Source organism: Somniosus microcephalus, chromosome 8 (assembly GCF_052327205.1).
Source record: "Somniosus microcephalus isolate GS21.2 chromosome 8, FLI_Smic_1.0, whole genome shotgun sequence".
NCBI classification, from domain to species: Eukaryota; Metazoa; Chordata; class Chondrichthyes; order Squaliformes; family Somniosidae; genus Somniosus; species Somniosus microcephalus.
In genome coordinates this window covers 33,505,038-33,649,216 of record NC_140994.1, presented here as the reverse complement: position 1 = coordinate 33,649,216, position 144,179 = coordinate 33,505,038, and positions in this window count along the sequence as shown.

Sequence of the window (144,179 nt, the reverse complement as noted above, 5' to 3'; positions counted from 1 at the left end):
GACGTCGCGCGAGCATTCGTCTCGACATGGGTGGCCCGGTTCGGCGTGCCGACCGACATATCCTCGGACAGAGGCCCCCAGTTCACCTCCCACTTGTGGAATGCCATCATCGCCGGCCTCGGCACCAAGTTGCACAGGACAACAGCCTACCACCCGCAGGCCAACGGGCTCTGCGAGCGCTTTCATCGTTCTTTGAAAGCCTCCCTCCGCGCCAGCCTGGTCGACACCAGCTGGATCGACAAACTACCCTGGGTTCTCCTGGGATTGCGTACCGCGCCCAAAGAGGACCTCCGCGCCTCTGCGGCCGAGATGGTCTACGGCCAACCGCTCAGAGTACCAGGCGACTTCCTCCCCCGGACAATGGAGCCGTGGTCAGCCGCCAGACAGCTTTCCCTACACCAGGACGCGGCCCAGCAATTCCGTCCAGTGCCCACTTCGCAACACGGCCTGCAGCCGTCCTACGTGCCTCGAGACTTACGACATGCGGAGTTCATCTTCGTGCACCGGGACACGCACAGAGGCCCGCTGCAGGCACCATACACCGGCCCCTTCCCAGTATTGGAGACGGGGGACAAAGCTTTTCTTATCGATGTCGGCGGGAAGCCGGACCTTATTTCAGTAGACCGCCTCAAACTGGCGCACCTGGACCTCAGCTTCCCGTTTCAGCCGGCTTTTCCCCCATGGCGGGGCAGACCACCCGCGTTGGCGGCGGCCCCACAAGAGGACCAAGACACACCAGAACCTTACTTTCCGGCCGCTGCCCCACCTTCGCCGGCAGCCCGTCCAGCCAGCCCACTGGCAGACCAGCCGCCAGACCAGCCGACGAACCAACCGGCCGACCTCCCAGACAGCCCTCCTCACACGCCAGATGGCTACTACAGCCGCTACGGCCGCTTGGTCAAACCTCCACAGAGACTGACTTTTACAGTTAACGAGGATTCTGGGGGGGGGGGGCGTATGTGGTTGCCACATTGGGGAAACACTGTGTGTATGTAGAGAAACCTGTATAATCCCCTTTTAACTGCTGTATTCCCCTCCCCCCGCAAGACAGTTGCAAGCTGAGAGGAATAAGGCACGTTCAGACTTGCCTGCTGCTGATAGAAGGAAAACCAATCAGGTTCCAGCAGGTGACCAATCCGTGAGTCATCACAGGTTCGCGGGCTTCACGAATTCAGTGCTGTATTGTGAGAGTTGGAGTAAAGACCTATTTCTTGTAGCTCGCTGTGTTGCCTATTTCTTTACGCGGGAGACCGTAGTCCCCCACAATACAAAACCTGTGTCTCTCTATTGTTGTTGATATAAAAACTCTGTCTCCCTATTGTTTTTGATTATATAAAACCTGTGCCTCCCTATTGTTTTTGTTGATAAAAAACTGTGTCTCTCCTTTGTTGTTGATATAAAACCTGTGTCTCTCTATTGTTGTTGATATAAAATCTGTGTCTCTCTATTGTTGATATAAAACCTGTGTCTCTCTATTGTTGTTGATATAAAATCTGTGTCTCCCTATTGTTGATATAAAACCTGTGTCTCCCTATTGATTTTGTTGATATAAAACCTGTGTCTCTATTGTTGTTGATATAAAACCTGTGTCTTTTTATTGTTGTTGATATAAAACCTGTGTCTCTATTGTTGTTGATATAAAACCTGTGCCTCTCCCTATTGTTGATATAAAACCTGTCTCCCTATGGTTGTTGATATAAAACCTGTGTCTCTCTATTGTTGTTGATATGAAACCTGTGTCTCTCTATTGTTGTTGATATAAAACCTGTGTCTCTCTTGTTGTTGATATAAAACCTGTCTCCCTATGGTTGTTGATATAAAACCTGTGTCTCCCTATTGTTGTTGATATAAAACCTGTGGCTCTCTACTGTTGTTGTTGTTGACATAAAATCTGTTTGTCTCTATTGTTGATATAAACCCTGTGTCTTCCTATTGTTGTTGATATAAACCCTGTGTCTCTTTATTGTTGTTGATATAAAACCCGTGTCTCTTTATTATTGTTATTGATATAAATCCTGTGTCTCTCTAATGTTGTTGTTGATATAAAACCCGTGTCTCTTTATTATTGTTGTTGATATAAATCCTGTGTCTCCCTGTTGTTGTTGATATAAAACCTGTGTCTCCCTATTGTTGTTGATATAAAACCTGTGTCTCCCTATTGTTGTTGATATAAAACCTGTGTCTCTCTATTGCTGTTGATATAAAACCTGTGTCTCCCTATTGTTGTTGATATAAAACCCGTGTCTCTCTATTGCTGTTGATATAAAAACTGTGTCTCTCTATTGTTGTTGATATATATCCTGAGTCTCTCTATTGGTGTTGATATAAAACCTGTGTCTCTTTATGGTTGTTGTTATAAAACCTGTGTCTCTATTGTTTATGTTGATATAAAACCTGTGTCTCTTTATTGTTGTTGATATAAAACCTGTGTCTCTATTGTTTATGTTGATATAAAACCTGTGTCTTTTTATTGTTGTTGATATAAAACTTGTGTCTCTCTATTTTTGAAGATATAAAACCTGTTTGTCTCACTACTGTTGTTGATATAAAAACTGTCTCCCTATTGTTTTTGTTGATATAAAACCTGTGTCTCTCTGTTGTTGTTGATATAAAACCTGTGTCTCTTTATTGTTGTTGATATAAAACCTGTGTCTCTTTATTGTTGTTGATATAAAACCTGTGTCTCTCTTTGTTGTTGATATAAAACCTGTGTCTCTTTATTGTTGTTGATATAAAACCTGTGTCTCTCTATTGTTGTTGATATAAAACCTGTGTCTCTCTATTGTTGTTGATATAAAACCTGTGACTCCCTATTGTTGTTGATATTAAACCTGTGTCTCTTTATTGTTGTTGATATAAAACCTGTGTCTCTCTATTGTTGTTGATATAAAACCTGTGACTCCCTATTGTTGTTGATATTAAACCTGTGTCTCTCTATTGTTGTTGATATAAAACCTGTGTCTCTCTATTGTTGTTGATATAAAACCTGTGACTCCCTATTGTTGTTGATATTAAACCTGTGTCTCTTTATTGTTGTTGATATAAAACCTGTGTCTCTCTATTGTTGTTGATATAAAACCTGTGACTCCCTATTGTTGTTGATATTAAACCTGTGTCTCTCTATTGTTGTTGATATAAAACCTGTGTCTCTCTATTGTTGTTGATATAAAACCTGTGACTCCCTATTGTTGTTGATATTAAACCTGTGTCTCTTTATTGTTGTTGATATAAAACCTGTGTCTCCCTATTGTTGGTGATATAAAACCTGTGTCTCTCTATTGTTGTTGATATAAAACCTGTGTCTCTCTATTGTTGTTGATATAAAACCTGTGACTCCCTATTGTTGTTGATATTAAACCTGTGTCTCTCTATTTTTGGTGCTCATATAAAACCTGTGTCTCCCTATTGATGTTGATATAAAACCTGTGTCTTTTTATTGTTGTTGATATAAAACCTGTGTCTCTCTGTTGTTGTTGATATAAAGCCTGTGTCTCTTTATTGTTGTTGATATAAAACCCGTGTCTCCCTATTGTTGTTGTTGATATAAAACCTGTGTCCCTCTATTGTTGTTGATATAACCTGTGACTCCCTATTGTTGTTGATATAAAACCTGTGACTCTCTATTGTTGTTGATATAAAACCTGTGTCTCTCTATTGTTGTTGATATAAAACCTGTGACTCCCTATTGTTGTTGATATTAAACCTGTGTCTCTCTATTTATGGTGCTCATATAAAACCTGTGTCTCCCTATTGATGTTGATATAAAACCTGTGTCTTTTTATTGTTGTTGATATAAAACCTGTGTCTCTCTATTGTTGTTGATATAAAACCTGTGACTCCCTATTGTTGTTGATATTAAACCTGTGTCTCTCTATTTATGGTGCTCATATAAAACCTGTGTCTCCCTATTGTTGTTGATATAAAACCTGTGACTCTCTATTGTTGTTGATATAAAACCTGTGTCTCTCTATTGTTGTTGATATAAAACCTGTGACTCCCTATTGTTGTTGATATTAAACCTGTGTCTCTCTATTTTTGGTGCTCATATAAAACCTGTGTCTCCCTATTGATGTTGATATAAAACCTGTGTCTTTTTATTGTTGTTGATATAAAACCTGTGTCTCTCTGTTGTTGTTGATATAAAGCCTGTGTCTCTTTATTGTTGTTGATATAAAACCCGTGTCTCCCTATTGTTGTTGTTGATATAAAACCTGTGTCCCTCTATTGTTGTTGATATAACCTGTGACTCCCTATTGTTGTTGATATAAAACCTGTGACTCTCTATTGTTGTTGATATAAAACCTGTGTCTCTCTATTGTTGTTGATATAAAACCTGTGACTCCCTATTGTTGTTGATATTAAACCTGTGTCTCTCTATTTATGGTGCTCATATAAAACCTGTGTCTCCCTATTGATGTTGATATAAAACCTGTGTCTTTTTATTGTTGTTGATATAAAACCTGTGTCTCTCTATTGTTGTTGATATAAAACCTGTGACTCCCTATTGTTGTTGATATTAAACCTGTGTCTCTCTATTTATGGTGCTCATATAAAACCTGTGTCTCCCTATTGTTGTTGATATAAAACCTGTGACTCTCTATTGTTGTTGATATAAAACCTGTGTCTCTCTATTGTTGTTGATATAAAACCTGTGACTCCCTATTGTTGTTGATATTAAACCTGTGTCTCTCTATTTATGGTGCTCATATAAAACCTGTGTCTCCCTATTGATGTTGATATAAAACCTGTGTCTTTTTATTGTTGTTGATATAAAACCTGTGTCTCTCTGTTGTTGTTGATATAAAGCCTGTGTCTCTTTATTGTTGTTGATATAAAACCCGTGTCTCCCTATTGTTGCTGTTGATATAAAACCTGTGTCCCTCTATTGTTGTTGATATAACCTGTGACTCCCTATTGTTGTTGATATAAAACCTGTGACTCCCTATTGTTGTTGATATAAAACCTGTGTCTCCCTATTGTTGTTGGTATTGAACCTGTGTCTCTCTATTTTTGGTGCTCATATAAACCCTGTGACTCGCTATTATTGTTGATATAAAACCTGTGTCTCTCTATTGTTGTTGATATAAAACCCGTGTCTCCCTATTGTTGTTGTTGATATAAAACCTGTGTCTCCCTATTGTTGTTGATATAAAACCTGTGTCTCCCTATTGTTGTTGGTATTAAACCTGTGTCTCTCTATTTTTGGTGCTCATATAAACCCTGTGACTCGCTATTATTGTTGATATAAAACCTGTGTCTCTCTATTGTTGTTGATATAAAACCCGTGTCTCCCTATTGTTGTTGTTGATATAAAACCTATGTCTTCCTATTGTTGTTGATATAAACCTGTGTCTCTCTATTGTTGGTGCTGATATAAAACCTGTGTCTCCCTATTGTTGTTGATATAAAACCCGTGTCTCTCTATTGTTGTTGATATAAATCCTGTGTCTCTCTAAAGTTGTTGTTGATATAAAACCCGTGTCACTTTATTGTTGTTGATGATATAAATCCTGTGTCTCTCTAATGTTGTTGTTGATATAAAACCCGTGTCACTTTATTGTTGTTGATGATAGAAATCCTGTGTGTCTCTGTTGTTGTTGATATAAAACCTGTTTCTTGCTATTGTTGTTGATATAAAACCTGTGTCTCTCTATTGGTGTTGATATCAAGCCTGTGTCTCTCTATTGTTGATATAAAATCTCTGTGTCTCTATTGTTGTTGATATAAAACCAGTGTCTCTCTATTGCTGTTGATATAAAACCTGTGTGTCTCACTACTGTTGTTGATATAAAAACTGTCTCCCTATTATTTTTGTCGATATATAACCTGTATCTCTCTATTGTTGTTGATATAAACCTGTGTTTCTCTATTGTAGTTATAAAACCTGTGTCTCTCTCTTGTAGGTATAAAACCTGTGTCTCTCTATTGTTGTTGATATAAAACCTGTGTCTCTCTCTTGTAGGTATAAAACCTGTGTCTCTCTATTGTTGTTGATATAAAACCTGTGTCTCTCTATTGTAGGTATAAAACCTGTGTCTCTCTATTGTTGTTGATATAAAACCTGTGTCTCTCTATTTTTGTTGATATAAAACCTGTGCCTCCCTATTGCTGTTGATATAAAACCTGTGTCTCTCTATTGTAGGTATAAAACTCGTGTCTCTCTATTGTTGTTGATATAAAACCTGTGTGTCTCTTGTTGTTGATATAAAACCTGTGTCTCTCTATTGTTGTTGAAGATATAAATCCTGTGTGTGTCTATTGTTGTTGATATATAACCTGTGTCTCACTATTGTTGTGGATATAAAACCTGTGTCTCTCTATTGTTGTGGATATAAAACCTGTGTCTCTCTATTGTTGTTGATATAAAACCTGTGTGTCTCTATTGTTGATATAAAATCTGTGTCTCTCTTGTTGTTGATATAAAAGCTGTGTCTCTCTTGCTGTTGATACAAAACCTGTGTCTCCGTATTGTTGTTGTTGATATAAAACCTGTGTCTCTCTATTGTTGTTGATATAAATCCTGTGTCTGTTTATTGTTGTTGATGATATAAATCCTGTGGTACTCTATTGTTGATGCTGATATAAAACCTGTGTCTCTCTATTGTTGTTGATATAAAACCTGTCTCCCTATTGATGATATAAAACCTGTATTTCTGTATTGTTGTTGATACAAAACCTGTGTCTCTCCAATGTTGTTGATATAAAATCTGTCTCCATATTGTTGATCTAAATCCTGTGCCTCTCTATTGTTGTTGATATAAAACCTGTGCCTCTTCCTATTGTTGTTGATATAAAACCTGTGCCTCTCCCTATTGTTGATATAAAACCACTGTGTCTCTCTTGTTGTTGATATAAAACCTGTGTCTCACTATTTTTGTTGATATAAAACCTGTTTCTCCCTATTGTTGTTGTTGATATAAAACCTGTGTCTCTCTATTTTTGGTGATCAAAAAACTGTGTCTCTCTATTGTTGTTGATATATAACCTGTCTCCCTATTGCTGTTGATATAAAACCTGTGTCTCCCTATTTCTGTTGATATAAAACCTGTGTCTCCCTATTGCTGTTGATATAAAACCTGTGTCTCTCTACACTTGTTGATATAAAACCTGTGTGTCACTTGTTGTTGATATAAAACCTGTGTCTCTCTATTGTTGTTGAAGATATAAATCCTGTGTGTGTCTATTGTTATTGATATAAAACCTGTCTTGCTATTGTTGTTGATATAAAACCTGTGTGTCTCTTGTTGTTGATATAAAACCTGTGTCTCTCTACTGTTGTTGAAGATATAAATCCTGTGTGTGTCTATTGTTGTTGATATAAAACCTGTGTCTTGCTATTGTTGTTGATATAAAACCTGTGTGCCTCTGTTGTTGTTGTTGATATAAAACCCGTGTCTCTCTATTGTTGTTGATATAAAACCTGTGTCTCCCTATTGTTGTTGTTGATATAAAACCAGTGTCTCTCTATTGTTGTTGATATAAAACCAGTGTCTTCTCTATTGTTGTTGATATAAAACCTGTCTCCCTATTGTTGTTGATATTAAACCTGTGTCTCGCTATTGTTGTTGATATAAAACCTGTGTCTCTCTATTGTTGTTGATATAAAACCCGTGTCTCCCTATTGTTGTTGTTGATATAAAACCAGTGTCTCTCTATTGTTGTTGATATAAAACCTGTGTCTCTCTATTGTTGTTGATATAAATCCTGTGTCTCTTTATTGTTGTTGATGATATAAAACCTGTGTGCCTCTATTGTTGATATAAAATCTGTGTCTCTCTTGTTGATACAAAACCTGTGTCTCCGTATTGTTGTTGTTGATATAAAACCTGTGTCTCTCTATTGTTGTTGATATAAAACCTGTGTCTCCCTATAGTTGTTGATATAAAACCTGTGTTTCTGTATTGTTGTTGATACAAAACCTATGTCTCTCCATTGTTGTTGATATAAAACCTGTGTCTCCCTATTGTTGTTGACGTCGGCGGGAATCTCGAGCGGCAGAGCGGGGCTATAAAAGGCCCCAGAGACCAGGTAAGGCCTCAGAGCGTTGGCGGGCATCTCGAGCGGCAGAGCGGGGCTATAAAAGGCCCGGAGACCAGGTAAGGCCTCAGAGCGTCGGCGGGAATCTTGAGCGGCAGAGCGGGGCTATAAAAGTCCCAGAGACCAGGTAAGGCGTACCAGTCTCCAGTCTGGGAACTCGGAGGGAAGGAGAGAGGTAAAAAGTAATCCAAGTGTGACGTCACCAGAAAGCGGGTGATTGGTTGGTGAGTATTTCTCCCTTTTTAAGCTTAAATCTCTTTGGTTTATAGTTTCTAAGGTGTGATATTCACCATCTAGAATTGGGGCAGAGGGTATTTAAGAATAATATTAATAAATTTAATTAATTACTTAGAATGGGAGATCAGGTGATGTGTTGCTGCTGCAATATATGGGAGCTGATGGACACCATTGATGCTCACGGTGATCACATTTGCAGTAAGTGTTGGCTGCTCGAGGAACTCCGGCTCCATGTTGAAGAGCTGGATTCTGAGCTTCAATCACTGAGACACATCAGGGAGGGGGAGAGTTACCTGGACTCTGTGTATCACGAGGTATTCACACCAATTAGATTAATTAATTCAGATGTAGTCCGTGGCCAGGGTCAGGATGGTGTGACTAGAAGTGGGGCAGGTACGGGGATCCAGGAGGTAGTGTTGGAGGAGCCGCAGCCCTTGCACTTGTCCAACAGGTTCGAGGCTCTTACTCCCTGTGAGGATGGGAACAGGGACTGTGGGGAGGATGAGCAACCTGACCACAGCACCGTGGAGCAGGGGGCCATTCAAGTGGGGGGAGTTAAAAGAAATGTTGTAGTGGTAGGGGATAGTATCGTTAGGGGGATAGATAGATTTCTTTGCAGCCAAGAGCGAGAGTCCTGAAGGCTGTGTTGCCTGCCCGGTGCCAGGGTTAAGGACATCTCCTCTGGACTGGAGAGAAACTTGGAGTGGGAGGGGGAGGATCCAGTTGTCGTGGTCCATGTTGGTACCAACGACATAGATAGGACAAGGAAGGAGGTTCTGCTGAGGGAGTTTGAGCAGCTAGGGGCCAAATTAAAAAGCAGAACCACAAGGGTAATAATCTCTGGATTATTACCTGAGCCACGAGCGAATTTGGCTAGGACAAATAAAATTAGAGAGTTAAATGCGTGGCTCAAAGACTGGTGTGGGAGAAATGGGTTTTGCTTCCTGGGACACTGGCACCAGTACTGGGGCAGGAGGGAGCTGTTCCGTTGGGACGGGCTTCACTTGGCCAGTGCTGGGACTAGAGTCCTGGCGGATCATATAACTAGGGCTGTGGAGAGGGCTTTAAATTAACTAGTGGGGGGGAGGTTCCAAGAGAGCAAATAATAAAAATGACAACAGAGAAGGTCATAGACTCAGGTAGCAGTGGGGAAATTAAAAACCAGAGCGTGTCAGGAAGGGGCAGAAGGTATGGAGTAAAAGGTAAAGTAATAAAAAGGGCAAAAGCAGGAACTAAGGGCTAGATTTTCAGTTGCTTGCGCCAGCAGTTAGCGCCTTAAGAGAAGTGATTTCCGGGCGCTATGCGTGTAGCGCCCGGGCGCAGCGCAGTTTGCGCCCCGCCCCAAATTAAGTTGCCCGTTAGCGCCGGCGCAAAGTTTAGCGCCCGCCCGGATGCGCGCGCAGAAAATGACGTCACATCCTCGTGCAACGCCCTTTGGCCGCCCCGATTGCAAACTTCAGTCGGACCGCCCCATTGTGCGGCGGGCGGCCGGAGCGTTTGGAAAAAGGAACGCAACACAACCAGCGCGGGCCCCGGGGGGCGCTAATTAAAGGGAACGTCCTCTCCAGTATAAAGGCCATCCTTTTTTCAGAAAACAGTCTTGTGCAACGCATTTCTGGAGACACAACAAGGAGGATAGCTAACTGGTTTCAAGCAGCAAGAGCCAGGTATTTTTGGACTCAGGCAACAGCGCTGCAAGTGGCCATTTGGAAATTAGAGTGTTTGCCAGGATTTGATGGGGGTTGCATGGGGTGCCAACGCGGAGCTGCAGCTCCATGTCCGTAGGGCTCGCAGACGCATTGTGAGAGGGGCAGCCCTGGCTAGAGGCAGAGGGGGCTACAGGCGTCGGCCACGTAGGCCTTACCCAGTCAGGCTATACCGCCAGCAGCGCTCCTACCTAAACATGAGTGCCGCGCGATGTGTTAAAAGGCTCCGATTCCGAAAGGGGGTGATTGCAGAGATCTGCCACCTGCTTCGCCGAGATCTGCGGCCAAAGCTCAGGTGCAGGACGTCTCTGTCGGTGGAAGTGAAGGTGACAGTGGCATTGAACTTCTATGCCACCGGCTCCTTCCAATACGCTGCTGGGGACATAGCAAACATCTCCCAGTACGGCGCACATCGCTGCATCCGCCAGGTGACCGAAGCACTGTTCAGAAGGAGAAGCCAATTCATCTCCTTCCCCATGGCCCTGGAGAGCCAGCATCAGCGCGCATTGGGATTTTCCAGACTCGGGGAATTCCCCTTGGTGCAGGGCGCCATTGACTGTACGCATGTGGCTTTGCGGGCCCCTCTGGAGCATGGCGAGCAGTATCGCAACAGGAAGGGCTACCATTCTCTGAATGTGCAGCTGGTCTGTGACCACAAGCAGCGCATCATGGCAGTCAATGCCAGCTTCCCAGGCAGCAGCCACGATGCCTTTATCCTGCGGCAGAGTACTGTGCATGACATGTTCCAGGCACAGCCTCCCCCAAGAGGATGGCTACTCGGGGACAAAGGCTATCCTTTGTGCACCTGGCTCATGACCCCGCTCCGCGCGCCCAGGACCGCTGCTGAAGAGGCCTACAACGAGAGCCATCAAACCACCCGCAACATCATCGAGCTAACTATTGGGGTCCTCAAGCAGCGGTTCCGCTGCCTTGATCGCTCCGGAGGAGCTCTCCAGTATTCGCCGGACCGGGTCTCCCAATTTGTGGTGGTTTGCTGCATGCTACACAACCTGGCTATCCGCAGGACTCAGGCACTGCCACCTGACGTTGGACCAGCACCTCAGGAGGAGGAGCAGGAGGAGCATGAGGAGGAGGAGGAGGAGGAGGAGGAGGAGCAGGAGTACGTTCCCAGGAGGGAGCGACCAGGGCCAAGGGCCGCACGACGCCACCTTATTACACGGTACTTCTAAGCCCCCTGTCAGGGAATGGCCAGGGGCCATGAGGGAAGATGAATGCAGCCGCTCCGCAAGCCCTCAGCCGGCGAAGCCAACAAACACTAAGAAGAACAACCATGGAGACTGCATGAATAAAGATAATTTTTTATTAAACAAAAATGAAAAGCCCTTCCCACATGAATCCCCAAAAACAATAAACGGGCCCCACAAAAAGCCCAACAAACGACTCACTCCCACAAACTGGGGAGGAGCCACTCCACCTTTATTGAAACCGGGCCTCAACGTCGGCCTAACGCAAAAAAAAAGCCCTCCAAAAGCACAACCATGGGCAAAATAAAGATGGCCACCGCCATATTAAAGGAAAGCTGGCCACACCCTCTACTGAGTGGCCCGCGAGGGCGAGACCTTGGCCAGCATTTTGCCTCCCCTGCCCTGCCTGCTGCTCCTTCGCAAGCTCTGCCCAGTGGCTGCTGCGAGGCTGGGGGAAGGCGCCTGAGGCTCAGATGCCCTTCCGCCAGATGCCGCTGGGTGGCGGCCTACACGGCGTTTGGGCCTCGAGGGGCCGTCTCCTGAGTGGCGCACCTGAGCCTGGCCACCATCAGCTGCAGCCGCTTGCCCTTGACGGCCCAGAGGGGGAATGGCGGCGACGGATGGCGCAATGTGGGCCAGCTGGCGTCTGGGATGCGCTGGCTGGTGCTGTGGCGCGGTGGCACTCGGCCGGGCCCGCACTGCAGGATCCGCAGCAATCAGCCGACGGCCGGCTTGCTGGGATGGTCCAGCGCGGCGCCTGCCCTGGCGATGCCTGCCTGAGACAGCGCGTGTGGCAGCAGTGAGTGGCCCTGTGGTCCTGGTGTGCGCGCGCATCACATCCGCCAGGGTCTTGACGGCATCAGTTAGCATGCGGCCAGTCGCGGCAGTTGCTGCCCCGAACTCGCGCACACTGGTCGCCAGCGACTCGATGGCCTCAGGCATGCGCCCCACCACGCTCATGAGCTCCGTGTGGCGCCGGTCCGAGTCGTCGGCCATCTGATCGAGCTTCCGCACCTCCTCCGAAGTGAAGGTGTCCGGACTGGAGTCGCGACTCTCCCGCTGGGGAGGAGGGGGCCGAACTAGGGGACCCTTGCCGCGTTGGTGACGGCGAGTGTGCCGAGCAGCAGCACTCCCCTCTGATCCTTCCCCCCTTTGGGGGGAAGGCCGCGGGCCACGCGCACGGCTGCTGGGTGGCTGGACGCCACTGGTCCCAGAAGCTGCATTGCCCTGCGACAGTTCCTCCAGGCACTCGTCCAGTGAGGAGGTGTCGAGCATTTCCTCCTCTCCTGCGGGACGTGACTGTTCCCCCGAAGGTCCGGCTTGCTCCTCCTCCTCCTCCTGGTTGGAGGTGCTGTCACTGGCAGCCTCAGGGTCCTGGTCGTCACCAGCTGAAAGCAGGAATGCACAAGAGTAGCTTCAGAGTGAGGAGACGGCGTCAGCGAGGGAGTTAGGACTGGTGGGATTCAGCGCATTGGTGGGACAGTGGCAAAGGAGGTAGCTCGGATGGGCCAGTGCGACGCGAGAGGGCCAAAAGGCGAGGTCCTTACCATTGCCGGGCAGTGGAGGGTCGGATACACCGCACGCTGTGGGGACAATCACACGTGCTCCCATGAGCACACACACGCGCTCCTCCAGCCGAGTGAGCTTCTGCAGCTTGGCGCGGCCACTCCTGGCACGGGCCTGGCGATTAAACGCTACTTTAGCCTGCAAGAGAAAGGACGGGCTGTAAGTGCGCAGTGAAGCCCTGATGTAGTGTGCACTGCCTCCCATGGTGGAATAGCTTGGCCAAAGTGTAGAGTGCCGAATGGCCATTTGATGCTCATGACTGTCCCAATGCTGCTGGCTGAGGGCTGGCCAAAAGGACTTTCAGGTCCCTTTGCCCATCATGTCAGGTGTACATGCAAGAATGAGGAGGAGACTGGAAAGGCTACTCACCCTCACAATCCTGGTCAGATCGTTGTATTTCTTACGGCATTGTGTGTGGGTCCTGGGGGCCTCGCCGGTGAACGTCACCCTCTGGGCGATCTGCTTCCAGGCTTTGGTGTAGTCGTGGTGGGTTGGATTCCTCCCACTCTCTGGAAACAAGATCTTGCGCCTCACCTCCAGAGCTGTGACCATTATGTCCAGATCACCCTCTGAGAAGCGCAGGGCACGCTGACGGGCCTTCTCTGGCGTTGCCATGACTCCCTGGGGCTGAGCAGTAGTGTTGAGGCCTCTTTGCAAGGCTGCAGTGTGCAGGGCGTGGCAGCAGACCAATTCGTCCCTTCCCCCTTTAAGAGCTGGTCGGCACCACGGGGTCTGCTGTCAGTGCAAAAATGACCGCACCCGTGCTGCGCCCCGCCTGGGCGCTATCCCTCTGGACCGCCGGCTTAGCGCCTAAAGAGAGTAGTGGAACGCCTCTTTTAGCGCTCCACCAACCTCTTAGGGCGAAGCCACTGAATTCCCGGCAACGGGGCGCTACTTTGGGGCGGGCGCTAACTTCGGGCGGGCGCTAAGGTTAGCGCCCCAAAACTGCCTATACTGAAAATCTAGCCCTGTGTGTCATAAAACATATTTGAAAGTTCTCTATCTGAATGCACGTAGCATCCGTAACAAAATAGACGAGTTAATGGCACAAATAACTACATATGGGTATGATCTTGTGGCCATTACAGAAACATGGCTGCGGGGTGACAATGCCTGGGAATTAAACATACCAGGTTATTTAACGATCAGGAAGGACAGGCAGGAAGGAAGGGGAGGTGGGGTGGCTATGTTAATAAAGGAAGTAATCACTGTAACACAGAGAAATGATATTGGGTCAAAAGATCAGGATAATGAAACAGTTTGGGTGGAGATAAGGAATAGTAAGGGGAAAAAAACACTAGTGGGCGTAGTCTATAGGCCTCCGAACAGTTGCAACTCTGTTGGACGGAGTATCAATCAGGAAATAGTTGAGGCTTGTAATAAGGGAGCATCTATAATTATGGGGGATTTTAACTATCATATTAATTGGACAAATCAAATTGGGCAGGGCTGCCTTGAGGCTGAGTTCATTGAGTGTATTAGGGACGGGTTTCTTGAGCAGTATGTAACTGAACCGACCAGGGGGCAAGCAACCTTAGATCTGGTCCTGTGTAACGAGACAGGATTAATTAAAAATGTCCTAGTAAAGGATGCCCTTGGAATGAGTGACCATAACATGGTTGAATTCCATATTCAATTAGAGGGTGAGAAGGTTGGATCTCAAACAAGCGTGCTAAGCTTGAATAAAGGAGACTATGAAGGTATGAGAGCGGAATTGAGTAGAGTGGATTGGGAAAATAGATTAAAGGGTAAGACGATACATGATCAGTGGTGTACATTTAAGGAGTTATTTTACAACTTCCAAAAAATATATATTCCACTGAGAAGAAAAGGGTGTAAAAGAAAAGACAGCCATCTGTGGCTAAGTAAAGAAATTAAGGATAGTATTCGACTAAAAACAAGGACATATAATGTAGCCAAATCTAGTGGGAGGATAGAGGATTGGGAAAACTTTAAAAGACAGCAAAAAATAACAAAAAGATTGATTAAGAAAGGGAAGATAGATTATGAAAGTAAATTAGCAAAAAATATAAAAACAGATAGTAAGAGTTTTTATAGTTATATATTAAGAAAAAGGGTGGCTAAAGTAAATGTTGGTCCTTTAGAAGATGAGACCGGGAAATTAATGGTGGGAAATATGGAGATGGCAAAAACACTGAATGAATATTTTGTATCAGTCTTTACAGTAGAGGACACTAAGAATATCCCAACACTGGACAAACAGGGGGCTAAAGGGGGGGAGGAGCTAAACACGATCAAAATCACTAAGGAAGTGGTACTCGGTAAAATAATGGGACTCAAGGCGGATAAATCACCTGGACCTGATGGCTTACATCCTAGGGTCTTGAGGGAAGTGGCGGTAGGGATTGTGGATGCATTGGTAATAATTTTCCAAAACTCCCTGGACTCGGCAAAGGTCCCGGCAGACTGGAAAACTGCTAATGTAACAACCTTATTTAAAAAGGGCAGTAGACAGAAGGCTGGAAACTATAGACCGGTTAGCCTAACATCTGTGGTAGGTAAAATTTTGGAGTCCATTATTAAAGAGACAGTAACAGGACATTTGGATAATCATAATTTAATAGGACAAAGTCAGCATGGTTTTATGAAGGGGAAGTCATGTTTGACAAATTTGCTGGAGTTCTTTGAGGAAGTAACGTATAGGGTGGATAAAGGGGAACCAGTGGACGTAGTGTATTTAGACTTCCAAAAGGCATTTGACAAGGTGCCACACAAAAGATTATTGCCTAAGATAAAAAATCACGGGATTGGGTGTAATATTCTGGCATGGATAGAGGATTGGCTATCTAACAGAAGGCAGAGAGTTGGGATAAATGGTTCATTCTCAGACTGGCAATCAGTAACTAGTGGTGTTCCGCAGGGGTCGGTGCTGGGTCCCCAACTTTTTACAATCTATATTAACGATTTGGAGGAGGGGACCGAGTGTAACATATCAAAGTTTGCAGATGATACTAAGATGGGAGGGAAAGTAGTGAGTGAGGAGGACATAAAAAACCTGCAAGGGGACATCGACAGGCTAAGTAAGTGGGCAGAGATTTGGCAGATGGAATACAATACTGGAAAGTGTGAGGTTATGCACTTTGGCAGGAAAAATCGTAGAGCAAGTTATTATCTTAATGGCAAGAAATTGGAAATTACTGAAGTACAAAGGGATCTGGGGGTCCTGGTGCACGAAACTCAAAAGGTTAGTATGCAGGTGCAGCAAGTGATTAAGAAGGCCAATGGAATGTTGGCTTTCATTGCTAGGGGGATAGAATATAAAAATAGGGAGGTATTGCTTCAGTTGTACAAGGTATTGGTGAGACCGCACCTGGAATACTGCGTACAGTTTTGGTGTCCATACTTAAGAAAGGACATACTTGTTCTCGAGTCAGTACAAAGAAGGTTCACTCGGTTAATCCCGGGGATGAGGGGATGGACATATGAGGAGAGGTTGAGTAGATTGGGATTCTACTCATTGGAGTTCAGAAGAATGAGAGGCGATCTAATTGAAACATATAAGATTGTGAAGGGGTTGGATCGGGTGGATGCGGGGAAGATTTTCCTGATGATGGGTGAAACTAGAACTAGGGGGCATAGTCTTAGAATAAGGGGCTGCTCTTTCAAAACTGAGATGAGGAGGAACTACTTCACTCAGAGGGTGGTAGGTCCATGGAATATGCTGCCCCAAAAAGCTGTAGAAGCTACATCATTACATAAATTTAAAACAGAAATAGACAGTTTCCTAGAAGCAAAGGGAATTAAAGGTTACGGGGAGCGGGCAGGAATTTGGACATGAGTCTAGGTTTGGATCGGTCATGGCCCTGTGGGTAGTGGAGCGGGCCCAGGGGCCGTGTAGCCTGATCCTGCTCCTATTTCGTGTGTCTAATTCTGTTAGATTCAGGAGATGGTTCTGTGATAGTAGATTGGTGGTTAGGATCAGATCAGCCATGATCTTATTGAATGGCGGAGCAGGCACGAGGGGCCGATTGGCCTACTCCTGCTCCTATTTCTTATGTTCTTATGTTCTTATATAAAACCTGTGTCTCGCTATTGTTCTTGATATAAAACCTGTATCTCTGTATTGTTGAAATAAAACCTGTGTCTTTTTATTGTTGTTGATATAAAACCTGTGTCTCTCTATTGTTGTTGATAAAAAATCTGTCTCCATATTGTTCATATAAATTCTGTGTCTCTCGAATGTTGTTGATATAAAACCTGTGTCTCTCTATTTTTGATGATAAAAAACCTGTGTCTCTCTATTGTTGTTGATATAAAACCTGTGTCTCTCTATTGTTGTTGATATAAAACCTGTGCCTCTCCCTATTGTTGATATAAAGCCACTGTGTCTCTCTTGTTGTTGATATAAACCTGTGTTTCACTATTTTTGTTGATATAAAACCTGTTTCTCCCTATTGTTGTTGTTGAAATAAAACCTGTGTCTCTCTATTTTTGGTGATCAAAAAACGGTGTCTCTCTATTGTTGTTGATATATAACCTGTCTCCCTATTGTTGTTGATATAAAACCTGTGTCTCTCTATTGTTGTTGAAATAAAACCTGTGTCTCTCTATTTTTGGTGAATAAAAAACTGTGTCTCTCTATTGTTGTTGATATAAAACCTGTGTCTCTATTGCTGATGATATAAAACCTTTGTCTCTCTATTGTTGTTGATATAAAACCTGTGTCTCTCTATTGTTGTTGATATAAAAGCTGTGTCTCTCTCTATTGTTGTTGATATAAAACCTGTGTGTCTCTATTGTTGTTGATATAAAACCTGTGTCTCTCTATTGTTGTTGATATAAAAGCTGTGTCTCTCTCTATTGTTGTTGAAATAAAACCTGTGTCTCTCTATTGTTGATGATATAAAACCTGCGTCTCTCTCTATCGTTGTTGATATAAAACCTGTGTCTCCCTATTGTTGATGATATAAAACCTGTGTCTCTCTATTGTTGTTGATATAAAACCTGTGTCTCTATTGCTGATGATATAAAACCTGTGTCTCTCTATTGTTGATATAAAACCTGTGTCTCTCTATTGTTGTTGATATAAAACCTGTGTCTTTCTATTGTTGTTGATATAAAAGCTGTGTCTCTCTCTATTGTTGTTGATATAAAACCTGTGTGTCTCTATTGCTGATGATATAAAACCTGTGTCTCTCTATTGTTGTTGATATAAAAGCTGTGTCTCTCTATTGTTGTTGATATAAAAGCTGTGTCTCTCTCTATTGTTGTTGATATAAAACCTGTGTGTCTCTATTGTTGTTGATATAAAACCTGTGTCTCTCTATTGTTGTTGATATAAAACCTGTGTCTCTCTATTGTTGTTGATATAAAACCTGTGTCTCTCTCTATTGTTGTTGATATAAAACCTGTGTCTCCCTATTGTTGATGATATAAAACCTGTGTCTCTCTATTGTTGTTGATATAAAACCTGTGTCTCTATTGCTGATGATATAAAACCTGTGTCTCTCTATTGTTGTTGATATAAAACCTGTGTCTCTCTATTGTTGTTGATATAAAAGCTGTGTCTCTCTCTATTGTTGTTGAAATAAAACCTGTGTCGCTCTATTGTTGTTGATATAAAACCTGTGTCTCTCTCTATTGTTGTTGATATAAAACCTGTGTCTCCCTATTGTTGATGATATAAAACCTGTGTCTCTCTATTGTTGTTGATATAAAACCTGTGTCTCTATTGCTGATGATATAAAACCTGTGTCTCTCTATTGTTGTTGATATAAAACCTGTGTCTCTCTATTGTTGTTGATATAAAACCTGTGTCTCTATTGCTGATGATATAAAACCTGTGTCTCTCTATTGTTGTTGATATAAAAACTGTGTCTCTCTCTATTGTTTTAGATATAAAACCTGTGTCTCTCTATTGTTGTTGATATAAAACCTGTGTCTCTATTGCTGATGATATAAAACCTGTGTCTCTCTATTGTTGTTGATATAAAACCTGTGTCTCTCTATTGTTGTTGATATAAAAGCTGTGTCTCTCTCTATTGTTGTTGATATAAAACCTGTGTGTCTCTATTGTTGTTGATATAAAACCTGTGTCTCTCTATTGTTGTTGATATAAAACCTGTGTCTCTCTATTGTTGTTGATATAAAAGCTGTGTCTCTCTCTATTGTTGTTGAAATAAAACCTGTGTCTCTCTATTGTTGATGATATAAAACCTGCGTCTCTCTCTATTGTTGTTGATATAAAACCTGTGTCTCCCTATTGTTGATGATATAAAACCTGTGTCTCTCTATTGTTGTTGATATAAAACCTGTGTCTCTATTGCTGATGATATAAAACCTGTGTCTCTCTATTGTTGATATAAAACCTGTGTCTCTCTATTGTTGTTGATATAAAACCTGTGTCTTTCTATTGTTGTTGATATAAAAGCTGTGTCTCTCTCTATTGTTGTTGATATAAAACCTGTGTGTCTCTATTGCTGATGATATAAAACCTGTGTCTCTCTATTGTTGTTGATATAAAAGCTGTGTCTCTCTATTGTTGTTGATATAAAAGCTGTGTCTCTCTCTATTGTTGTTGATATAAAACCTGTGTGTCTCTATTGTTGTTGATATAAAACCTGTGTCTCTCTATTGTTGTTGATATAAAACCTGTGTCTCTCTATTGTTGTTGATATAAAACCTGTGTCTCTCTCTATTGTTGTTGATATAAAACCTGTGTCTCCCTATTGTTGATGATATAAAACCTGTGTCTCTCTATTGTTGTTGATATAAAACCTGTGTCTCTATTGCTGATGATATAAAACCTGTGTCTCTCTATTGTTGTTGATATAAAACCTGTGTCTCTCTATTGTTGTTGATATAAAAGCTGTGTCTCTCTCTATTGTTGTTGAAATAAAACCTGTGTCGCTCTATTGTTGTTGATATAAAACCTGTGTCTCTCTCTATTGTTGTTGATATAAAACCTGTGTCTCCCTATTGTTGATGATATAAAACCTGTGTCTCTCTATTGTTGTTGATATAAAACCTGTGTCTCTATTGCTGATGATATAAAACCTGTGTCTCTCTATTGTTGTTGATATAAAACCTGTGTCTCTCTATTGTTGTTGATATAAAACCTGTGTCTCTATTGCTGATGATATAAAACCTGTGTCTCTCTATTGTTGTTGATATAAAAACTGTGTCTCTCTCTATTGTTGTAGATATAAAACCTGTGTCTCTCTATTGTTGTTGATATAAAACCTGTGTCTCTATTGCTGATGATATAAAACCTGTGTCTCTCTATTGTTGTTGATATAAAACCTGTGTCTCTCTATTGTTGTTGATATAAAAGCTGTGTCTCTCTCTATTGTTGTTGATATAAAACCTGTGTGTCTCTATTGTTGTTGATATAAAACCTGTGTCTCTCTATTGTTGTTGATATAAAACCTGTGTCTCTCTATTGTTGTTGATATAAAAGCTGTGTCTCTCTCTATTGTTGTTGAAATAAAACCTGTGTCTCTCTATTGTTGATGATATAAAACCTGCGTCTCTCTCTATTGTTGTTGATATAAAACCTGTGTCTCCCTATTGTTGATGATATAAAACCTGTGTCTCTCTATTGTTGTTGATATAAAACCTGTGTCTCTATTGCTGATGATATAAAACCTGTGTCTCTCTATTGTTGATATAAAACCTGTGTCTCTCTATTGTTGTTGATATAAAACCTGTGTCTTTCTATTGTTGTTGATATAAAAGCTGTGTCTCTCTCTATTGTTGTTGATATAAAACCTGTGTGTCTCTATTGCTGATGATATAAAACCTGTGTCTCTCTATTGTTGTTGATATAAAAGCTGTGTCTCTCTATTGTTGTTGATATAAAAGCTGTGTCTCTCTCTATTGTTGTTGATATAAAACCTGTGTGTCTCTATTGTTGTTGATATAAAACCTGTGTCTCTCTATTGTTGTTGATATAAAACCTGTGTCTCTCTATTGTTGTTGATATAAAACCTGTGTCTCTCTCTATTGTTGTTGATATAAAACCTGTGTCTCCCTATTGTTGATGATATAAAACCTGTGTCTCTCTATTGTTGTTGATATAAAACCTGTGTCTCTATTGCTGATGATATAAAACCTGTGTCTCTCTATTGTTGTTGATATAAAACCTGTGTCTCTCTATTGTTGTTGATATAAAAGCTGTGTCTCTCTCTATTGTTGTTGAAATAAAACCTGTGTCGCTCTATTGTTGTTGATATAAAACCTGTGTCTCTCTCTATTGTTGTTGATATAAAACCTGTGTCTCCCTATTGTTGATGATATAAAACCTGTGTCTCTCTATTGTTGTTGATATAAAACCTGTGTCTCTATTGCTGATGATATAAAACCTGTGTCTCTCTATTGTTGTTGATATAAAACCTGTGTCTCTCTATTGTTGTTGATATAAAACCTGTGTCTCTATTGCTGATGATATAAAACCTGTGTCTCTCTATTGTTGTTGATATAAAAACTGTGTCTCTCTCTATTGTTGTAGATATAAAACCTGTGTCTCTCTATTGTTGTTGATATAAAACCTGTGTGCCTCTGTTGTTGTTGTTGATATAAAACATGTTTCTCTATTGTTCTTGATATAAAACCCGTGTCTCCCTATTGTTGTTGATATTAAACCTGTGTCTCGCTATTGTTGTTGATATAAAACCTGTGTTTCTGTATTGTTGCTGATATAAAACCTGTGTCTCTTTATTGTTGTTGATACAAAATCTGTGTCTCTCCATTGTTGCTGATATAAAACCAGTCTCTCTCTATTGTTGATATAAAACCTGTGTCTCTCTATTGTTGTTGTTGTAAAACCTGTGTGTCTCTATTGTTTAAGTTGATATAAAACCTGTGTCACACTATTGTTGTTGATATAAAACCTGTGTCTCTCTATTGTTGTTGATATAAAACCTGTGTCTCTCTATTGTTGTTGATATAAAACCTGTGTCTCTCTATTGTTGTTGATATAAAACCTGTGTCTCTCTATTGTTGTTGATATAAAACCTGTGTCTCTCTATTTTTGTTGAAATAAAACCTGTGTCTCTCTATTGTTGATGATATAAAACCTGTGTCTCTCTCTATTGTTGCTGAAATAAAACCTGTGTCTTCCTATTGTTGTTGATATAAAACCTGTGTCTCTCTATTGTTGTTGAAATAAAACCTGTGTCTCTCTATTGTTGTTGATATAAAACCTGTGTCTCCCTATTGTTGTTGATATAAAATCTGTGTCTCTCTATTTTTGTTGATATAAAACCTGTGTCTCTCTATTTCTGTTGATATAAAACCTGTGTCTCCCTATTGTTGATTATATAAAACCTGTGTCTCTCCATTGTTGTTGAAATAAAGCCTGTCTCTCCCTATTGTTGTTGATATAAAACCTGTGTCTCTCTCTGTTGTTGGTGATATAAAACCTGTGTCTCCCTATTGTAGTTGGCATAAAATCTGTGTCTCTCTATTTTTGTTGAAATAAAACCTGTCTCTCTCTATTGTTGGTGATATAAAACCTGTCTCTCTCTTGTTGTTGATATGAAACCTGAGTCTCTCTCTTGTTGTTGATATAAAACCTGTGTCTCTCTATTGTTGTTGATATAAAACCTGTGTCTCTCTATTTTTGTTGATATAAAACCTGCATGTTTCTTGTTGTTGATAAAAATCCTGTGTCTCTCTAATGTTGTTGTTGATATAAAACCTGTGTCTCTCTATTGTTGTTGATATAAAAGCTATGTCTCTCTCTGTTGTTGTTGAAATAAAACCTGTGTCTCTCTATTGTTGTTGATCTAAAACCTGAGTCTCTTTATTGTTGAAATGAAACCTGTGTCTCTCTATTGTTGTTGATATAAAACCTGTGTCTCTCTCTATTGTTGTTGAAATAAAACCTGTGTCTCTCTATTGTTGTTGATATAAAACCTGTGTCTCTCTCGATTGTTGTTGAAATAAAACCTGTGTCTCTCTATTGTTGTTGATATAAAACCTGTGTCTCTCTATTTTTGTTTATATAAAACCTGTGTCTCTCTATTGTTGTTGATATAAAACCTGTGTCTCTCTCTATTGTTGTTGAAATAAAACCTGTGTCTCTCTATTGTTGTTGATATAAAACCTGTGTCTCTCTCGATTGTTGTTGAAATAAAACCTGTGTCTCTCTATTGTTGTTGATATAAAACCTGTGTCTCTCTCTAATGTTGTTGAAATAAAACCTGTGTCTCTCTATTGTTGTTGATATAAAACCTGTGTCTCCCTATTGTTGATGATTTAAAACCTGTGTCTCCCTATTGTTGTTGATAAAAAATCTGTGTCTCTCTATTTTTCTTGATATAAAACCTGTGTCTCTCTATTGTTGTTGATATAAAACCTGTGTCTCTCTATTGTTGTTGATATAAAACCTGTGTCTCTCTATTTTTGTTGATATAAAACCTGCATGTCTCTTGTTGTTGATAAAAATCCTGTGTCTCTCTAAGGTTGTTGTTGATATAAAACCTCTGTCTGTCTATTGTTGATATAAAAGCTGTGTCTCTCTCTATTGTTGTTGAAATAAAACCTGTGTCTCTCTATTGTTGTTGATATAAAACCTGAGTCTCTCTATTGTTGTTGAAATAAAACCTGTGCCTCTCTATTGTTGTTGATATAAAACCTGTGTCTCTCTCTAATGTTGTTGAAATAAAACCTGTGTCTCTCTATTGTTGTTGATATAAAACCTGTGTCTCTCAATTGTTGTTGATATAAAACCTGTGTCTCCCTATTGTTGATGATATAAAACCTGTGTCTCCCTATTGTTGTTGATAAAAAATCTGTGTCTCTCTATTTTTCTTGATATAAAACCTGTGTCTCTCTATTGTTGTTGATATAAAACCTGTGTCTCTCTATTGTTGTTGATATAAAACCTGTGTCTGCCTATTGTTGTTGATATAAAACCTGTGTCTCTCTATTTTTGTTTATATAAAACCTGTGTCTCTCTATTGTTGTTGATATAAAACCTGTGTCTCTCTATTGTTGGTGATATAAAACCTGTGTCTCCCTATTGTTGTTGGCATAAAATCTGTGTCTCTCTATTGTTGTTGAAATAAAACCCGTCTCTCTCAATTCAATTCAATTCAATTCAAATGCTTTATTGGCATGAAAGTTTACAGGGAACCATATTGCCAAAGCTTACATAACAAAAAGTATAGTTTTCCAACATTCTGTAGGTGTCAAACAATTCTGACCTTCGTTTTGTACATACAATATTACTTTAAACAATATTAATTTAAACAGTCTTTGTGCATCAGTGGGTACATTCAGTATTAATTTTAAACAGTCCTCAGGTTGTGACATGTTGTTACATATTTGGCACCAAGGTATGGTCTGTCTCCTTCTCCCAGGACTAATCTTAATTTTGACAGGTCATCCAATTCCTTGAAATCTGGGGTTGTTTGGCTGAGCTTGTCAAATAATATGTTTCTTGATGTGTTGAATTTTTCGCATTTTAGGAGGAAATGCATCTCTGTCTCAACCTCGCCGGCCAGACATTGATCACATATTCTATTCTCTCTAGGCTGCCAGGATTTCTTGTATCTTCCTTTTTCAATTGCCAGTTGGTGGTCGCTTAGTCTGTACCTGGTGAGGGTCTGTCTCTGTTTTGTGTCTCTGATGGCCGAGAGATAGTCTGCCAGTTTATATCCTCTTTTTAGGGCCCGGTAACATTCTAATCTGCTTTGGCTTTTGGTTATTTTGTTCCAATGTTCCAGGTAGGTTTCTTTGCTTTGTTTAATGATTTGGTTCACTCGGATTGGTGTTTGGACGGCAGTGTTGGCCTGGGACTGGTCAGGGTCCAGCTGAGTAGGAGTACTTAGTTTCAGTAGCAGCTGACTCAGGGGATTCTTTTCTGGGTTTAGCTCTTGGGTCTGGAAGGCTTTAAAATGAAGGGTGTCTGGGGAGCTAGATTTGAGGTGATTTAGGAAGTTTAGTGCTCGTTTTTGGATGTTTATTATCAGTGGGTATCTGCCTAGTTCGGCTCTGCATGCATTTGTTGGTGTTTTCCTTTGGGTGCGAAGGATGCTTCGGCAAAATTCTGCATGTAGGGCTTCTATTGTGTGTTTTTCCCATTTAGTGTAGCTATGGTGATTGAGCGGGCCCCATACTTCACTACCGTACAACGCAATCGGCAGGATTACGCTGTCAAATATTTTTAGCCAGATTTTGATTGGGATTTGGATGTTGTAGAATTTTCTTTTTATTGCATATAGGGCTCTTCGGGCTTTTTCTTTTAGTGCATTCACTGCTATGCTGAAGCTCCCTGATGCTGTAATGGTTAGACCAAGGTAAGTGTAGCTCATAGTGTGTCCTATGATGGTATCACTGAGAGTAAACTGGTATTTGTTTTCCTGACACTTGGGCCTTTTTTGAAAAATCATGATGTTGGTTTTCTTTAGATTTACTGTTAGGGCCCAATTTTGGCAGTATTTGTCGAGTAGGTCTAGTTGTTGCTGTAATCCCTGTTCTGTGGGAGACAGCAGAACCAGGTCGTCCGCATAGAACAGGGATTTCACTTCTCCATCCAGGAGACATAGACCCGGTGACTCGCTTTGCTCCAGCATGTCTGCTAGTTCATTTATGTATATGTTGAACAGGGTCGGGCTCAAATTGCAGCCCTGCTGGACGCCTCTTCTCTGGGTGAAGAAACAGGTGCATTTGTCTCCAATTTTGACACCGCATTTATTTTTCAGATACATCGATTTAATAAGGTCATAGACTTTGCCCCCTATTCCACACTGAAGAAGTTTGTAATAGAGCCCTTCGTGCCAGATAGAGTCAAAGGCTTTCTTGAAGTCAATGAAACAAGCGAATATTTTCCCATTTTTTGTTTGGTGTACATGCTTTTCAATGAGAGTGTGAAGGGTATAGATATGGTTGGTGGTGCGGTGTTTTGGAAGAAAGCCTATTTGATTTTTTCTAAGGATCTTATGTTTGTTAAGAAAATCCAGTAATCTACTATTTAGAATACTGCAGAATAACTTCCCTAGACAACTGTTGACACAGATGCCGCGGTAGTTATTTGGGTCTGATTTGTTTCCACCTTTATATATGGGAGAGATGAGTCCTTGGCACCAGATATCGGGAAAACAGCCTGAACGTAATATGATGTTGAATAACTTGAGTACCGCACCCTGCATCTCCATGTTGCTGAACTTGAGCATTTCATTTTTGATGTTGTCTGGACCACAGGCTTTCTTTAGGTGGAGAGATTTTGTTTTTGTGGCCAATTCTTTCCATGTGATTGGGGAGTCTAGAGGGTTTTGGTTGTCTTTAATTGTTGCTTCTAATGTGTGGAGTTTTTCTGTGACATGATGTTGACTTGGGTTTGTTTCGTTTATTGGGATGTCTTTGTAGAGGTTTTCAAAATGTGTTCTCCAGATGTCGCCATCTTGGATTGGTAATGCTTGCAATTGTGTTGTACTCAGGTTATTCCACATTTCCCAGAATTGATTTGGATTAATGGAGTTTTCAATTTCTTCGAGTATTTTGTGGGTATAATTTTGTGTTTTGTTCCTAATGGTGTGTTTATATCTTTTGAGGGTCTCATTGTATCTAGTACGTAGGTCTGGATTGTTTGGTTGGCGATGTTTTTGGTTTGATATTTTTCTCAGGTCTTTTCTGGCATTTTTGCATTCGTGGTCAAACCATTTCTCATTTTTATTGTGTCTTTTGTAACGTTTCCTCTTCTGTTTCACAAGGTAGGCTTTTACAGCTGCCTCATGGAAGATCATATTTATATCATCTGTGGCCATTTTTACACCATCTCTGGTGATCTCATATAGATTTTCTTTAAATTTTGATATTTTATTTGTGAGATCAGGTGAGTTTAGTGCTGTGATGAATTTGTCTCCACTGTCTGGGGCCCATCTGTATGTCTGGTTTATTTTATGGAGCTTACTGGGTTCCTTTTTTGTGTCTGTAGTTTGGGCAGAAAGTTTAAGGTACACATTTATTTGGTTATGGTCTGAGAGGGGGGATTGCTGCCTGACAGTGAATGCGTTGATATCGCAGGGGTCCAGGTCAGTGATTGTATAATCCACCACACTAGACCCAAGAGTTGAGGAATATGTGAGTCTCCCTAAGGAGTCCCCTCTGAACCTACCGTTAACTATGTACAGGCCTAAGGCTCGGCAGAGTTGCACTACCTCCCTACCGCTTTTATTTATTTCACAATCAAGGTTGTTCCGATTTGCGATGGCTGGTGTGACATATAAAGGGGTCTGGCCAAACACATGGTTGTTGCCCTGTGGGTCTATGAAGTCAGGTTCACATCCGGTCCTTGCATTTAGGTCCCCACATAGTAGCACCTTTCCTTGGGCCTGGAAATGGCTGATTTCCATGTGGAGAGTGTCAAATATCTCCTCTTCAAAATATGGCAATTCTATTGGAGGTATGTAGATCGCACATAAGTAAACATCTTTTTTTGCTATTCCTATATTTTTATCTAATTTTAGCCATACGTGTGATTTTCCCTGTTTTATCGGTGAGATGTGTTTGTCCAGTTCTCCTTTATACCACACCAAGATTCCCCCGGAGGTTCTGCCCTTGCGTGTCTTAGTGTTCTTTACTGAGGGCACAATGATTTCATGGTACATTGGAGGACAGTGGGTCGGCACGTCCTTTTGGTACCATGTTTCTGTTAACACAATTATATCAATGTCTTTTATAGCTTTTAGGAATTCAGGGTCTGTACTCTTCATCCCAAAAGTTGAGGAGCGGAGACCCTGGATATTCCAGCAGCTTATGTGGAAAGAACGCATTTATATAATTCAAAAAACGAAATAAAATGGACCTATTTTGTGGGATGAGTGTGAAAACACTAGTTTCTATAATGCTAAATGACGATTTAGTATAAATTTCATGAGGCATGCACATACTGATATCTAATAATAGTAATAGTAATGATAAAATAACAATAATGATAATGATAAAGTAACAATATTAATAATTTAGTGCATTCCTCTCCGGCTTTCTATCAGGGTGTTCATCATCGTCATGATCTTTCTCAGTTCTTGGTCTACAGTCTGTGGTCTGGAGGGGGGTCTGGGGTCAGCTACAAAAGCACGGTTCTGTTGTTGGTTTTGTATAGGGGGGTGGGGGACAGTGGTGGTCCTGTTTGGGTTAGGGCTCCCAATGGTAGAGGGGGTGGGAGGGCTGCGTCTTTTGGCAATGTATATGAGGTTTTTTGCGAAGATCCACATCCGCTGTTTGAGTAGATGTATTTCGTCATAGAGGTCCCTTGTGTTGATGTTTGGGTGATGGGCCAGGTAGACGTTGGGGAGGGCAGTACATCTCGTGTCGATCTCCCTGTTGGTGTTGTGGATTATATAGGCTGGGGTGTCCTTTCTGGGCAGTAGTGTGGAGATCACGATCCGCGACTCGGGAAATTCCCTGCTGGCCTTTTCCGCCATCCTGCTCACCGCCCTAGCAGTGTCTTCCCTTAGGGTGCGTAGGTCGTTTGTGCCTGTGTGGATCACAAGCCATTTGGGGCTTCCAAGGGATTCTTTGTTCAGGATCTTCATTGCATGGCTTGTGTTGCTGCACCATTTTTTCAGGACTTGATGACCTGGGAACATCCTCTGGGGGTCCAAAAACTTTCCGTTGGAGTCGGTCAGCAGGACCGCCTGAGGGGCTGGCTTTTCAGACTGGGTAGCAGTAGTCTGGGCAGGACTCAACTGAGGGCTGGTTGTTGGCTGGGTTTCTGGGATAGGCTGTGTGGTAGGAGCAGGGTTTGGGGCCTCCGGTGTGTTGTCGCAAGGTGTGGGTGTGAGTGTGACATCCTCGTGTGGGGAGGCATCCGACGGGTTTTGTGTCCCTGTGTGTGTTGTTTTTGTGTCCTCAGGTTTTTGGACCTTAAGAGGTTTGTGTTGCCTGCTGAGTTCAATTTTCTGCTTTTCTACGGCCTCCATCGTTTTGTTTAGCTGAGTACGGAGTTCTTTGATCTCATTTCTTTGCTCCTCTACGATCTTTCTCAACTCGTGGATGGTGGACTTGTTTTCCGTTTTCAGCTGTTTGAGTTCCTCCTTCAAATTCTTGGCCTGTGTTTCTCTGTATTCGTTGAAATCGAGTTCTAGTTTGGACAGATTCTCCTTCAGCAGTTTGTTTGTGTTGAGAGGTGTGGGGGGTGTGGAGATGGTCAGGGAGGTGTTTGCCTCTGCTGGTCTCTCTTCTTCTTCCTCCGTTTGGCTCTCATCATTCTCTGTTCGACTCTCTTTTGCCTCCTGTTCATTGGTCCTCTTTGTGTCTGCCTTAGTTTTCAACTGGGGGAATTCCTTTTCAAAGGAGTCCAGATTTTCTACATTCCCCTGTATCATGATCTTTCCTTTTTTGTTGTAGTAGCTTATGGTTAGCAGGGGGTCATCTTTATCTAGATTTCCATCTTTACATATTTTCAGTCTGCCTCCTTGGCCAATACCTTCACTGGAGACGTGTGCGTAGTGTTTTTGTAAAGTCTCCTTCCATGAGGGAACGGAGTCGGTGTAGAATATGAGGTTGTTCTTCATCTGATTCCCTTTGTGTGTGGTATAGTCAACGTAGAGGACCTCTGGGTTATTTTTTAGTGTTGTGTCCTTGTATTTATCCTTTGCCTTATTTTTTGTGCATTGCTCAGGATATTTCATTTCCCTGCTCATTTCAGTCGTTTGTTTTTGTCTTAGCTAGATAACTTTTTTTCTCTTTTTTGTGTCGTGTTCCACCTTATCCCACTTTTAGGTCCAAAATTGAGAGTTTTTCAGGGGTTCATCTTTGATATAGCTGCTCTTAAAAGTTTCTCTCTCTCTCTCTCACAGGCTCCTGGTTCGGGTTGTTTACCGTTTCTCTTGGGTTTCTATTCCTTTTTTCTCGCGGGTTTGTTGTTCTTTTTCTAGGTTTTTTTTTTCGAACTAAACTTGAATAAAATTAGATTTGGGTAGATTTAGGTTAAACTTTTTTCCTCCGGACCCGGTGTTTTCCTCTTCCGACTCTCTCACTCGCTCTCCGGGCCTCGGACTCGCACTCTCTCCGTGCCCCAGACTCGCCCACTCTCCGTGCCCCGGACTCGTTCGCTCTCCGCGCCCCGGGCGGATCTCCTCGCGTTGTCGCGTCGGTCTCAGGCCCCCGGGTTTTCCTGACTCACCAGGCTGTTTCTGCTCTGGTCCCAGCCCCTCGGCTCGGCTGTGCAGTCCCGGCCCGGTGTTTGTCCGAGTTTCTCCGACCCCGGATTTTCTCGGGTTTCAGGCCCCGGGCTTGCTCGCTCTCCGGGCTTCTGCCCTGGTCCCAGCCCCTCGGTTCGGCTGTGCAGTCCCGGCCCGGCCCGGTGTTTGTCCGAGTTTCTCCGACCCCGGAGTTTCTCGGGTTTCAGGCCCCGGGCTTGCTCGCTCTCCGGGCTTCTGCCCTGGTCCCAGCCCCTCGGCTCAGCTGTGCAGTCCCGGCCCGGTGCTTGTCCGAGTTTCTCCGACCCCGGAGTTTCTCGGGTTTCAGGCCCCGGGCTTGCTCGCTCTCCGGGCTTCTGCCCTGGTCCCAGCCCCTCGGCTCAGCTGTGCAGTCCCGGCCCGGTGCTTGTCCGAGTTTCTCCGACCCCGGAGTTTCTCGGGTTTCAGGCCCCGGGCTTGCTCGCTCTCCGGGCTTCTGCCCTGGTCCCAGCCCCTCGGTTCGGCTGTGCAGTTCCGGCCCCAGTCTCTATTGTTGTTGATATAAAACCTGTGTCTCTCTCTATAGTTGGTGATATAAAACCTGTGTCTCCCTATTGTTGTTGGCATAAAATCTGTGTCTCTCTATTGTTGTTGAAATAAAACCTGTCTCTCTCTATTGTTGTTGATATAAAACCTGTGTCTCTCTCTATTGTTGTTGATATAAAACCTGTGTCTCTCTCTATTGTTGTTGATATAAAACCTGTGTCTCTATTGTTGTTGATATAAAACCTGTGTCTCGCTATTGTTGTTGATATTAAACCTGTGTCTCGCTATTGTTGTTGATATAAAACCTGTGTGTCTCTATTGTTGTTGATACAAAATCTGTGTCTCTCCATTGTTGCTGATATAAAACCAGTCTCTCTCTATTGTTGATATAAAACCTGTGTCTCTCTATTGTTGTTGATATAAAACCTGTCTCTCTCTATTGTTGTTGAAATAAAACCTGTGTCTCTCTATTGTTGTTGATATAAAACCTGTGTCGCTCTCTATTGTTGTTGAAATAAAACCTGTGTCTCTCTATTGTTGTTGATATAAAACCTGTGTCTCCCTATTGTTGTTGGCATAAAACCTGTGTCTCTATTGTTGTTGATATAAAACCTGTGTCTCTCTATTGTTGTTGAAGATATAAATCCTGTGTGTGTCTATTGTTGTTGATATAAAACCTGTGTCTCTCTATTGTTGTTGATATTAAACCTGTGTTTCTGTATTGTTGTTGATACAAAATCTGTGTCTCTCCATTGTTGCTGATATAAAACCAGTTCTCTCTATTGTTGATATAAAACCTGTGTCTCCCTATTGTTGTTGCTGATATAAAACCTGTGTCTCTCTATTTTTGTTGATATGAAACCTGTGTCTCCCTATTGTTGATATAAAACCTGTGTCTCTCTAATGTTGTTGTTGATATAAAACCTGTGTCTCTCTATTGTTATTGGTATAAAACATGTGTCTCCCTATTGTTTTTGTTTATATAAAACCTCTATCTCCCTATTGTTGATATGAAACCTGTGTCTCTCTATTGTTGTTGATATAAAACCTGTGTCTCTCTTGTTGATATAAAACTTCTGTCGCACTTTTGTTGTTCATATAAAACCTGTGTCTCTCTATTGTTGTTGATATAAAACCTCTGTCTCCCTATTTTTGTTGATATAAAACATGTGTCTCCCTATTGTTGTTGCTGATATAAAACCTGTATCTCCCTATTGTTGATATAAAACCTGTGTCTCTCTATTGTTGTTGATATAAAACCTGTGTCTCTCTATTGTTGTTGATATAAAACCTGTCTCTCTCTATTGTTGTTGATATAAAACCTGTGTCTCTCTATTGTTGTTGATATAAAACCTGTGTCTCTCTATTGTTGTTGATATAAAACCTGTGTCTCTCTTGTTGATATAAAACCTGTGTCTCTCTATTTTTGTTGATATAAAACCTGCATGTCTCTTGTTGTTGATAAAAATCCTGTGTCTCTCTAATGTTGTTGTTGATATTAAACCTCTGTCTCTCTATTGTTGTTGAAATAAAACCTGTGTCTCTCTATTGTTGTTGATATAAAACCTGTGTCTCTCTATTGTTGTTGATATAAAACCTGTGTCTCTCTATTGTTGTTGATATAAAACCTGTGTCTCTCTATTGTTGTTGAAATAAAACCTGTGTCTCTCTATTGTTGTTGATATAAAACCTGTGTCTCTCTATTGTTGTTGATATAAAACCTGTGCGTCTCTCTATTGTTGTAGATATAAAACCTGTGTCTTGCTATTGTTGTTGATATAAAACCTGTGTCTCCCTATTGTTGTTGATATAGAACCTGTGTCTCTATTGTTGTTGATATAAAACCTGTGTCTCTCTCTATTGTTGTAGATATAAAACCTGTGTCTTGCTATTGTTGTTGATATAAAACCTGTGTGCCTCTGTTGTTGTTGTTGATATAAAACATATTTCTCTATTGTTGTTGATATAAAACCTGTGTCTCTCTATTGTTCTTGATATAAAACCTGTGTCTCCCTATTGTTGTTGATATTAAACCTGTGTCTCTCTATTGTTGTTGATATAAATCCTGTGTCTCTTTATTGTTGTTGATGATAAAACCTGTGTCTCCCTATTGTTGTTGATATAAAACCTGTGTCTCTCTATTGTTGTTGATATAAAACCTGTGTTTCTGTATTGTTGTTGATACAAAATCTGTGTCTCTCCATTGTTGCTGATATAAAACCAGTCTCTCTCTATTGTTGATATAAAACCTGTGGCCTAGAAATTCAGTATAGCCAGTTTTGGGGCGGTAAAGTCGGGCGGGCGCTAAAGTTTGCGCCCGGCGCAAAGTCGAGGGCACTTCGCCGATATTCAGTAGCTTTGCCCTGAGAGGTTGCTGGAGCGCTAAAACTGGCGATGCACGACTATCTTTAGGCGCTAAGCCGGCGGAGCTGAGGGATAGCGCCGAGGCCGGGCGCAGCGCAGGTGCGGTCATTTCTTGATTGACAGCAGACACCGTGGCGCCGGCGAGCTCTTAAAGGGGGAAGGGTCGACTTGGTCTGCTGCAACGGCCTGCACACTGCAGCCTTCCAGCTAGGCCTGAACACTGCTGGTGAGCAGAAGGAGCCATGGCAACGGTACAGAAGGCCCGTGAGCGTGCCCTGCGCTTCTCAGCCCATGACTTGAAGGTGATGGTGACGGCCTTGGAGAAGAGACAGCACATCTTGTTCCCGGACACTGGCAGGAAGCCACCCACCAGCGTCTATAGGAAAGCCGGGAGGGAGGTCGCCCGCAGGGTGTCAGCCACCGGCGATGCCCCCAGGGACAATGTCCAATGCCGGAAGAAGTTTAATGACCTGACCAGGATTGTCAGGGTGAGTACCCTTTCCAGTCTCCTCCTCATCCTTGCATGTGCACCTGACATGATGGGCAAAGGGACCTGAAAGCCCTAATGGCCAGCCCTCAGCCAGCAGCTATGGGACAGTCATGAACATCAATTGCACATTCTGCACTTTACACCATGGGAGGCAGTGCACACCACATCAGGGCTACACACTGGCCAAGCTATTCCACCATGGGAGGCAGTGCACACCACATCAGGGCTACACACTGGCCAAGCTATTCCACCATGGGAGGCAGTGCACACCACATCAGGGCTACACACTGGCCAAGCTATTCCACCATGGGAGTCAGTGCACACCACATCAGGGCTACACACTGGCCAAGCTATTCCACCATGGGAGGCAGTGCACACCACATCAGGGCTACACACTGGCCAAGCTATTCCACCATGGGAGGCAGTGCACACCACATCAGGGCTACACACTGGCCAAGCTATTCCACCATGGGAGTCAGTGCACACCACATCAGGGCTACACACTGGCCAAGCTATTCCACCATGGGAGGCAGTGCACACCACATCAGGGCTACACACTGGCCAAGCTATTCCACCATGGGAGGCAGTGCACACCACATCAGGGCTACACACTGGCCAAGCTATTCCACCATGGGAAGCAGTGCACACCACATCAGGGCTACACACTGGCCAAGCTATTCCACCATGGGAGGCAGTGCACACCACATCAGGGCTACACACCGTCCTTACAGGCCGTCCTTTCTCTTGCAGGCAAAACTTGCAAACAACCGAAGGCACCAGGAGGAGACCGGGGGAGGCCGCCCCCAGATCCAGGAGCTCACTCCCCTGGAGGAGCGCGTGAGTCGCCTCATGGGAGCCCGGGTGATTGGGCCCGTCGCCTGTGGAGATGCCGACCCTCTTCTGGGCCACAATGGTAAGGACATCACCTTTTGGACCTCTCTCGTCGCACTTGCGCATCCGATCTACCTCCTTTGCCACTGTCCGACCAATGTGCTGAATGCCACCAGTCATGCCTCCCTCGCTGACGCCCTCTCCTCACTCTAAAGCTACTCTTGTGCCTTCCTGCTTTCAGCTGGTGACAAGGAGCTCCCTGAAGCTGCCAGTGACAGCCCCTCCGAAGAGGAGGAGGAGGAGGAGGAGGAGGAAGAGGAAGGCGGACCATCAGGGCAGCACTCAGGTCCGGCTGCAGATGCCGAAGTAGTGGACACGTCTTCCCTGGAGGAGAGCCTGGAGGAAGTGTCGGAGGGGAGTGGAGCTGCTGGGACCAGTGGCGTCCAGCAACCCAGGAGGGCTGCGGTTGGTCCGCGGCCTTCCCCTCAGAGGGGGGAAGGATCGGAGGGGAGTGCAGTTGCTGGGCCCAGTCGCTGCCGGCAACATGGCAAGGGTCGGCCAGCTCGGCCCCCTGCTCCCCAGCGGGCGAGTCCGGACTCCAGTCCGGACACGTTCAACTCAGAGGAGGCGCGCCACCTCGATCAAATGGTCCAGGATTCGGATCGCCGGCACATCGAGCTGATGGGGGTAGTGGCACAGATGCCTGAGGCGATCGAGTCCCTGGCTAGTAGTGTGCGCGAGTTCGGGGCCTCACATGCCGCGAGTGGCCGGCTGATCAGTGATGCCGCCCAGACAGTGGCTGCTCTGTTGCGGTCGCAGACCAGGGCAACAGGGGCACTCACTGCTGCCACATGCGCTGCGTCAGCCAGGCATCGCCTGGACACTCGCCGCGCTGCAGCAGCACAGCGGGCTGCCCTTCGGCAGATTGGTGCGCATGCTGCAGTGCGGGCCCGGGCGAGTGCCAGAGTGCCACATCACCAGCCAGCGCCTCCCATCCGCCAGATTCCACACATTCCTCCAGCCGTCACCGCCACTCCCCCAGTAGAGCCTCAACGGCAAGCGGCTGCGAATGATGTTGGCCAGGCACAACTGCGCCAATCACCAGCCGGCCCCTCGAGGGCCAAACCCCGTCTAGGCCGCCCCCCAAGGGCATCTGCCGGAAGGACATCTGACCCTCAGGAGCCTTCCCCCAGCCTCACAGCAGCCACTGGGCAGAGCTTGCGGAGGAGCAGCAGGCCGGGCAGGGGCCCCAAAAGGCTCGACAAGGTCTCGGCCTCGCGGCCCAATAAGTAGACGGTGTGGCCAAGTGTTATTTTATATGGCGATGCCTATGTTTCTTTTGGGGATGGTTGTTTTGTTTCTGGGGATGTTTTTTGGGTTAAGGCCGAGGATGAAGGCCATTTTTGTCCAAATGTTCAGTTATTCCTCCCCAGGTTGTGGGAGTGAGTCATTTGATGTACTGTTTTTTGGGGCCGTTGAATGTTTCTGGGTTTCATGTGGGAAGGGGTTTCATTTGTCTAAAATAAAGATTTCTCTTTATTCAGAGAGTGTCCATGTTTGTTGTTGTAAGTGTTTGTTGCCTTCGCCGGCTGAGGGCTTGCGGAGCGGCTGCGTTCATGTTCCTTCATGGCCACAAGGCATTCCCTGACAGGGGGCTTAGAAGTGACGTTCAATAAGCCGCCGACGGACGGCCCTTGGACCTTCTCGCTCCCCCCTGGGATGGTACTCCTCCTCCTCCTGCTCCTCCTCCTCATGCTCCTCCTGCTCCTCCTCCTGAGGTGGTGGTCCAACGTGAGGTGGCAGTGCCTGAGTCCTGCGGAGAGCCAGGTTGTGCAGCATGCAGCAAACAACGACGAATTGGGAGACTCGGTCCGGCGAATACTGCAGAGATCCGCCGGAACGATCCAGGCAGCGGAACCGCTGCTTGAGGATGCCAATTGTTTGTTCGATTATGTTCCTGCTCGCTTGATGACTCTCGTTGTATGCCTCTTCAGCAGGGGTCCTGGGCGCGCGGTGCGGGGTCATGAGCCAGGTACACAAAGGATAGCCTTTGTCCCCGAGAAGCCATCCTCTTGGGGGAGGCTGTGCCTCGAACATGTCACGCACAGTTGTCTGCCGCAGGATAAAGGCATCGTGGCTGCTGCCTGGAAAGCGGGCATTGACAGCTAGGATGCGCTGCTTGTGGTCACACACCAGCTGCACATTGAGGGAATGGTAGCCCTTCCGGTTGCGGTAATCCTCGGCATGCTCCACAGGTGCCCGCAAAGCCACATGCGTACAGTCAATGGCGCCCTGCGCCAAGGGGAAGGCCGCGAATCTTGCAAATCCCGGTGCACGCTGATGCTGCCTCTCCAGGGCCATGGGGAAGGAGATGAATTGGCGTCTCCTTCTGAAAAGGGCATCGGTCACCTGGCGGATGCAGCAATGCACGGCGAACTGGGATATGTTAGCAATGTCCCCAGCAGCGGATTGGAAGGAGCCGGTGGCATAGAGGTTCAAGGCCACCGTCACCTTCGCGTCCACCGACAGAGACGTCCTGCTCCTGAGCTTTGGACGCAGATCTCTGCGAAGCAGATGGCAGATCTCTGCAACCACCTCCTTTCGGAATCTCAGCCTTTTTACACATCGCGTGCCACTCATGTTGAGGTAGGAGCGCTGCTGGCGGTATGCCCTGACTGGGTAAGGCCTATGTTGCCGACGCCTGTTGCCCCCTCTGCGTCTAGCCAGGGCTGCCCCTCTCACCCCGCGTCTGCGAGCCCTACGGACATGACGCTGAAACTCAGCGTTGGCACCCCATGCAGCCCCCATAATATGCTGCCAAACAGTCAAATATCCAAGAGGCCACTTGCAACGCTCTGGCCTGAAGCCAAAAATACCTGAGCTAGTGTTGGCCCAAACCAGAAAGCTCTCTTCCTTGGTCTCTCTCCAGAAATCCGTTGCACAAGAGTGTTTTCTGCAAAATGGCTGCCCTTTATAGTGCAGGGTAAGTGCCCTTTAATTTGCGCTCCCCGGGGCCCGCGTCGGCTCTGTTGCGTTCCACTAAACAAGCGTTCGGGCCGCCGGCCACACAATGGGGCGGTCCCACTGAAGTTCTGGATCGGGGCGCGCAAAGGGCGTTGCACGAGGATATGACGTCATTTTCTGCGCGCGCAGGTGAGCACGCGCTAAGACTTTGCGCCGGCACTAAATGTCTACTTAATTTGGGGCGAGGCGCAGATCGCGCTGCGCCCGGACGCTACACGCATAGCGCCCGAAATTCACTTCTCTTAAGGCGCTAACGGCTGGCGCAACCAACTGAATTTCTAGGCCTGTGTCTCTCTATTTTTGTTGACATGAAAACTGTGTCTCCCTATTGTTGATATAAAACCTGTGTCTCCCTATTGTTGTTGATATAAAACCTGTGTCTCTCTATTGTTGTTGATATAAAACCTATGTCTCTCTGTTGTTGTTGATATAAAACCTGTGTCTCTCTATTGCTGATATAAAACCTGTGTCTCTCTATTGTTGTTGATATAAAAGCTGTGTCTCTCTCTATTGTTGTTGAAAAAAACATGTGTCTCTCTATTGTTGTTGATATAAAACCTATGTTTCTCTCTATTGTTGTTGAAATAAAACCTGTGTCTCTCTATTGTTGTTGATGTAAAACCTGTGTATCTCTATTGTTGTTTATACAAAACCTGTGTCTCCCTCTATTGTTGTTGATATAAAACCTGTGTCTCTCTATTGTTGTTGATATAAAACCTGTGTGTCTCGTTGTTGATATAAAACCTGTGTGTCTCTTGTTGTTGATGTAAAACCTGTGTCTCCCTATTGTTGTTGAGATAAAACCTGTGTCTCTCTATTGTTGTTGATATAAAACCTGTGTCTCTCGATTGTTGTTGAAATAAAACCTGTGTCTCTCTATTGTTGTTGATGTAAAACCTGTGTATCTCTATTGTTGTTTATACAAAACCTGTGTCTCCCTCTATTGTTGTTGATATAAAACCTGTGTCTCTCTATTGTTGTTGATATAAAACCTGTGTCTCTTTATTGTTGTTGTTGTAAAACCTGTGTCTCTCTATTGTTGATACAAAATATGTGTCTCTCCATTGTTGCTGATATAAAACCAGTCGCTCCCTATTGTTGATATAAAACCTGTGTCTCCCTATTGTTGTTGATATAAAACCTGTGTCTCTCTATTGTTGTTGATATAAAACCTGTGTCTCTTTATTGTTGTTGTTGTAAAACCTGTGTCTCTCTATTGTTGATATAAAACCTGTGTCTCTCTTGTTGTTGATATGAAACCTGAGTCTCTCTATTGTTGTTGATATAAAACCTGTGTCTATCTTGTTGATATGAAACCTGAGTGTCTCTATTGTTGTTGATATAAAACCTGTGTCTCTTTATTGTTGTTGTTGTAAAACCTGTGTGTCTCTACTGTTGATATAAAACCTGTGTCACACTATTGTTGTTGATATAAAACCTGTGTCTCTCTATTGTTGTTGATATAAAACCTGTGTCTCACTCTATTGTTGATATAAAACCTGTGTCTCTCTATTGTTGTTGATATAAAAGCTGTGTCTCTCTATTGTTGTTGAAATAAAAGCTGTGTCTCTCTATTGTTGTTGATATAAAACCTGTGTCTCTCTCTATTGTTGTTGATATAAAACCTGTGTCTCTCTATTGTTGTTGATATAAAACCTGTGTCTCTCTCTATTGTTGTTGATATAAAACCTGTGTGTCTCTTGTTGTTGATATGAAACCTGTGTGTCTCTTGTTGTTGATATAAAACCTGTGTCTCTCTATTGTTGTTGATATAAAACCTGTGTCTCCCTATTGTTGTTGATATAAAACCTGTGTCTCTCTATTGTTGTTGATATAAAACCTGTGTCTCCCTATTGTTGTTGATATAAAACCTGTGTCTCTCTATTGCTGTTGATATAAAACCTGTGTCTCTCTATTGCTGTTGATCTAAAACCTGTGTGTCTCTTGTTGTTGATATAAAACCTGTGTGTCTCTTGTTGTTGATATAAAACCTGTGTCTCTCTTGTTGATATAAAACCTGTGTCACACTATTGTTGTTGATATAAAACCTGTGTCTCCCTATTGTTGTTGATATAAAACCTGTGTCTCTCTATTGATGTTGATATAAAACCTGTGTCTCTCTACTGTTGTTGATATAAAACCTGTGTCACTCTCTATTGTTGTTGATATAAAACCTGTGTGTCTCTTGTTGTTGATATGAAACCTGTGTGTCTCTTGTTGTTGATATAAAACCTGTGTCTCTCTATTGTTGTTGATATAAAACCTGTGTCTCCCTATTGTTGTTGATATAAAACCTGTGTCTCTCAATTTTGTTGATATAAAACCTGTGTCTCTCTATTGTTGTTGATATAAAACCTGTGTCACTCTCTATTGTTGTTGATATAAAACCTGTGTGTCTCTTGTTGTTGATATGAAACCTGTGTGTCTCTTGTTGTTGATATAAAACCTGTGTCTCTCTATTGTTGTTGATATAAAACCTGTGTCTCCCTATTGTTGTTGATATAAAACCTGTGTCTCCCTATTGTTGTTGATATAAAACCTGTGTCTCTCTATTGCTGTTGATATAAAACCTGTGTCTCTCTATTGCTGTTGATCTAAAACCTGTGTGTCTCTTGTTGTTGATATAAAACCTGTGTCTCTCTTGTTGATATAAAACCTGTGTCACACTATTGTTGTTGATATAAAACCTGTGTCTCCCTATTGTTGTTGATATAAAACCTGTGTCTCTCTCTATTGTTGTTGATATAAAACCTGTGTGTCTCTTGTTGTTGATATGAAACCTGTGTGTCTCTTGTTGTTGATATAAAACCTGTGTCTCTCTATTGTTGTTGATATAAAACCTGTGTCTCTCTTATTGATATAAAACCTGTGTCTCTCTATTGTTGTTGATATGGAACCTGTGTCTCTCTATTGCTGTTGATCTAAAACCTGTGTGTCTCTTGTTGTTGATATAAAACCTGTGTGTCTCTTGTTGTTGATATAAAACCTGTGTCTCTCTTGTTGATATAAAACCTGTGTCTCTCTATTGTTGTTGATATAAAACCTGTGTCTCTCTCTATTGTTGTTGATATAAAACCTGTGTCTCCCTATTGTTGTTGATATAAAACCTGTGTCTCTCTATTGTTGTTGATATAAAACCTGTGTCTCTCTATTGTTGTTGATATAAAACCTGTGTCTCTCTCTATTGTTGTTGATATAAAACCTGTGTGTCTCTTGTTGTTGATATGAAACCTGTGTGTCTCTTGTTGTTGATATAAAACCTGTGTCTCTCTATTGTTGTTGATATAAAACCTGTGTCTCCCTATTGTTGTTGATATAAAACCTGTGTCTCTCTATTGTTGTTGATATAAAACCTGTGTCTCCCTATTGTTGTTGATATAAAACCTGTGTCTCTCTATTGCTGTTGATATAAAACCTGTGTCTCTCTATTGCTGTTGATCTAAAACCTGTGTGTCTCTTGTTGTTGATATAAAACCTGTGTGTCTCTTGTTGTTGATATAAAACCTGTGTCTCTCTTGTTGATATAAAACCTGTGTCACACTATTGTTGTTGATATAAAACCTGTGTCTCCCTATTGCTGTTGATATAAAACCTGTGTCTCTCTATTGTTTTTGATATAAAACCTGTGTCTCTCTTGTTGATATAAAACCTGTGTCTCTCTATTGTTGTTGATATGGAACCTGTGTCTCTCTATTGCTGTTGATCTAAAACCTGTGTGTCTCTTGTTGTTGATATAAAACCTGTGTGTCTCTTGTTGTTGATATAAAACCTATGTCTCTCTTGTTGATATAAAACCTGTGTCACACTATTGTTGTTGACATAAAACCTGTGTCTCTCTTTTGTTGTTGATATAAAACCTGTGTCTCTGTATTGTTGTTGATACAAAATGTGTGTCTCTCTATTATTGTTGATGTAAAACCAGTCTCTCTCTATTGTTGATATAAAACCTGTGTGTCTCTTGTTGTTGATATAAAACCTGTCTCCCAATTGATGATATAAAACCTGCGTCTCTCTATTGTTGTTGATATAAAACCTGTGTTTCTGTATTGTTGTTGATACAAAATCTGTGTCTCTCCATTGTTGCTGATATAAAACCAGTCTCTCTCTATTGTTGATATAAAACCTGTGTCTCCCTATTTTTGTTGATACGAAAACTGTGTCTCCATATTGTTGATATAAAACCTGTGTCTCCCTATTGTTGTTGATATAAAACCTGTGTCTCTCTTGTTGTTGATATGAAACCTGAGTCTCTCTATTGTTGTTGATATAAAACCTGTGTCTCTTTATTGTTGTTGTTGTAAAACCTGTGTGTCTCTATTGTTTATTTTGATATAAAACCCGTGTCACACTATTGTTCTTGATATAAAACCTGTGTCTCTCTATTGTTGATATAAAACCTGTGTCTCTCTTGTTGATATAAAACCTGTGTCTCTCTATTGTTGTTGATATGAAACCTGTGTCTCTCTATTGTTGTTGATAAAAATCCTGTGCCTCTCTAATGTTGTTGTTGATATAAAACCTGTGTCTCTCTATTTTTGGTGATCAAAAAACTGTGTCTCCCTATTGTTGTTGATATAAAACCTGTATCTCTCTATTGTTGTTGATATAAAACCTGTGTCTCTCTATTTTTGTTGATATAAAACCTGTGTCTCTCTCTATTGTTGTTGATATAAAACCTGTGTCTCTCTATTGTTGTTGATATAAAACCTGTGTCTCTCTATTTTTGTTGATATAAAACCTGTGTCTCTCTATTGTTGTTGATATAAAACCTGTGTCTCTCTATTGTTGTTGATATAAAACCTGTGTCTCTCTATTTTTGTTAATATAAAACCTGTGTCTCTCTTGTTGTTGATATAAAACCTGTGTCTCCCTATTGTTGTTGACATAAAACCTGTTTCTCCCTATTGTTGTTGGCATAAAATCTGTGTGTCTCTATTGTTGTTGAAATAAAACCTGTCTCTCTCTATTGTTGTTGATATAAAACCTGTGTCTCTCTCTATTGTTGGTGATATAAAACCTGTGTCTCCCTATTGTTGTTGGCATAAAATCTGTGTCTCTCTATTGTTGTTGATATAAAACCTGTGTCTCTCTATTGTTGTTGATATAAAACCTGTGTCTCTCTATTGTTGTTGATATAAAACCCGTGTCTCTCTATTGTTGTTGATATAAAACCTGTGTCTCTCTATTGTTGTTGATATTAAACCTGTGTCTCTCTATTGTTGTTGATATTAAACCTGTGTCTTTTTATTGTTGTTGATGTAAAACCTGTGTCTCCCTATTTTTGTTGATATAAAACCTGTGTCTCTCTATTGTTGTTGATATAAAACCTGTTTCTCTCTATTGTTGTTGATATAAAACCTGTGTCTCCCTATTTTTGTTGATATAAAACCTGTGTCTCTCTATTGTTGTTGATATAAAACCTGTTTCTCTCTATTGCTGTTGGTATAAAACCTGTGTCTCTCTATTGTTGTTGATATAAAACCTGTGTCTCTCTATTGTTGTTGATATAAAACCTGTGTCTCCCTATTGTTGTTGATCTAAAACCTGTGTCTCCCTATTGTTGTAGATATAAAACCTGTGTCTCTCTATTGTTGTTGATATAAAACCTGTGTCTCTCTATTGTTGCTGTTGATATAAACCCTGTGTCACTCTATTGTTGTTGATGTAAAACCTGTGTCTCCCTATTTTTGTTGATATAAAACCTGTGTCTCTCTATTGTTGTTGATATAAAACCTGTTGCTCTCTATTGTTGTTGATATAAAACCTGTGTCTCCCTATTTTTGTTGATATAAAACCTGTGTCTCTCTATTGTTGTTGATATAAAACCTTTTTCTCTCTATTGCTGTTGGTATAAAACCTGTGTCTCTCTATTGTTGTTGATAGAAAACCTGTGTCTCTCTATTGTTGTTGATATAAAACCTGTGTGTCGCTATTGTTGTTGATATTAAACCTGTGTCTCCCTATTGTTGTTGATATAAAACCTGTGTCTCTCTATTGTTGTTGATATAAAACCTGTGTCTCTCTATTGTTGTTGATATAAAACCTGTGTCTCTCTATTGTTGCTGTTGATATAAACCCTGTGTCCCTTTATTTTTGTTGTTATAAAACCTGTGTCTCTGTTGTTTATGTTGATATAAAACCTGTGTCTCCCTATTGTTGTTGATATAAAACCTGTGTCTCTCTATTGTTGTTGATATAAAACCTGTGGCTCTCTATTGTTGCTGATATAAAACCTGTGTCTCCCATTTGTTGTTGATATAAAACCTGTGTCTCTCTATTTTTGTTGATATAAAACCTGTGTCTCTCTATTTTTGTTGATATAAAACCTGTGTCTCTCTATTTTTGTTGATATAAAACCTGTGTCTCTCTATTTTTGTTGATATAAAACCTGTGTCTCTCTATTTTTGTTGATATAAAACCTGTGTCTCCCTATTGTTGTTGATATAAAACCTGTGGCTCTCTATTGTTGTTGATATAAAACCTGTGTCTCTCTATTGTTGTTGATATAAATCCTGTGTCTCCCTATTGTTGTTGATATAAAACCTGTGCCTCTCTATTGTTGTTGATATAAAACCTGTGTCTCTCTGTTGTTGTTGATATAAAACCTGTGTCTCCCTATTGTTGTTGATATAAAACCTGTGTCTCTCTATTGTTGTTGATAGAAAACCTTTGTCTCCCTATTGTTGTTGATATAAAACCTGTGTCTCTCTGTTGTTGTTGATATAAAACCTGTGTTTCTCTATTGTTGTTGATATAATACCTGTGTCTCTTTCTTGTTTTTGATATAAACCTGTCTGTCTCTTTTGTTGTTGTTGATATAAAACCTGTGTCTCTCTATTTCTGTTGATATAAACCTGTGTCTCTCTATTTTTGTTGATATAAAACCTGTGTCTCTCTATTTTTGTTGATATAATACCTGTGTCGCTCTATTGTTGTTGATATAAAACCTGTTTTGGTCTATTGTTGCTGATATAAAACTGTGTCTCTCTATTGTTGTTGATATAAAGCCTGTGTCTCCCTACTGTTGTTGATATAAAATGTGTCTCTCTCTATTGTTGATATAAATCTGTGTCTCCCTATTCTTTATATAAAACCTGTGTCTCGCTATTGTTGATATAAAACCTGTGTCTCCCTATTGTTGTTGATATAAAACCTGTGTCTCTCTATTGTTGATATAAAACCTGTGTCTCCCTATTGTTGTTGATATAAAACCTGTGTCTCCCTATTGTTGTTGATAGAAAACCTGTGTCTCTCTATTGTTGTTGATAGAAAACCTGTGTCTCTCTATTGTTGTTGAAGTAAAACCTGTGTCTCTCTATTGTTGTTGATATAAAACCTGTGTCTCTCTATTGTTGTTGATATAAAACGTGTTTCTCTCTATTGTTGTTGATATAAAACCTGTGTCTCTCTATTGTTGTTGATAGAAAACCTGTGTCTCTCTATTGTTGTTGATATAATACCTGTGTCTCTCTATTGTTGATATAAAACCTGTGTCTCTCTATTGTTGTTGATATAAAACCTGTGTCTCTCTATTGTTGTTGATAAAGAACCTGTGTCTCTCTATTGTTGTTGATATAAAACCTGTGTCTCTCTATTGTTGTTGATAGAAAACCTGTGTCTCTCTATTGTTGATATAAAACCTGTGTCTCTCTATTGTTGATATAAAACCTGTGTCTCCCTATTGTTGTTGTTGATATAAAAGCTGTGTCTTCCTATTGTTGTTGTTGATATAAAACCTGTGTCTCTCTATTTTTGTTGATATAAAACCTGTGTCTCCCTATTGTTGATATAAAACCTGTGACATAAGAAAACTACTATGCACCTGGTCTGAGCATTAAACAAAGCTTTAATCAACTGTTTTAGAACTTGGAGGTCTAGTCGTGTCCCTCAATAGTTCCTGTGAAGAATGTCCTGCGCAAACTGGGCCTGTGCCCGAGTATTTATACTCTCTCGGACAGCGCCCCCCACGGTCCACTCAGTAATATTTCATTGTGGCGGAGCCACCAAAGGACTCAGATCGTTTGTACATAATTCCATTAACAACATGTTAGCGACAGTCTGAGTCTGTACCTTTATTTATGCTGTTTAACTGTACAGAGTGTGGTTACTTTAACAGCGCGGTTAAAACATGATGACGTCACACCGTTCATCACGTGATCCCCCACTGGCGGGAAAACGTCATGACATCATGATGTCAGCCACAGGGCTGCAGGGGCAGTCCTCGTGGAGCCTCCAGAGAGAGCAGACCTAAATTCGATGTTACCCTGCAGTTTCTTGTTAAAGCCTGTTTGTTTCATTAAAGTTAATTTTGTTTGATCGCCTGAGTAGAACTCAGTCTTTTAGTTAGGAACCCACGTTCCTACATTGGTGACCCCAACTTTCGTGAACAGTTTTCACGGAAGATCTTCAGCATGGACACGAACGCCGTGACTCTGAAACTGCCACAGTTCTGGGAGCAACAATCAGGCGCCTGGTTTATCCAGGCTGAAGCCCAGTTCACCATCAGGAACATCGTCGCGGATCAGACCCATTATTACTACGTGGTCTCCGCCCTTGATAGCGCAACTGCCTCACGGATCGTCAGCCTCCTCGGTAGTCCACCTACTGACAGCAAGTATGATACGATAAAGGCACGGGTTGCTACAGGTCTTCAGGCTCTCGAAGTTAGAGCGCGCTCGCCGGCTCATCACGATGCCTGGCCTTGGGGACTCCAAGCCGTCCGAGCTCATGAGCCAAATGCTCACGCTCTTGGGTGCCGAACCGGAATGCTTCCTCTTCTGGGAGCTTTTCCTCTGCCAACTGCCGGAGCAGGTACAGGCTGCCCTAGCCAGATCTGAGATTACAGACTGCGCCGAGCTGGCTGCCGAAGCAGATAAGATTTTCACTGTAACCCAGCAGTGCTGCGCGGCCACGAGGCACCCATCCCCCACAGACGTGGTTCCAGCTCCTCCTGCAGCGGGCTGGTGCTCCTACCATGCCCGTTTTGGTGCGAAAGCACGACGCTGACGCTCCCCCTGCAGTTTTTTGCCCCCCAAAAAAACAAAACTCCTGCAGCGTTCCTGGCGAAGGAGGACCGGGTCTAACGGGCGCTCCGCGGTTGCGATGGCCATCGGATCTACGGGGAAACTTCTTTATATCACCAATTCCCTATCGGGTCAACGTTTCCTTTGTCACACCGGGGCGCAGTGTAGCATTCTACCTGCGTCGAATCTCGATATGCAAGCTGGGAACCACGGTTTTTCCCTCGTGGCGGCTAATGGCGCAGCAATTTGAACTTTCCGAAAGCGGCGGGTCCAAGTCTGTTTCGGCGGTCAGCGCTTCTGTTGGGAATTCGTCATGGCCACAGTCTCACAGGCCAGCCTAGGGGCAGATTTTCTGTGTGCCAACGGCCTCCTCGTCGATGTCCGACACCGTCGGTTGATCAACGCAGCCACCTTCCACTCGATTCCATGCTACCACGGTACCACCGTGGCGCATTCTATTGCCTGCACTTTCCCTCCTCCGGATGACTTCACTCGGCTCCTCGGAGAGTTTCCGGAGCTGACAAGGCCCACTTTCTCCTCCTCGGCCACGAAGCATGGTGTTGAACATCATATCACCACTACTGGCACCCCGGTTTATGCACGGGCTAGAAGGCTCGAACCCGGCAAGCTCGCAGCTGCGAAAGCGGAGTTCGACACGATGGAGCGACTTGGGATTATTTGCCGATCCAATAGTCCCTGGTCTTCGCCTCTCCACATTGTTCCGAAACCGGGCGGCGGCTGGCGGTCTTGCGGTGACTACCGACGCCTGAACGACGCCACTACTCCTGATCAGTACCCGATCCCGCATATTCAGGATTTCTCGGCCCATTTGGTGGGAAATTCCATCTTTTCTAAAGTCGACCTCGTTCGGGGGTATCACCAGGTTCCCGTGCACCCGCAAGATGTCCCGAAAACCGCAGTCATCACCCCTTTCGGCCTCTTTGAGTTCCTGCGGATGCCGTTTGGCTTGAAGAATGCAGCACAGGCTTTCCAGCGCTTAATGGACTCCGTGCTCCAAGACCTAAGCTTCATCTTCGTCTACCTTGACGACATTCTCATCGCCAGTGCTAGCAAGGAAGAGCACATCTCCCATTTGCGTACCCTTTTTACACGCCTCAGCCAGCACGGTTTAATCATCAACCCGGCCAAGTGCCAGTTCGGCCTGCAGCAGATCGATTTCTTGGGACACCGCATAACTTCAGATGGCGCCGTCCCCTTACTGATGAAGGTGGAAGCTGTTACCTCTTTCCCGCGCCCGCCAACCGTCAAGGCCCTGCAAGAGTTCCTGGGGATGGTCAACTTCTATCACCGATTCGTCCCTAAGGCGGCTCAGCTTATGCAACCCTTGTACGGGGCCCTCAAGGGCAAGTCCGGTAAGGATCCAATTAGCTGGACGGCCGAGATGGACCAGGCGTTCATCAACACCAAGAGCGCTTTGGCCAACGCAACCATGCTAGTGCACCCACTTCCAGGTGCCACCATCGCCCTTACCACTGACACGTCAGACTACGCCATCGGTGCAGTGCAAGAGCAGTGGGTCAACGGCACGTGGCAACCGCTGGCGTTTTTCAGCCGTCAACTACGGAAAAATGAAAAAAAATACAGCACCTTCGATCGGGAGTTACTGGCCCTTTTCCTAGCCATTCGACATTTCCGGTTCTTATTGGAAGAACGTCCCTTCACGGCTTTTGTCGACCACAAGCCTCTAACGTTCACCGTGGCCAAGACCGCCGAACCGTGGTCCGCTCGTCAACAACGTCACCTGACGTTTATTTTTGAATTTACCACGGACATTCAACATGTGTCTGGGTAAGGACAACCTGGTGGCGGATTGCCTCTCCCGTGCGACGGTCCACGCGGTTCACCTGGGGGTCGACTACGCCCTCATGGCTGCAGATCAGGCCTCGGACTCAGAGGTCCAATCATACAGAACCGTCCCCTCTAGTTTCCAAGCGACCGACGTCAGTTTCCAGGCCGCAGGCGCCATGCTCCTTTGCGACGTCTCCATGGGCGTTCCCCGACCTATCGTGCCAGTCGCATGGCGCCGGAAGGTGTTTGATGCCATACACGGGTTGTTGCACCCTGGTATGAAGGCTTCACAATGGCTTATGTCGGCGAAGTTCATCTGGAAGGGTATGCACCTCGATGTCCGTGACTGGGCCAACACCTGCGTAGTCTGCCAGAAGGCCAAGGTCCAGCGTCATGTTAAAGCTCCAGTGGCTACGTTCGCTGTTCTGGAGCGTCGTTTCAACCACGTGCATGCGGACTTTGTGGGGCCCCTTCCGCCTTCTCATGGTTATATGCATCTCCTCACCATGGTGGTCCGCACCACTAGGTGGCCAGAGGCAATTCCTTTGATTTCCACCACTTCGGCAGACGTCGCTAGAGCTTTCATCTCCTGTTGGGTTGCCCGTTTCGGGGTACTGGCGGACATCTCTTCAGACCGTGGGCCACAATTTTCCTCGGAGCTTTGGAACGCTGTAGCTCAGGGGCTCGGCACCAAACTTCATCGCACCACCGCCTATCATCCACAGGCGAACGGCCTTTGTGAGCGATTCCACAGGTCACTTAAAGCCGCCCTTCGGGCCAGTCTTCAAGGTGCAGGATGGGTGGACAGACTTCCATGGGTCCTTTTGGGTCTTCGTACGGCGCCCAAAGAAGACCTGCAATCGTCCTCAGCCAAACTCGTCTATGGCCAGCCTCTCCGAGTACCAGGGGATTTCCTCTCTTCTCCCACAGAGCCATGGTCCGCCTCCCAGCAACTCGTCAGCCACCAGGAAGCGGTCAGATGCTTCGCTCCGGTGCCTACATGAAATCACGGCTTATAGAACTCCCACGTGCCAGCGGAGCTGAAGAATGCTGAGTATGTATTTATCCGCCACGACGCTCACCGGGATCCACTCAAGCCCCCTTACACTGGTCCTTTCCGCGTCATCGAATCAGGAGCCAAATCCTTTTCGGTCGACATCGGAGGAAAACCGGATCACATTTCGGTGGACCGATTGAAGCCAGCTCACCTGGACCTGGACCGCCCAGTCATTGTCGCTCAACTGCCGAAACGTGGCCGACTGCCCGCAGCCGCCGTGCCAGGTCAACCAAAGCCGCCCGCCAACTCGACCACGCTCGCCACGCCAGCTCAACAACAACTGCCCGCCAGCTCGACCACCGTCCATCAGCTTCCTCCGCCAGGTTACCGAAGTCGCTCGGGCAGACTTGTCAGGCCTCCTCAGCATCTCACTTTTGCAGTTAAAGACAATTCTGGGGAGACGAATGTGGCGGAGCCAACAAAGGACTCAGATCGTCTGTACATAATTCCTTTAACAACCTGTTAGCTACAGTCTGAGTCTGTACCTTTATATATGCTATTTAACTGTACAGACTGTGGTTACATTAACAGCGCAGTTAAAACGTGATGATGTCACGCCGTTCATCACGTGATCCCCCACTGGCGGGAAAATGTCATGACGTCATGACGTCAGCCACAGGACTGCAGAGGGAGTGCTCGTGGAGCCTCCAGAGAGAGCAGACCGACATTCGATGTTATCCTGCAGTTTCTTGTTAAAGCCTGTTTGTTTCATTAAAGTTCATTTTGTTTGATCGCCTGAGTAGAACTCAGTCTTTTAGTTAGGAACCCACGTTCCTACATCATAAGTCTTTCTTTCATGAATGACTGATTCATGTCAACCTGTGTCTCTCTATTGTTGTTGATATAAAACATGTGTCTCCCTATTGTTGTTGATATAAAACCTCTGTCTCCCTATTGTTGTTGTTGATATAAAACATGTGTCTCCCTATTGTTTTTGATTTAAAAAAACTCTCTCTATTGTTGTTGATATAAAACATGTGTCTCTCTATTGTTGTTGTTGATATAAAACATGTGTCTCTCTATTGTTTTGTGGTATATAACCTGTGTCTCCCTATTTTTGTGGGGTATAAACCCTGTGTCTCCCTATTGTTGTTGGTATAAAACCTGTGTCCCCTTATTGTTGGGTATGAAACATCTGTCGCCAACACCATGGAGGGTGCCCTCAGGGTGAAGACGGGACTTCATCTCCACAATGACTGTGTGGTGGTCACTGCTACCAATACTGTCATCGACAGATGCATCTGCGACAGGTAGATTGGTGAGGACGAGATCAAGTAGGTTTTTCCCTCATGTTGGTTCTCTCACCACCTGTCGCAGGCCCAGACTGGCAGTTATGTCCTTCAGGACTCGGCCAGCTAGGTCAGTAGTCGTGTTACTGAGCCACTCTTGGTGCTGGACATTGAAATCCCGCACCCAGTGTACATTCTGTGCCCTTGCTACTCTCAGTGCTTGGACTGATTCATCAGCTGAGGGAGAGTGGTAGGTGGTAATCAGCAGGAGGTTTCCCTGCCCATGCTTAACCTGAAGCCATGAGACTTCATGGGGTCCGGTTTCAATGTTGAGAACTCCCAGGGCCACTCCTTCCCGACAGTATACCACTGTGCCACCACCCCTGGTGGCTCTGTCCTGCCGGTGGGACAGGACATACCTAGGGATGGTGATGGAAGAGTTTGGGACAGTAGCTAAAAGGTATGATTCTGTGAGTATGACTAGTCTGTGGGACAGCTCTACCACTTCTTGCACAAGTCCCCAGATCTTGGTGAGGAGGGCTTTGCAGGGTCGACTGGGCTGGGTGCCATTGCGGTGTCCGTAGCCGGTGCCGAGTGGTCCATCGAGTTTCATTCTTTTTATTGTTATTCGTTGCAGTTTGTTACAACTGAGTGGGATGCTAGGCCATTTCAGTGGGCAGTTAAGAGTCAACCACATTGCTGTGGGTCTGGAGTCACAAATAGGCCAGGCTTTTCCTTCCTTAAAGGACATTAGTGAACCAGATGGGTTTTTACAAAAATCCAATAGTATCCAGTAATGGTAACCATGAAACTAGTAATTATTCCAGATTTATTGAATTAACTGAATTTAAATTCCCCTGCTGCCATGGTGGGATTTGAACTCATGTCTCAAGATCATTAGTCCAGGCCTCTGGATTACTAGCCCAGTGACATTACCACTACGCTACCATTCCCTGTAGAAAAAGCAGTATGTATGGAAGTCGGACATAGAGTTCAGATATTGTTAAAGGGTACTTTTATGTCCAATTGACTTGGGATATAAATCGCCAGGAGTTAGTGTATAAGTTGCTGGGGAGTACTTTTATGTACGGGTAAATTGGGAGCATATTGATTGCGATGTTCACTTGAATTTTGAACTGTAGTGTGAATAAAGACCAATTTTATTGATCACATACTTATCTGTCATGGTTACGCTTATTCGTAATTCTCAAGATATGAACAGTAGTAAGAGAAAGGCTAACATCTACCAGACTTCTGTGTGGCATTCTAATGTGGCTAGTTAAAATGACCCAACTGAGGAGCGTTGATTTTCAATGGCAGGAAGCTATTGCCTCAGTTATTCTGCATTAGGTCTGAAATTCAGGGTTAGTTTATTCAACTACTGAATGATAAATTTAAATTTGCGTAACGGTGGTTTTTCCTGCACTAGAGAGATGCTTACTGAGACATTTTAATGTTGTCCTAATGTATATATTTATAACTTTTTCCATTTAGAAATGTTAGTGATTTCTGTTGCTTTTTCTCCAATGGGACGAGATTACTTCTACATATTTGAGAGCGTTTGCTTACCTCCATGCCTCGTAAAGGGGCAAATCAAATTCAAACCTCTCGGCCTCTGAATATGTCACGCTAGACAAATACAGCTTGAGGAATGAAACTGAAAACTGCCATGAACATTCTTGAGCTGCATGATGTTTAAACTCGTGGGAGAGAAAATGTCAAATTCTCTACATGCCAATTTGAGGGGTGAAGTGGCCTGATGTTTTATCCTTTAGTATACTCGTGACTATTTACGCTGTGGCTCCATTAGCTGTCCTTGTGATTGTCTGGGTGATTGTGGAGCCCATCTCAGGGGACCTTCTCCATTTTTACTTCCTGATTAAGTGAAAAATCTGGTTGTACTCTAGATCTCAATAAAATGCATTTTCAGAACCTGAAGAGGGATTTCCCATTGTGTAGAAGGATGGTATCACAGGAAGTGCTTTTCTTATGGAGAATGTACTTTTGTGCCCTTTTTCCGGAGTGTGACAGCTGCAATGATTCAGTGTAAATACATTCAATATGTGATGACGCGGTTGGAGTTATGAAATGTCCAAAGGAGATATAAAGATTATTTTCAAAATGTTCAGGCAAAATATCTGCTTTAAGCATACACGATGGCTGACCACAGCATTTATTTGTCAATTGATCATCTTTACTTCTATTATCTATCAGTCATTCCTAACCTCATCAGTGAATAAGCCCATTAGGTATCTTTTTTGCTGCATCCAAAATGTCATTGTTTCCCCAGTCCAGTTATTTACACAACATTTCATCCTTTCTATGGCATCAATTGAGCCTCTAATCAAAGAATATTCAACAACAAAAGAAAATCCCATCAAGCATATGCCAAAAGAATACACTGAAGTGCTTTTCTCTAAACCTGCATAATATGATTTAGTGGTGCCAGGGTACTCTATTATTATGGTGAATGGCTTCCTGCTGTTTGCATCCTTTGGTTCATATCCTTTTGCTCGTTTAACCTTGTGTTTATCTCCTATCTCTATATATAAAAGTAAAAGCGGCCATTACATCTCAGGTTATCACATTTCAAAATACCCATTGGACAAAACATTGTACGATAGCAAAATACTGCAGATGCTGGAAATCCGAAATAACAACAGAAAATGCTGAAAAAACGCAGCAGGCCAGGCAACATCCGTGGAGAGAAATTAAAGTTGACGTTTCGGGTCGAAACCCTTTTTCAAAACTGGAAAGGAAATAAAATAGATCGAAGTCAGGGCTGTGATAGAATAAAAGAAGTAAAAGAGACATTAAGAGGTATTCAAAACCAGACGAGATGCTAATAGGACAGTGGAGACAAAAGACGGCTCAGATTAGGTGTGAAGTGTACTGGCAGGATAAGAGCCAGCTGCCATGTGGGAGAGAGAAAAGAGAGAAAAAAGGAAAGGTGGGGGGGGGGGGGAAGGGAAGACCCAAAACAAAGGGGTGGGAAAAAATAAGTAAAAATGTAATAGGGGCCGAGGTTATGATCTGAAATTGTTGAACTCGATATTGAGTCCGGAAGGCTGCAAAGTTTCTAATCGGAAGATGAGGTGCTGTTCCTCGAGTTTACGTTGAGCCTCCGTGGAACAATGCAAGAGGCCAAGGACGGTGAGGTCCGAGTGGGAATGGAGCGGTGAATTAAAATGACAGACCTTACGGACTGAACGGAGGTGTTCCGCAAAGCGGTCACCCAATCTGCGTTTGGTCTCTATTAAGCTAATTAGTTACATTTTGTCAAAGCTACCATTCACCAACCAGCAAAATCAACCAATCAAATTGCTCACAAAGTCTCCAAAACTCCTTTCAGCAGCATTTTTGATTTTCATTCTGCCAAGTATCTGACCCTAAACCTTAATTTAGGCTGGAATAAATGCATTACAAATTAAATAATTCTGGGGAAAAAAACTAAAATTACTCATAAATTTAGTCATTGGGGAGGTGTGTGGAAGAAGGCGATCGTGGGAGTGGGGGCCAGCCCTGGGTCAGGGATGGCCCAAAGTATCCTTGTGGGGTCCGGAGGACCATTTCTGTTCTTCCTGGCCCACAAGGAAACCATTGAAAATTTAAAATAACTTAGCTCGCTGGTCCTAGATCCGCTAGAGAAAGCTAGTGCTTCGTAGGCCCCTTCCCGTTATTTCAGTGAACCATTTTGCTGGTATGTCTCGGGAGTTTCTGGGCTACCCTGAGAATTACATAGTATTTACAGCCCAGAAACAGGCCCCTCGGCTCAACAGGTCCATGCCGGTGTTTATGCTCCACATAAGCTTCCTCACACCCTTCTTCATCTATCCCCATCAACATATCCTTCTATTACTTTCTCCCTCATGTGTTTATCTAGCTTCCTCTTAAATGCATCTATGCTACTTGCCTCAATAATTCTGCCAGCTTACTATCTGAATAGCCCAGCACCTGCTCAGAGGCCTTAGGAAGGGCCCTAGCGTACAGGAAATTAAGGTAATTGATCTAACAGGCCGTCTCTTTGCTCTCCGAGGACAAATAAAATATTTGCACAGCCTTTTTTTCGTCAGCCCTTTCAGGGTCTTGGACGTCCCCTTTTTTGGAGCATCCCCAAATACTTAAATGATCGCTTTCCCCAAATTTGGGATAGGGTGACAGGCTATAGCAGTGGGTGGTAGTCCCACCTTGCCACACTCCCACCCCCTTGAAAGGGTCTGTGGAATTTCGAGGACCCAAACCTCCATTCAAATGAAAATAAGGGAGGAGCAAACTAGTTCATGTTTGAGGACATGGTTCAGTAAACCTAATCCGCTGCCATCAAATGGCAGTCCAAAACACAAACACAAACTGAAAATGACACATTAAAACACTTGTGGGGGTGAATTTCCTCATAGCTTCTCCCACTCCACCACCGTAACTTTGGCGGAAACCTTGGCCAGAATTTTCCCTACCTGGGCGGGTCCGGTGCGGGCGGTTGCCATGGCGGATCATGAGCCTGTTGTTGGCTCCATCCCGCTCCACAAAATTAATTTACGTTAATAGGGCCTATTAAGCCCGCCCTGCGCATTACCCGGCCCAATTAAATGGTGCGGTCTGGTGACATCATCGATGATGCCGGGATATTTAAAGGAGCCATGGCCACGTTGCTTTTGAAGGTTCATCTAGGAGAGTGCAGGCAGTGCACTGCACAACTCCACTGCTGCCCAGACCAGTGAAGATGACTGCACAGAGGAAGAGGGCTGCACCCACGTTCTCCGTGACTCCCCCTATATGCTTGTGGAGGGAGTCAGAGCATGCAGGGAGGTCCTCCTCCCTGCTGATGGCCGGAAGAGACCTCCCCAGCAGACCAAGACAGCCTGTCTCCAAATTGCAGAGGAGGTCAATAGCGGGGATGTCGTCAGGAGGACCTGGGTGCAGTGCCGCAAATGTTTCAATTACCTTGTTAGATCAGGAAAGGTGAGTCCAAAGCCACACTCACCTTCATCCTGCTGTGCCTTTCATCACATCCCCTTCACTCTGCCTTCCCAACCCTACTCCTGCACATCATTCCTCACACCAACATACCATCCCTCTCTCTCTCTACATTATCACTTCCCCACCTCACTAGCCACCCCTCACACTCACCCTCACCCTAATGCAATCACACTAACTAACAACACACAAGGAGGCCACTTGGCAATGCCACCCCACTCCATCATAGTCTCCCTCTAAAGGTCTAATCCATCCATCCCTTACACTCATTCCACCACTCTCACTCAACCTTCTCTTCGTTCCCTCCTTACAGGAGAAGAGAGTGCACAATAAGAGGGAGAGGGAGAGGGAGGGAACTTAAAGTGGGCCTCTATCATTTGCCACCCTCACAACAGCCATTGGAAGTCTCGGGAGTGGCCGAGCAGCTGGAGATGGAAGACGGAGAGAGGGGGACATCTCAGCAACCGGGTGACAGAATTACATACCATACAGCCACATGGCATATATCAGTCACTCATATGGGGACTGATGTCATCAGCCACTGAATGGTCATCATGTGCATAATGGTATCTGTACCCATTCTTCAAATGCACTGATGCCCTCTGTCCTGTGGAGCATCAGGGCATTGAGGAGAAGGTTGGTGGTGTTGTTGTTGGTGCTGCTGGTGTGTCTGGTGCTGCTGGTGTTGGGACTCATCGTGGTCAAATTCTGAGGACCAAGGTGAGACAGTATAAATGGCACCCACGCTGATGGAATAGATGGCAGGCCAAGTAAAGTTGACAGAAGCTATCTGTCAGTGGTGAGAGAGGTTCTTCCAATGAGGTGACACTGGATGGAGACTTTGCTGGAAAGACTTGTAGCCTGCAGAAAGCTCAATTTGTGCTGGGAATGCAGTCAGCAACAGCTTCTCCCTGAGGAATGTGATCATCTGTCGGGTGGGAGCTTTTACTGTACATTTGATGCTGTCAACTCATCAGCTGGAGCAATGGCCGCTGAACTCCCGCCTCATGTTGACAGAAGTGGTTGGTGAGCTGTGTGAATCCTGTGGCCATGCAAGGAAATTTGAAATGTAGGGGGACAAAGGCTCTTAACTGTCTGAAAACAAGCTTACAATGATTTGAATTAGGTCGCCCGCCTCTGCCGGTCGGGTCGCTGCCGCACCGGCAAACGCGCCCGAGGGAAAGGCAAGTGGGGAGGGCGGGATGATGGCGGGTTCATGACCCGCTCCGACTTTTTCCAAATTTCCCACCTGACCCGCCTCCTTTCCAGCCTGCACAGACCCCAGAAAATTCCGGCCCTTATTTACACGCTAAAACAAGGTTGCTACCGAATTTCACGAAAGTTACGGCAAAGCGAGGAAATTCAGCCCTCTATTATGAACCCTAAAGTTCCCCCTTTTCCATGTCCAACAATATTATCAAGAAATAAAGTAAGTAGCTCTTTTTGTGATTGTAGTTTCTTGCTGCAAGCTTATCCTGTAATGGCTTCTAAATCAGGGTTCCTCCAAAAAGTACATCTGTGACAGACATTCCGGGTCCTCTTATGAATATGTGAGGCTCCACCTACTGCCAGCTGCTGCAACATCCAACAGAGAAGGAAAGAAAGAAAGACTTGCATTTATATAGCGCCTTTCACGACCACCGGACGTCCCAAAGCACTTTACAGCCAATGAAGTACTTTTTGAAGTGTAGGCACTGTTGTAATGTAGATACACCTTGAGGGTTTATTGGTAGCTCCTTAAAGGACTTCTTCTAGTCTGTACACCGAATACACACTTAAATAATGCCACTTGCGTATTTTGGGCATTATAATGTTCCGATGAGATTGTGGAAATAATTCCAATATACTGTTGTACTCTTGCGCATAAATAAAAATCATTTTACATTACCTGGTGCCGTAGGAAAAAGAATCCCCAAATTTTACACAATTCCCATTCAAGCTCCAAGACTTTTAAGGTAAAATCTGGTTTGGTTTAGAATGAGTGAAACAGAACAAATTTGGATTTGCTTGGTTCTTTGGCTCAGGTCCATGTGAAAATGTTGAGTTTCTGAATCTTTGGCAGAACAAATCATCAGGTATTTTTTGCCGATCCCTCCTACTCTTCAATCATCATTTTAACACACTATGAAAAGCTGCTTTGTAAGGACATGGTGATGAAGCTTAATGATGCCTTCAGTTTCATGTGACGGATGGAGTGGTAACGTTTCCCATTCCTACTTCCAGTTTCAAATGACTCTACTTTTCATATGCGATGTTAAAATTGATAAGACAAATATTTCCAAAGGTATTTGAGTCAAATTGGGCTAGAAATTCGGCTCCTTTGCGCCTGCTGTTACTGCCTTTAGGGGGTGCTAACGGGGCGCAAAGGGCTTATCGCCCGGTGGGGGCGAAAAAAAGCGCCTCATGAGAAATTCGGCAGGACGTTGCTGAGGCGCTATCCGATAGCGCCACGCCCCGCTGGTAGTGTCCCGGGCCGCTGTGCCGCCGGCGATGACGTCATCGCCGCGGCTCCTTACTGCCCCACAGCAGAAATTTGGCTTTGCCTGCGAGGCTGCCGCAGGCAGTATCAGCACGGTCGTGAGCGGGGCCGTCCTATGCTCGTGGGGCGGTAGTTAAAGGGGAGGTGGGGCCACGACCCGTGCAGCCATTTTCTTTTTTTGGCCGACCTCCAGGTTGACCCTCCGTGGTGGGCTGTGGCGTGGTCCTGGCCACTATCCCGAAGCCTGGCACTGTGTCGCGGTGCCGGGCTGTGGCCATGGCACCATGCCGCCCTGGTGGCCTAGTGTGGGCCATCAGAGGCCCTGCAGAGTGCACAGCGGCCGTCCCCTTTAACTGAAGGGGGGGGCGTTGAAATGTGGCAGCACTCCGTGGAACCTCCGTGGAGCACTGCCGATCGCGCCCTGACATCGCCACGGTTACCGCCCCACCAGGAAGTGGAGTGCCCGACATTGCACGCCATTTCCTGTGAGGGGCGGTAAGCCGAATTTAGTGGCCGGGGTGGTACTTCCGCGCCGGGCGCTAAATGTCCGGCCTTAACTCGGTTACTGCCCCCAAATGGGGCATAACCGAATTTCGCGCCCTAACGGTTACTAAAGTTCTTCTTCTCTTCCATGCCTAGCAACTCATTTCTTCCACTGCTCTTACATCCAGCAGATCATGCTCTGGCAGCACGGTGGCATAGTGGTTAGCACTGTTGCCTCACAGCGCCAGGGACCCAGGTTCAAATCCGGCCTCGGGTGACTGTGTGGAGTTTGCACATTCTCCTCGTGTTTGCGTGGGTTTCCTCCTGGATGCTCTGGTTTCGTCCCACAGTCCAAAGATGTGCGGGTTAGGTTGATTGGCCATGATAAAAATTGACCCTTAGTGTTAGGGGGGATTAAATACGTGGGGTTATGGGGATAGGGCTTGGGTGGGATGGCTGTCGGTGTAGGGACCAGGTGCTAGGGTTTGGATGATCAGCCATGATCGCGTTGAATAGCGGAGCAGGCTCGAAGGGCTGAATGGCCTACTCCTGCTCCTAGTTTCTATGTTTCCATAGTTAAGACAGCAACAACAACCTTGTACTTTTAACATGGCAAAGCGTTCCAAGGTGCTTAACAAGAGCATTATCAATAATAATTTTGACACTGAGCCACAGAAGGAGATATCAGGAGAGATAAGCAAAAGCTTGGTCAATGAAGTAGGTTGTAAGGAGCATCTTAAAGGAGGAGAGAGAGGTAGAGGGGCAGAGAGGTTTAGGGAGGGAATTCTCGAGCTTCGGTCCAAGGCAGCTGAAAGCACAGCTACCAATGGTGGAGCGATTAAATTCGGGGATGCGCAAGATGCCAGAATTGGAGGAACGCAGAGATCTCGAAGGCTTGTTGGACTGGAGGAGGTTACAGGGATAGGGAGGGACAAGGCCATGAAGGGATTTGAAAACAAGGATGAGAGTTTTAAAATCAAGGCATTGTCGGACCGGGAGACAATGTAGATCAGCGAGCATGGGGGTGATGGGTGAATGGGACTTGGTAAGAGCTAAGATATGGGCAGCAGAGTTTTGGATGAACACAAGTTTATGTAGGGTGGAAGATGGGAGGCCAGCTTTGAGAGCATTGGAATAGTCAAGTCTAGAGGTAACAAAGGCATGGATGAGGGTTTCAGCAGCAGATGAGCTGAGGTGGGGGTCAGAGTCGGGCGATGTTACAGAGGTGGAAGTAGGCAGTCTTGGTGATGGAGCGGATATGTGGTCGGAAGCTCATCTCAGCGTCAAACACAACACCAAGGTGGCGAAGGGTCTGGCTCAGCTTCAGACAGTTGCCAGGGAGAGGGATGGAAATGATGGTCAGGGAACGGAGTTAATGGCAGAGACTGAAGACAAGGCCTTTGGTCTTCCCAATATTTAGTTGGAGGAAATTTCTGCTCATCCAATACTGGATGTCGGATAAGCAGTGTGACAAATCAGAGACAATTGAGGGGTCAAGAGAGGTGGTGGTGAGATAGAGCTGAGTGTTGTCAGCATTCACGTAGAACCTAACATTGTGTTTTCGGATGATGTCGCTGAAAGGCAGCATGTAAATGAGAAAAAGAATGGGGCTAAGGATAGATCCTTGGGGGACACAAGAGGACTCAAGTGGGAGTGGGAAGAAAAGCCATTGCAGGTGATTCTCTGGCTACAATTCGATAGGTAAGAATGGAACCAGATAAGAGCAGTTCCACCCAGCTGGACGATGGAGGAGAGGCATTGAAGGAGGATGGTATGGTTAACTGTGTCGAAGGCTGCAGATAGGTTGAGAAGGATGAGCAGGGATAGGTTACCATGGTCATAGTCTCATAGAATGTCATTTGTGACTTTGATAAGGGCTGCTTTGATACTGTGGTGGGGCGGAAATGTGATTGGAGGGATTCAAAAATAGAATTGCTGGAAAGATGGGCAAGTATTTGGGAGGCGACAACACGTTCAATGACTTTGGAGAGGAAAGGGAGGTTGGAGATGGGGCAAGGACAGAGGGGTCAAGGGTGGGTTTTTTGAGGAAAGGGATGATGATAGCATCATTTTATGGAGCCAGGTCATTAGCCTGAGCAGAGGGGATCAACTAGATGCAATGGAGTGTCGCCACTCCACTCCCATTGGACGCATGCACCGCACTGGATGTCAACCCGGTTTTCAGAGGCCACTGGCCTCCTGCTCACCAGGGCTATAATGCTGGGGTGGGCGCATGCACTCCACTCCTATTAGACACATATACCGTACTGCATATCAACCCAGTATTGAGGCCACTGGCCCCCTGCTCGCCAGGACTACAATGAGGGGGTAGGTGCATGCACGCCACTCCCATTGGACACAAATACCCTTCTGGATGTCAACCCAGTATTTGGAGACTAGAACTCCCAGCTCTGCTCACTGTGTAGTGCGGTTCAAACCCAGAACGTTCTGACTCAGGCACAAATGCTACCACTGAGCTGAGGCTCACTCCGATTACTAAAGCTAATCCCTTGAACATTATAGTTGCATCCAACTTAAAGAAGAAAAAGTTACAATTTTTAAAGATCGTTGTTATTTAATTGTGCCGAAGAATGGTGGGTGCAGGTCTGTACTCACGATCCCGAGAGCAATCACTTCCAGTCTCAGCCGTGCCAATCTCAGGAAATGCTGAGCCAAAGCCAGGGGACTTCCCCACAGGGAGGGAAAACCTCCTTGTTGCCAGTTCAGAGGTGTTGATGGAGACATGGGAGCAGGCTGCTAATCATCTTCGGCACATATAGAACTTGGTACAAGGAGTCAGAGTAAGAAAGAGATACATTTCCTGACCATGAAAAGTGTTAAAATTATTTGCCAAATGTATCACAATAACATAATTCATACTGAAATGTTTTGCGCTGTAAAAACATCGTTGTGTTTGGGTGTAACATATATTTTTTTAATGGATGCCTCGTTGGCAGTTTTCCCTCGATGACAATGATGAAATGACAGAGTTGCTGTGGCAAAGCTCCAGCAGCCCACACTTAATTGTATATTCATCAGAAGGAGGTTTAGGTTTGAGGGGGAAATCTACTTACTTTTCATGCTGGCTAATTATATTGTGTATGTGAATCAGTGCATTTTGAATCTGAAAACTGAACACAAATTGCGCCCATATGTACAGGCTAATCATTGGTAGCACGTGGCCAAAAGTGCAGATGTGCATGGACAGATTGAGGATACACCCGTGCACAGTGGAAAATGTTAGCCCAGGAATATGCTGTGTTTATTGGCAGAGTTACACTGAAATCCTTTATTTTAAGCTATTCTGGCATGTTTCTGCCTTTAGAGTCACTACATCAGTCTTCTTTCTCTCTCTCCAGTGTATTCACCTGACACAGTAATTATTACAGAGTGCAGATATTTTCTCAAGAATCCAGGGTATGTATTAAGATTTATATATAAAGAAACTAGAGAATGCAAAAACATGAGCTAACAGAAGTCCATTTAAATCCAAAATCTAAATCTATTGCAAATATCATAAAACTCCAGTGTAGTGTTTCCAATGGTGTAACAAACATAGAAACATAGAAAAATCGGAGCAGGAGTAGGCCATTCGGCCCTTCGAGCCTGCTCTGCCATTCAATATGATCATAGCTGATCCTCTATCTCAATACCATATTCCCGCTCTCCCCATACCCCTTGATGCCTTTTGTGTCTAGAAATCTATCTCTTTCCTTCTTAAATATATTCAGTGATTTGGCCTCCACAGCCTTCTGTGGTAGAGAATTCACAGGCTCACCACCCTCTGAGTGAAGAAACTTCTCCTCATCTCAGTCCTAAATGTCCTACCCAGTATCCTGAGACTGTGACCCCTCGTTCTAGACCCCCCAGCCAGGGGAAACATCCTCCCTGCATCCAGTCTGTCTAGCCCTATCAGAATTTTATACGTTTCAATGAGGTCCCCTCTCATTCTTCTAAACTCTAGTGAATACAGTCCTAGTCGACCCAATCTCTCCTCATACGACAGTCCTGCCATCCCAGGAATCAGTCTGGTGAACCTTCGCTGCACTCCCTCTATGGCAAGTATATCCTTTCTTAGGTAAGGAGACCAAAACTGCACGCAGTACTCCAGGTGTGGTCTCACCAAGGCCCTGTATAACTGTAGTAAGACATCCTTGCTCCTGTACTCAAATCCTCTTGCAATGAAGGCCAACATACCATTTGCCTTCCTAACTGCTTGGTACAGCTGCATGTTTGCTTTCAGTGACTGGTGTACAAGGACACCCAGATCCCTTTGTACATCAACATTTCCCAATCTATCACCATTTAAATAATACTCTGCCTTTCTGTTTTTCCTACCGAAGTGGATAACTTCACATTTATCCACGTTATACTGCATCTGCCATGTATTTGCCCACTCACTCAACTTGTCTAAATTGTCTAGAAGCCTTTTTGCATCCTCCTCACAACTCACAATCCCACCTAGTTTTGTGTCATCAGCAAACTTGGAAATATTACATTTGGTTCCCTCATCCAAATCATTGATATATATTGTGAGCACTGATCCCTGTGGTACCCTACTAAGTCACCGCTTGCCACCTCGAAAAAGACTCATTTATTCCTACTCTCTGTTTCCTGTCTGTTAACCAATCTTCAATCCATGCCAGTATATTACCCCCAATCCCATGTGCTTTAATTTTGCACACTAACCTCTTATGTGGGACTTTATCAAAGGCCTTCTGAAAATCCAAATACACCACATCCACTGGTTCTCCCTTATCTATTCTACCAGTTACATCCTCAAAAAACTCCACTAGGTTTGTCAAACACGATTTCCCTTTCATAATTGTCTAATCCTGTTGATATTTTCTAAGTGTCCTGTTACCACATCCTTTATAATAGACTAGCATTTTCCCTACTACTGATGTTAGGCTAACCGGTCTGTTTTCTCTCTCCCTCCTTTTTTAAATAGTGGGGTTACATTTGCCACCTTCCAATCTGCAGGAACTGTTCCATAATCTATAAAATTTTGGAAGATGACAACCAAAGCATCCACTATTTCCATGGATACCTCTTTTAGTACGATAGCAAAATACTGCAGATGCTGGAAATCCGAAATAACAACAGAAAATGCTGGAAAAACTCAGCAGGCCAGGCAACATTCGTGGAGAGAAAATAGAGTCAACGTTTCGGGTGAAAACCTTGACAAAGGGTTTTCACCCGAAACGTTGACTCTATTTTCTCTCCACGGATGTTGCCTGGCCTGCTGAGTTTTTCCAGCATTTTCTGTTGTTACCTCTTTTAGTACTCTGGGATGCAGATTATCAGGCCCTGGGGATTTATTAGTTTTCAGTCCCATTAATTTCTCCAGCACTTTTTTTTACTAATAATAATTTCCTTTAATTCCTCCTTCTCACTAGACCCTTGGTTCCCTAGCATTTCTGGAAAGTTATTTGCGTCCTCTTCCATGAAGACAGAATCAAAGTATTTGTTTAATTGCTCTGCCATTTCCTTGCAACATTTGGAAACAGAAATGCTTTGAAGTAGAAATCCATTATGAACCGAGGTTTCCAGTTTGTAGCTTAGGGTGCGATCTTGCCAGCCCTGGGGAGGCGGGTATGGAGGCGGGACTGCCGGGAAAATGGGGGCATGTGTCCATCCCGCCCCCAAGCCATCTTGCCAGGAGGCGGGCAGCCGACCCACGCTGGGTCCCGTCTGCTGGAGGCGGGAAGGGGATTATAGCCACTTAAGAGGATTATTCCCATTTTACCCACACAAGTGCAGGTTTCCCGAAGGCTGCGAACCCTGCCAGGGTCACCGAGGTGCGCAGTGGATCTGCGGGGGTCTGCGGGTTGCAAAAGTGCGCTGTGAAGGTAAGTGATGGGTGCAAGTGTGGAGAGGTGAGTATGTGAGGTAAGTGGAAAGTGTTAGAAAAATTTTACTTACCTTTGTTTCTTCTTGCAGGCTTCAATCGGTGGGTAGTGGAGAGTCTTGCTCCTCCGTGGCAGAGATGACAGATGGCTGCTGCATTCGCCAATGCAATAACCATCTAATTTCTACTAAAGAAAGAGGTTTGATGAGTCTTGAATTCAAGAACTCATCAAACTACAGAGAATGTCAGTGTTTGACAGTTTCACAGAGCTGTCAAATGATGACAATTCATCTGTCAAAAATTTTTGACAGATGAAACATCATACGCTGATGTTCTCAGTAACTGGCTTTCCCTTAACTGGCCTGCTAAGCCTGCTGGGCGGGCTTAAAGGCCAATCAAGGGAAAATAGCGTGGGTTGGCCAGAAGTTGAGGGAGGCGGGACTAAAACCTGACAAGTGGGAGTCCCGCCTCCAAAAGCTCCCCATTGGCAAAATCCAGCCCATAGTTTACATAAACAATTTTGTAACCTTCCAAGAAACCACCAATTAAGAGTATGTGTGGAGGAAACCCAATCAAAGCTTGTGCACATGTTACCTATATGTCCAGCGCAAAACTGATGCTAATGGGGTGAAGTCAGCAAGAAGATAGTTGTAGTGTATGTACCTTTAAGAGAGAACTACTTTTACAGCTCCTGTATACTGTAGTACCGGCAGTGACCACACCTGTATATAACCCTTGAGCATGCCTCTGTACCCCCAGTCTTGAGACTACCCTACTCCAGTAAACACCTGTTGATTGTTAAGTTACAGCATCCGTGTAGTTATTGAAAAACATCATTCTCTCAGAATCACGGATCTAACAGTGGCGACGAGTGTCGATTCGAATCTACCTGCAACTCTGCATTTCCCTTCGAGGATTCACTCCGGGAGGGCGGTGGAAGAAAGTCGAGGCCAGAAGCTCGGGCGTCGACCACGAGCAACCGCCCAGTCGTCCGGCAGAGAGTGAACATCGCAGGGGAGGCTGTGGAGAGCCGGGCTTGGTTCCCCAGCCACGACGATCAGCAACAGACTGACAACAGGTACAGCGCAGACCCTTCCCGGACAGCGGCGGCTGGAGCCAACCGACGGCAGAGAAAAAGCCGAGCAGCGTCGACGGGGTAAGAGAGAGGGTGAAGCGCACAGGGCGCAGCCGGGGGTTGAAAACCGAGCGGCGTCGAGGAAAAACAAAACAGAGAGAGGGTAAAGCAGCAGCCGGGTTCAGGACCGAGCGGCGGAAACGGGAAAGGCGCACAGAAAAAAAATGCGCAGAGCACAGCCAGGGCTCAAGGTCTGATCATTGTCCGCGGGGAGAAGAAGGGAGAGCACGGGAGACGCCATTGAGGCGCGGAGAAGAAGGGAAAGTGCGGGAGACACCATTTTGTGCCAGTGGAGAAGAAGGGAGAACGCGGGAGATGCCATTTTTGACAGTTAAATCACACCCAGGGATGCCGAAGAGTGGCAGTATCTCTACGTTCGACAATGAAGTCGAAGATTGGGCGACATATGTGGAACGTATTGAGGTGTACTGCAGGGCGAATGAAGTGCCAGATGCTAGGAAAGCACTGGTTTTGTTAAATTCCATGGGTGCAAAAACTTATGGGTTACTGCGAAACCTAATAACCCCAGAGAAGCCCGTGAATAAGAATTTCGAAAGCATAGTAGAAATCCGACAGGACCACTTAAACCCCACACCGCTGCTGATAGCAGAAAGATTTAAGTTCCATAAAAGGAACCAACATAAAGACAAAAGCAATGCTGAGTACTTAACGGAACTGCACAAGCTATCGAAACACTGCCAGTTTGGAGTGGGACTAGCAGATATGTTAAGGGACAAGTTTGTGTGTGGGCTTCAAAGTTAAGGAACCCAGAAATGGCTTCTATCAGAAAAGGATCTTACGCTGGACAAGGCTTTCAGAATGGCAGTATCACACGAAGCAGCCGCAAGGGGCGCTGCAGAGATACAACGGAGACCGCAAGAATATGGCACCAATGAAATGTCCTATGGAACAGGGAAGTGTTATCGCTGCAGCAGAACAACACACGACCAGAAGGATTGTTGGTTCAAGGACCAAGTGTGCAGGCAGTGTGGAAAAGCAGGACACATAGCAAGAGTCTGCAGGTCTGGGAAGAAAACCAACAGCAAGAAATCTCCACAGGAGAAGTACAAAAAGGTACATAAGGTGATGGACAGTAGTTCATGTCGTGTCCGAGGATCAATAAGACTCAGACTGCAGGAGGACAATAAAACAGGTATTTATTGAACAGGGAGTAATTCAAGACTGAAATACAGAAGCCTGCTATGGCTTTATATACAGGGGTGGTCACTGCTGGTACTGCAGTATAGAATCAGTTCTTCTCTTAAAGGCACATACACAACAATTCCTCCCCTTTTAGATAAACAGTACATAACATTCATTTAACAACTAAATAATAACTAATTACAATTACAATTTTCTCTGTACTATATACATCAACTGAAATAATCATTTATAAGTTCAGTCTTTGAGGAGGCTTCCTGATCCTGACTGGATAGCGCCTTTCTCGAGTATCCTGTTCTTGCGGCGGAGTTGATTCTGGCTCATTGTCATTGGTTAGTTCATCAGCTTCCAATACCACTGCTTCTGAGGTAAACGCAATCTGTACTTCGGGTTGATTACCAGGTGCACCTGCTCGTGGTATGGGTTTGGCTTGTTCCTGTGACTCTAGAATCTGGTCAGCATGGCGTCTCACAATGCTCTCTCCAACGTCCACTGTGTACATTAGTGGTCCCTGCTGTGTGCATATCGTTCCTGGCTGCCATTTTTCTGTTCGGTAGTCGCGGGCCAAGATTGGTTGCCCTATCTTGGAGCTCCTGGTTGGCTTCTCATTTATGTGCTGGAATTGCTTATCCTCAACATCTCGTCTTATGTTTGGTTTGAGCAAATCCAGGCGACATCTTAGCCTTCGGTTGAAGAACATTATGGCTGGAGCTTGGTTGGTGACTGCATGTGTCGCATTCCGGTAAGCAAACAAGAAATTATCCACCTTGTGTTGTAGTGGTATGTCGTCATTATGCATTGCCTTTATGGCCTTTTTAAAGGTCTGAACAAACCTCTCAGCCAATCCATTTGTGGCTGGATGATATGGGGCAGATGTGTAATGCTTCACCCCATTATTCCTCAGAAACCTCCGGAAATCCTCTGACACAAACTGTGGCCCATTGTCGGAGCAAATCTGTTCTGGCAAGCCATTCCTGGTGAAGATGGTCCGTAGGACTGCAATAGTTTTCTCCGTGGTGGTGGAGGACATTTTGATGACCTCTGGCCATTTCGAATGGGCGTCCACAGCGATTAGGAACATTGAGTCCATAAATGGACCAGCAAAATCAATGTGTACCTGTTGCCATGGAGATGAGGACCACTCCCATGGATGTAGCGGGGCCTGTGGTGGAGCGTTTTGGACCTTCTGGCATCCTGTACATCTCTTGGTCATATCCTCGATTTCTTTATCGATTCCCAGCCACCACACAAACGCCCTGGCTAGGCTCTTCATTTTTACTCCTCCCAGATGACCCTCATGAAGCTCATTGAGCACTCTATCTCTCAACTTGGGTGGAATTACCACTCGGGATCCACACATCAAGGTCCCCCGGCACACTGACAGCTGTTCTCTCCTTGGCGAGAATGCTGGCAACAGTGAGTCGCCATGTGCTGGCCATCCCTTCACCGTCAAATCATAGACCCGAGAGAGTGTCGGGTCATTTCGGGTTTCCTTCTCTATACTTGAGTCTGTAACAGGTAGACATTCGACTATGGTCGCATGGAATATCTCAACAGGGTCCACTGCAGGTGCTTCCTCTACCATAGGCAACGGTAGGCGCGACAGCCCATCAGCGTTTCCATGCTGTTTCGTACCCTTGTACTCTATGTCGTACTGATGTGCCCCTAGAAAAAGTGACCATCTTTGCAGCCGTTGCGCCGTCATCACCGGAATGCCCTTCTTTGGGTTAAAAATGGAGACCAGGAGCTGATGATCAGTCAGTAGGGTGAATTTCTGCCCGTGCAGATAGTGATTGAACTTCTTCACCCCCCACACCAGGCTGAGGGCCTCTCTGTCAATCTGGGCGTAGTTACGCTTGGCTGAGGTTAACGAGCGCGATGCAAAGGCTATTGGCCTCTCTGAACCGTCAGGGAATTTGTGTGACAGCACCGCTCCGATGCCGTAGGGAGACGCATCACATGCTAACCGAATCGGTAGTGTTGGATTGTAGTGGGCCAATACATCTTTTGAAGTGATTAGGCATTTACATTTCTGAAAGGCACGCTTACACTCATCACTCCATTTCCATGTCACTCCAGTTTGCAGTAGGGCGTTCAGTGGGTGCAGAATTGTAGATAAATTCGGCAAGAACTTATGGTAGTAGTTCACCAACCCGAGGAACGACCTCAGTTGCGACACATTTTCCGGTGCTGGAGCCTTGACTACAGCCTCAATCTTGTCCGGCGACTTATGCAACCCTTCCTCATCAATCATGTGGCCACAATACGAGATTTGTCTCCTGAAGAACTCGCATTTGGGGCGGTTGGCTTGTAGCCCATATTCCAGTAATCTCGTGAGCACCTGCTCCAGGTTGGCAAGGTGTTCACTGTCATTTTCGCCCGTAACCAGGATGTCGTCCAAATAACACTGGGTCACCGGGATCCCTTGCAGGACTTGTTCCATCGCCCTCTGCCAAATAGCCGGGGCTGATGCTACCCCGAATACCAGTCGATTGTACTGGTAAAGGCCTTTATGAGTGTTTATTGTGAGGTATTTCCTAGACGCTTCTTCCACCTCCATTTGTAGATACGCTTGGGCCAGATCAATCTTTGTCAAGCGTTTCCCTCCAGATAGTGAGGCGAAAATATCTTCTATCCGTGGAAGTGGATATTGTACTGTGTGCAGGACTGGGTTCACAGTTACCTTGAAGTCCCCACAGATGCGAACCTTCTTCGGTTCCCCAGGCGTGCTGCTCAATGATTTCTTCATTACAGGAACGATGGGTGTGGCCCACTCGCTCCAGTCCACCTTGGACAGCACACCTGAACGCTCCAGACTCTCGAGCTCTGCTTCAACGGCTGGCCTTAAAAAATTTTGGGTTTGCGTTATCTTCGATTTTTATCGTTGCCGTTACTCCTTTTAGAGTCCCAAGTCCTTGTTGGAACACCTCTTTCGCGTCAGTTAGAATTTTTGACAGTCGTCCAGGTGTGACGTCATCATCCTTTTTATCAGTCACAGTTAGCGCCTGAATGGAATGCCAATCCAATTGTATTTTTCGGATCCATTCACGTCCCAATAATGGTGGTCCTCCATCTGGTAGTATATATAGATACAGTTTCTGTGTTTCCTTGCCGTTGTATTCAACTGGCACCCTTATTTTTCCTCTGGGGTAGACTTCTTGCCCCGTGTATGTCTTCAATACAATGGACGTGTCCTTCAAGGGTATGTGTGAGAATAGCCGCTCATAGTCTCGTCGATTCATGACAGTTAGGGCTGATCCTTTGTCCAATTCCATCTTTACTGGGGACCCTGCTATCATGAGGGTGACCCAAATGGTTCGGTGATCCTCCTTTGCGATCACGTTGTGTAACTTTAGACAACTTAGTCTCCTGCTCCCGGAGTCCTTATCACTCTCCTGATCTTCCGAACTACTGTCTGTCAATTTCTTTACTTTCTTGTACTTTTCCTTAGTAGTTCTTGTAGTGTTGGTTTTCTTTCCCGACCTGCAGACTCTTGCTATGTGTCCCATTTTCCCACATTGCCTGCATACTTTGCCCTTAAACCAGCAGTCCTTCTGCTCATGGGTTGTTCTGCCGCAGCGATAGCACTTTTCTGCTCCATACGCCATTTTGTTAGCGCTGTATTCTTGTGGTTTCTGTTGTATTTCTGCAGCTCCCCGTGCTGCTGCTTCGTAGGATACTGCCACGTTGAAAGCCTGTTCTAGCGTCAGGTCCTTTTCCGAAAGTAGTCGTTTCTGGGTTCCTTCACTCTGGAGCCCACAGACAAACTTATCCCGCAAAGTGTCTGCCAGTCCTGCTCCGAACTGGCAGTGCTTCGATAACTTGCGTAGTTCCGTAAGATAGTCAGCATTGTTCTCATCTTTGTGCTGGTTTCTTTTATGGAACTTGAATCTTTCTGCTATCAGCAGCGGTGTAGGGTTTAGGTGTTCCTGTAAGATATTAACAATCTCTTCAAAACTTTTCTCCATTGGTTTAGCTGGGGTAATTAAATTCCGCAATAGGCCGTACGTTCTCGCGCCCATCAAATTTAATAATACCGACGCCTTCTTTCCATCGGCCACCTCATTGGCATTGCAGTACACTTCAATTCTTTCCACATACGTGGTCCAGTCTTCTACCTCGTTGTCGAAAGCAGTGATACTGCCACTCTTTGGCATCTTGGGTGATTTAAAATGGCGCCTTCCGTGCTTTTTCTTCTTCCCCAATGTAATAAAATGGCGCCTCCCGTGCTTTTCCTTCTTCCCCAATGGAATAAAATGACGCCTCCCGCGCTTTTCCTTCTTCCCCTTGCTGCCACGCTGCTCCTAGCGTTCTACAGGGTAATGGCGGCGACCCGCGGCTTCGGCGCGTATCACTTTTCCTTCCCCGCGTTCTATCCTCTCCACGCTGCCCTGTTCTTGAGCACCGACCGCGCCCTGTGCGCTCCACCCTCTCTCTCTCTCTTCCTCCCGACAACGCTGCACGGCCCCTTTGCAGAGCCGCTCGATCGAGCCCGAGCCCGCCGCAGTCCAGAAGGTCAGCGCACTACCTGCTACCAGCATGACTTGCTGGAACACCTCGACTGGGGAGCCAGGCCCAGCTCTCCACAGCCTCCCCTGCAACTCTCCGATGGATCCCTGGCCGGTTGCCCATGGTCGACGCCCGCCGTTCTGACTTCGACCTCCAAGAAGCTTCTCTTCAGGGAAAAGATCCCCATGAGGTGATGCAGTACTGCAGGTGAGTTCAAACCTGCCCGTCGCCAGTGTAGTGTCCGAGGATCAATAAGACTCAGACTGCAGGAGAACAATAAAACAGGTATTTACTGAACAGGGAGTAATTCAAGACTGAAATACAGAAGCCTGCTATGGTTTTATATACAGGGGTGGTCACTGCCGGTACTGCAGTATAGAATCAGTTCTTCTCTTAAAGGCACATACACAACAGTTCAGACGAACAGAAAAGTGTTACAGACTCCGGAAGCAAGGAGCTGGGTTGTCTGAAACTACATAAGGTAACCAAAATGGAGGATCACCAGACTATCTGGGTCACACCCAAGATAGACGGAGTCCAAGTGAAAATGGAATTGGACACAGGATCAGCCCTAACAGTCATAAACCAAAGGGACTACAAGCGGCTATTTTCACATATACCCTTGAAAGCTACAGAGATTGTCTTGAAGACGTACACGGGGCAAAATGTCTACCCCAAAGGAAAAATAAGGGTGAAAGTGGTATACAAAGGCCAGGAAATACCTAAAATGGACCTATATGTATTGCCAGATGGAGGACCACCACTACTAGGACGTGAATGGATCCGGAAAATACAATTAGATTGGCATTCCATACAGGCACTGAAGGTTGAGGCCAAAAAGGATGATGACGTCACACCTGGACGGCTGTCAAAAATGCTAATTGACGCAAAAGAAGTGTTCCAGGAGGGACTCGGAACACTGAAAGGCATAACAGCAACGATTAAAATAGAAGAAAATGCAAGCCCAAAATTTCTTAAGGCCAGACCAGTGCCTTATGCGATCCGACCAGCCGTCGAAGCAGAGCTGGAAGGGTTGGAACGTGCAGGAGTACTGTCCAAAGTAGACTGTAGCGAGTGGGCTACACCCATCGTTCCTGTAATGAAGAGGTCGTTGAGTAATACGCCTGGGGAACCAAAGAAGGTCCGCATCTGTGGGGATTTTAAGGTGACAGTGAACCCAGTCCTTCACACGGTACAATATCCACTTCCACGAATTGGGGATATTTTCGCCTCGCTATCTGGAGGTAAACGCTTCACCAAAATTGATCTAGCCCAGGCGTACTTGCAAATGGAGGTAGAAGAAGCCTCAAAACAATACCTCACGATCAACACTCATAAAGGTCTCTACCAATACAACCAGCTGGTGTTCGGGGTAGCATCGGCTCCGGCTATTTGGCAAAGGGCGATGGATCAAGTCCTGCAAGGGATTCCAGGGACCCAGTGTTATTTGGACGACATCCTGGTCACGGGCGAAAATGACAGTGATCACCTCGCCAACTTGGAGAAGGTGCTCACTAGATTAAAGGAATATGGGCTACGAGCTAATCGCCGCAAGTGCGAGTTTTTCCAGAGGCAGATCTCGTATTGTGGCCACGTTATCGATGAAGAGGGGTTACATAAGTCTCCTGAAAAGATTGAGGCAGTAGTCAAGGCTCCAGCACCGGAAAATGTGTCACAACTGAGGTCGTTCCTCGGGCTGGTGAACTACTACCATAAGTTCTTACCAAATTTGTCTACAGTATTACACCCACTGAACAACCTAATGCAAACAGGGGTACCATGGAAGTGGAATGACGAACGTAAACGAGCTTTCCAGAAGTGCAAAGAATTGATCACATGGAAAGAGGTGTAGGCCCATTTCAACCCAGCACTACCAATTCGTTTGGCATGTGATGCATCACCCTATGGTGTCGCACAAATTCCCAGACGGGTTGGAGAGGCCAGTAGCCTTTGCGTCTCGGTCACTAACCTCAGCCGAGCGCAACTACGCCCAGATTGACAGGGAGTCCCTCAGCCTAGTATGGGGAGTAAAAAAATTCAACCACTATCTGCATGGGCAGAAGTTCACCTTGCTGACTGACCACCAACCACTTGTCTCCATCTTTAATCCAAAGAAGGGCGTTCCGGTGATGACTGCACAATGGTTACAAAGATGGTCCCTTTTTCTAGGGGCGAACCAATATGAAATAGAATACAAAGGCACAAAACAGCATGGGAACGCTGATGGGCTATCATGCCTGCCACTGCCTACTGTGGAGGAAGCACCAGCAGTGGACCCTATCGAGATATTTTATTCATCAATAATTGAACGATTGCCAGTAACTAACGCGGATATAGAGAAGGAGACCCGCAATGATCCGACGCTGTCTCGGGTATATGATTTGACGGTGAGGGGATGGCCAACACATGGCGACTCACTGTTGCCAGCATTCTCATCCAGAAGAGAACAACTGTCAGTATGCCAGGGGACAGTGATGTGTGGATCCAGAGTGGTGATTCCACCCAAGTTAAGGGAGAGAGTGCTAAATGAGCTTCATGAAGGTCATCTGGGAGGGGTGAAAATGAAAAGCCTTGCTAGGGCTTATGTGTGGTGGCCGGGAATCGATCAACAAATCGAGGATCTAACCAAGAGCTGCTCAGGATGCCAGAAGGTCCAAAATGCACCACCACATGCCCCTCTACACCCATGGGAGTGGCCCTCCTCTCCATGGCAACGGGTGCATATTGATTTTGCTGGCCCATTCATGGACTCAATGTTCTTAATAGCAGTGGATGTTCACTCAAAATGGCCTGAGGTGATAAAAATGTCCTCAACCACTACAGAGAAAACGATTGCAGTCCTACGGACCATATTTGCCAGGAACGGCTTGCCAGAGTAGATTTGCTCTGATAATGGACCACAGTTTGTGTCCGAAGAGTTTCGGAAATTTATGAGAAGGAATGGGGTAAGGCATTACACATCCGCCCCGTATCATCCAGCCACAAATGGATTGGCTGAGAGGTTCGTACAAACCTTTAAAAAGGCGATAAAGGCCATGTGCGACGATGAAATTCCACTACAGCATAAGGTGGACAATTTCTTATTAGCCTACAGAAATGCGACACATGCAGTTACCAACCAGACCCCGGCCATGATGTTCTTTAACCGAAGGTTGAGATCTCGTCTGGATTTGCTCAGGCCAAATGTGCGAAGAAATGTGGAGGATAAACAATTCCAGCACATCAATGAGAAGCCGACAAGGAGCTTCAATGTAGGACAACCAGTCTTGGCCCGTGACTACCGAACAGAGAAATGGCAACCCGGAACGATATCCACAAGGCAGGGGCCATTGATGTACACAGTGGATGTCGGGGAGAACATTGTGAGACGCCACGTCGATCAGATCTTAGCGTCACAGGAACGAGTCAACCCCATGTCTCGCGTACCTGGGGATGAACCCGACATACCGGTAGCATCTACCTCAGAACCAGTAGCAGTGGAAACCGATGAACTAACCGACGAACAGGGGCCAGAATCGCCTCCGCACCAAGAACAAGAACCTCAGGAAAGGCGTGATATACCTATCAATTCCTCCAATAAAAGGCGAAGAGTTACGAAGGTGACTAAAGGTTTTTATTGACTAAATAACAGAGCCCACTCTCGTGGGTGATCCGATCCAAGCAGGAGGAATACCAGCCAGTCGCTCACCTTTATACCTGGCCTGGTGGGTGGAGCCAAGGCGGAGTCGGCAGTGGTCATCCCAGGTATAGCAGTGTGGCAAGAGGCGACCTCGTACCGTGATACAATAGTGGTCAGTGATACAGTTATAACGAACAGTGGTGAACAGTGCTAACTACTAACAGTGATACGATAGTGAACGTGGTTTACCACATTCACCCCTTGTTTAGAATTAAGTCCGGCGGGGTGAAGTGTACTACCAATTCTGGTAGGTCAGTCTGTCCGGAGGCTTCGTAAGCCTCTCCGATTGCCGCAGCGGTGGTGTTGCCTTATCCGGTGCTGGTGCCTTATCCGGTGTTGATGCTGGTGTTTGCGTGGTCGGCGAGGGCTCGTGGGGTTCCGGCATGCCGTCTACCTGGACTGAGGTTGGGGGGGGTGGTGGCGGTGTTTCCGGATCGGCTGAGGGTGCGAGGTCTCGTAGGGAGACAGTGTCCTCCCGCCCGTCTGGGTACGCCACGTAGGCGTACTGGGGGTTGGCGTGCAGGAGGTTCACCCTCTCGACCAGGGGGTCCGTTTTAAGGGTCCTCACGTGTTTCCGCAGCCAGACCGGCCCCGGGGCGGTCAGCCAGGTTGGTAGAGTGGTTCCCGTAGTCGACTTCCTGGGGAAAACGAACATTCGTTCATGGGGGGTGGTGTTAGTGGCCGTGCAAAGTAATGACCGGATGGAGTGCAGCGCTGTCGGGAGGACTTCTTGCCAGCGGGAGGTTGGGAGGCCCTTAGACTTTAAGGCTAAGAGGACGGCCTTCCATACCGTCGCGTTCTCTCTTTCCACCTGACCGTTACCTCTGGGGTTGTAGCTGGTGGTCCTGCTTGCTGCAATACCTCTCTCTAGGAGGAATTGCCGGAGTTCCTCGCTCATGAAGGAGGAGCCCCGGTCGCTGTGTATATAGTTCGGGAACCCGAACAAGGCGAAGAGGGCATTCAGGCACTTAATGACCGTGCTACTGGTCATGTCGGGGCAGGGGAAGGCAAAGGGGAAACGGGAGTACTCATCAACGATGTTGAGGAAGTACACATTACGGTCAGAGGACGGGAGGGGCCCCTTAAAGTCGATGCTCAGGCGCTCGAAGGGGCGGGTGGCCTTGATCAGGCTTGCTCGGTCCGGCCTATAGAAGTGCGGTTTGCACTCCGCACAGGTCTGGCAGTTCCTGGTCATGGTCCTGACCTCCTCGATGGAGTAGGTCAGGTTGCGGGCCTTAATGAAATGGTAGAGTCTGGTGACTCCGGGGTGGCAGAGCTGGTCGTGGAGGGTCTGAAGCCTATCGATATGCGCGCTGGCGCATGTCATTCGTGAAAGGGCATCAGGGGATTCGTTCAGCTTGCCTGGCCGGTACAAGATCTCATAATCGTAGGTGGAGAGCTCGATTCTCCATCTCAAAATCTTGTCATTCTTGATTTTGCCCTTCAGCTTGTTATTAAACATGAAAGCCACCGAACGCTGGTCGGTGAGGAGGGTAAATCGTTTGCCTGCCAGGTAGTGCCTCCAGCGCCGTACTGCCTCCACGATCGCCTGGGCCTCTTTCTCGACCGACGAATGTCGGATCTCGGGGCCCTGTAGGGTCCTTGAGAAGAAGGCCACTGGCCTCCCCTCCTGGTTTAGGGTGGCGGCTAAGGCGAAGTCGGATGCGTCGCTCTCCACCTGAAAGGGGATGGACTCGTCCACTGCGTGCATCGTGGCCTTGGCTATGTCTCCCTTAATGAGGGAGAAGGCCGCGCACGCCTCCTCCGTGAGGGGGAAGGAAGTGGCTTTCAGGAGGGGTCTGGCTTTGTCCGCGTAATTGGGTACCCATTGGGCATAGTAGGCGAAAAGCCCCAGGGTTCTCCTAAGTGCTTTAGGGCAGTGGGGGAGGGGTAGCTCCATGAGGGGGCGCATTCTTTCTGGGTCGGGGCCGATGATTCCGTTCTCCACTACGCAGCCGAGGATGGCAAGGCGCGTGGTGTTAAACACGCATTTCTCCTTATTGTAGGTGAGGTTCAGCCGTTGGGCCGTACGGAGGAATTTCTCCAGATTCGCGTCATGTTCCTGCCGGTCGCGGCCGCAGATAGTGACGTTATCTAGGTAGGGGAATGTAGCCTGCAGTTCGTTCTGGTCAACCATCTGGTCCATCTCCCTTTGGAAGACCGAGACCCCATTAGTGACACCGAAGGGGACCCTAAGGAAGTGGTATAGGTGCCCATTCGCCTCGAAGGCGGTATACTGGCGGTCCTCAGGGTGGATAGGGAGTTGGTGGTAGGCCGACTTCAGGTCGATGGTCGAGAATACTTTATACTGTGCAATCTGATTGACCATGTCAGATATGCGGGGGAGGGGGTATGCGTCCAGCTGGGTATATCTGTTTATGGTCTGGCTGTAGTCGATGACCAGGCGGTTTTTATCGCCGGTCTTTACGACTACGACCTGGGCACGCCAGGGGCTGCTGCTCCCCTCGATAATGCCCTCTTTCAGGAGGCGCCGCACCTCAGAGCTAATGAAGGCTCTGTCCCCGGCGCTATACCGCCTGCTTTTGGTAGCGACGGGTTTGCAGTCAGGGGTAAGGTTAGCAAACAGAGAGGGTGGCGGGACCTTGAGGGTGGAGAGGCTGCAGGTGTTACGCGGTGGGCGGTTTAACGTTTGCTGGTTGTTGACTGTGAGTGGGGGGAGGGGTCCACCGTATGCTAGGGTTACGCTTTGGAGGTGGGATTGGAAGTCCAGCCCTAGTAGGACGGCAGCGCAGAGATGGGGGAGGACGAGGAGTTTAAAGTTTTTATACTCCGTGCCCTTAACCGACAGGGTCACGACACAGTAGCCGCTGATGTCCGTGGCGTGGGACCTCGATGCCATCGAGATTCGGCTGCGCGTTGGTAGGACAGAGAGGGAGTAGTGGCTCACCGTGTCTGGGTGGATGAAGCTCTCCGTGCTTCCGCTGTCGAACAGGCAGGTCGTGGCGTGGCCGTTCACTTTGATGTCCATCATTGACTTGGACAGATGGTGCGGGCGGGCTTGGTCCAGGGTGACGGAAGCTAGTGTGTAGCTGAGCGAGTCGTTGTCATCTGCGGGCGAGGCGGTCGGGCGTGGTGAGTAAAATGGCGTCTCCCACGAGGTAGGGCCCCATGAGGCACTATTGGGGTCGGTTGCCTTCATCAAAGATGGCCGCCCCCATGACTCATGTGTGGGGATGCTGGCCTCAGTTGCCCTAAACAAAGATGGCCGCCCCCATGACTCATGTGTGGGGATGCTGGCCTCAGTTGCCCTAAACGAAGATGGCCGCCCCCATAGTTCGCATGCGGCACTGCTGGCCTCTGAGGATCCGCTCCTGCAGGCCTTGGAGAAGTGGCCTTTCTTCAGGCAGGTTTTACATATGGAGTTCTTGGCTGGGCAGCGCGACCTCGGGTGCTTCTCCTGGCCACAAAAAAAACAGCCGGCGGCCCGATCACGGATGCCCGATGTCGGGGCCGGTGCCGGGGGTGGCGGGGCCGGTCGGGTCCGGGACGCCGACGCAGAGGTAGGTCCCGGGGGCGGCGCTGGGAAGGGTGCTGTGGTAGGGGTCGGGCCCGAGTCCCAGGGTCGCGAGCAGTACCTGGTGAATGCTTCCTGATCTTGGTGGGCCACTTCCAGGGAGATAGCGAGGGCTTCAGCTTTTTCCATGCTGAGGTCTTTAGCTTCCAGCAGTCTTTGCCGTGAGTACTCGGACCGTAGGCCTTTCAGGAATGCGTCGCGGATATTATCTTCAGTATTTTCGGCTGCCGACACCGATTTAAAGTCACAGTTCCTGGCGAGTGCATATAGCGCCTGTGAGAATTCGGCTACTGATTCTCCTGGCTGTTGCGGCCGTGATCTTAGGAGGTGCCTAGCGTACATGTAGTTTACCGGGGTCCGGTACTTCTGTTTCAGCAGGTTGATGGCGGTCTCGTAGGTAGTCATGTCCTCGATGAGAGTGTATACTCTCGGGCTCAGTTGTGCCTGCAGGACACTTAGTTTGGATGCCTGAGGGACGCTGGATTCTCTCAGGTATGATTCGAAGCAGACCAGCCAGTGTTTAAAGTCTGCGGCTGAGTTTGCTGCTCGTGGGTTCAGGTCCAGGTACGGCGGTCTGAGGGCTCGCAGCCAAGCTGGCTGGTGTGGCTGTGCTCCTGGGAGCTGCGCTGGTGGCTCCTCCGCCGGTTGTGACTCGTTGTCGGACATCATTAAATTTAGTCAATAAAATTGATATACCTATCAATTCCTCCAATAAAAGGCGAAGAGTTACGAAGGTGACTAAAGGTTTTTATTGACTAAATAACAGAGCCCACTCTCATGGGTGATCCGATCCAAGCAGGAGGAATACCAGCCAGTCGCTCACCTTTATACCTGGCCTGGTGGGTGGAGCCAAGGCGGAGTCGGCAGTGGTCATCCCAGGTATAGCAGTGTGGCAAGAGGCGACCTCGTACCGTGATACAATAGTGGTCAGTGATACAGTTATAACGAACAGTGGTGAACAGTGCTAACTACTAACAGTGATACGATAGTGAACGTGGTTTACCACAAGGCGCTATCGCGAAAGGATCAGGAAGCCGCCCCAAAGACTGAATCTTTAAATGGACTATTGTTGTTTAATGTGCATGTTAAAGTGTTAATTGTTATTTGAATATTATGGGTACTGCTAATCTAAAAGGGGAGGAATTGTAGTGTATGTACCTTTAAGAGAGAACTACTTTTACAGCTCCTGTATACTGTAGTACCGGCAGTGACCACACCTGTATATAAGCCTTGAGCATGCCTCTGTACCCCCAGTCTTGAGACTACCCTACTCCAGTAAACACCTGTTGATTGTTAAGTTACAGCATCCGTGTAGTTATTGAAAAACACCATACTCTCAGAATCACGGATCTAACAATAGTAACAATGGAATTTTGTCCTATCAGTCATTTAAAGGGGGAATGGAATGAATGGCAGGTTAGAGAAACCTCCAATATCAAAGGAAGAAACATCACATATCCGTTTGGCTGATACCAGCTCACAGATATTGATCCCTCATCGCACCCAAGGGAAATGCTAAACATACTTGTTTATAAAGATTGCAGGTTAAAATAAATGATCTGCCATAGGACAGGATATCTGTCTCGTATTGTTAAGCTGGTTTACAGTCCCATTACCTGAATTTAATGTTGCCTTTATCTCTGGTCAAAAGTAAATGTGACAGTATAAAACTAAAGGCAATGATTTAAAGATGACCTCTTCGAATTGGTATTAAATGTGCATGCTGTGCATACTATGTGGCCTTCTACTCTGTACTTTTAGTTCAGCGCCTGTTGAGATGCTCTCTGTGCTCCTGATAAAGAAGCAATACCATTGGTGGAAAGTGGCTCATTCAACTTGGGTCTTTCACTCCAACATGAGAAGATGATGAAGGGATCAGCACAGAGTGCCTTGAATGGTTTCCATGGAGGGATCACCACCTTCAGAATGAGCTGCTGAAGACACAAGGCTCTCTGATATCAGGAGCAGGATGCTGGCCTGCGGTCCAATGGCCTGCGGTCCAATGTCCTGCTCCTGAGGTTCACTATTTTAGGCCATGTAGGTTGGCATCTGCTCACAGCTGCCATTGATCTGTTTGAGTACAGACCATTGTACCTCAGTAAACTCAGAAAAACCTCCCCAGATGGTTGTATATTCTCTCCAAGACTGTTTAACCCTGTTTATTGGGCTTTGTACATAATGGGGCTGATGTGGGTCTGAGCATTTTGAGTGATGCATTTTGGAGGGACATTAAAAGGCCATGGGATCCAAAACTGGCTTAGTGGCAGAAGGCAGAGGGTGATGGTCGAAGGTTGTTTTTGTGACTGGAAGCCTGTGTCCAGTGGGGTACCGCAGGGATCAGTGCTGGGTCCCTTGCTGTTTGTGGTCTACATTAATGATTTGGATGTGAATGTAAAAGGTATGATCAGTAAGTTCGCAGATGACACGAAAATTGGTGGGGTGGTAAATAGCGAGGAGGGTAGCCTCAGTCTGCAGGACGATATAGATGGGTTGGTCAGATGGGCGGAACAGTGGCAAATGGAATTTAACCCTGAAAAGTGTGAGGTGATGCATTTTGGAGGGACTAACAAGGCAAGGGAATACACAATGAATGGTAAAACCCTAGGAAAGACAAAGGATCAGAGGGACCTTTGTGTGCATGTACATAGATCCCTGAAGGCAGCAGAACAGGTGGATGTGGCTAAAAAGGCATATGGGATATTTGCCTTCATTAGCCGAGGCATAGAATATAAGAGCAGGGAGGTTATGATGGAGCTGTACAAAATGCTGGTTAGGCCACAGCTGGAATACTGTGTGCAGTTCTGGTCGCCACACTATAGGAAGGATGTGATTGCTTTGGAGAGGGTGCAGAGGAGATTCACCAGGATGTTACCTGGGCTGGAGCGCTTCAGCTATGAAGAAAGACTGGACAGGCTGGGGTTGTTTTCCTTGGAGCAGAGAAGGCTGAGGGGGGACCTGATTGAGGTGTACAAAATTATGAGGGGCATAGATAGGGTAGATAGAAAGGAACTTTTTCCCTTAGTAGAGGGGTCAATAACAAGGGGGCATAGATTCAAGGTAAGGGGCAGGAGGTTTAGAGGGGATTTGAGGAAGAACTTTTTCACCCAGAGGGTGGTTGGAATCTGGAACTCACTGCCTGAAAGGGTGGTAGAGGCAGGAACCCTCACAACATTCAAGAAGCATTTGGATGAGCACTTGAAATGCCATAGCATACAAGGCTACGGACCAAATGCTGGAAAATGGGATTAGATTAGACAGGGCTTGATGGCCGGCGCGGACGCGATGGGCCGAAGGGCCTCTTTCTGTGCTGTATAACTCTATGACTCTATGTTACTTATTTCCTGGATCACACAGAGTTTGACTACAGATGTCAGGTTGGTTGAAATTTTTTCCATGGTGGACTGAAGTATAGCCAGCTATTAGTCGGACATGGAGATATAATACAAGCCTCTCTATCTTCACAGCTTTTTTGTTGTTGAAAATGAAAGACTTGCATTTATATAGCATACATAGGCCTGGATTTTGTGGCAATAATAATGGTGAGGCTATCAGTGCTCACCATTATTATGGGGTAAATCGGATAGCAACTTCTAGTGTCTGCACATGCACCATTAAACGCAGAGATCTGGAAGTTGTTGGCAGAGATACCCCTCTCTGCCACATGGTGCTCTGTTGCAGTCCTTGCTGATAGATTCTGCATTGAAATAACTGTAATAGCGTGAACTTGCTGCACATGCCCACTAGTTTTCCACTAAAGATGGTTGAAAAAATTAGGGCTGGTGTATTCAGGAGCAAGTGAGTTTTAACGGTGTGATAATTATTGCTGAACAACTACTCTGGCTCTGAAACATTAATTTTACAAGTGTGGAGTCTCATTCCTTCAGAAGAAAATTAGGGCCAAAAATTCAGTGGCGCCGCGTTTGGGGCACCAAGCTTGCCTGGGCGCCAGAAGTCCCGCCCTGGACGGAGCTGGGAGCGCCAGCCCGATATTCAGTTTGAGCGCCCCAAGAGGGATGCGGGGCGCTGCTCGAGGCACCCCACGTCCCTCTTGGGGCGCTGAAACTGAATATCGCAGCGCAACGTGCCGCAGCGCCACACGCTGTGGCACGGCGCGCTGCGGTACTGCAGGCCTTCCTCCCCTTCTTAAGGGGGAGGGGCCTGCACCAGCGCAATGACCGTTCACGAGTGCCGGCAAAAGAGCCCGGCACTGAGGAGAAGTGCCGGGCCCTCGGGACACAGCCGGCACTGCCCGGGGCGGGGGGTTGTGGATCAGGAGGCTGGGGAGGGCTGTGCGAGGAGGTGCTGGCAGGCGGACACCGAAAAAAATGGCCGCCCCGCACCTCCACCTTAATTTGCGCCACTACCACTACAGGTAGGCCTCGTGAACCGGTCGCGATTTGCGACCGGCGCTACGGGGGGGGCGCAACCCAATATCGCGTTCGGGGTGGTAGCGGGGCGCTGCTCACACCGATGACGTCATCGGTGGTGGCGCAGCGCTACAGGCTAACGCCCCGCTAAATTTCACGGGAGGCGTGGCCAGTGGCGCTAAAGCCACTGAGTGCGCTCTCTAGGCGCTAACTAGTGGCGCAGCCCACCGAATTTCTAGGTCTTAGTGTTGGAGATTTAAAAAAACATTTTTTTTTTACTTTTTCTGTCTGCCTCCATTACCTCTCTCCCTTAATCCCATCTGTATTTCCCAATCTTTATTTCACTTTCTTACATCATTTAAATCTAATTTATATTTCCTGCTTTATACTTCCTGGTTTGGACTCTATGTGGCTCAATGAGGATTCTTCAATCTGATTGGTCGAAGAGCCTTGCTGTTTCTTGCTCTACTCACAGATCTCCTGTAGAGGGCGCCGCGCTGCAACAGACACCGTATTCGAGCAAGTCTGTGCTCTAAAGCCAGTCAAAACTTCGTGGGCAGGTATTAGTGAGGTGAATGGTGAGCACTGTTCCTTCGCCACTGACCGCAAAATCCGGGCCTATATAGTGGCCAACATGTTGTTTAAAAATTGTTAGTGTCCCAACATTCTCAGTTTGAAGTCAGGCCCATTTGTTCAGATTTAGGATGTCTGGGACTTCTTCATTTCTTTCTGATACACCCTCAACCTGTGGAGCAGCCAGATCCTCCACGTATTTTAAGTATTCATATGTTGGTGAGTCACTAAGTTGTGAGGGTACTGTGGTGTATGTGCCTTTAAGAGCCCCTGTGTACTGTAATGCCGGTAGTGGCCACTCGGGCTATATAAGCCTGTATAGTGTCTTGTATCTTGTAGTTCACCTCCAGACTTTGTTCAGTAAACACCTGTTAAACCAACTCCTGCATTCCGTGTCTCCATTAACACACGGATACAACAGTGGCGATGAATTGGAAACGGACTTACCTGCAATTCGGCAGCACCTCAAGGAGATCGATTCCTCAGACGAAGGTCGAAGAAAAAAAAAGAAAAAACTCTGGTTTCACCAGCTAGCCGGGCTGGTGGCAGGTACTGCAATAATCCTTCCTGGGCGGCGGGCTGGGGCTCGATCGGCTGGCTCTGCAGCGGGGCCGAGCAGCGGAGGCGGAGGCAAACAGAGATGGAGGGTGGAGCACTCGGGAGACGGCCAGCGCTGCAAAGCAGGTCGGCGTTCGGACCAAGCAGAGGGAGGGAAAAGTCCCAGAAAGTTCGGCGGGAACGAGTCTCCAACTATTAAAAATATCTGTATAAATAAAACCGCAGAGAACAGCGTTGTCAGCAGCGGCAGCGGTGGGAAAGCGCGGGAGGTGCCATTTTTTTCTCGGCAGGGAAGAAAGGAAAGCGCGGGAGGCGCCATTTTTTTTTCAGGATGCTTAAGACTGGCAATATTACTGCTTTCGATAGTGATGTAGAGGATTGGACCACATATGTGGAAAGAGTGGAGGTATATTGCACAGCGAATGAAATAGAGGATGATAAAAAGGCATCGGTACTTCTAAATCTAATGGGCGCAAGGACATACGGGCTGTTACGAAACTTAATCACTCCAGCCAAACCGATGGACAAGAATTTTAAAGAGATTGTTGATACCCTACAGGAGCACTTAAACCCAACACCGCTGCTGATAGCGGAACGATTCAAATTCTTCAGGAGGAATCAGCACAAGAATGAAAGTAACGCTGATTACCTCACCGAATTAAGAAAGCTGTCAAAGCACTGCCAATTCGGGGCAGGACTGGCAGGTTCTCTTCGAGACAAATTTGTCTGCGGTCTCCTAAGTGAAGGAACACAGAAAAGGCTACTTTCTGAGAAAGATTTAACACTGGACAAGGCTTTCAGTGTGGCTGTATCATACGAAGCAGCAGCAAGAGGAGCTGCAGAGATACAGCAAAAGCCACAGGATTTCGGCACCCATGAAATGACACAGGGTTTCGAGAGATGTTATCGCTGCGGCAGATCCACCTATGACCAGAGGGACTGCTGGTTCAAGGACAAAGCATGCAGGCAATGCGGAAAGATCGGACACATTGCACGTGTATGCCGATCTGGAAACAAAAAATTCACTGACAGAAAAAAAATCAATAAGGAAAAGTACAGAAAGGTACAAATGATGACGGACAGTAGCTCCGAAGACCAGAAGAGCGATAGCGACTCCGGAAACAAGAGACTAAGCTGTCTCAAATTACATAATGTAATTGCCAAAGAAGATTACCAGACCATTTGGGTTACCCTCACGATAGCGGGGTCCCCAGTTAAAATGGAGCTAGATACAGGATCAGCTCTGACCGTCATAAGTCGACGGGATTACGAGCGGCTATTTCCGCATATACCTTTGAAAGACACATCCATTATCTTGAAAACATATACGGGGCAGAAAGTATACCCCAGAGGGAAAATAAGGGTGCCTGTCGTATACAACGGCAAGGAAATACAGAAGTTGTATTTATACGTTCTGCAAGATGGTGGTCCACCGCTGTTGGAATGGGAATGGATCAGGAAGATACGTTTAGACTGGCACTCCATTCAGGCACTGACGGTGACCAGTAAGAAAAAAAATGATGATGATGTCATACCTGAACGATTAAAAGACATCTTGGCCAACGCCAAAGAAGTGTTTCAACAGGAACTAGGAACCTTGAAAGACGTCACCGCCTCAATAAAAGTGGAAGATGCGGCAATTCCCAAGTTTTTTAAGGCAAGGCCGGTGCCATACGCAATTCGTCCAGCAGTCGAGGCAGAGCTGGAGAATTTGGAAAAGGCAGGCGTGTTATCCAAGATAGATTGGAGCGAGTGGGCAACACCCATCGTCCCGGTCATGAAGAAAACATTGAATAATGATAAAGCTGAAGAACAGATAAAAATTTGCATCTGTGGGGACTTCAAGGTGACTGTAAACCCGGTCCTTCACACGGTACAGTATCCTCTTCCGAGGATAGAAGATATTTTCGCCTCACTATCAGGAGGGAAACGTTTCACCAAAATTGACTTGGCATAGGCATATCTACAAATGGAGGTTGAGGAGGCCTCTAAAAAGTATCTCACGATAAACACACACAAAGGCCTGTACCAGTACAATCGACTGGTTTTCGGAGTAGCATCAGCTCCAGCTATCTGGCAAAGAGCTATGGAGCAAGTCCTGCAAGGGATTCCGAGGACTCAATGCTACCTAGACGACATCCTTGTAACAGGAGAAAACGACAACGAGCACCTTGCCAATTTGGAGCAGGTGCTCACTAGGCTGAGAGAACGGGGCCTACGAGCAAATCGCCCCAAGTGCGAATTTTTCCAGAAACAAATATCATATTGTGGCCACATAATTAACGAAGAAGGGTTGCATAAGTCACCTGAAAAAATTGAAGCGGTCATAAAAGCCCCTGCACCTGAAAATGTCTCACAATTTAGGTCGTTCCTGGGATTGATAAATTACTATCATAAATTTTTACCGAACTTGTCAACTGTTCTGCACCCTCTTAACGAACTGCTACAAACGGGAGTAAATTGGAAATGGAGCGAAGACTGTAAACGTGCCTTCCATAAATGCAAAGGCTTGATCACGTCCAAGGAAGTTTTGGCTCATTACAACCCATCACTGCCAATCAGACTGGCGTGCGATGCATCCTCTTATGGCGTAGGAGCGGTATTATCGCATAGATTCCCTGATGGCTCGGAGCGGCCGATAGCTTTTGCGTCACGCTCATTGAACTCAGCTGAGCGTAACTATGCCCAGATCGACAGGGAAGCACTCAGCCTGGTATGGGGAGTGAAGAAATTCAACCATTACCTACACGGACAAAAATTTACCTTGTTGACTGACCATCAACCCCTCGTCTCCATATTCAACCCTAAAAAGGGCGTTCCCATTATGACAGCGCAAAGGCTACAGAGGTGGTCCCTTTTCCTAGGGGCACACCAATATGACATAGAATACAAAGGATCAAAACAGCATGGAAATGCTGACGGTTTATCATGTCTACCGTTGCCAACGGTAGAAGAGGCACCTACAGTTGACCCAGTGGAGATGTTCCACTCAACCATAGTGGAATGTCTACCAGTAACAAATTCTACCATTGAAAAGGAAACGAGAAATGACCCGACTCTCTCACGAGTCTACGATTTAACGGTGAAGGGATGGCCAGCACATGGCGAACCACTGTTGCCAGCATTCTCGCAAAGAAGAGAACAGCTGTCAGTGTGCCGAGGAACCTTGATGTGTGGATCCAGAGTGGTGATTCCACCCAAACTCCAGGATAAAGTGCTAAAGGAGCTTCATGAGGGGCATCTGGGTGGAGTGAAAATGAAGAACCTAGCCAGAGCATTTGTGCGGTGGCCAGGTATCGATGGAGACATCGAAGAAATGACCAAAGGCTGTCTAGGATGCCAGAAGGTCCAAAACGCCCCACCACAAGCCCCTCTATATCAATGGGAGTGGCCCTCATCTCCATGGCAAAGGGTACACATCGACTTTGCTGGTCCATTTATGGACTCAATGTTTTTAATCGCGGTTGATGTACACTCCAAGTGGCCGGAGGTAATAAAGATGTCCTCCACCACCACGGAAAAAACCATCACAGTATTAAGGACCATATTTGCCAGGAATGGGCTGCCTGAACAGATCTGTTCTGATAATGGACCGCAATTTGTGTCCGAAGAATTCAGGAAGTTCTTAAAAAACAATGGGGTTAAGCACTACACGTCCGCCCCAAACCATCCCGCCACCAATGGATTGGCTGAAAGGTTTGTCCAGACCTTCAAGAAGGCCATAAAGGCCATGTGTAATGAAGACATAAATCTACAGCATAAGGTAGATAGCTTCTTGTTTGCATACAGGAATGCAACACATGTGGTTACAAACCAAACTCCTGCCATGATGCTTTTCAATAGAAGACTAAGATGCTGGCTGGATTTGATCAAGCCAAACATCAGAAGGGACGTAGAGAACCGGCAATTTCAAGGCATGAATGAAAGGCCAACTAGAACCTTCCAGATAGGTCAACAAGTTTTGGCCCGGGACTACCGTACCGAGAAATGGCAGCCTGGAACTATTTGCACACGACTAGGACCGCTGATGTATACCGTGGACATTGGAGAAAGCATAATAAGGCGCCATGCTGACCAGATCATAGAGTCATCCGAAAAGGGACAACCTACACCACAACTCTATACACCTAATGATGAAGCAGAGATACCCATAGTATCTACCTCCGATCCGGTGATACTGGAACCAGATGAACCCGACACTGGCATTCAAGCCGAATCGACCTTGCCAAAAGAACCTACTACACCACCGAAAACTACTACACCACCGAGGCGTTATCCGGACCGAGTCAGGAAGCCTCCAGAGAGACTGACTTATAATTGATTAACTGCAGCAAATGTGTAGATTATTGTTCTTGTAAACATGTTAATTAATGATTACTTAAAATGTTATGTACTGGTTGTTTAAAAGGGGAGGAATTGTGGTGTATGTGCCTTTAAGAGCCCCTGTGTACTGTAATGCTGGTAGTGGCCACTCGGGCTATATAAGCCTGTATAGTGTCTTGTATCTTGTAGTTCACCTCCAGACTTTGTTTAGTAAACACCTGTTAAACCAACTCCTGCATTCCGTGTCTCCATTAACACACAGATACAACAGGTACATCTGTATTTTTACTGATGCCTGGTGTAATAGCATTGCTGTGTGAGTATATTTTGATACAGTAGATCCCTATAGTTCAGTATATTCTGTGAAGAGAACAAAAGAGCAGATCTCAATAGGATGGTAAAGAAGTGGTCTGTCACAGTTGAAAGTACTGTCCATGAGTAGATACAACAAAAGCATATAATTTTATTCATAAAGGAAGCAATCATATGTTTTCCAACTCTTATTGGAGACCACATTTCCTATCGGTTAAGGCGTCCTGCACAGCCTGACATTGAAATGAAGACACTGGTTGGATTTTCTAGCAGATAAGCTGCGTGATCCCTCCAGACTCTCTCAGCTCACCGCCCATGGTCTGCTTTGTTGTTTTTTCACATTACGGAATTACTTTTTCCTGACCTTCTGCCAGGTACTATAGGTGTTGAAGGTGACAGTGATCTTGTTGATGATTTCCTCCCAGGTTCATTTCTGGTGTAAGGATTGGTGGCTGTGTGCCTGTGCTGAGTGTGGTGTATGTAACCTGTACCACCTTAAGAGACTACCTTAAGAGATGGACTACTTTCTCTTGGCTACTGTATATTGTAGTACCGGTGGTGACCACACCGGTATATAAACTCTGTGTAGTAATTTGCTAAGCAGTTCAGCCCTGACCTTCGATTTTAGTAAAGACCTGTTTAAGTTATTCTTGTTGTCTGTGTCCAGTGATTTAGAATAAGCATATCTGGGACACTCAGACTCAACAGTGGCGACGAGTCCGATCTTACCCTGCGGCAGTTTTGCATCCAAGGCAGCTTCGTCCTCAGAACGGGCGTCGAGAAGAGGCATCCGCCCTCATCAGCCTGCTGAGCACCGCATCGCACGGGAGGCATCGAGAACCCGGGTTGAAATTACTGACCACGAAGTCCTCCATCAGCGACAGGCAGTGATCATCCTTCTACCACGGTGGTGGGTAAGCCGATCTAGCAACACGGGCAGAAAGTCGGCCGCGTTGTCAGTGGAGAAGGGGAGGGAAACCGGAGGAAAAAGGGCGGAGAACTCGACCGCAGCCGGTGTAAAGGGCCGGGCTGCAATCGGGGCCGAGAGGCGCAGCGACAAGGGCAGGGTTAATGCCACGAGAACCGCGGAGAACTCGACCGCAGCCGGTGTAAAGGGCCGGGCTGCAATCGGGGCTGAGAGGCGCAGCAACAAGGGAAGCGTTAATGCCCACGAGAACCGCGGGGGAACAAAAGCAGCGTCGGGGAAATTAAGAACCGCTGGGAGGCGAGAATGGCAACAGCGCGGTAATCGCCATTGTAGCCAGCGGGGGAAGAAGACCAGCGCGGGAAGCCGCCATTGTAGTCGGCGGGGGAAGAAGACAAGCGCGGGAAAAGCCGCCAAGCACGGGAAGCCGCCATTTTAGTAGGCGGGGGAAGAAGACAAGCGCGGGAAGCCGCCATTTTGGGAAAATAAAATATTTAAAGAAACTCTCAAGGATGCCTAAACACGGTAACATCACTGCTTTTGATAGCGATGTTGAAAATTGGGCCACGTATGTAGAACGCATTGGAGTTTATTGTACAGCAAATGAGGTACCAGATGATAAGAAAGCAATAACCTTATTAAACTCAATGGGTGCGAAGACGTACGGGTTATTGAGGCACCTTGTAACACCAGATAAACCAGCGGATCAGACTTTCGCGAATATTGTTACTATCCTGCAAGAACATTTAAACCCCATGCCGCTGCTGATAGCGGAACGTTTTAAATTTTACAGAAGAACGCAGCCGAAAGAGGAAAGCAACGCTGAATTCTTAATTGAACTGCGCAAGCTATCAAAGTACTGTCAGTTTGGTACAGGACTAGCAGACGCTCTGAGAGATAAATTCGTGTGTGGATTACTAAAAGAAGGAACTCAAAAGCGACTGCTAGAGGAAAAGGACCTTACGCTTGATAAAGCTGTCACCATTGCAGCATCGCACGAGGCCGCAGCAAGAGGCACCGCGGAAATGCAGCTAAGGTCATCGGAACTCAGCACCAATCGAATGGCATTGGGTGCAGTAAAGTGTTATCGTTGCGGAAGGACAACGCACGATCACAACCAGTGCTGGTTCAAAAATCAGGAATGCAGAAAATGTGGCAGGCTAGGTCACATAGCTAAATCAATATCTCTAAGGATATGGTGTTAAGGAAGCTAAAGGGATTGAAGGTGGACAAATCCCCAGGGCCTGATAACATGCATCCTAGGGTACTGAAGGAGGTGGCCCTAGAGATAGCGGATGCACTAAGGATGATTTTTCAGAATTCATTAGACTCGGGAACAGTGCCGATGGATTGGAGGGTAGCTAACGTTACCCCACTATTCAAAAAGGGGGGTAGGGAAAAAGCAGGTAATTACAGACCTGTAAGCCTTACATCAGTTGTGGGCAAAATGCTGGAGTCCATCATTAAGGATGAAATAGCGGAGCACTTAGCAAATGGGGACAGGATAGGACAGAGTCAACATGGATTTACAAAGGGTAAATCGTGCTTGACTAATCTATTGGAATTTTTTGAGGGAGTAACTGGTAGAATAGATGGGGGAGAGCCAGTAGATGTGGTGTACCTGGACTTCCAAAAGGCCTTCGATAAGGTCCCACATAAAAGATTAGCATGGAAAATTGAGGCTCATGGGATAAAGGGGAAAGTTTTGGCGTGGATAGGGAACTGGCTGTCAGATAGAAAACAGAGAGTTGGAATAAACGGCTCATTTTCTGAATGGCAGGCAGTAACAAGTGGGGTACCACAGGGATCTGTCCTGGGCCCCCAGCTGTTCACAATTTACATTAATGACCTGGATCAGGGAGTCGGATGCAGCATTTCCAAATTTGCAGACGACACTAAACTAGGAGGGGGGGTGGGCTCAGAGGAAGAGACCAGGAAGCTCCAGAGCGATTTGGACAGACTGGGCGATTGGGCGGATAAATGGCAGATGCACTATAATGTGGACAAGTGCGAAGTTATCCACCTTGGGTGCAGGAACGGGAGGGCAAATTATTATTTAAATGGCAATAGATTGGGAGAGGGGGAAGTACAGAGAGACCTGGGTGTTCTTGTACACCAGTCACTGAAGGCGAGCATGCAGGTGCAACAGGCGGTCAAGAAGGCAAACGGTATGCTGGCCTTCATAGCAAAAGGGTTAGAATACAGGAACAGGGATACCTTGCTGCAGCTGTACAGGGCACTGGTGAGACCACACCTCGAGTACTGTGTACAGTTTTGGTCGCCTCATCTGAGGAAGGATGTTCTTGCCATGGAGGGGGTGCAGCGGCGATTCACCAGGCTGATACCAGGAATGGCGGGAATGACCTATGAGGAGAGACTATGTAGTTTAGGGATGTACACACTGGAGTTTAGAAGATTGAGAGGGGACCTCATAGAAGTGTATAAAATTCTGACAGGTCTAGACAGACTGGATGCAGAAGGAATGTTTCCCTTGGCGGGTGAGAACAGAACTAGAGGACATAATTTAAGGATAAGGGCTAAACCATTTAGGACAGAGATGAGGGGGAATTTCTTCACTCAGAGAGTGGTGAACCTGTGGAACTCATTGCCACAGAGGGCAGTGTACGCCAGCTCATTAAATATATTTAAGAGGGAATTAGATATATTTCTACGGGCAAAAGGGGTTAAGGGTTACGGAGAGAAGGCGGGGACGGGATACTGAATTAAAGGATCAGCCATGATCTCATCGAATGGCGGAGCAGGCACGAAGGGCCGAATGGCCTACTCCTGCTCCTATCTTCTATGTATCTATGTATCTATGTAAAGTATGCCGGTCAGGAAAGAAGACCAGCAACAAAAAGTCACCGCAGGAAAGGTGCAAAAAGGTACACAAGGTGACAGAGAACAGTTCGGATGAACAGAAGACGGATTCAGACTCCAGCAGTAAGGAACTGGGTTGTCTAAGAATACATAATGTGGGTAACACAGCAGACCACCAAACTATCTGGGTCACACTTCAGATAGCAGGAGTCCAAGTGAAGATGGAATTGGACACTGGATCGGCATTGACGGTCATGAATAAGCAAGATTACAAAAGGTTATTTCCACACATTCCCCTAAGGGATACGGAGATTGTATTGAAAACATACACGGGGCAAAGAGTATACCCCATTGGAAAGATAAAGGTAAAGGTGGTCCACAAGGGTAAAGAAAGCCGAGGAATGGACTTATATGTGTTACCTGAGGGAGGTCCACCACTACTGGGACGGGAATGGATCAGGAGAATAAATATGGACTGGCATTCCTTAAAAGCACTAACTGTAGATTCCGGTAAAAAGGACGATGTCAAACCTAAATGACTGTCCAGAATATTGGACGATGCTAAAGAGGTGTTCCAGCAGGGACTGGGAACACTGAAAGGAATTACGGCAAACATCAAGGTTGAAGAACATGCAAACCCGAAATTTTTCAAAGCTAGACCGGTACCTTATGCGATACGACCTGCTGTGGAAGCTGAGCTGGAAGGAGTAGAACGTTCCGGAGTACTGTCAAAGGTGGACTGGAGTGAATGGGCCACGCCCATTGTTCCCGTCATGAAGCGTTCATCGAGTAACAAGCCGGGGGAACCGGGGAAGGTTCGCATCTGTGGCGATTTCAAGATCACTGTTAATCCGGTGCTTCACACGGTGCAATATCCGCTTCCACAGATTGAGGATATCTTCGCTTCGTTGTCTGGCGGGAAACACTTCACCAAGATAGACCTGGCGCAGGCGTACTTACAGATGGAAGTTGATGAAGCGTCACGCCAGTATCTCACGATCAACACGCATAAGGGCTTATATCGGTATAATAGACTGGATTTTGGAGTGGCATCGGCTCCAGCGATTTGGCAAAGGGCCATGGAGCAGGTATTACAGGGAATTCCAGGCACACAATGCTACCTGGACGACATTCTGATTACAGGAGATGATGATGAGGAACACCTTGCAAATTTGGAACAGGTGCTCACCAGATTGAAAGAACATGGACTTCGAGTTAATCGCCAGAAATGTGAGTTCTTTCAGAAGCAAATCTCGTACTGTGGTCACGTCATTGACCAGGAGGGGCTTCACAAGTCACCTGACAAGAACGAAGCTGTTGTGAAGGCTCCCGCTCCAGAAAATGTATCCCAGTTGAGGTCGTTCCTCGGGTTGATTAACTATTACCATAAGTTTCTGCCAAATTTATCCACGGTGCTACACCCGCTGAATGCTCTTTTGCAGAAGGGAGTGCCATGGAAGTGGAGCGAGGACTGTAAGCGGGCCTTTCACAAAAGCAAGGCATTGATCACCTCTAAGGAAGTGTTGGCTCACTTTAACCCAACGCTGCCTATTCGTTCAGCTTGTGATGCTTCTCCATATGGTATTAGGGCAGTGCTCTCACATAAGTTGCCAAATGGCTTGGAAAGACCAGTCGCATTTGCATCCAGATCATTGACCTCCGCTGAGCGCAACTATGCTCAGATAGATAGGGAGGCTCTCAGCCTTGTGTGGGGAGTAAAAAAATTTAATCATTACCTGCAAGGGCAAAAGTTTACGCTGCTGACAGACCACCAGCCGTTGGTTTCCATTTTTAACCCTAAGAAGGGTGTTTCGGTGATGACAGCGCAGAGGCTCCAGAGATGGTCCCTTTTCCTAGGGGCACATCAATATCAGATCGAATTCAAAGGTACAAAGCAACATGGTAATGCTGATGGGCTGTCGTGCCTGCCACTACCTACAGCAGAAGAGGCACCGACAGTTGACCCTGTTGAGTTATTTCACTCAACCATCATCGAATGTTTACCAGTCACCAATGCAAGTATTGAGAGAGAAACCAGGAACGACCCGACACTGTCTCGGGTCTACGAATTGACAGTGAAGGGATGGCCAGCTTATGGTGAACCACTGTTACCGGCATTCTCAGCCAGACGAGAACAGCTGTCCGTCTGTCAAGGAACATTGATGTATGGAACAAGGGTGATTATTCCTCCTAAATTAAGGGAGAGAGTTCTAAAGGAACTGCATGAAGGTCATCTGGGGGGAGTCAAGATGAAAAGCCTTGCTAGGGCTTATGTGTGGTAGCCAGGTATCGACCAACAAATAGAGGATCTGACTAAAAGCTGCTCAGGGTGCCAAAAAGTTCAAAATGCACCTCCAATTGCACCGCTGCATCCATGGGAATGGCCTTCAACCCCATGGCAACGTGTACATATTGACTTCGCAGGTCCATTCATGGACTCCATGTTTTTAATTGCGGTAGACGCACATTCTAAATGGCCAGAAGTGATTAAGATGGCGACCACTACCTCGGAAAAGACGATCGCAGTTCTAAGAACGATATTCGCAAGAAATGGATTGCCAGAACAAATATGTTCAGACAACGGACCGCAGTTCGTGTCAGAAGAATTCCAGAAATTCATGAAGAAGAATGGGGTGAAACATTATACCTCTGCCCCATATCATCCGGCTACAAATGGGTTGGCCAAGAGATTTGTACAAACGTTCAAAAAGGCGATAAAGGCCATGAGCGAAGACCAGATTCCACTACAACACAAGGTGGACAATTTCCTAATGGCATATCGAAACGCCACTCATGCAGTGACAAATCAAAGCCCTGCCATGATGTTCTATAACAGGAGGTTGCGGTCCAGGTTGGACTTGTTAAAACCAAATGTGCGGAGGAAAGTCGAAAACAAACAGTTCCAGCATATAAATAACAAGACCACTCGGAGTTTCGAAATAGGACAACCAGTGTTAGCCCGGGACTATAAGAATGAGAAGTGGCAATCTGGGACAATTCGTGCCAGACAAGGACCCCTGATGTACACGGTAGATATTGGTGAAAACGTAATACGACGTCATGCTGACCAACTTGTAGAATCGAGAACAAGGGTCGAACACATGACTACGACAGAGACACCAGTGGAAGAAGTTAGTGAACCTGAAGCATCTACCTCAGACGCCAATGTATCTGATGATGTCCAATCCATAAGAGATCAACTAGATGAGTCACCCCAGCAATGAGAATCAGAGACCCCTGAAAGGCGTTATCCAACTCGGATCAGGAGACCTCCTCAGAGACTGAATCTTTGAACAGTTTTGCATGAAGTTGTATATATGTTATCCATGTTATGTTTAAATTGGGATGTACACTGTTAAGCTAAAAAGGGAGGAATTGTGGTGTATATAACCTGTACCACCTTAAGAGACTACCTTAAGAGATGGACTACTTTCTCTTGGCTACTGTATATTGTAGTACCGGTGGTGACCACACCGGTATATAAACTCTGTGTAGTAATTTGCTAAGCAGTTCAGCCCTGACCTTCGATTAGTAAAGACCTGTTTAAGTTATTCTTGTTGTCTGTGTCCAGTGATTTAGAATAAGCATATCTGGGACACTCAGACTCAACACTGAGTACTGCTGCCCACCTGCTCAGAGCTTCCCCCAATAGGACTGATAATTATAAAGTTCCTCATTTCATCAGTACGTCTGGACCAATGACCAGTGCATTACTTATATAGGGCAACTGGGTCTTTTTCTGCTTAATAAATGTGGCTCTGCCTCACTGATGTGCACAGGGCTGTCCAGAGGAAACAAGAGTGTTCCCATATTCATTAATTCATTGCTTTGCGTGACGTTTTAATGCCTTCATTAAGGAGCCTAATGATTACTGGAGGATAATCTATCACCATCTGCCAAAAAAGACCTCTCTTGAAGACTTATTAGAATTAGCACCAAACACATTAATTATTTCAATGGTTCAAATGGTTACCACAATAAGGGTGGAATTTTAACCCCCCCAAAAATGGGTGGTTTTGGGTCGGGTGGGATGTTAATATGTAAAAAATCTCAAACCCGAACCCAACCCGCCGCGGACTCGCCCACTTCCAGTTTTAACGCTGGGAGGACGGGAGGTAGGCAACCAACTCGCTCCCAGCAGCAGGTTGCTCATTTAAATATTTTAATGAGGCTGCATGCCTCAGATTTTATTTCTCTTCCAGCTTTAAGAACATAAGAACATAAGAATTGGAGCAGGAGTAGGCCATACGGCCCCTCGGGCCTGCTCCGCCATTCAATAGGATCATGGCTGATCCGAACCTAGACTCACATCCACTTCCCTGCCCGCTCCCCGTAACCCCTAATTCCCTTATCAGCTAGGAAACTGTCTATCTCCGTTTTAAATTTATTTAATGTTGCAGCTTCCACAGCTCTCTGAGGTAGCAAATTCCATAGATTTACTACCCTCTGAGTGAAGAAGTTTCTCCTCATCTCAGTTTTGAAAGGGCAGCCCCTTATTCTAAGATTATGCCCACTAGTTCTAGTCTCACCCATCAGTGGAAACATCCTCACCGCATCCACCCGATCAAGCCCCCTCACAATCTTATATGTTTCGATAAGATCGCCTCTCATTCTTCTGAATTCCAATGAGTAGAGGCCCAACCTACTCAACCTTTCCTAATAAGTCAACCCCCTCGGGAAACCTGGCTGCTAAAGGGAGGTGAGGACTGTTGCATGGAACAGGTAAGTGCTTTTCCAGCACTGCTTGTGGGCCAGGAGGAGCTGGAGTAGTTCCCCCCGACACCCCCCACCACCCCCCCAGCAAAGTTGTTTCCCACTCCTCGCGATCAGAACCTCCCAAGATCACCCACCTCCCCTAGATCACCCACCGAGCCTCCAAGCCACGCTGTAACCGCCCCCCCCACCCCCCCACCACCACCACCTCACCACCTCTACCCCAGCAGCAGGCAACCTACTTGCTCCTGGGCTGCGGCATTTTCTGCAGCGTTCCCCGGGTGACAGGGAGCCAAGCCTCTCAATCAGACTGGCTTCCGGGTGGGGATCCTGCTGAGAAAAAAAAAACCACGCATGCTGTGCAGTCAAAACTCAACAGCGTTCGGGAAAACCCGGACTTCCGGGTTTCCCAACCAGAACTCCTCTCACCTGTTTGGAAATCCCACCCCAGTAAAGATCAGGGCCTAAGTGTCTGAGCCACTCAGATCAGGAAGGTGTCAGATTTGATCATTGGTCTGTCAGAGTTAGCTTACCTCAGCCAGGGTGGCAGTGGGTCAATAACAATTGTCATCAGTAATCTTGGGTTCGGGAGGAGAACCAGGATTCCACTTCTGACTGTTACCTTGGACTCTTTAGTGAAAGTGCCTGTTCACAGAGGTTGGCTGAGAATAGGATCAGGATTGGCTATGGTACTTCCTGTGCTGAATATCCTGCCGGCACTTATTGTCTAGGCTCACACATGAAGAATGGCCACTTGAACAAGGTAAGGGAAGGGTGCCCAGTGCCCGTGGATCTGTACTGCAATGAAGTGCCAATACCTTCAGGAGAGGATGGGGGAAGGGAGGGGAGAAAATTGGATAGAAAAAAGGAGAATAAAAACAGATATTAATAAAAAAAAGTGCAATGCTGTAAACTGAAATAAAAAAACACAAAATCCTGGAAAAGTCTGTCAGCATCCATAAAGAGAAAATAGGTCAATATTTTGCATGTAAGCCCTTTGTCAGAACTGCCTTTAGTTCTGCTGTAGGGTCTGCACCTGAAAAATGAACACACGTATTAATAGTCAATGGAGTTCTAAACACATACTTAAGGTTGACGTAAAATATACAAAGCATTTATCTGTCTAAATGGCAAATGTCATGGATAAAACAAAATCTCTCCAATTCATACTCTTGATAGCATTTTAATATGAAATGTTTCCCTGTCAGTAAGTGTTAGCTGTCGGATTTGACTGTGCAAAATATCAGCTTCAGATTGTTTTTCTCAGAAACACAATCAAAATGCGCATGCTAACTGTATAATATGGTTTGAGTATTTTCCTTGTCCAGGATGAGTTGAGTGTAAACTTTCTAAGCCAAGAGAAAATACAGACATATAAGAGCCAAGCATAAAGCTAAAATAAGTCAGAAGGAGTGATCAAATGTGCATGAGCTGGAGAGTCTGTGTTAACCTGAATGTGTGAATCACACAGATTCCTTTGGAGATGTTATAATCATAGACATACTCAGGAATTTAATAAGGACAGGTCAGCTTGGAAATTACTGTTGTCGATATTAATGGACAAATGCTTAACAAGTTCGGATGACATTCCATTATATATATATTTTTTATTCATTCATGGGGCGTGGGCATCGCTGGCAATGCCGGCATTTATTGCCCATCCCTAATTGCCCTTGAGGAGGTGGTGGTGAGCTACCTTCTTGAACAGCAGAGGGCAGTTAAGAGTCAATCACATTGCTCTGGGTCTGGAGTCACATATAGGCCAGGCCGGGTAACGATGGCAGATTTCTTTTCCTGAAGGACATTAGTGAACCAGATGGGTTTTTATGACAATCCGGTAGTTTCATGGTCACCATTACTGACACAAGCTTTTTATTCCAGATTTTATTCAATTAACTGAATTTAAATTCCCCAGCTGCCGTGGTGGGATTTGAACTAATATTAATCTAGGCATTGAACTAATATAGAAACATATAGGAGGAGTAGGAGTAGGCCCCTCAAGCCTGCTCCGCCATTCAATGAGATCATGGCTGGTCATCCAAGTTCAGTACCCTGTCCCTGCTTTCTCCCCATATCCCTTGATCCCTTTAGCCCTAAGAAATATATCTAACCTCCTTCTTGAATATATTTAATGAATTGGCCTCAACTGCCTTCTATGGTAGAGAATTCCACAGGTTCACCACTCTCTGGGTGAAGAAATTCCTCCTCATCTCAGTCCTAAATGGCTTACCCCTTATCCTTAGCCTGTGACCCCTGGTTCTGGACCCTCCCTGGCCATTGGGAACATCCTTCCTGCATCTAGTCTGTCTAGTCCTGTTAGAATTTTATAAGTTTCAATGAGATCCCCTCTCATTCTTCTAAACTCTAGCGAATATAAATCTAATCGACCCAATCTCTCCTCATACGTCATTCCTGCCATCCCAGGTATCAGTCTGGTGAATTTTTGCTGCACTCTCTCCATGGCAAGAACATCCTGCCTCAGATAAGGTGACGAAAACTGCACACAATACTCTATCCAAGTCAGTATCTTACCCCCAATCCCATGTGCTTTAACTTTGCACGCTAATCTCTTATGCGGGAACTTATCGAAAACCTTCTGAAAGTCCAAATGCACCACATCCACTGGTTCTCCCTTATCTATTCTGTTATGTATTTTGTGTTCTCCTCCCACCTGTGGTGGCGCTGTCACAGGAGATAAATGGTTGGGTGTTCTCTGTTAAGTTTAGCTCTCTTTGTTCGGAACTTGCCAGAACTTCCTTTCCTTCCAATAAAGCACTTCATGTTTGAATCTCTGAGTTCTGAGTCCTAAATTGTGTCTAGGTAGAAAGGTACCGACACAACAAGTGGCAACGAGGAGCGGATGAATCTGTGTACGTTACGGGTGCAGTGAGTAAACAGAAATTTTAATTTGAAACGTGAGATGGCTACTATATTAGGAAACATCGGTGATTTTGATGAAAATGTGGAGCAATGGAGTGCATATACGGAATGTTTTGACTATTTTGTATTGGCGAATGCGGTGGCAAATGAAAAGGTCGTGCCTACCTTTTTGAGTGTAATCGGGCCGACGACATTCAATTTACTTCACAGCCTCGTGCAGCCAGATAAGCCAGGAACTAAAACATATAAGCAACTAGTGGAAATTCTTGGAGCACATTTTTCACCAAAACCTCTGGTTATTGCCGAGAGATTTAGATTTCACAAACGGAATCAAGAGGAGGGGGAATCAGTGACGATGTTTATTGCTGCTTTAAAAAGGTTATCAGAACACTGCGAGTTCAAGGAGGTGCTGAAGGATACCATTAGAGACAGACTCGTGTGTGGTCTGCAAAATGCAGCCACACAGAAGTGCCTTCTTACTGAGGACAACCTTACTCTTGAAAAGGCCATTGAAGTTAGTGTCTCCATGGAGATGGCGGAAAAGGAGGCTCACCAGTTGAGTTCAACAGGGAGAGTTCACAAGGTGTCGTCTGAGCCGAAAGGTGCGCGGAACGACACATGTTACCGTTGTGGGAAAACGGGCCATCACGCTAATGACTGCTGGTGTACGGAGCTGGAATGCCGAAATTGTGGCAAAAATGGTCACATTGAACGCGCCTGTAGAGGTAAAAAAAGAACAGACAGAGCTGGGAAGCATGGAAGCAAAATGTCTGTATTTGGACAAGAGAGGAAAAAGAGTGTTCATTCGGTGCAGTATGATGGAACAAGCAAAACAGATGGGAGCGACACCTCTGAGGAGGAAGAGGTGCACATACTGACGGTTGCAGGTGATTCAAATGGCTACTGGGTGTCACCACTGGTGGAGAGACAATCAGTGCGGATGGAGGTGGACACAGGCGCGGCTGTGTCCCTTGTTTCAGACACTGTCTACAACAAAATGCTAAAGCATCTTACCCTTCAGCCAACAAACATTGTGCTAAAGACATATACCGGCGAACCTGTGGCCATGAGAGGCGTCATTGAGGTGACAGTTAAATTGAACGGACAGACTGCAAAACTGCCACTATATGTGGTAAAGGGAAATTACCCATCGCTACTGGGACGTGCGTGGCTAGAGAAAATCACGCTGGACTGGCCTGCAGTCCGCATGATGTCAAAAGGGGAGTCAGGTCTGACTGCAGTGTTAAACAAACATGCAGAACTCTTCAATGGGGAACTTGGGAGCATGAAAAAGATCAGCATGAGACTGGACATTAAACCTGACAGCAAGCCGAAGTTTCACAAAGCCCGACCTGTACCCTATGCAATTAGGCCAAAAGTTGAGGCTAACTTGGAGGCCTTAGTCGAGAATGGAGTCCTGGAGCCTGTGAGCGTGAGCAAATGGGCCACACCCATTGTTCCTGTCCTGAAAAAGGATGGATCTGTTCGAATCTGCAGGGATTTTAAAGTGACTATTAACCCGGTGCTGTCTGCGGAACAGTACCCTCTTCCCCTCATTGATGATCTTTTTACGGGCCTGGCCGGAGGGCAAAAGTTCAGCAAAATAGACTTATGCCAGGCTTATCTACAAATGCATGTCGATGACAAATCAAAGGAGCTGCTGACAATTGTGACACACAAGGGGCTATACAGGTACTGCCGCCTTCCGTTTGGAATTACGTCAGCCCCTACTCTATTCCAAAGGGTAATGGATCAGATTTTGAGTGGATTGCCAGGAGTCCAGTGCTACCTGGACGACATCCTTGTCACTGGGACAAATGAGGAGGATCATCTTCTGAACTTGGATGTGACACTACAACGACTGAAAGAGTACGGACTCAGAGTTCATAAAGACAAATGTGAATTCTTTCAGTCTTCAGTTGAGTACCTGGGGCATGTGATTGACGCTACTGGCCTGCATAAGGCGCCGTCAAAGGTCAAGGCGATCGTGGAGGCCCCAGCACCCCAGAATGTGAGCCAGTTACGTTCATTTCTGGGGCTACTTAACTACTATGGGAAGTTTATTCCAGACTTAGCAACATTGCTGAAGCCGTTACATCAGTTGCTATGTCAAGGCAAAACATGGAAATGGACTGAACTGTGCAACGAAGCTTTCGCCCAAGCAAAGAAAGCATTGCTGAAATCAGAGGTCCTGACACACTTCGACCCAAAGCTACCCGTGCAGCTAGCATGTGATGCATCACCATATGGTGTGGGAGCAGTCATATCCCACATCATGCCTTCGGGTGAAGAGAAACCTATCGCCTTCGCATCACGCACCTTGAACAAGGCCGAGAGTAACTATGCGCAGATCGAGCGTGAGGCCTTGGGAATTGTTTTTGGAATTCGAAGATTTCATCAGTACCTGTTTGGGAGAAGGTTCACACTCCTGACGGGCCACCGTCCATTGACTTCAATCTTCGGGTCCCACAGCAGAATTCCGTCTCTCGCTGCAAGCAGGATGCAAAGGTGGGCTTTACTGTTGTCAGGACACACATACGACATCAAATATCGCAAATCAGACTTGCACGGCAACGCAAACGGTCTCTCGAGGCTACCCTTGCCTGTTACTCCCCCAGAGCCTCATCAGATAGACATCTTCTACTTTAGACAAGTGGAGGGAGCACCTGTCACTGCAGTTCAGGTGCGAAGGTACACCCGCAACGATCCAGTCCTGTCTGAGGTAATGGACGATGTCATTCGAGGGAGAGCTATAGGAGGTTCTCCTAGTTTGAAATCTTACGTTTCAAAAAGAAATGAGCTCTCCATCCAGGCAGGTTGTCTTCTTTGGGGACGCTGTGTCATCATTCCGCCACCTCTGAGGGAACCTATACTGCAACAACTTCATACAGGCCACAGTGGGATGGTTCGGATGAAGGAAATGGCAAGAAGCTACTTCTGGTGGCCAGGTCTCGATGGGAATATTGAGGAGAAAGCCAAAACATGTTCCCCATGTCAAAGGGTCCGGAATGTTCCACATCTGGCAACCCTACACCCCTGGGATTGGCCTGCAGAAGTGTGGCAGCGAGTACATGTGGACTTCGCCGGTCCTTTCGAAGAGAAGATGTTTATGGTGGTTGTAGACGCTCGTAGCAAGTGGACGGAGGGCGCTGTGATGAGGTCTACCACGGCAGAGAAAACAATTGAGAAACTTGGTGAGATGTTCAGCCGTTATGGCTCACCGGAACAACTCGTAAGTGACAACGGTCCACAATTTGTATCACAGGAGTTTGCAACCTTCCTGCATGTGAATGGTGTCCAACACATCAGGTCTGTGCCCTATCATCCCTCTACTAACGGCCAGTCAGAAAGGTTCATGCAAACTTTGAAGCACGCCTTGAAGGCATCGCAAGGTCAGGGCTCAATCCACCAACCTCTGAACAGCTTCCTACTGTCCTACAGGAACGAGCCGCATGCCACAACCAAAACTTCCCCCGCTTCGCTCATGATGAAGAGGCAGTTGCGGACAAGTTTTGACTTACTCAAACCTCCAAGGGCAGAGCAGATTGTCCATCGTCAACAACAAGCTCAAGTTGAAAAGAGAGAGAAAAGAGCCAAGGAGTGACGGTTTCATCCGGGAGTGCACGTCCTAGCTCGAAACTACAACACTGGACCGAAATGGGTTCCTGCTACGGTGATCGCACAGACGGGCCCTGTGTCTTACACGGTTGAGACTGCTGAGGACGTCGTCTGGAGAAGTCACACAGATCAACTGTTGCTAGGAGCAGAGACAGCCACAGAGGCTCCAACGGCTGGTTGGCCTGAACTGTTTCCGGATGATACCGCAAACCAGCATCCTTTGCCACAGTGCTCTTCTCCAACACAGGAAGTCAAAGAGACTGTTACACCTGTGCAAACTCCTGACTTTCGATTGACACAGGCACCTTCTCCATCCAGGCCTGTGTCAATGCCTACTGCTATGGAAGCCAGCGATGACCGCCGGTATCCTGTCAGAGAGCGGCGGCCTCCAAGATGCTTGGATCTGTAGGCTTAGTGACTTACCCACAAGACTGGGGCAGAATAAACCCCAGGGTAAAGTCAGGGGTTGAGGCAGTCTACCTCTATCCTAGGTTCGTTGAGTGCATTGAAAGTAACTTACCTGTTGAGGAATAATGTGGATCTTCCATTTAAGAGGGGAGGAAATGTTATGTATTTTGTGTTCTCCTCCCACCTGTGGTGGCGCTGTCACAGGAGATAAATGGTTGGGTGTTCTCTGTTAAATTTTGCTCTCTTTGTTCGGAACTTGCCAGAACTTCCTTTCCTTCCAATAAAGCGCTTCATGTTTGAATCTCTGAGTTCTGAGTCCTAAATTGTGTCTAGGTAGAAAGTTACCGACACAACATATTCTACCACTTACATCCTCAAAAAATTCCAGTCGATTAGTCAAGCACGATTTACCTTTTGTAAATCCATGTTGACTTTGTCCGATCCTGTCACTGTTTTCCAAGTGCTCTGCTATTACATCTTTTATAATGGACTCGAGCATTTTCCCCACTACTGATGTGAGGCTTACCGGTCTATAATTCCCCGTTTTCTCTCTACCACCTTTTTTAAATAGTGGGATTACATTAGCTACCCTCCCATCCATGGGAACTGTTCCAGAGTCTATAGAATTTTGGAAGATGACCTGTAATGCATCTTCTATTTCTAGGGCCACTTCATTAAGTACCCTAGGATGTAGATTATCAGGCCCTGGGGATCAGGTCCCCCAGACAGCTTCCACGAGGGAGGTTGGTGATCAGCTGGTTGGTAGGTTCTCTTCCTTCTCTTCTATACCTTTAAGTTGGTAAGTCCTATTAAATAGTGGTGTAATATTATCATCTATATTGGGGCAGAGGGTCTTCATAACTAATAATAAGAAACTTAATTAATTACACAGATATGGGTGAACAGGTGATGTGTCACTGTTGCGAATTGTGGGAGCTGGTGGACCCCATTGAGGCTCATGGTGATTACATTTGCGATAATTGTTTGCTGCTAGAGGAACTCAAGCTCCATGCTAAAGAGCTTGAGACCGAGCTTCAGACACTGCGACACATCAGGGAGGGGGAGAAGTTCCTGGACTATGTTTCAGGAGGTGGTCACACCTATGAAATTAATTACTGCAGATGTAGTCCGTGGTCAGGGACAGGACGGTGTGACTGCGAGTGAGGAAGGTACAGGGATCCAGGATGTAGTGTTGAAGGAGCCACAGCCCTTGCTCTTGTCAAGCAGGATCGAGGTTCTTACTCCCTGTGAGGGCGGGAGCGGGGACTGCAGGGAGGATGAGCAACCTGGCCACAGCACCGTGGTACAGGGGGCCATTCAAGTGGAGGGAGTAAAAAGAAATTTTGTAGTGGTAGGGGATAGTATCATTAGGGGGATAGGTAGGGTTCTCTGCAGTCAAGAGCGGGAGTCCCGAAGGCTGTGTTGCCTGCCCGGTGCCAGGGTTAAGGACATCTCTTCTGGGCTGGAAAGAAACTTGGAGTGGGAGGGGGAGGATCCAGTTGTCGTGGTCCATGTTGGTACAAACGACGTAGATAGGACAAGGAAGAAGGTTCTGTTAAAGGAGTATGAGCAGCTAGGGGTCAAATTAAAAAACAGAACCTCAAGGGTAATAATCTCTGGATTATTACCTGAGCCACGAGCGAATTTGGCTAGGATAAATAAAATTAAATAGTTAAATGCATGGCTCAAAGACTGGTGTGGGAGAAATGGGTTTTGCTTCTTGGGACACTGGCACCAGTACTGGGACAGGAGGGAGCTGTTCCATTGGGACGGACTCCACTTGGCCAGTGCAGGGACTAGAGGCCTGGCGAATCATATAACTAGGGCTGTAGAGAGGGCTTTAAACTAATTAGTGGGGGGGAGGTTTCTAGAGAGCAAATAACAGAAATGACAACAGAGAAGGTCATAGACTTAGGTAGCAGTGGGGAAATTGAAAAACAGACCATGTCAGGAAGGGACAGAAGGTATGGAGTAAAAGGTAAAGTTGTAAAAGGGGAAAAAACAGGAACTAAGTGTCACAAAACATATTTGAAAGTTCTTTATCTGAATGTACGTAGCATTCGTAACAAAATGAATGAGTTAACAGCACAAATAATTACATATGGGTATGATCTTGTGGCCATTACAGAAACATGGCTGCAGGGTGACCATGACTGGGAATTAAACATACCAGGTTATTTAACAATCAGGAAGGACAGGCAGGAAGGGAGGGGAGGTGGGGTGGCTATGTTAATAAAGGAAGGAATCACTATAATACAGAGAAATGATATTGGGTCAAAGGAGCAGGATAGTGAAACAGTTTGGGTAGAGATAAGGAATAATAAGGGGAAAAAAACACTAGTGGGCGTAGTCTATAGGCCTCCGAACAGTTGCAACTCTGTTGGACGGAGTATTAATCAGGAAATAGTTGAGGCTTGTAATAAGGGAACAACTATAATTATGGGGGATTTTAACTATCATATTAACTGGACAAATCAAATTGGGCAGAGCAGCCTTGAGGATGAGTTCATTGAGTGTATTAGGGATGGGTTTCTTGAGCAGTATGTAACTGAACCGACCAGGGGGCAAGCAACCTTAGATTTGGTCCTGTGTAATGAGACAGGATTAATTAAAAATGTCCAAGTAAAGGATCCCCTTGGAATGAGTGACCATAACATGGTTGAATTCCATATTCAAGTAGAGGGTGAGAAGGTTGGATCTCAAACAAGCGTGCTGAGCTTGAATAATGGAGACTATGAAGGTATGAGAGCGGAATTGATTAGAGTGGACTGGGAAAATAGATTAAAGGGTAAGACGGTACATGATCAGTGGTGTACATTTAAGGAGTTATTTTACAACTTCCAAAAAATATATATTCCACTGAGGAAAAAAGGGTGTAAAAGAAAAGATAGCCATCCGTGGCTAAGTAAAGTAATTAAGGATAGTATCCGACTAAAAACAAGGGCATATAAGGTAGCCAAATCTAATGGGAGGATAGAAGATTGGGAAGTCTTTAAAAGACAGCAAAAAATAACTAAAAGATTGATTAAGAAAGGGAAGATAGATTATGAAAGTAAATTAGCAAAAAATATAAAAACGGATAGCAAAACTTTCTATAGTTATATAAAAAGAAAAAGGGTGGCTAAAGTAAATGTTGGTCCCTTAGAGGATGAGACCGGGAAATTAATGGTGGGAAACATGGAGATGGCAAAAACGCTGAACAAATATTTTGTATCAGTCTTTACGGTAGAGGACACTAAGAATATCCCAACACTGGACAAACAGGGGGCTCTAGGGGGAGAGGAGCTAAATACGATTAAAATCACTAAGGAAGTGGTACTTGGTAAAATAATGGGACTTAAGCCGGATAAATCCCCTGGACCTGATGGCTTACATCCTAGGGTCTTGAGGGAAGTGGCGGTAGGGATTGTGGATGCATTGGTAATAATTTTCCAAAACTCCCTGTTGGAAAACTGTTAATGGAACACCCTTATTTAAAAAGGGTAGTAGGCAGAAGGCTGGAAACTATAGACCTGTTAGCCTAACATCTGTGGTTGGTAAAATTTTAGAGTCCATTATTAAGGAGACAGTAACGGGACATTTGGATAAACATAATTTAATAGGACAAACTCAGCATGGTTTCATGAAGGGGAAGTCATGTTTGACAAATTTGCTTGAGTTCTTTGAGGAAGTAACATACAGGGTGGATAAAGTAGAACCAGTGGACGTAGTGTATTTAGACTTCCCAAAGGCATTTGACAAGGTGCCACACAAAAGAATATTGCTCACGATAAAAAATCATGGGATTGGGGGTAATATTCTGGCGTGGGTGGAGAATTGGCTCTCTAACAGAAAGCAGAGAGTTGGGATAAATGGTTCATTCTCAGACTGGCAATCAGTAACTAGTGGTGTTCCGCAGGGGTCAGTGCTGGGTCCCCAACTCTTTACAATCTATATTAATGATTTGGAGGAGGGGACCGAGTGTAACATATCAAAGTTTGCAGATGATACAAAGATGGGAGGGAAAGTAGTGAGTGAGGAGGACATAAAAAACCTGCAAAGTGACATAGACAGGCTAAGTAAGTGGGCAGAGATTTGGCAGATGGAATACAATACTGGAAAGTGTGAGGTTATGCACTTTGGCAGGAAAAATCATAGAGCAAGTTATTATCTTAATGGCAAGAAACTGGAAAGTACTGTAGTAAAAAGGGATCTGGGGGTCCTGGTGCACGAAACTCAAAAAGTTAGTATGCAGGTGCAGCAAGTGATCAAGAAGGCCAATGGAATGTTGGCTTTTATTGCTAGGGGGATAGAATATAAAAACAGGGAGGTATTGCTGCAGTTATACAAGGTATTGGTGAGACCGCACCTGGAATACTGCATACAATTTTGGTGTCCATACTTAAGAAAAGACATACTTGCTCTCGAGTCAGTACAAAAAAGGTTCACTCGGTTAATCCAGGGGACGAGGGAGTGGTCATATGAGGAGAGGTTGAGTAGATTGGGACTCTACTCATTGGAGTTCAGAAGAATGAGAGGCGATCTTATTGAAACATATAAGATTGTGAAGGGGCTTGATCGGGTGGATGCGGTGAGGATGTTCCCAATGATGGGTGAAACTAGAACTAGGGGGCATAATCTTAAAATAAGGGGCTGCTCTTTCAAAACTGAGATGAGGAGAAACTTCTTCACTCAGAGGGTGGTAGGTTTGTGGAATTTGCTGCCCCAGAAAGCTGTGGAAGCTACATCATTAAATAAATTTAAAACAGAAATAGATAGTTTCCTAGAAGTAAAGGGAATTAAGGGTTACGGGGAGCGGGCAGGAAATTGGACATGAGTCTAGGTTCGGAATGGTCATGGCCCTGTGGGTAGTGGAGCGGGCCCAGGGGCCGTGTAGCCTGGTTCTGCTCCTACTTCTTGTGTTCTAATTCTGTGTTAGATTTCAGGAGATGGTTTTATTCCTGTTCCTGGCTGGGGTGGAGATCGCCTTTACAGAAGGTAAGTACTGTAGAAAATATAGGGACAGGGTGATCTCCTGGAAGAGTTTCGATCGCCTAGATGGGTCGGAGAGGAATTTCCCAGATTTTTTTCTCCCAAATTGGCCTTTGGGTTTTTTATCTGGTTTTTCGCCTCTCCCGGGAGATCACATGGGTTCGGGTGGGATGGAGAGTGATAGAAGATTTGAGGTTAGGATCAGATCAGCCATGATCTTATTGAATGGTGGAGCAGGCTCGAGGGGCCGATTGGCCTACTCCTGCTCCTATTTCTTATGTTCTTATGTTCTTATTTATTGGCCTTCAAGCCCGTCAATTTCCCTAACACCATTTCCCTACAAATACTGATTTCATTCAATTCCTCCCTCTCATTAGACCCTATGTTCCCTGACATCTCTGGGAGGTTATTTGTGTCCTCCTTTTTGAAGACAGAACCAAAGTATGTATTTAATTGGTCTGCCATTGCTTTGTTCCCTATTATAAATTCCCCTGATTCTGACTGCAAGGGACCTATGATTGACTTCATCATTCTTTTTCTCTTCACATATCTATAGAAGCTTTTACAGTCAGTTTTTATGTTCGCTGCAAGCTTACTCTTATAATCTATTTCCCCCCTCTTAATTAATCCCTTTGTCCTCCTTTGCTGAATCCTAAACTGCTCCCAATCCTCAGGTTTGCTGCTTTTTCTGGCCAAATTATATGTCCTCTCCTTGGATCTTATGCTATCTCTAATTTCCCTTGTTAGCCACAGTTGAGTCACCTTTTTTGTTTTATTTTTATGCCAAACAGGGATGAACAAATTCTCTAGTTCATCCATGCGATCTTTAAATGTTTGCCATTGCCTATCCACCATCAACCCTTTAAGTAACGTTCCCCAATCCATCCTAGCCAACTCGTGCCTCATACCGTCGTAGTTTCCTTTATTTAAATTCAGGACCCTAGTCTCTGAGTCAACTACTTCACTCTCCACCTTAATGAAGAATTCTATCATATTATGATTGCTCCTCTCCAAGGGGCCTCGCACAACAAGATTGCTAATTAATCCTTTCTCATTACATAATACCCAGTCTAAGATGGCCTGATCTCTAGTTGGTTCCTCGACATATTGGTCCAGGAAACCAGCCAGTATACACTCTAGGAATTCCTCCTCCACAGTATTGTTACTAATTTGGTTAGCCCAATCTATATGTAGATTAAAGTCACCCATGATAACTGCTGTGCCCTTATTGCACGTATCTCTAATTTCCCATTTAATGCCATCCCCAACCTCAGCATTACTGTTTGGGGGTCTGTATACAACTCCCACTAATGTTTTCTGCCCCTTGGTATTTCTCAGCTCTGCCCATACAGATTCCACATCATCAGAGCTAATATCCTTCCTTACTATTGTGTTAATCTCCTCTTTAACCAGCAATGCTACCCCACCTCCTTTTCCTTTTTTCCTGTCCTTCCTGAAATTTGAATACCCCTGGATGTTGAATTCCCAGCCTTGGTCACCCTGGAGCCATGTCTCCGTAATCCCAATTATATCATATCCGTTTACATCAATCCATACAGAGGATTTCTCAAATGTGAAAGATGTTTTAAGACAATAACTGGTTAAAAGCAACCAATCACTGTTAAGCAGACGGAAAGGTGCCAGAAGAACTAATCTGAGAGTACAACGTCTCCAGTCAGCAACTTTGGCATAAGCTATAAATAAAAAGACAGTATCCCTTTGGCTGGCTTATGTAGGCAGTGTGAGCATTCTGTAGATTAGCTTTCTTACAAAAGCTTCTTTCAGATTTGATCAAAGAGAGCGACAGCAGCAAATTGGTCAAGTTTTAAGAAGTGCTTTGTAGCAGGCCACATCAAATACCAGAGAAAGTAATGAACTGTTTCCCTGTGCAATTGATTTAATTGCATAAAGCAAAATGGACCAGCCAAACTAATTATACCTTTTTTTTACATTTCTGGATAATTCTACACCCTTTTGCTGCTTTTTGTACCTTTAAATCAGATCGGAGGGGGTGAAGTTCTGGGGTTTACATTTCTCAGCTGCTGTTAACAGCTAGTTATACATTTGAATTTAGAATTCCGCGGGTTTAGAACTTGGGGGTGATTTTGCTCTGGTCGCTATATATTAACAGCGTCATAAACATGTAGGACAGATTTCCTCTGATCACTATTGCCAACAAAGTTGTGATTGTGTTCTTTTAGAATGTATTTATGAATTTTCTAAAAATGGCTAAGAAAGGAAATTTTCCTTTCCTGTTTGTGACTTCGCTAACACACAACAAACAAAGGATACCTTCCTCTCTCGCCAGATCCTCTGAATCCGATTCTTAACTCTGAATTTGACCCATTATAATAGTTTTCACAGATTCACAGCCCATTTTGCATGAACAAAATGGGGGTAGAAACTGGTCTGCATTGTGTCCATTTTTCGGGTGTAAAACAGACGCCAAACATACTCCCGGGCGGACACCTAAAACAGGCATTGGGCCTACTTAACTAGGTTAATGAGCAGCCTCGTGTCTGTGAAAGACGCCTCTACAAAACCTGTACACGATGAGCAGGACCTACATCGGGCCTGCTCCGCTCAGGATTCTTCAGCAAACCCCATGGCCGTCAACCACAGGTACATTTTAAAATTTAGACAAAAACCTTTCTGCGGAGGCGCGCGCAGCGAGGGGGGGGGGTCGACTGGTGCCACAGCCCTGGCGGAGGGGGGGGTTAACTGGTGCCACAGCTCTGGCGGAGGGAGGAGTGGGGGAGGGGAAGAGGGGGGGGTCGACTGGTGCCACAGCCCTGGCGGAGGGGGGAGGGGGGAGGGGGGAGGGGAAGAGGGGGGGGTCGACTGCTGCCACAGCCCTGGCGATTGGGGTGGGGGGGGGAGGAGGGGGGGTTGCCTGGTGCCACAGCCCTGGCGGAGGGGGGAGGGTCGACTGGTGCCACAGCCCTGGCGATCAGTGGGGGGAGGAGGGGGTGGTTGACTAGTGCCACAGCCCTGGCGATCGGGGGGGGGGGGCATTGACTGGTGCCACAGCGCTGGTGATCGGGGGGGGGGAATCGACTGGTGCCACGGTGCTGGCGATCGGGGGGGGCGTCGACTGGTGCCACGGCGCTGGCGATCGGGGGGGGCGTCGACTGGTGCCACAACGCTGGCGATCGGGGGGGGGGCGGGGGGGTTCAACTGGTGCCACAGCCCTGCCGATCGGGGGGGGGGGAGGAGGGGGGATTGACTGATGCCACAGCCCTGGCGATTGGGGGGGCGTCGACTGGTGCCACGGCGCTGGCGATCGGGGGGGGGGTCGACTAGTGCCACAGCCCTGGCGATCGGCCTCCCTGTTGCCCGGTCCGTCCCTCCCACTTCCTGGGACTTACTTGAGGGCCTCTGCCAACAGCCCGATATTGATTATTCTCACCTGCGGAGGTGCGACAGTCACCGGCAGCTCACCCCAAACATGCAGACGAGGCACGAGGCCCAATTTTGAAATGGCATCGGGCCCCTCTGTTCGGATGATTGCTCAGCAACAATTCTGAGCCCGAGATTGGGCCTAGTCTTCTACCCCATTGTATAGTATGATTTGAGTGTAAGGTTACTTGAACTCTATGCAGGTGGTCTCGTTCCTCTTGCCTAACATCACTTGGGCTTTCTACCCACTGCTGCATAACTGCAGTTTGTTGCAAAGCAAAATTCAACTGGGGAACAATAAACTTAATTTGTAATATTTTAATGTTAGCAGAGGGCTAATTCTTGTAATATAACAACATCCTGAGACTTTTGGCAGTCCATGGAAATTCCACCCTCCCTGGCGGTCCATTGTTTTTAAGATTTCAGCTCAAATTTCATGAAACAAACACCAAAATTACAGCAATAAAGCTACTAAAATGTCAGAACTAGTTTTACCACGATAACATTAACCCTAAGCTGCAAAAACAAACAGCAAAAATACAATTTAAAATAACAATAAAGATTTGAATATGTTTATCCTCTTTCCCTCCATTTTCTCTTCTTTTTTCATTTTATAATCAATTTATTTAAAAATGATTTTACTTGTTTATCTAATATTGCTTTTCTATATCATTTTTTTTAAGACTTAAGTTTAAAATCTGGCACTCGCCTTTCTTTCTTGCTTCCCAGGTCCCACCATCCATTTTGGAGGTGGGAGCAACATCCAAAGAAATGTTCTCTGATTGGTTTTAAAAAAAAGGCTATTTTTTCAGCCAATTAAATGCCACAATGCTAACGATTGATACTGTTATGTTCAACCAGGAAGTTTTAAATGCATCAAACTGGGAAGGATTGTTGTGGCACGAGTTATCTAATAGGCAATCTCTTGGAACTCGACTGTGCCAAGATAGGATAAGCCAACATGACGCAAAAGCAATTGGAAATAGCCCAAAACCCAAGGCAAAGCCATCCACTAGACTGCAAGAGACATGAAAACATACTGATGCTAGACACCAGAAATTGTATACATATTGCTCCTAGACTGCCAGAAATTGAATGCATGCCGCACACCCCGCTCTAGGCAATCAGCCCTGGAGCTCTGTTCCTTGTCTTTCACGACTTTAGAGCATCTTATCCCCTTTTTGCTGCTTTAGCTACTTTATTTCAGATGAGAAAGGATAATGGTCTGGAGTTTAAACTCCTCCACTGCATTAACAGCAAATTATAGGGATAAACGTTCAGATGAGCTTGAACGTAAAATTCTGGCTCCTCTCAATCTTACCTAAAACTGAATTTAACCCATTCATGGTTAACCATCACAGCTGAACCGTGGCTGTTGGAGCACGCATTTGGCAACCGGCATTTGGTACCTCGGTATAATCCCCCCAAAGGAATTTCAATACTGCCAGCAACAAGCATGGTCAAATCTCACTTTACTCTGCTAATGTAGCACTGTTATCAAAACGAAAGATTTGATGAAATAAAAATAATGTAACAATCAGTCAATATGAAAAGTACCAAAATTTGAAAATCCAGCCACCCATAGTGACCATGAAGAAACGGTGAGTGATTTTTTCATTGGGTGTGAATGGAGGAGGTCTTTCGACACACGCATTGATAAGGGCATTTTTCTCTTCATTTCTAAATTGATGTAAACAAGCTGAAACCAAATCATATCAGGATATTGGATTTGCCCCCAAATCTCCTTCAATTTGTCTTAACTGTTTTAAAAAATGAGAAGCATGCATTGAAAATATTAAGCACTAGCTGGGGGTGCCCGGCGTTGCCAGGGCAATTTTGGGCCGCGCGGTCTCCCTGCCCCTGTCTGTCCCCTCTCTCTGTCCCTCCCTCTCCCGCTCTCCTCTCCCTCCCTCCCCCTCTCGCTGTCCCTCCCTCCCCTCTCACTGCCTAGCGCCTGAGGCCCGGTGCCGTTGTGATACTGGCTGTGCGGGGCCTAGCGCTTCAGGCCCAGCCAGGCTCTCGGGCCGAGACGGACCCCAGCTGAGCTCCCTCGCAGGTGGCGCGGTTGACAGCCGGCCGCTGCCGCTCCCCCGCCTGCTGTGTATAAACTCACCTGCCGCTCCTGGAGCCGCAATGTGGGGGTTTGTTTGGCTGGTGCTGTCGCTATGGGGATGAAAAAAATGGCGGCGAAGTTTCGGGAGACTGGAGGATTAGGTCCCACCCGTGATGCACCGATTGGTCAACCATCAGGTCACTGAACTGTAGGATTGGTCAACCAGCACGTCACTCAACGCTAATGAGAGGTAGGGTTGGTCAACTGCTAATGAGCAGAGTTTTGAGGATTTTTGAACGTTTTTTGTATACTGTCCGAACAATTTTTGTCTGACCAAAAAGTAAATATGCCTATGAGACTCCTCTAATGATAAGCTTTTTTTTGATATAACATGCATGTAGGTACGCTCTATAACTTTTGATTGTATAGCCGGACAGACAGACAGACAAACAGACAAACTCTTTTATATATATATAGATATTAAAAGTCAAAAGTAATTTGAAAGCTAGAAATTGCAGAACAGTAAAGGAGGTGCCACCCAAAGAAATAGCTGCAAAGACAGAACGTGAATATTTCTTGAACAGTTTTTATTTGTGAACTGTATATTACTGCGAATAATGAAATAAAACCAGGAAGTGCTGGAAACACTCAGCGGGTCAGACAGCATCTGTGGAGAGAGAAACAGAGTTGCTGTTTCAGGTCGATGACCTTTCATCAGAACTGGAAGATGTTAGAGATGCCCATCAGAGGGAAGAGCAGAACTTCCTCAAGGTGGATGTTGCTGGAAGAGATATGTCAGTGAGTTAAACAATAAAAAACATAAGCATGGAAATCCCATTCGCAGTATTTTGCTTTTGTTTTATCGGGGGAACAGTGCCTACTTTGACTATGCTGATGGCAGTGAATATTTTATAAAGCGGAAAGCGGGGGTGGGGGGTGGGGGTGGTGGTGGTGTTTAAAAACATAGATAGAAACATAGAAGATAGGAGCAGAAGAAGGCCATTCGGCCCCTTGAGCCTGTTCCACCATTTAATGAGATCATGGCTGATCATCCAAACTCAGCACCCTGTCCCTGCCTTCTCCCCATATCCCTTGATCTCTTTAGCCTTAAGAAATATATCTAACTCCTTCTTGAATATATTTAATGAATTGGCCTCAACTGCCTTGTGTGGTAGAGAATTCCACAGGTTCACCACTCTCTGGTTGAAGAAATTCCTCCTCATCTCAGTCCTAAATGGCTTATCCTTAGACTGTGACCACCTGGTTCTGGACTCCCCGGCCATCGGGAACATTCTTCCTGCATCTAGTCTGTCTAGTCCTGTTAGAATTTTGTACGTTTCAATGAGATCCCCTCTCATTCTTCTAAACTCCAGCGAGTATAAGCCCAGTCGACCCAATCTCTCTTCATAAGTCATTCCTGCCATCCCAGGTATCAGTCTGGTGAATCTTCGCTGCACTCCCTCCATGGCAAGAACATCCTTCCTCAGTTTGGGGAGAACAGTTCGTTATGGCCAAAATTAGGCATGAACCAGTTTCAAGGCCCAAACCTTTAATCTGGATATAAGGGGCTGGAGTCTCTTCTAAGTTGCGTTGGTTTTTTTTCAGCATAATTCGCCCCCAAATCGGACAAACCAGTGCAAAAGATTGAGGAATTTCAAGCACAAAATACGTCCAGCACAAATTGAGTTTCCGCGATCTTTTGCGCTAGAAACATTGTGCTAGATGCCAGCCCCACCAATAAAATTAATCACCACAGTGGGTTTTCACTAATTGCGCATGTTTACAGGCCTTCAAGGAGGCTCTTAAAAATTAAACTGTTTTGGGGGGCGCAAGGACACTAATAGGCACATTTTAAAAACTTTTAAATATTTTTTTAATTTACTAAGAAACTGACTACTGTAAACCAATGTAACTAGTAAATGGTTCGGTATAGTTTTCTAAGTCTTTTTCAGTTATTTAAAATTGGGTTACTCACAGGTGGTGGACTGGACACTCTGATTAAAAATGCTTATTTTTTCTGATAAATCCATTTTCAGTTGTATTAATCAAACTGCACCAACTACCACTCTTAAATAGATCAAGGAATATTTTTGATTGCAAATTTTAAAAAAAAACTTTCTAAAACGTTGCCCCATTACGCTGGTTTATGGAAGATTTTACGTTCGGCGATATGCAAATGAGCCAGGGCAGAAAATTGAGCAAAAAACCACTTCTCAAAACTAGTGCAATTTGCGCCCGGATTGCCGATTGCACCCAAAGCAGAAACTCTTGGCCAAGATATACAGATAGTGAGATGATGTTTTGAAGCTACTAGAAATTAAAAGGTGAAGGTTGTTGTACAACTGGAAACCTTTCTATCGAAGCACTAAATTAAATTCCCATTCCATATTAGTAATAAATAAATGTTGACGGATTTAAAAGCTAGAATAAATGTGTTCACTTTTTAATGCTAATTTTGTGTTGGTCCCTCATCTTTAAGTAAACTATTTCTCTCCTGACATCATGGGTTGAATTGCAGCCATACTTATATTGTCTGTTTAATTTATGACAATCTAACAAAAGAGGAAGTCAAGAACATCTAACAATAACACTGTAGATTTAGGATTTTGTACTTTTCAGTTCTATGTTACAATAAACTGTTTGATGTCAGGATTTAGAAAGCTTGCTGTTACCATTGGGATTTACTATAAAGGGGAATGAAGGATATTTTACTGAACTGACACTTAATCCTAAATGTAATCAAGAGAGCTGCTTGTACATTTAATAATCCTCTCATTTTACTTTTGTCTTATGCTTTCAAACTACTGGCCAGAGGTACCCTGGAGTATATATTTTACATAGAATCCCCTCTCTCTTCAATGACATTATGATGAAGAGTGGGGACCTTACCTCCAACAAGAAGTATGAGGAGCTCATGGACTTACATAAGGACACACGGCGTAGGAGCAGGAGTAGGTGATTTGACCCCTCGAGCCTGCTCCGCCATTCAATAAGATCATGGCTGATCTGATCTTGTCCTCAACTCCACTTCCCTGCCCACTCCCCATAACCCTTGATTCCCTTACCTTTCAAAAATCTGTCTATCTCCACCTTAAATATATTCAATGACCCAGCCCCCACAGCTCTCTGGGGAAGAGAATTCCAAAGATTCACGACCCTCTAAGAGAAGAAATCCCTCCTCATTTCCGATTTAAAAGGGTTTCCCCTTATTCTGAAATTATGCCCCCTAGTTCTAGTTTCCCCCACGAGGGGAAACAGCCTCTCTGCATCTACCCTGTCAAGCCCCTTCAGAATATTATATGTTTCAATAAGGTCCCCTCTCATTCTTCTAAACTCCAATGAGTATAGGCTCAACCTGCTCAACCTTTCTTCATAAGATAACCCCTTCATCTCTGGAATCAACCTCGTGAACTTTGTCACTTTGACCCTCCATTCCCCTTGCCCAACAAATCAAACCTCCGCCTAAGCTGCCCAACTGCTGTCACCCTGAATCTGCATCTTTCTCTAGTTTCTGTCCATTTACCCCTCGTGCCCTCTCCGAGCTCATCTTGTCCATGAGACCTGTCTCCTGCTCCCTCAACTCTATTCCCACTAAACTGGGCACCAAACATCCCTTTCTGGACCCCATGTTAGCTGATATTGTAAATGGTTCCCTCTCCTCAGGTACTGTCCCACTCCCTTTCAAATCTGAGATCAACACCCCCTCCTCAAAAAACCCACCCTTGATACTTCTGTCCTTGCAAACTACTGCCCTATCTGCAGCCTCCCTTTCCTCTCCAAGGTCCTTTAATATGTTTTTGCCTCTCAACTCTGTGCCCATCTTTCCCACAACTCCGTGTTAAAACTTTTCCTATCAGGTTTCCATCCCTGCCACAGCACTGAAATGGTTTTAATCAAAGTCTCAAATCATCACCCTTCTCATCCTTCTCAACCTCTATGCAGCCTTTGACAGTCACGCCATCCTCCTTCAACGCCTCTCCTCTGTTGTCCTGCTGAGTGGGACTGCACTCACTGGTTTCCACTCTTACCTATCCAGTGGCAGCCAGAGGATCTCCTGGAATGGTTTATCTTCACGCTCCCGCACCACTACCTTTGGAGTCCCCCAAGGATTTATCCTTGGGCCCCTCCTATTTCTCATTTACATGCTGCCCCTCGGTGACATCATACAAAGACATGATGTCAGCTTTCACATGTACACTGATGACACCCTGCTCTACCTCACCACCACCTCTTTCGACCCCACCACTGCATCTGTGTTGTCAGCCTGCTTGTCCGATATCCAGTGCTGGATGAGCTGCAGGTTCCTCCAGTTAAATATTGGGAACATTGAAGTCAAGGTCTTTGGACTCCGAAATAATCTTCGTTCCCTCACCACCGATTCCATCCCCCTCCCTGGCCACTGTCTCAGGCTGAACCAGACTTGGCACCCTATTTGATCCTGAGCTGAGCTTCCGATTCCATATCCTCTCCATCATAAAGACTACCTACTTCCACTTGAATTACATTGCCCATCTCTATCCCTGCCTCAGCCCTCCTGCTGCTGAAATTCTCATCTATGCTTTTGCTACCTTCAGACGCTACTATTCCAATACTCTCCTGCTTGCCCTCCCGTCTTCCATCCTCCATAAACATGATCTCATCCAAAACTTTGCTTCCCATATCCTAACTCACACCAAGCCTTGCTCACCCATCACCCCTTGCTCGCTGACCTACATTGGCTCCTGGTCCACTGCCGCCTCAGATTTAAAATTCTGATCCTCATGTTCAAATCCCTCCTTAGCCTCGCCCCCTCCCAATCTTAGTAACCAGATTATGTTTAGGGCCTGAAGGGTAAATAAAAAAGGCCTTCGGCTTGAAACAGGCAGGCACTTTGGCCGCCCACCATTAGGACCGTTAAAAAAATGACCAGGGCATTGGCATTAATGGAGGTAAGTCTACCAACCCCATTTTGATGTCGTTAGTGCCTCATTAATGTGGGTTTAGGCCTCATTAATGTGGATTTAGGCAAGTTAAAATCAACCCCAATGGTTTGGCAACAAGACCGTTTTAATTCTGGACAGGAGCTTTATATTTTTGTTGGGAGTGGAAATTCTATACAAAATACCTTCTCCTTGGTTGCCTTTGGCCAGCAGTTGGAAATTATAACAAAAACACGTACAATGGAGAACTTGGGAGGCACTACTTAGTGTGCTGGCATATCCTTTAATAACATTCAAAATTCAGTAGAGTATCCACCCCTTTTAAACTTGTAAACAAGTTAGTATAGAGACAGGATGGCTGGCAGAGGTGTCGATCATTGTTTTGACATTGGAAGGATTCTGTAGAAAACAGGCTGGGTGACTCATTCACAGTATAATGAAATTACCATATTGCTTCTAAAACATTGACCTTATAATCTTACAGATTTTGAAGTGAAAGAGTGTATCTGGTCAGGAAGATAAGTATAATTTTTCAAAATTTTAGAAGGTAACAATTTAAAAACTATGGTCTCTCTTGGCTCTAGGAATATTAGCAATCACTCAGAACAGAGTACAGACACTCAGAACAGTGTAGAGTACAGATGACAGAAGGTAATTGGAGAGAGAGAGAAGCTTTCTAGCTATCTGTAAAAACAGCCTATGTTACAGTGGTAAAATAGGTGATATACTATAGTAATAGAGAATGAACCATAGCCTAGCACACAGAGGATTAAAGGAAGAAGCCCCTATTGTGACAACCTTGGCTCAGTTGGCAGCACTCTTGCCTCTGAGTCAGAAGGTTGTGGGTTCAAGTCCCACTCCAGAGAAGTGAGCACAAAATCTAGGCTGACACTCCAGAAAGTACTGAGGGAGCGCTGCACTGTCGGGGGTGCCGTCTTTCAGATTAGACGTTAAACTGAGGCCCTCGCTACTCTCTCAGGTGGGCATAAAATATCCCATGGCAATATTTTGAAGAAAAGCAGGGGCGTTATCCCCAGTGTCCTGGCCAATATTTATCCCTCAATCGACATCACTAAAACAGATTATCTGGTCATTATCACATTGCTGTTTGTGGGACCTTGCTGTGCGTAAATTGGCTGCCGCGTTTCCTACATTACAACAGCAACTACACTTGAAAAGTACTTCATTAGATGTAAAGTTCTTTGGGACGTCCTGAGGTCGTGAAAGGCGCTATATAAATGCAAGTCTTTCTTTTCTTCCATTGGTCTCTTGCAGGCCTTACAATTGAAGACTAGCCTTAGCAATAGGCCACAGTGAGGTGCTCCATCTATTGTTTCATTTTAAGTTAAAGCATTGTTCCATATGATTTTGTTGTATTTTTTTCACACATTCTCTGCGGTAGATGATTCATAATCTTTTGCTATGAATTAATGTAAGAACAGATATTTTCCAGAGACACATTTTCCCTGAATGAAATAAAGTTTTTTTTTTAAAAGTAGGATGCTTTGAAATGTTGATGACTGTTACGTATTGGGCTTTAGTTTCTCTTTCTCCTGTGTAAGGGTGAATCTATGTACAAAGTCAACACACTTCAGGCAGTTGATCAGAGATGCACTCTTGCCATGCAAGTCTGTAATTTGTGTACACCAATCAATAACAAATTATAGGCAAATACAGCTATGTAAGCAAAATAAATGTGTGCCCATGTCTATTTGCAAAAAGAGAATTGGGGTTGCAAGATGGGAAATTTTAAGAAGAAGAATTACTGCTGACAGAAACAATAAATGTTAGAGGAAGACCCATCCCCCTTTCGAAGTCAAAGAGCCAAGTTTGAGCGGGACAAAAATTTAATTGTTTTCAACACAAGCTCAGAGTAAAGCTGTATGAGAAAGTATATGGCTATTAACATTAGCTAAAATTAACTCGAGGCGACAGGAGATATTCCGAGATTCCAGGATCCCCTGACCGCAAGAGAGGATATCCACTTTCTTCACGTTGGGAATTTCCAATTGGTTGGTGTTAGTATATAAAAGCAATCACTGCACTTACAGAGTAATTCATTGTGTGAATCACTGAGGTGTTTTTGGTACGATAAAGTGTTATATAAACTCAAGTGTTATTTTCTTTTTTTTTACATTTGTGGTAAGGAGAAAACAACAGAAGGAAAGTCAGCGTCCAACAAATCTGTTTTTTTTTTCATTATTCTTGCTTTACAATTTAAATTCGGATATTCTGTATACAGAAAAAATGCAAGGCGTTATGCTGCATACACAAACAAAAAGTGCCTCAAAGCTCAAATTCTGCAGTAATTAATCACACACTTCAACAAAAAAATGTATACTGGCCTTGGATTACAAACTGGAAGAGGGGAGTATTTAACATCCTTGTGAAGAGCGGGTCAATTTGACCCGGTAGACTATCACTAACAATATAAAATAGTAATACAACATTGAGCCTGCGCAAAATACTGTATGCACTCAGCAAGATGCAGTTTCCTTCAATGTCATACATACTTTCCTCATCACAAACAGAGGCCTAAAGCTAAATGAATGTACCCATTAACCTTTAGACTGTTGCTCACGGCACCAAGCACCCTGAGTAGAGAAAGCGAAGGAGATCTGGAGGAAATATAAATATGGGGTAGTTCTGAAATCCCACAAGACTAAGGAATTCACTTAATTCCGCCATGGATGGCAAAATTTAAATTGCTCATATGTTTGTAATTCATCAGGCAGACACGAATCAAAAAAGCCACGTGGTAGATTGAGTGTCCTATTATCTCATGGGTTTAGCAGATTCGCTGTGGGACAAGCAATCTACTGTGTTGGTTTAAGCACCAAAGCAAGACTCTATGATCTACAAATCTCTGTTCCTGGGTTTCCCGCTACAAGTCGGGGAGTCTTCCCAAGTGACACGGCTGTATCTGACCTCCAATGGCAGTGATCCAATAAAAGCAAACTCCATTTCGAGAACAGAGGAAAAGGTGCAAACTGTTCAGACACAAGCAAGAATGGGCACATATCTGTGCATTTGTTTTAATTCAAATCCCAAAGTAAGATTTTTTTTTTTCCCCTCTCAATGTTTTGGCCATGTGGTTTTAATAGAATGTTAGCCAAGTGCATTAATTCAAGCATTTATTAAAATGTGTGAACACGTTCAGGCATTTTCTGGATTATGTTTCATTCTCCTCTGTTGCCTTCTTTCACGATTCTGCTTCTGCATCTCATCAAAGAAATAAAGCCCTGGCACCATCGCTGCAGTTGAGTACTGCGGCATGTCCAGAGCACTAGATTGCATCCCTAACGCATGGAGTCATCAAAGCAAAAAACAGCCGTTAACAATGATTTTGAGCATGTGCAAACACCCATGGGGGAAGACTGAGTGCAATGTGAGTGGATAGGCAATCCAATAACGGCATTTGTGCACATGTAAAATTGCCTTTAGATGTACACAAGCAGGATTTGCCTATTGCACACCGGGGAAGTAATAAATACATTCTGGGCCAAATTCTACCTTTATATACATCAATGCACGTGTGGCATACGAAGCAGTTTCGTTCTGAGCTATTTGGCTTTCGATTCATAATGTATTTCTGACATCGTATTCCTCGGCTTGATGAACATTGTGCCAAAGAAGTTGTTCATTTGTCCGTCCCTTGTAAGGTTTAAATTTAGTACAAATTAGATTGCAACTAGCTGACCTCCTGTGACATGGCCACCAGGTAGTCTGGGATCTGGAGCAGGGTTGTGATGTCTAGCTGTTAAATAGGTGCATGCTGAGATACATTGGCGAGAAGTTTCTGTCGATTGGCAACTGCTTGTAAATCCTTGCTTCCTGTCCTTGGGGAAAGACTAAGTTAACATGGTCAGAAAATCCAACAGGAAACAACTGGGTTTCTTTCTGCTTTTATATTTGTGATATTTTGAAGTGCAATTCTGAAATGTGAAGGACACGTGATAGATGCAATAATTTCATGTGTATGAAGATGCAGTAAGACAGTATAAACAACACGAAGTCATAAAGGCTTGACTTAATGCAAAGGGTATACAGAATTTGATTCGGAATAAAAATAGCTGTAAATAGCAGAAGTTATTGAGCTTTCCAGCGGGAAGAGGAAAGGTTATTTCAGTGATGGCAAACTAGAAATTCTCTTGGTTACAAAGGGCATAAGAGACGAGGCTCTCAACTGAAGACCTGCTCTGCTCAGGATTCTTCAGCGGTCACTGTGGCCTAAGCAGTGGCTGCCACCAACAGGTAAGTTTGAACTAAAAATTATTTTTTTGAATGCATTCCTGTGGAGCCAGGAGGAGCAGGAGTGCTTCCCCGCCTGCACAGTTCTCGTCATCAGCACCTTCTGTTGCCACTCCGACCCCCTCGCCTCTACTGGCGAGGCGAGCGACCCAAAATTCACCTCAGTAAAATGCATGAGTTGCCTGTGGAGGCACGAAAGGCGCCAGCAGCTCATGCAAAAAATGTTAATGGGGCCTAAGGACCAATTTTGGGCACGCCTCGGGCCTACCGGTTGAGGCACGCTCTGTTGGCATGCCACTGGTTACGGACCTGAAACCGGGCCAGAACCGATTTCCACCCCATAATGTGCATTACTAATGTTTCTTGTGGCCACATGATTTTGTGCACCACTGGACCTTCCAATTCCAAGACCTGTCTGTCGTTGCTTTACCCTAAGAAAGGAGACACTGATTGCACACAGTGTTGCACAGAATGCAATGGGTAACAAAGAACTCTTCCTATAACTGCATTCTAATATGACCTACGTGTCTAACTATTGAAATCTAATTTCAAACCTCCCATATGTGCTTTCTATGACTAATTAGGTTGATAGTGTATGCTCACTGAACTTCTCTCATGTACAGTTAGGGATCTGGCACCGGTCTCATGAGGCACAGCATCAGACCTTGGTTTCTGTTACCTGCCAAAGAAAACAGACACTGACATCCATAGATTAAAGTATTACTGAGAAGACATCCAATAGTCCCCATTGTAGCACATTCTTAGTAGGTGCTGTCCGTGGCACATGGGTTCAATCGATCAAACTTAAGGCATCGGAGAAGTAAACAGTGTCTCTGGTTCTATTGTGGAGATTGTGGGAGGCTGATCTTGTGCTGTATCCGCTTCAGAAAAGCGTTGGCAATTGGAAAATTATTTTGGATATTGCTGATTGATTCACTCAATTGGTAAAATGTCAGTCAATACACTACTCGATACATGTAAGCAGGCCAGACAGTAGAAAATTCTATTTAGAGGATAGTAAAAAAAAAAGGTATATTTAACCCCTTCACGTATAGAGCTTGGATCTGTTAATAAAATACAAACGAAACTGAGAAAGCTCAATAAAGATTAAAATCAGTAAAAAAATAAACCTGACATATTGTCAGACTTTGCTACACTAACCCTTTTTACACTGCTCCTCTCACATCCAAGCACAAGCACACACGCACAAAAAAAATTCTTTCACGTTATTTACCTCATTATACTGGCACTGTCCGCAATCTGTCAACACAGTCACAAGAAGAAATGAGAGTTCTCTATTTTTTTGGGACTCGTTATACTGTTGCGTGGTGAATTATGTTCCAATGTGCTTAACCTATGCAAAAACATTATTTACAAAAATGGCTGTACTATACTTAAAATGGTGTGCCTCCGGTCCAGTTTTATTAGCAGCATGACTTCTGTACCTAGTTATAACACTACCCTTGTAATTGTGCCAGAAAATAGGCCATTCCAAACCTGTGTAATGAGGTCTGACTGTATAATATTTTAACAGCCACAGCTTAGTACTGGAGAAAGTGATTTTCAATAAACACGATGGGGTTAACATAATTTCACCCCCTAATAAGATCACTTTCCTCTAGAGATTTTTGTTCCCTGTGGCAAATAAGTTGATTGTTCTGGGTTTAAATGTATTAAGGAGAAAAATACCAAAAAAAACATGATCCAGAGTCAGAGGTGATACCCTAGGAGCAAATAATTACAGGAGTAAGCCACAATGAATACCGCATGTACATTAATGGTTTTATCTGTAGATTTCATTAAGAAAGGTTTAATACAAGATAAAGCACAGCCTGTTTGTCTTGAGCCACTGGTAGACTGTTCAGCTTTTTTTTTATTAGGGTAAGCAGCAAATTGTTTTTTTTTTATATATAAAAAAAAATCTCTGGGGAGGCCATCTGAGTGTTTAAGTTATGAAACTAGGAACTGATGAGTTGACAAATGTGGCAGCTTTGGAGTAAATAAATTATGATTTGTCGGGGGGTGAAGTGAGACCCAGATTAATCCAGAAGAAACTGGATACTAATGATGGACGGTTCAGGCTTGGCTGTCATTTCCTGTGGTAATGGCCCCGAGCTGTCAGGACTCCATGGGAGTTTGAGGCTTCTCAACAAAAAAAAAATTAGGGGAGGATGGATGTTGTAGGAGTCCCGCAGTGAGTGGAGGCAGATTCTAATGATAGGAAAGACACATTTCCAGAAAGAATAAATGTCTTGAAGAATGGGTATGTGTGACAGGTGACAGGGGAGTTGAGTGGCAGCGAATGCCTGCGTTCAAGAAAAAGTCTGACAAGAGTCAAAAAGAGTCTGTAGTGGTTGAAGACCCTAGAAACCGCAGCTTGCATGCTGTTTATGAAAGGGAAAGATGGACAGAGGTACTTTGAATGGAGAAAGCCATGCTGTCTCACTGGGCTGAATTTTTGAAGTCATACACAGCCAAGATGCTGTATTTCTTCGCCTCTAGCAAATGTCCTACCGAAACTAAACAGAACAGTTTTCTATAATTCAGATTGTACTGTTCTTGACTGTGCACATTTCAAAGAGGTAATAATTATATACATGCTCGGTATACCTCATCATGAATCGTAGTTCTTCAAATGTAAAATGCTGTATGGTAATTTAAAACAATTTTTAATAATGTACTGTAAAAAGTTTTTTTTTTTAAACTGGCTTGTACTGTACTTACATAGTTTATAAAGAGCCGGAGCAGTGTATCCACTTAAAAACAAATATACCGCATCTGGCAGGCGCAGAGCAGAGCAGGAAAACAATACTTTAGTCACAAGCCGAGAATTCGTTCTTGCAGGTTATTAGCTCGTATAAGCAGAGGAGGAATTAACACCTTGCTGAGGAACAGCGCAAATTAATGGCATGAATTACATAGAAGTACATATAACCTTGTCTGATGGGCAGAATATAAACTATCCAGGTGTCTGGGTAGGTTCATAGGTTTGCAATATTCACAATTAAGTTCAATCAAATTTAAGATTTAAAGTTGTTGGGCTTTCAACCAATCTAATCTGCTTGGCAATTTCACAAATTCAAAATGAACCAAACAGACATTTAACAACCCTTGGGTGAGATTGTTTCCTAAGTGCCTGTCAGAAAATTAATATATTTTGTTGACTTTTTATAAAAAATCTTTAGAAATTGACATTTGAAAAGGGATGTTGGGGAAGATTTCCTCTGTGCACAATGTGTAACAAAATCATAAATCCTTTTAGAAAGAACACGTGAAGATTTTGTTACAGATGATGCACAGAGGACATCTTTCCCCTATTGAAGCCTTAGCTAAGGCTGGCTGCAAATCAACCATGAACTTTGACACCGAATTCTCATGGACCTATTTGTGTTCAGTAATTTGGACTTGCATAGCGCTGTGGGATAGCAGAGTCTTTTCTGGCATTTTGCTTTGCCTGATTTCTAATTTCACAGCAGAAAGAAATATTAAGAAGTTAAGTTTGAAATCAAACAACCAGAGAACAGGATGGATATTATCCCAAAGGTAAATAGCCCAGGTCATTATCATGGTGTCTTTCAATTATTATTTATAGCTTATCATCAACTAGTAGCTGGAATTTCCGTGGAACTGCAAAGGCTGATATTAAATTTGATGGTTATTTGTGGTATACATTATGGCCTGGAGTTTCCTCCGTATTTAAATCCAGATACACACGTAATCTGGGCGCAATCAAATTACGTGGTTTAAAAGATTGGGGAATTTTGGGGGTAAGTGTAGCATAACTACAATACGCCCAAGTCTCCTCGTTCTTATACGACCGTCCATCAAACCCTCCATCCGAACAACTCTCCGCCCACAAAACTGGCCACGCCCCGACTCTCAAATGCGTGTCTCCTCCAATTGCGCTTGTTCGGGATCTCTCAACATTGCGACCAGATTTTTAAGCGCAGCAGGGAATAAAGTCATTTTTCTGCTTGTTTAATTGCAATTATTTGCGCCTTTAAAAAAAATGTATTCTCACTGAGATCTGCTCTGTATTTTCTGTTTCTTTGAATGCATTATTATGGCATCAGTATAAGTCACATTAAGAATTGAAAAGCATCCCCGATCGCAGGCCCTTAAACACGCTGCACCTGAGGTGCATGAATGATGGTTAAATGAGTTCAAAATTAAATTTTAGGACTCAGTGAAGAAATATACTGGTGTGGGTTCGGCCTTAAGCTTGGGCCCGGAGCGTTTACGCTGATTTATGCCCGTTTACACCCACATTAAATTCAGACATATTCTAATGAGATTGGGAGGATACTTGGATAACTTGACATTAGCTAAATGGGCAGAACATTAGGCGCATTTTCTGGTCTAGAACCTGGGTTGCACCTAAGGGGGAGACTCGGGCAGGATTTTCATTGGGCCGTGGAGTCGGGATTGGAGGCGCGTGGGGGGTTAAAATCCTGAAATCAGGGGTCCCAACCCCATCCCGCACCCAACCCGCCTCCATGCCAGTTTCAAAGGAGGCGGGTACCCGCCCCGCACTGGGACCCGCCTACCCGAGGCGGGAAGGGATTAGTGCCAATTAACTGCCTGTTAACAGGCAGTTTTTAGCCTAATCCCTATTTTTAATGCTGAAGTGTGGGATTCCCGATGGCTCCAAACCACGCCAAGTTTGTGAGGCAGGCCGTCGGGTTGAAGGACTTGGAGGGGTCGAGATGTCGGTGTTCAGGTGAGTGATGAGTGCAAAGGTAAGTGTGTTTGGTGTGTCTAAAGTGTTTAAAGAAGTTTAAATTACCTATTCTTACCTTTTTCAGCCTTCCTTCCTTTAGGTCACGGGAGTCCCTCATCTCACCGGCACAGAAAGCAGAATGGCTGCGAACTGTCAAAAGTGACAGCCTTCAGCTTTCTGTGCGGGAGAGATTTCTAACTGAGTCTGTGGAGAAGGACTCAGGTTAGAAGTAAGACTGTCAGTGTTTGACAGCTTTAAACAGCTGTGAAATGCTGATATTTCATCTGTCAAAACCTCTTGACAGATGAAATTTCAGTCTGTGACGTCACCTGTTGCCGGGTGGCCCTTAATTGGCCTACTAAGCCCACTGGGTGGGCTCAACAAGGTCAATCAAGTTAAAATCGTGTGGATTGGCCACATCGCGATGGAGGCGGGACTACAACCCCAAAAGTTGTAGTCCCGCCTCCTACCTGACTCCTGAATGAAAATCAAGCCCCAGGCCTATTACTCCTGCAGCGTCTAGTAACTATTTTGCACGGAGGTATAAAAAGAAAACCCATGATGCTCGAAATATAAAACAATAAACAAAAATGCAGGTCCATCTGTGTCTGAAAGAGTTAAACATGTGTTCCTGGTGAATGGGACAGGTAAATTTACAGATTAAAGTACAAAGAAAAAAACCCCACAAAAATCATAACATTGACTTTCCAGTGGCGGTATTAAATCAGCCGTCAGTGGTCAGAATTCTGGGCAAAGATCAGATCTCCACCCATATTGCTCAGCCTATCAACTTTTGGTTAGGTGGTAGTTGGGGATAGAAAGCCCTAACAGAAAATAGAGAAAATGTGTACATTGTACATAATGGTTAATTCCACAACGTACTACAAAATGGTCAGGAGTGGGAATCTGGATGATTTCCACTCTAACCCAGCAACACTAACATCAACTCGTCTGGCCTCCATTGCAACTCTAATTCAGCCCAGACAAGAATCAGAACCTGAGGCATTCTGGTCTGTCTTACCCAGTCACAAGCTGGTTTTACCAATGGAAACACGAGGGAAGCCCTCCCTCCCTCTCTGTGACGTGTTCTATCTGTCTGGTTAGAAAAGTTCAAAAAACCTGCCGAATGAGAGGAACCAGGATCAAATAACAATTTAAGCAGAGAATCAAACTTATGCTTTCTCTACCACCACCACCAACAACAACAACTTGTATTTATGTAGCGCCTTTAATGTAGTAAAACATCCCAAGGCGCTGCACAGGAGTATTATAAGACAAAAAAATTGACACTGAGCCACATAAGGATAAATTAGGGCAGGTGACCAAAAGCTTGGTCAAAGAGGTAGGTTTTAAGGAGCAGCTTAAAGGAGGAAAGAGAGGTAGAGAGGCGGAGATGTTTAGGCAGGGAATTCCAGAGCTTAGGGCCTAGGTAACAGAAGGCACGGCCACCAAAAGTTGAGTGATTATAATCAGGGATGCTCAAGAGGGCAGAATTAGAGGAGCGCAGATATTTCGGGGATGGGGCGGGGGTGGGGGTGGGGTGGCTGAAGGAGATTACAGAGATAGGAAGGGGCGAGGCCACGGAGGGATTTGAAAACAAGGATGAGAAGTTTGAAATTGAGGCTCTGCTTAACTGGGAGCCAGTGTAGGTCAGTGAGCACAGGGGAGATGGGCGAACGTGACTTGGTGTGAGTTAGGACACGGGCAGCCGAGTTTTGGATGACCTCAAGTTTACGTATTAACTTACAGAGTATTAACTTAGTCAATTTGTTAGATTTGAGACTTCTGAATAAAAATGACAAATGTAAAATTAATATCTGTTATCTGTTATATAGCTAAGCTTATTGAATATCTAGCCCAGAACCAGTGCGCTAAGGTCATCAGTGCGTACGCCCCAACACTGGAAGTCACAGAGGAGACCAAAGAGGAATTCTACTCCAGCCTCGAACAATCCCTGTCCCGAGTCCCAATGGGCAACAAGCTGATCCTCCTTGGCGACTTTAATGCCAGAGGTGGAAAGGACACAGACCTCTGGGGAGGTGTGATCAGCAGAGAGTGGGTAGGGAAAGCCAACTCCAACAGTACCCTCCTCCTGTCGAAATGCTTAGAACATGGCCTTGTCATAACCAACACCCTGTTCCATCAGAGAGACAAGTACAAGGCTTCATGGCAGCACCCTCGCTCCAAGCACTGGCATCTGCTGGACTACGTCATCGTCCGAGCGAGGGACCGCAAGGACATCCGCATCACCCGCGCCATGACAGGAGCCGATGACTGCTGGACAGACCACCGCCTAATCCGCTCTGTCATCTCCATCAATGTAGCCCCAAAACAGTGGCAGCAACAGAAACAATGCCGCAGGAAAATTAACGCTGGAGCACTCAAAGACCCCGCTAAGAAAGCCCTATTCAGCCTGTGCCTCACAAACAACCTGACGACTCCCAGTGATGCAGAGACACAGAGTGCCCACAGCACCTGGTCTGCACTCAAGGCCTCCATAATCAGCACCTGTGAAGAGACGCTCGATCACTCGACCAAGAAACACCAAGACTGGTTCGACGAGAATGACCAGGAGATCCAGGAGCTAATAAGCTGCAAGCGCAAGGCATTCCTGATCTGGAAACAGCAACAGAACTTGAGAGCAAGAAAGCAGCTCTACAGAAGCCTGAAGGCCAAGGTCCAACAAAAAACTTGCGACCTAAAGTAAAGATGGTGGGTGGAGAAAGCGCAGGAGATCCAGCAGCTAGTCGACAACCACGACGTGCGTGGATTCTTTAGCGCAGTCAAGACCATCTACGACCCAAGCACCCAAGGCCCTACCCCACTGTGGGCCAAGAACGGAGAGGTACTCATCAAGGACAGAGACTCTGTCTTCAACGCCAGTGTCCTCAAAGCCATCCCACAGCATGCTACCCACCACCATCTCAGCACAACCCCAGCCCGGCGGTTGAAAAGGCCATCTTACAACTGAAGAGCAACAAGGACTCAGGGGCAGATGGAATCCCCGCCGAGGCACTAAAGCATAGTGGAGAAGCACTACTGGCACGAATTCATGAACTCATTTCTCTTATCTGAAAGGAGGAGAGCATGCCAGGGGATCTCAGAGATGCCATAATTGTGACCATCTTCAAGAAATGTGACAAGTCCGATTGCGGTAATTACAAAGGAGTTTCCCTGCTGTCTGCCACAGGGAAAGTCATCGCAAGATTCCTCCTCAATCGCCTTCTCCCAGTGGCCGAAGAGCTCCTCCCAGAGTCGCAATGCGGATTCCACCCACTAAGGGGCACAATGGACATGATCTTTGTGGTGTATGTAACCTGTTCCACCTTAAGAGAACTACCTTAAGAGATGTACTACTTTCTCTTGGCTGCTGTATACTGTAATACCGGTGGTGACCACACCGGTATATAAGTGTTGTGTAGGGATTTGCTGGGCAGTTCAGCCCTGACCTCCGAATAGTAAAGACCTGTTAAAAGTTATTCTTGTTGTCTGTGTCCAGTGATTGATCATAAGCATAACTGGGAAACACAGACTCAACAGTGGCGACGAGTCCGATCTTACCCTGCGGCAGTTTTACATCCAAGGCAGCTTCGTCCTCAGAACGGGCGTCGAGAAGAGGCATCCGCCCTCATCATCCTGCTGAGCACCATCGCACGGGAGGCATCGAGAACCCGGGTTAAAAAGAAAAATTCTGACCACGAAGCCCTCCATCAGCGACAGGCAGTGATCATCCCTTCTACCACGGTGGTGGGTAAGCCGATCAGCGACATGAGCAGAAAGTCGGCCGCGTTGGCTGTGGAGTAGGGGAGGGAAAACGGAGGAATAAGGGCGGGGAACTCGACCACGGCCGGTAAAAAGGGCTGGGCTGCAATCGAGGCCGAGAGGCGCAGCGACTGGAGCAGCTTAAGGCACGAGAGCCGCGGAGAACTCAAACGCAGCCGGTGTAAAGGACCGGGCTGCAAGCGGGGCTGCGAGGCAAAGCAGCGTCGGGGAATTGAGAACCGCTGGGGAGGCGAGAACGGCAGCAGCAAGGCAATCGCCATTGCAGCCAGCGGCGGAAGAAGGCAAACGCGGGAATCCGCCATTGTAGTCGGCGGGGGAAGAAGACGAGCGCGGGAAAGACCGCCAAGCGTGGGAAGCCGCCATTTTAGTAGGCGGGGGAAGAAGACAAGCGCGGGAAGCCGCCATTTTGAGAAAAAGAAAAATTTTAAAACTTGCAAGGATGCCTAAACATGGGAACATTAATACCTTTGATAGCGATATCGAAGATTGGACCACGTATGTAGAACGCATGGAAGTTTATTGTAAAGCAAATAAGGTACCAGATGATGAGAAAGCACTAACCTTATTAAGCTCAATGGGTGCGAAGACATATGGGCTATTGAAGCACCTTCTATCACCAAATAAACCGGCGGATCAGACTTTCGCGAATATTGTTACTGTCCTGAAAAATCATTTAAACCCCACGCCGCTGATGATAGCGGAATGATTTAAATTTTACAGAAGAACGCAGCTGAAAGACGAAAGCAACGCTGAATTTTTAATTGAACTGCGTAAGCTATCGAAGTACTGTCAGTTTGGAACAGGACTAGCAGATGCGCTGAGAGATAAATTTGTGTGTGGATTGTTAAAAGAAGGAACACAAAAGCGACTGCTTGAGGAGAATGATCTTACGCTTGATAAAGCTGCCACTATTGCAGCATCGCAAGAAGCCGCAGCGAGAGGCACGGCGGAAATGCAGCTACGGTCACCGGAACTCAGCACCAATCAAATGGTCTTGGGTACAGTAAAATGTTATCGTTGTGGAAAGACAACGCACGATCAGAACCAGTGCTGGTTCAAAAATCAGGAATGCAGAAAATGTGGCAGGCTTGGTCACATAGCTAAAGTATGCCGGTCAGGAAAGAAGACCAGCAACAAAAAGTCACCGCAGGAAAAGTACAGAAAGGTACACAAGGTGACAGAGAACAGTTCGAACGAACAGAAGTCAGATTCAGACTCCAGCAGTAATGAACTGGGTAGTCTAAGAGTACACAATGTTGGTAAGGAAGCAGACCTCCAAACAATTTGGGTCACACTTCAGATAGCAGGAGTCCAAGTGAAGATGGAATTGGACACTGGATCGGCATTGACGGTCATGAATAAGCAAGATTACAAAAGGTTATTCCCACATATTCCCCTACGGGATACGGAGATTGTATTGAAAACATACACGGGGCAAAGAGTATACCCCATCGGGAAGATAGAGGTAAAGGTGGTCCACAAGGGCAAAGAAAGCCGAGGAATGGACTTATATGTGCTACCTGAGGGAGGCCCACCACTACTGGGACGGGAGTGGATTAGGAAAATAAATATGGACTGGCATTCCTTAAAAGCACTAACGGTAGATTCGGGTAAAAAAGATGTCAAACCTAAACGATTGTCCAGAATATTGGACGATGCTAAAGAGGTGTTCCAACAGGGACTGGGAACACTGAGAGGAATTACGGCAAACATCAAGGTTGAAGAACATGCAAACCCGAAATTTTTCAAAGCCAGACCGGTACCTTATGCGATACGACCTGCTGTGGAAGCTGAGCTGGAAGGGCTAGAACGTTCAGGAGTACTGTCTAAGGTAGACTGGAGTGAGTGGGCTACACCCATTGTTCCCGTCATGAAGCGTTCATCGAGCAACAAGCCGGGGGAACCGGGGAAGGTTCGCATCTGTGGAGATTTCAAGATCACTGTTAATCCGGTGCTTCACACGGTGCAGTATCCGCTTCCGCGGATTGAGGATATCTTCGCTTCGTTGTCTGGCGGGAAACACTTCACCAAGATAGACCTGGTGCAGGCGTACTTACAGATGGAAGTTGAGGAAGAGTCACGCCAGTATCTCACGATCAACACGCATAGAGGCTTGTACCGGTATAATAGACTGGTTTTTGGAGTGGCATCGGCTCCAGCAATTTGGCAGAGGGCCATGGAGCAGGTATTACAGGGAATTCCAGGCACACAATGTTACCTGGACGATATTCTGATTACAGGAGATGATGACGAGGAACACCTTGCAAATTTGGAACTGGTGCTCACCAGATTGAAAGAATATGGACTTCGAGTTAATCGCCAGAAATGTGAGTTCTTTCAGAAGCGGATCTCGTACTGTGGTCATGTCATTGACCAGGAGGGGCTTCATAAGTCTCCTGACAAGATCGAAGCTGTTGTGAAGGCTCCCGCTCCGGATAATGTATCCCAGTTGAGGTCGTTCCTAGGGTTGATTAACTATTACCATAAGTTTCTGCCAAATTTATCCACGGTGCTGCACCCGCTGAACGCTCTTTTGCAGAAGGGAGTACCATGGAAGTGGAGCGAGGACTGTAAGAGGGCCTTTCGCAAAAGCAAGGCATTGATCACCTCAGAGGAAGCGTTGGCTCACTTCAACCCAACGCTGCCTATTCGTTTGGCTTGTGATGCTTCTCCATATGGTATTGGGGCAGTACTCTCACACAAGTTGCCAAGTGGCCTGGAGAGGCCAGTCGCGTTCGCATCCAGATCATTGACATCCGCGGAGCGCAACTATGCTCAGATAGATAGGTACAAAGCAGCATGGTAATGCTGATGGGCTGTCGCGCCTGCCACTACCTACAGAGGAGGAGGCACCGACGGTTGACCCTGTTGAGTTATTTCACTCGACCATCATCGAATGTTTACCAGTCACCAATGCAAGTATTGAAAGAGAAACCAGGAACGACCCGACACTGTCCCGGGTCTACGAAGTGACAGTGAAGGGATGGCCAGCACATGGTGATCCACTGTTACCGGCATTCTCAGCAAGACGAGAACAGCTGTCCGTCTGTCAAGGAACATTGATGTATGGAACAAGGGTGATTATTCCTCCTAAGTTAAGAGAGAGAGTTCTAAAGGAACTGCATGAAGGTCATCTGGGGGGAGTAAAGATGAAAAGCCTTGCTAGGGCTTATGTGTGGTGGCCGGGTATCGACCAACAGATAGAGGATCTGACGAAAAGCTGCTCAGGGTGCCAAAAAGTGCAAAATGCACCTCCGATTGCACCGCTGCATCCATGGGAATGGCCTTCAACCCCATGGCAACGTGTACATATTGACTTTGCTGGTCCATTCATGGACTCCATGTTTTTAATTGCGGTGGACGCACATTCTAAATGGCCAGAAGTGATTAAGATGACTACCACTACCTCGGAAAAGACGATCGCGGTACTAAGAACGATATTTGCAAGAAATGGATTGCCAGAACAAATATGTTCAGACAACGGACCGCAGTTCGTGTCAGAAGAATTCCAGAAATTCATGAAGAAGAATGGGGTGAAACATTATACCTCTGCCCCATATCATCCGGCTACAAACGGGTTGGCCGAGAGATTTGTACAAACGTTCAAAAAAGCAATAAAGGCCATGAGCGAAGATCAGATTCCACTACAACACAAGGTGGACAAATTCCTACTGGCATATCGAAACGCCACTCATGCAGTGACAAACCAAAGTCCTGCCATGATGTTCTATAACAGGAGGTTGCGGTCCAGGTTGGACTTGTTAAAACCAAATGTGCGGAAGGAAGTTGAAAACAAACAGTTCCAGCATATAAATAACAAGACCACTCGGAGTTTCGAAATAGGACAACCAGTGTTAGCCCGGGACTATAAAAACGAGAAATGGCAATCTGGAACAATTCGGGCCAGACAAGGACCCCTGATGTACATGGTAGATATTGGTGAAAATGTAATACGGCGTCATGCTGACCAACTGGTAGAATCGAGAACAAGGGTCGAACCCATGGTTACGGCAGAGACAACCGTGGAAGAAGTTAGTGAACCTGAAGCATCTACCTCAGAAGTGAATGTACCTGATGATGATGTCCAATCCATAAGAGACCAACTAGATGAGTCACCCCAACAACGAGAATCAGAGACCCCTGAAAGGCGTTATCCAACTCGAATCAGGAGGCCTCCTCAGAGACTGAATCTTTGAACTGTTTTGCATGAAGTTGTATATATATATATATTATTATGTTATGTTAAATGGGGATATAACTGTTAAGCTAAAAAGGGAGGATTGTGGTGTATGTAACCTGTTCCACCTTAAGAGAACTACCTTAAGAGATGTACTACTTTCTCTTGGCTGCTGTATACTGTAATACTGGTGGTGACCACACCGGTATATAAGTGTTGTGTAGGGATTTGCTGGGCAGTTCAGCCCTGACCTCCGAATAGTAAAGACCTGTTAAAAGTTATTCTTGTTGTCTGTGTCCAGTGATTGATCATAAGCATAACTGGGACACACAGACTCAACAATCTTCACCACACGTCAATTACAAGAGATATGCAGGGAACAGCACCAACCGCTGTACATGGCTTTCTTTGATCTCACAAAGGCCTTCGACACTGTAAACCGTGAGGGATTATGGAGTGTCCTCCTCAAATTCGGCTGCCCTCAAAAGTTTGTCACCATCCTCCGTCTGCTTTACGACGACATGCAAGCCATGATCCTGACCAATAGTTCCACCACAGACCCAATTCATGTCCGAACCGGGGACAAGCAAGGCTGTGTCATCGCACCAACGCTCTTCTCGATCTTCCTTGCTGCAATGCTCCATCTCGCCCTCAGTAAGCTCCCCGCTGGAGTGGAGCTAATTTACAGAACAAACGGGAAACTGTTCAACCTCCGTCGCCTCCAGTCCAGATCCAAGGTCGTCCCATCCTCTGTCGTCGAATTACAGTATGCAGACGATGCTTGCGTCTGCGCTCACTCGGAAGTCGAACTCCAAACCATCGTCAACACCTTCACCGAAGCGTACGAGACAAAGGTCCTCTACCAACCTGCCCCCGTCACACAGTACTGCCCCCCGATTATCAAAATCCACGACAAGGCCTTGGACAACGTGGACCACTTTCCATATCTCGGGAGCCTACTGTCAACAAGGGCAGACGTCGATGACAAAGTCCAACACTGCCTTCTGTGTGCCAGTGCAGCCTTTGGTCGCCTGAGGGAAGAGAGTGTTTGAAGACCAGGACCTCAAACCCGGCACTAAGCTCATGGTCTACAGAGCAGCAGTGATACCCGCCCTGCTGTATGCCTCAGAGACATGGACCATGTACAGCAGGCACCTCAAAGCACTGGAGAGGTACCACCAACGCTGCCTCCGCAAGATCCTGCAAATCCATTGGCAGGATAGGTGTACCAACGTCAGTGTTCTTGCTCAGGCCAACATCCCCAGCATCGAAGCTTTGACCACACTCGATCAGCTCCGATGGACGGGTCACATTGTCCACATGCCCGATACGAGACTCCCAAAACAAGCGCTCTACTCGGAGCTCTGGCTCAGCAAGAGAGCCCCAGGTGGGCAGAGGAAACGCTTCAAGGACACCCTCAAAGCCTCCTTGAAAAAGTGTAACATCCCCACCAACACCTGGGAATCCCTGGCCCAAGACCGCACAAAGTGGAGGAGAAACATCCAGGAAGGCGCCGAGCACCTCGAGTCTCTTCGCCGGGAGCAAGCGGAAGCCAAGCGCAGGCAGTGCAAGGAGCGCATGTCAACCCAAGCCGCCCCTTCAACCACCGTCTACCCTATCTGTGACAGAGACTGTAGGTCCCACATTGGGCTCATCAGTCACCTGTGAACTCATTTTTAATGTGGAAGCAAGTCATCCTCGGTTCCGAGGGACTGCCTAAGAAGAAGAATTGAATATCTTGTCTGGATAATGAAGCAGAATAATGTTGAATCTGCGGAACGAGAGAGGTTCTTCCTTTACATCTTGTCAATTAACAGTTTTCAATGCTGGAAAATCAATTTCTTATTGAAGTTTCCGCTTGACTATTATGGTTTGGTAAAATGCAAGTCTATGTGTAGTATATGCAGTGATGCATAACCCCAAGAGTTGGAAATTGATTAAAAATGTGCAGTTTAAGAGCCACTGGGGATAGAATTTCTTTTGTATTATGTGATGCATAAATCACTGAGTGTAGTTTGCTTTCTCTAAGAAATAAATTCCACTGATACCCTAACAAATTGAAGTTTAAATGAAATGATTTTTGTTTTTGTTTTTATTTTTCTTCAGGTTTATTGGAGAAACAAAGGCTTTGACAACCAAAATTTTGCCAGGCGGTTCATTAACGCTGAAACTGTTTGCTTTCCCGAGCGCTCCGGTGGGCAGGTTGAATAGCTGAAAAGAACTCTATTGGTATGGTTGAATGGAGCACTAGCTGATGGTTGTACACTGGGGAAGGGGCAGAAACTACTCTGGTCTAGATCACCAAATTTAAATTGCATAACCTGCGGGACTATCACGCACTGACATTGGCACTGATTGTCCATGAGCCGAACAATTTTGCTGCTGTAACTGTAGAGGTTTCTTGGTGATGAGGAGCCTGCAACAAAAAGGGAAGGGGGTGGGGGAGGGGGGAAGAAATAAGAAGAGATATAAAGGTAGAATAACAAAACCATTTCATGGTGCAGTTGTTAATTTTGAGGCTTTCAGAAGATTATTTGTTTCAATACCATCCTTATTCCAACCTGTTGAAGTTCCCTTTTTAAAAAAAAATTGCATCAAAAAAGGATGAAGTTTTTCACCAGTATTGTAGCCTTTGTAAAACACTCCTGCATCTCATTCTTTTTCACTCCATGTCTAAACTACAATTGTGTTAGGTATTCTAGAGGGATCATACAGACAAATAATTAATATCTGATATGAATTATACAGAGAACCTGATGCTGTCATAATCAAAGATCAGCTTCCAAACTGAAAGAAATGTATTGGTTTGATCTACTTGATGTGTCACTTTCATTCTTTTTGAGCTTATCAGTAAGTGAGGGCAAAATCACTAGGTTTCACAAGGGTAAAATGTATTTCTTTGATTCCTTTTCAAAAATTAAAGTAGATTAAATAAACCTCATACACTGAGAGTGATTGAAATACTCCCAGTAAACTGAGTCACTACAACATTGGAACAGGGATCTTAATGGTTTGAAGACTACTGGGATAGAATTTCAAAAACCTGCAGCTCAGTGCAAGCCCACAAGGCATAGGCATCTTTGTCCTACAGGCACGTTACAATTGCAGTACAATCTTGAAGGCACATAGTGTGCAGGGTTGGAAAATAAATGGTGTGGCGTGTTTCTATTGTTTGGCAAGAAGATTTCAAACAGCAGTCAAGTTGAGAATAAGTACTGGTTGTGGTTATAAAAGTTTTCAAAGCAAAATGTTTTGTTCTAGATGGTATTCCATGTAGAGTGTTAGAGATGCTCTAGATAAAAGTTGACTTTCTGGAAAAGTACTATACAGACACACACAGATAGTTCTTAAAAGACGAAAGGTAGAGTGTGTTTTGCATGATATTAGGTTTAATAGTCTAACCACCATCCCTTGACATTCAACTGCATTACCATCGCCAGTTCCCCCACCATCAACATCTTGTGGATCACCATTGACCAGAAACTTAACTGGACAAGCCACATAAATATTGTGGCAACAAGATCAGGTCAGAGGCTAGGTATTCTGCGGCGAGTGTCTCACCTCCCGACTCCCCAAAGCCTTTCTACCATCTACAAGGCAGAAGGAAGGAGTGTGATGGAATACTCTCCACTTGCCTGGATGAGTGCAGCTCCAACAACATTCAAGAAGAAAGAAAGAAAGACTTGCATTTATATAGCGCCTTTCACGACGACCGGATGTCTCAAAGCGCTTTACAGTCAATGAAATACTTTTGAAGTGTAGTCACTGTTGTAATGTGGGAAATGTGGCAGCCAATTTGCACACAGCAAACTCCCACAAACAGCAATGTGATAATCTGTTTTTGTTATGTTGGTTGAGGGATAAGTATTGGCTGGGACATCGGGGATAACTCTCCTGCTTGACACCATCCAGGACAAAGCAGCCTGCTTGATTGGCACCCCATCCACCACCTTAAACATTCACTCCCTCTACCACCGGCGTACCGTGGCTGCAGTGTGTACCATCTACAACATGCACTGCAGCAACTCACCAAGGCTTCTTCGGCAGCACCTCCCAAACCCGCGACCTCTACCACCTAGAAGAACAAGGGCAGCAGGCGTATGGGAACACCACCAAGTTCCCCACCATCCTGACTTGGAAATATATTGCAGTTCCTTTATCATCGCTGGGTCAAAATCCTGGAACTCCCTCCCTAACAGCACTGTGGGAGTACCTTCACCACACGGACTGCAGCGGTTCAAGAAGGCGGCTCACCACCACCTTCTCAAGGGCAACTAGGGATGGGCAATAAATGCTGGCCTTGCCAGCGATGCCCACATCCCATGAACGAACGAATAAGAATAAAGTCACCTAATATTGGAAATACCTGAGGCAGAATACATTTTGTGGTGTGAAATGTGGCATCCATATATATGTTGGATGGGATTGCTGCCCAGAAATTCTCTTTTCTATTTCACATTAGACAGGGTTGTCCCATTGTTGGCAACTGCCTTTCAACTTTTGTCCACAAATTCCAAGCTTTTCATTTGAACAGATTTAGAACTAAGCTTATAAGCCGCAATGTTCAAAGCAGCAAATGTGTTTATATATATATAATATGTATATATATTTATTCGCAACCTCTTCTGTGAATATCTGTTTTGTGTATAAAAATCGAGTTGAAATACTTTAATAAACTAAACACCCTTTATTCATCTTTTATATTTTTATATATGCTACTATTTAAGTTTTAGAAAAATTCATCTGCTGTGTGATATCCAAATTCTTCTAGCATATATAAATGCACAAATAATTGGTGCCACAAAGTTGTAATAACCTGTAACATATTTCTCTCTTCCTTCCTTCTTAATTGGGCAGCTATCAGGTGACCAATGGAGTAGCCCAAGGATCAGCCCCAGGCCCCATGCTGTACCGAATCTTGATCAATAATTAATTGATGAGGTTATTGTAAGCATTTGTCTACACTTTCAGATGGTACAAGGTATGGAGAAAAGCATTGTTCTGTGCCACTGCTCCCATAGCACCACTTCTGAAGGGCAGGGAGTTGCTCTCTCCAACAACACCTTCAAAGCAGATCTGGTCATTCATCTCATTGCTGTCTGCGGGAATTTTTTTTACACAAATTCAGTGCTGCACTTGCCTACATGATAGCATTAAGTCTACTTTAAAAAAATTAATGAATTATATGTGAAGCAGTTTGGCACGTTTCTGAGAGATGCGATAAGGTGCTTTATAAATGTACGGTTATTTTCTTTTGAGAAGATAAAATGCAAACAGATCTACAGAGAGTGGTCAACTGAACAGACAAACAGATGCAGCATTTACTACTGAGAAAGGTGAAGTCAAGCACTATTTAAAAAGATGAATACAATTACAAAATTATAAGTTTATGTTTAAATAATGCGGACCGGGGAAAATAAAGATGAAGCAACAATGTAAAAATTCAGTGGAAGGAAAAGACGATATATCGAGACTTCTGCTCTAGACCTGGTGCCACTTGTTGTGGACTCTCTAGCTGGTCTTCTGCTGTCCAAGGTAGCTGCAACTGTTTAAAACTGGCCTGGTGGAACAGCTCCACATTGCTCTCCAGCACTGCTTGGAAGCTCTCCTTTCACTTGTTTCCAGGAGTCAAACAGACCTGAAACGTTAACTCTGTTTCTCTCTCCACGGATGCTGCCTGGCCTGATGAGTATTTCCAGCATTTTCTGTTGTTATTTCAGATTTCCAACAGCTGCAGTATTTTGCTATTGTACTATTCTTATTCATGTCACTGGGTACATATGTTTGAATTTGGTGGGCCAGCAGTATAGGAAATCTCAGGCCTCAGTACTGCTCCCTCATTGGTGGACAAGGGGAGAGCAGCAAACTATACCTGTGCTAGTTTAGCAAACATTAAAAGCAACTTGCGTGGCAGTGGGATTATTAGGGCAAATATAGTATTGAAGTGTATAAACAGAAATGCAGAATGGAAGTCCAAAGAAGTAATGCCCTACAGAACATAGGCAAAGAACTAAAAAAGGATCAATAAAAGTGGTTTCTGCTTTTAGATTATTGAACTATGAAGCGATCTTATATATGAGCTCAATCTGTTTCCATTGAAAGAAAGATCTTTTGAGTGACAGTGTATACAGCCCAAGTTTTTAAATAATGAAGTGAGTTGATAGATTGGATACAATGAAGCATTTTATGCTAAACCAAAATGAGAACAACTGGGGAACATAATTATGAACTGAAGAAGCTATGAGCAAAATAGATCATGTAATTTAATTAACTTCTTTACACTTAAGAGTTATTACTCTCAGGAATAAGCTTTTGCCTGGTGGAGTAAATGCTAACATAGCTGAAATGATCAGAAAACAAATGAAGAGATACCTGATTTAATAGGATGCGTAAAGGCTCAAGTCCAGAACAGGAAGGAGATGGAACTGAACAATGTGGTATCAGAGAGAAATGCTAAACAACAAGGTGAGCTGAATAGGCTGAGTGACCTTGCTTGAATTCTAAAAAATAAAACATTTTTAAAAGGTTCTAGGTAATTAAAGTGACTCTATTAATAAGCAAGCATCTCAGAAGAATTTGCACTAACCTGTTATCAGTACAGTCAAAATTCCAGTATTACCTTTTATAGTAATATACCACAAACAAATGATGTAACATTTAGACCAGCCCAATTACATTTGGCATTTCAGAACATAATTAACTAAAAAAGAAAGGAGAAAGAAAGAGTTTGCATTTATATAGTGCCTTTAACAACTTCAGAACATCGCAAAGTGCTTTACAGTCAATGAAGACCTTTTGAAGTGTAGTCGCTTTTGTAATGTAGGAAACACGGCAACCTATTTGCACACAGCAAGCTCCCACCAACAGCAATGACCATATCACCTGTTTTAGGTGGTGGTTGGGGGCTAAATATTGCCCAGGACACCGGTGAGAACTCCCCTGCTCTTCTTCGAATAGTGCCATAGGATCTTCTACGTTCACCTGAGAGGCAGACGGCGCCTCCATTTAGTGTCTCATCCAAAAGTTGGCACCTTCGACAGTGCAGCACTCCCTCAGTTCTGCACCGAAGTGCTAGCCTAGATTATGTGCTCAAGTCTCTTCTTTGGGGCTTGAACCCACAACCTCCTGACTCAGAGGCATGAGTGCTACAACTGAGCCAAACACCATTCATAGATCCATCCATTATACCTGTAGTCGCAAATACAGCATAATATGGTGTCACAAAATCAACTAAAATGTTTACCTTTGGCAAGGGCACCTTCTGAACATTAACGTAATAACTCCAATTTTGCCAGTATTGCAAATTTGAACTGCACTTGTCAGCAGAATTTAGTGAAGCAAGTCACTCCCTTTCATTGGAATAGGCTGCAGTCCTTTAAAAGACAGCCATTTTTGTGCTGCCAAGGAACCCTTTGCTGTGTGCAGAAAAGTACTACAGGGAGAAACGTGGACAAAACTGCTCATCTATTAACTATGCAACAGACCGCTTGTCTGTAAAGAAGAGATGGTCAAGCAAGTGAGCAAATGAGGTGGAAGGTTTCTGGTATCCAGAATGGTGTAAACGCATCCTCCCTTACATACATGCTTACTGTTTGTCCATGGAAGGTGTGGCTCTTATGGAAATGTTTTTCCTCTGTACCTCCTGAGTAATAACCTGCAAAGAACATTTACCACTTTTTGCAAAACTCTTTCATACGGCAGAAGGTGGTGAGCATAATAACAATGGGGCGCAGAGCTGTTGAAAGTTAAGCTTGCAAAGACTGCTGCCAGCAGAAACACCATGCCAACTCATTGGAAGTCTTGGCCCTATGGGGGCATGACAGTCTGGCACAGGGGTGCTGTTTGGCATACTCGGGTAATTGTGATCATCTTCTTAACTCTGTTTTGCTCACCATCTACAAGGTGCACTGCAGCAACTCGCCAAGGTTTCTTCGGCAGCACCTCCCAAACCCGCGACCTCTACCACCTAGAAGTATAAGGGCAGCAGGCGCATGGGAACACCACCACCTCCAAATTCCCCTTCAAGTCACACACCATCCTGACTTAGAAGTATATCGCCGATCCTTCATCATCGCTGGGTCAAAATTCTGGAACTCCCTCCCTAACAGCACTGTGGGAGTACCTTCACCTTACGGACTGCAGCAGCTCAAGAAGACAGCTCACTACCACCTTCTCAAGGGCAATTAGGGATGGGCAATAAGTGCTGGCCTTCCCAGCGATGCCCACATCCCATGAACGAATAATAAAAAAGTCCAAGGCTATGCCTAACTACAGGCAGAGAGGACCAGGGCACATAGAAAACCAGCCATGCTGAAGCATCTAATGCAATATGAAGAGATGGCCCTTGCCATTTTTGTGAGAAACTGTGGAAGGGATGGGTGAGGGCAAG